Source organism: Xiphophorus hellerii, chromosome 2 (assembly GCF_003331165.1).
Source record: "Xiphophorus hellerii strain 12219 chromosome 2, Xiphophorus_hellerii-4.1, whole genome shotgun sequence".
Taxonomy (NCBI): domain Eukaryota; kingdom Metazoa; phylum Chordata; class Actinopteri; order Cyprinodontiformes; family Poeciliidae; genus Xiphophorus; species Xiphophorus hellerii.
In genome coordinates, this window is record NC_045673.1 from 13,446,211 (window position 1) to 13,561,096 (window position 114,886).

The following is a 114,886-nucleotide window of genomic DNA, read 5'->3' on the forward strand; positions in this document are numbered from 1 at the left end:
TCAGCAACTGTATAAAAAGGTAAGGAAATAATTAAGATTTTCACTGTTAATTTGATTTTCATGTATTTGCCAAATTAACGCATTCAAAGAATTATGAACTTTAATTTATTTACCTAGATTTTATACAATGACTTATTTAATATAGATGCTCGGTTTTGTAAATATGCGCTTTTGGCCTTTGATGGGAAGCTGTAGTTCTCTTATTGCAGCCACAGCGCATGCGCCACACTCTTTGGTAGGCGGGGCTGCTGGATGGGCCGACCAACAGTAGTCAAGTGTGTGTTTGTGTGTGTTCGTTGGGCGAAACGTGTCTATCAGCAAAGACACACACATTCATAAGCGTGAGACCTTGTAGATAACGGGATTTTTTTCAGGAATTGGAAGTTTTATATTGGTTTCTCTGAAGTAGTTTCGATGCTATACTATGTACAGCACGGAATTTGGCCTTTGAAGCGCAGGATTTATCCGACTCCGTTTCCACTGAAGACTCTCCGCTCCTCCTCCCCCTCGATGAAGCGCTGCGATGCCCTCTGATTTTATATCCCTCCTTAGCTCGGATATTGATCTCAATTCCCCTAAATCTCTATACTCTAAAGGTAAGTTCTTAGTAGAGAAAGGCTTCTGTGGAGTCTCGGCTCCGATTGTGTGTGTGTGATCGGCAGCCAAAATGAATGTCTTAACGGCTCATGTTAAGCTGCTAGCTAGCTGTGGTTAGCTTCTTTTCTGCTCTTAGCAAGACGAGCTAACACAGTTGTCAGTGTGGTGGGCTGGAGAGCAACAACCTGTTTGCCACATGCGTAGAAAAACATCTTAATCTGCTGGGGTCGATTGAAGTCAGTAAGATATTATCGTCATGCTAACATTTAGGTGCCAGCTAGTTGTTCGCATCATGATGGAGCTAACGTAAAGCTACGTGAGGTCGATTTGCTGTAACTACATTGTTCAGCGGTTTAAGGTACTTAAGTCCTGCTCGGATTCTGCACACAGCATATGTGTGTGTGGGCGTGCGCGCGTGTGTGTGGGCGTGCTGGTATGTACATTCAACACTGAATGGTGTGCAAGGCATTAAAGCACTCCTGTGTATTCCTATAATTTCTGTTTAACGTGACAGACAGCCCCTCTTTTGTTTTGGTTTGCTCGGTGGAGCCGACCCAGAGTTATCCTCCTCCACATTCTCCAGTTTCAATGAAAGTATGAAGTTGATGGCCCCTCCAGGGTGCGTATAAAGCTGCCCGCCGGAGTTGAAATGTAATCTGCCTCTTAATACTGGTGCACACGTGTCAGCCAACTGCTCTGTTATTATTAGGAGGGCGTAGCTGGACGATGAAGACCAACACTCTTCATCATGTCTTTGTGCGATTAGCTTGGTATGTAGCTCAGTGTCGATCGGCATTTAGCTCAAGTTTTATTTCCAGGTCTTTGTGTTGTGTCAATTGTCTCAAAACTTGTATCAAGAGAAATTATATGAATTAATTTCTGGAAAATGGCTACTCTTCTGCTGTAGCATATTCAAAATAAAGACCTGGATTATTTTCGTTATCAGGGGGGAATTTTATTGAAATTAGCATATTTTGATCCAGAGATGATTGAAAGTCTTATTGCTCTAATAGGTTAATTCATATTTTAACTTGCTAATCGGACTGATTTTTAAAGCAATAACTAAAGGTAGCTTTCCTTTTCAACAAACACAAAGGGAAAATTTAAAAATGTTTTTTCAGCACAGGACATATTAAAATGTCAGAATTTTTTTTAACAGTGCTGTCTTCCCTACACCTACACCAAGCCTCTCTAGATATTTCGGATAAGCACTTATGCTACCTAGAAGTGCTAGGTAGTGATATTTTAAAAAATATCACAAGGTCATAAGTAAGGATGCTAGATAGTGAGAATAGTACTAAACAACTAGGCTCAAATCAAGAATGTGAATTTAAAAGCTTTACTTAAGGCTTTACTTTGCCAGATTCTGAGTTGTGTTCTGAGCCATTATTTGTCAGATACTTTTTTACAGCTGAGGAATACAACTCGGATGGAGTACAATAAGACAATGGTCAGACATAGAGCCCCTTCTAGCTAAAAGGGTTTCGACCTTATATGTTTGAGCAAGATCTACTTAGACTATAATGGATGCTAACATGGATCCCGAGGCTGAAATAAACCGTACTCCATTCTGTAAAAGCATCTTGTCTGAGTGATGTTCACAGAATGCCGACGTTGGTTTGTCACAAGTGTACATTTTATCCAGTTAAATAACAATCTAAAACAAGAAATAGTTGAGACTCTGACTCTGGCAAGCAAAGTCTGGCAGTCTCTCTCTGTTTGATGGAAAACTGCTGTTGCAACCAAGGTAGTTGCTTGCCACAACAGCCAACTTATATCTAAAAGAAAGTTGGCCTTGGCAGCTCGAGTTTGTGGTGTAGTGAATGACATATATGCTGCACAAGGGATCAAAAACATACCAGAATCACTCTGGTGCAACATCTGAGGAGAAATGCTTCTCTACATTAAAGTTTATTGGGTGGGGTGTGCTCAGAAGGAACAGGTCACTGGACTTGGAGGAGGGTGGTGTGAACTGTTAGAGTAAAAGTAACAGAATGTTTTTGACATGTGTCATGGCCTATTATTAAGAACAGAAGACGTATGACACAAAGATTGAGATGCGGTATCTTCTTTTGAATCACAGTGTAATTTTATGAGTTTCTATTACACTTTAATCCCAGTTAGATATTAGTGAAGAATGTCAGACTGTTATTCTTGAGAGGCTTTGATGTTAATTTATTAGACTACCACACTGCTGCCTTTCCTGTCTGTTGATTATTGAAGTAGGACCACTGCTTTACAGCATCATGACTTGCAAATATAAAAGCAATGAGGAGATTGGCAACTATTTTCTCTGCACCTGCGCCGCAATTAGTTTTTGAATTGAACAAATTGGTTTGACAAATAACCTGAGATATTGGTTGATCATAAAGGGGCAATAAAAGAGCCAGAATGTGTCACACAAAATGACAAAACTGGTTTGCAGGAACAATTTATAAATAAAGGCTATGCTTATAGTGTGACGTATTTGCTAAGAGTTGTCTGTTGAGTCAGTCAAAATTTGCGGTTTTTAGCAACTGGTTTATCCCTGTGGACTCTAGTTCTTAAATATTGTTTTGCAATTCCACACATTGAAGAACTTAAACATTTATATGACAGTTTAACATTTTAAATTAATTTAACAAAAGCTAATTAATGCTAACTCAATCAAAGTAAGATTTGGGTATGTGCAAGCAACAATAATTTAATAAAACTTTAAAATGAGCTAATAAAAATATACTTTAAAGACCAAATGGTGTGTTTTTCAGTAAGACTTTCAAATTTGCTTTTTTGTTTCATATCTAATGTTGAATTGTTAAATCACAAGTGATCACAGTTTTGTTCTTTTACCCATTCAGTAATGTTGGAGTTGCAGGTTTTTTAGACTTTTAGTCTGCCATTCAGTTAAAAAAGCCACAAAAAAGTATTCAGTGTATCTTCTGTAAGATAAGATAATTATTTTTAGTACAACACACATGATGCTGTTTAGTTTTTAACATTTGTGTGTTCTTACAAAGTGCTTTGCTTGTATATGTTCATGTAGTTTTCAGACTGAAAACTGCTGGACTTCAATCTGTTTTCATATTTCCCTGCAAATCTCTTTGCTGATTTGTTGGACTTATTCATTCAACGTTAAACATTCAGCATCACAGTGAATGTTCTCACACTATAAAACCATTACAACTTCCACAAACTATCTCCTCACTGCTCATCTCTGAAATAATGGGATGCCTCTTTGTAAAACTGCTGCTTCCAAAAAAGTAAAATAATTCTATTGTCTTGTTTTTTTTTAGAAAACATTTACCGATATTTCAGAAAGCAGTCAAAATTTTTGTTCCCTATGAAATAAACCTGCTTTCATAAACCCCCACTGTGATGGCTCAGAGCTGCTACCTTAAGCCTGTCCCAGATTTTGTCATCACTTAAAACCTTGGTGTTGTTACCCAACAAAACTTGAACCTGCCTGCTGGTGCCACATCTGTCCTGGCTTCCATGAGCCAACAGAAAGCTCTGTGACCCTGAAATGTTTAGGTGAGACTGCCATATGGTCACACTCGACAACATAACTGTTTATTTATATCTCAGTAACTGGGTGAGTATCGGAGTGGGAGTACGTGTTGGAATCTAGGTAGCAGAAGTGCTTATCCGAAATATCTAGAGAGAGGCTTGGTGTATGTGTAGGGAAGACAGCTGGCTACGCAGTCCATTTAGACCTTGGTTTGTCTGGGTCTGCTTGGTATTAACTTTTGTTTTTCATTATTTGTTATGTATTTCTGACTCAAAGTGAGACGGATGAAAAAAAATCACATTCAAAACCAGTGAAGAAGCAAACGTGCCTGAAATTCTCTCCGATTTGTGGACTGCAGTTTTTCCTGCCTTTAAAGCTGTTTCACGTTTCCATTTATAGAATACCTACCTCACAAATCAATGTGGCCCCATACTGGTTTAGGCACATTAGGTGCCATAGTGGGACGGGACCATTTTGTGGCTAAAAAATGAGGTAGAAGATGGCCAAAATTACAATGGGTACAAAATAGTGAAATAACAAGCACCTATAAATATCATAGCAGCCTACGTATGATATTTATAAATTGATTGTTTTACAATCAATTTAGAAACCAGCCAACACCAGATTGTCAGTAAACATCTGTACAGATTTCCCAGTAGTCGATCCAATGATGATGTATTTTTTTAGTGGTATGTCTAGATTCAAGGATGGATGTTCTGACCCAGCTTTGTGCTCAGCTTTTTAGCACATTGTCAATACTATTCTGTTACAGCAACAAATGATCACTTGGTCTGTTTTTTTTTTTCTTTTCTTTTTTTTTTTTATTGTAGATGAAAAGTCTTTGGTTCAAGCTGGCCGACTACTCAGTGAAGTTTTCTTTACCATTAGATTTGAAAAAGATCTTCATGGAGTTTATCTCCATTTTTCTTTTGAGTTTTGCTTACCAACACAATGATATATATGGTGGACTGTTCACTCAACGTAATGTCCACATTGGCAGTAATAATCAGTTTCTAAATGTAGAGGCCATCAGTCTGAGAACCCACCCACAACTGGATGTTTGCAGCAGTTAGGCACCAGTGTTGTTTTCTTTCAGCTCTAACAAGACACAGAAGTGTTCAGGTAAAATCATTTGCACTTTTTTTTTACGTAGTCCATCTTGGTGGTAGTTAGAAGTGTGGTTTGTTGACTATTCAGAGAAAATAAAGCGTTTCTCAGTTGTGTTTGTAGAAAAGTGAATCCCTTTTGTAGAAATCTAAGAGATTATAATTTCAAACAATAGAGGATTAAACCTAAAACTGCAGAGTGAATAGAAGGAAGTATATGAAGTAATTAGAGATGAAATGGTTTCCTGTTGACACAAGAGTACAACTGGTTTGTTTTCATTGAGTCTTTTGGTTACAGCTCAGCCTATATAGTTGGTTATTTTAATATTACTTGTAGACAAAAATGGGGTTGATAGCTGTACTGTATTGTTTGTTTAAAAGCAAATAAAAAAACCCAAGGTGAATAGTTAAAAAAATGCTTTCTTTGTAGTTTCTTTTTTTTTTGAGTGCATTGTTTTTTTGCACCCTGACTTGCACTTTTGTTTTGCAAGGCAACTATAACTCTGCACTAAAGTAAATTCTTGCTATGCGTGTATTTATTTTTATTTTTTTAATTTGCAACTAAACATGGCCTTTTGGTTCGTCCTTTCATGTAAGTTCTCCCCAACATAGCCGCAATCCTGCTGCAAAGAATAGAAACCGACTGATGCCCTTGTATCTTGGCAGAACCTCTGAGGCATGCGTAATGTGAGCAGCACATAACTATGAGATGACATAATTTAATTGTTCTCGGTGTAGGTTGAAGTCAAACCTCTGCCTGGGTGACTTTTCTGTTGCAGAGTACTGTTTTGACTGATCTCAATTAAAACTTTACTAGACGGCGTTTTTATTTTCTCTGTTGCAAATTCATTTGAGTAACGTCACCTTTATTTTGGTTTTATTAGAAATATTGTAAAGATAACTGATTTTTAGCACTTTGTGCTGTCACCTCAATGTGACATTTAAATCCATTGTTTTAATGTAAATAAAGTCTTAATAATACGAGGTTCAGAGATTAGGTCAAAAGAGGATTAGATAAAAAATTTTAAACCAATTACATCCAGTATCTATGCTCTCCATCACTATAAATCTGTTATGGTTCAACATTTTACAGACTTTTGTTTGGATTAATCAACGTTTGAAGATGCTACCACTGGTCACCTGATTTAAGTATTGTTATTTATGGACATAAGCAACCCAGTCTGTGATGGTAAATCTCTTTTTGCAGTTTGTCGGTGTCTGCAAGTAGAATTTTGCATGTTGCTCTATATCTGTTATGGCCTGTTCTGTATTTAATACAAGCTGTGCATGTACTGTATATCAGTGGCTTTCAAGACTTTCCTGTTCAACTAGCGATGGTCGGATAGAAAAGCGATGAGATTTGAGGGTTTTCAATTGAGCTTTTTCAATCATAAACCTAAATGGCAAAACTTCTCCTAAACCAGCAGGAACTACCACAAGGATGCTATCATTTCCCCTCAGGACATCTAATGCTTGAAAAAAATTTTCCATAATATGCTGCATTATGGTTAAAATATGTCTGAACTAAATGATTAGGATCGACTAGTATATTCACTTTTTGAATAATAATGATGTTAAATTTTATATCTTAACTGATTTTGAGCATTTTTGGCTTGAAGTTTCTTTATTATACCTAACTCTTTACCTACACTAATCCCAATTGGAATAAATTAATAAGCCTGTTTTGTGTCTTGTATTAATTCCTAATCACACATGTCTGACAATAAAATAAAATGGTGATGTACTTGTGAGCAGAGGACCGGCTTTAACCCAGCGTGGAGTCATTTTGATCAGGAGTCATTTTGATCCTACAACTGATCACAGCATAAACGGCCATTCTGGTCCCTCTCATGTGATGTCCCTCTGTTGTTCCACAGAAGTATATCGAGTTCCTGCTACTGCACATGTTCTGTGCTACAATGAAGATTTTTGTTCCTCTGGCTGCTGCTGCAGCAGACAAATAGCTTCTGTGCATGTTTGAACACACATACAATAGACTTCAGCTTCTCTGTGCCAATGATTATAGTTTAGACTGAGGTCATGTCGGATTGGCAGTTAATCTGTGATGAATGCAGAAACAAATAAAGCTTTTAGTCATTTAAAAATAATTTTATATAGTCATAATATGTTTCAACTAGTTTCACTCATTAAATTTCATTTATTTGTAGTGGTAGCAGACTTGTTAAAATCATTAACAAATCAAGATTTGTTAATGATCCCCAATAAACATTAATAACAATCTGATCTTGATTTCTGGCTTTCAAGCCAAGTGGTCGTCTCATCCTGCCCTGTTATAATGGTGTTTACCTAGAGTCCAAACATTAGCAGGCGAGCTTGATAAAACATGGAGTCAGCTTTCATTTTTAAAACATTCATATTTTCCTGCGTCTGAACTGTGTGGATCTTTGTGTGAATATGACTGGTGATGTGTCCGTCATTTACGTCACAGAAGTGTGAGATCAAGTCTCCTGTCAGCGCTCAGATGTTGCTGGTGCCAAGTGTCAGATGACTACTACACATGTTGCCCGCTCCCAACGGGCGGCTGAAATATCCATGTCATAGTGTTGATCGGTGCCTGTTTCTTAGCAACCGAATTGCCGACTGATGTGTTTATCAGCCAGTAAATGTAGTTTAATCCCATGTTATTGCAGAGGTTGGACATTTCAACTAGGAATTATACTCGAATCAAATATCGTTGTGTTTCTTCTGCTGTTGTTGCACTGCAGGAGGCTAGCTTAGTTTATCAGTGTTGCGTTAGTGTTATCTGCAGGGTTTCTATTTCAATAATAGGATCCACAGGGTTCTCTCAGTTTGCGGTACAGAAAAGTGTGGCGTATGATTCAAGTGTTTTCAGGTATGGATAGAGTGTATGGAAAAATGTTTGCATTCCCAAACTTATTCCCCACAGTTCTGTCCATCCAGTCTTTTGTCCATTTTTTTTTCCTTCTGTCTCCGTCCCTCAGTTTGTCCATCCCATCCATCCAGTCATCTGTCTATCCAAATACGGCAAGTTCCATATTTAAAGAAAGTAACGCGTTTGAAATTCATGCCACAAGTAATTCTAATTATTTGTTTTTTGTAAAAAAAAAAAAAAATTTTTTTTAATGTTTTAAAGTGTGAACTCTGAAGGTTTTAGTCTGCAAAAAGTATGACATTTTGACATATACTGAAATATGTAGGAACCCTTTAAGTTTTGAATTCAGGGTTTCCCCCAGTGTATTATAAGCCTGGCGGAACACCAGGCTGTACTTGTGCCCCCACCAGGCGAAGCATTACTTATTTAAGTCTTTTTAAAATGTTTGCATTTTTAGTTGGTGTACAGGTATTATTCTTCCAATCTTTCAATAACACATAATTATCAACTAATTTTCAAATTCCCTGTCAATTTTAAACATTTGAATAGATGAATGACTGCACTAGCACCCAACCATCGGGCTTTGCAAGTTTTCTGGGGGGAACCTTGGTATTGTACTGATGCTCATCTTGGGAATAAACTGAGTTTGGATTAACTACCAGAAAAGCTAGATGCAGTTAAATTTGTGTCTGTTTTTTTTTTTTTTTTTTAATCTGCAGACATATTTTTTGTGAAAATTGTTTTCAATTGTCTTGTTGATCTTAAACAGTCTTAACCCAAGCCTGCAGTGCATCACCTGAGAGTGCAGCCTTATCGTCTCCAGTTACACAGCTCTATAATGGACATTCTGATGCATGTTTTTCTTTCCACTGAACTAATTCATGTTCTCCTGCTCACCCTTTATGGCAGAGTCAGTATATGACCTCCTCCCCAAAGAGCTCCAGCTTCAGCCGTCGTCCACCCAGACAGACATACCCACCATGAGCCAGAAGAGCGGGGGAGAGGCGGGACCTCCTCCCTCTGCAACGTTGGCCTCAGGTGAGATATCCACCCAGCCAATGAAAAACCCTGATCTGGAATCAGTTTTCCTGTTCCAATCTACTCCCTAAGTCAGCAGGGGCGAAGCAGCAATTATGGCCTTGTGATTGTCTGGGGGGCAATCACAAGGCCCCCCAGACAATTTGGCCCCTTTCATCTGAGGCCAAATTAGTTATGAATAAACCTCTATATTTTAGTGAAGTATTCGTATTTTTAATATGTTTGGTGGTGATGAAGCATCACAAGGCTACTAAGGTACTACTTAAGATTTATTCTTATTAATATTATCCAGTTAAATTAGAAAGTATCTTGAACAATTGTCTTTTCAATTCATCACCTGGGCCTGTTGGGGTTTTTGTTGTTGTTGTTGTTGCTGCTCCACCAGCCTATTACTGTAACTAAACTGTGACATTCTAGGTTTTCTAGCAAAAGACAGAATGTCATGAATAGTTTTTGAGCTGCTGTTTAAAGTCAGAATTTTGGTTATTTTGGTTAGATGATGAAGTCATTATGATATTTAAAACCAAGTTGACGCTTATTCCATGATGCCCGCTATTAAAACCGTTGGGAAGTTATTTCTCCTATAAAAGCTGCTTTCCTTGATTGGTTTACATCTCAGATCGATGGCTGCATTCGTCTTGAATAGAGTTGATGCATGGCACTGCCTTAGCAGCAGCATGGGGAATACTTAGCTTTTGAAGCAGCTGGATTTGCTTTGGATTTACCAGATCATAATACAACTAAAATAATCCATCTTGCCAAACTCAGAGGTCTTGTATATTTGTTCCTGAAACTCAAAGGTTTGAGCCCAGAGGAGTCATGAACTGGTACATAGAGGAGGTTTTAACAATCAACTCTCCACTTCCAGTGGATAGGAAAAAAAATCTACATAACTGTTAACATGATTCAGGTTTTGTGATGTAAAAAGTGAGACTAAGAGATCATTTCATATCTTTTTCCACCATTAAGGTAATTTGTAACCTGTACAACTCAATTGAAATCTTTTTTATTTTTTTGGGAAGTAAAATAAGATGTTTGTATAAGTGTGCACATCCTCTAATACTTTTTTCGAAGCCTCTTTTGATTTTATTACACTGTTTTTGGGTGGGAGTGTATCAGCGTGGTACATCCTGACGTCCTCCTTGCAAACACTTTTCAGATATGCCGGATTGTGGGGGCCATCTGCAGATCCAGAGTCGCTTTAGGGGCAGAGCCTTTCCAAAACTTTGCTCTAACTCTTTATAATACTTTCTTTCGATGGTTTGGATGTTTGCTTTCGTCGATGCGTTAAAAGACGACGTTTCTCTTCATGCTAAGCCTTCTAACAGAAACCAGAACTTTTTGTGTCGGCGATCTTGAAGAGAACCAGACACAAACCACGATGCTGCCACTACCATCTTTCACTGTTTGCGTAGTGTTCTTTTGGGAGACTTCATAATTTGTATTTACAAATTTTGGCCAGAAGTTGATGGGTTTTGTCTAGAAAAAACTTCCAGCTTGCCACCCCAAGGCCCAAACACATGAAGAATACAGGAGATGTAGTATTATTACTGCTACAGGCCAGGGCCTTTCAGAAATGGTCAGAAAAAGAGATACATTGGTTAATTGTAAGCAGAGACACATATTTGGTTATAAGAGGATGTGCACAGTCATGCGACCATGTTATTTGGGTTTTGTTTTACATGATTCCTGACTGCTTTTATTTATTACTGGCTATATCCAACGTAATACCTCTAATGGGTTAAACTTCACAATTTGAGATTTTCACTGAAATATCCTATTCAGTCACTTGAATGCTTGGCCCTTTCAAAAAATGAGCGTAATAGTCTATGGTAATGATATATTTGGGCTTCCGTAAGAAGTATGTCGTAAATTCTCCTCTGTTTCAAACAGAAACTGAAGAATAGATAAAGATCATTGATTTTCCGTTTAGACAGACATCAAATCTTTTTTTTTTTTTTACATCAGCTATAAAGTGCAAGTCTCAGTGACTAATTTACTGCGACTGCTGTTAAGAATAAATTATAACCTGTCGTCCTGTGAATCATTCCAATTGATGCTTACTTTAAAAGCATGGTAACATTTGGAATGAGATGTTCTTTACCATCTCCCTGATTATTATTTTTTTCCGTCTACATTTTAATGCTTCTACTTTTTATTTATTTTTTTGCTCAAAGCTCTATAGACAGTTGAAAGACATAAACAACACAAATGGTAATGAAATGTGTGTTTAGTTTATGATTTCTTTGTTGTAAAAATTCTTCTTGGCAATACATAATAACCACTAAAAGCCTGTTTATGAGGGGCAGTATCTCTCACTAATAAAACGAAACTTGTCATTGTCGGGCTAATGCCATACAGAGTTAACCAGATGAGATTTGGTGGTCCCACATGTCCACTAGTAAGTGCCAAGCACTTGTGCCCCACGATGATGACACTTGGGATGGCCTGTCTGCAGGTCGTCTGCAACCATCTATTGAACACCTGTTAGATCTGCTTGGGTGAACTGGTTCTGCCAGAGTGACCAACAGAAACACATTAGCTGTTTTTGTTTTTAAACCATATGCTAGCTAAGGAATGGGAAGTTGTCCAACATCAGTGTGTGACCAGAATGTAAACGCGGTGCCAGGCTGTTGGGCTTCTTCTACATACTATTGCATCAACTCTTTGTTAAAGGAATGACTTGTTAAATTTCCATTGTGTCTTGTTTTTTTCAAACCCAGTATTGACATCAAACAACAGTTAAAGTGGAATAAGCAGTTTGACTTTATCAAAGAGGGATTGAGAAATTTTCAAGATTTTATTGACATACTTAACTGCTCAATCCTTGCAGATATGGAGCCATTTAAAAGGCCATAAACAGGTTTTCCAACAATGTAAAATTTATTTTACCAAGAATCATAACAAAGAGCTTTTTGTGCTAAGCATACATTAGATGGCTTAGCAGTTCATTAAAGAAATCCTCTGCTCCTGTATATTTTTATTTTATTTTATTTGAATTAAAATAAAATTTTATTTGATCCTTTCTTTTAAATTATCCATTTTTCCTTCCCAACTTTTTGAGTAAACATAAGGTTTTTACTTCCGGTGAAACCGTCAAGTTGCCCCTTGGCAGTCACTCGTTTTGTATCTTCTACAAGCTTTTACCAAACCAGAATAAAAACAGTCTGATTTTAGATCACGGTTTAGGGCTGCCAACATCACCTGCAGCTGTGATGGATCTTCTAACAGAGTCTGATGTAAAGAGCAAACTAACTTGGTCAGCAGTCGTGTCGGAGGGAGCGCTTTTTGTTTTAATGCTACCTTATCACTGTCCTGTCTGGCCTAGCTGGCCCTAAGCAGCGCTGATCAAAAGCATGACTACTGTAATGTCTCACAGATCACCATTAACAAAGTGCACATGCTTCAAGGTGTCTATAAATGGTCGACTTCCAAAGCTACTCCTTCCTTCAGTGTATTCACTCATCCAATTTAGTGATTGACAGAAGATGAGTCTTGAATGATCAGCTCTCTTGTTGCTCATTGGCTGTCTCGTTTTTATTGCAGGAAGTTCCCTCTGAGGCAGGGAGTGTCTGCATATAAAATGGTCTGCAGTTCACTGCTCCATAGGTCAGAGGCTTGTTTATTCTGTCTCCATGGCTACGCTCAGTCCCAACCAAATCTTCCAATTGGCATGCACAAACTCTACTGTTTTTTCTACTTGAATGCACATTGCACAAACTGTGATGTAACCCTGGCAATTCTTTTTTTTTTTTTTTTTTTTTTTTTTTTTTTAATTTGGCGCCACATTTATCCAGCTTGCAAAATTTGGCTGTACAAGAAAGTTTGACCAGGTTTTGTTCTGTTTCTTTCTGGCAATGTGTATGTAACAATTTGTAGCTTGCTTTTGTTTTTGTAAACAAAGCATGTCAGTTTTGTCACATTGATTTTTTTAATTGGGAGGGTTTTTTTTTTTTTTTTTTTTTACAGGAATCAAACAAACAGAGAAAATGAAAAACATTGTGGGACCAATAGTACCCTTCTCAACTTTAACTTCAGATTATTTGATCAATGCTTGGCAACTCTCGCATGCACAGTGAGAGTGTAAAACTGACAAACGGTCTGTTGAAATTAGAGTTGGGAAGAGGGGAAATCAGAACAAATCATGCACAAATTCAGCTGCTTGAATGGGACTGCTAGCCTGCTCTGTGCTGAACATCTGTGCTAACTTGTTCTGTGTGTGCTACTGCAGATGCCACCTCTTGCACCTCCAGCCCCTCTGCCTCTTCCTCCCTGGCCATGGGCCTGTCTACCTCTTCCTCAGACCACCTCGCGGTCTCTCAGCACCTCCACTCCACCGGAGCGGACGGGCCCGGAGCGTCAGAGATGCAGGGCATGGAGGCGGCCGGATCGGCACCCAGCAGAGGCGGCGGCGGAGCGAACTCCACAGGCGGAGATGGAGGGACTGGCGTGCTGTCGGGGCTGGGCGTGCAGCAGCTTCAGAACACGCCGTCAAAGCGGAGGCCCGTGTTGAACATATCGCCGCCACCCGAAGATCTGTTCGACGACAGCCAAATGTCGTGCCAAGAGGAACCCGCCGTCGCCGCGGCGACGTGTCCGGACTCAGAGCACAGCAGCAGCATGTGGGCCGACGACTCCGTGTCCAACTTCAGCATTATCAGCTCCGTCTCGTACAACGACAACACGGAAGTGCCACGCAAATCCAGGAAACGGACCCCTCGCCAGCGACCGGGCCCCAAGCCGACCCCTCCGGAGGACAGCATGGACGTGTTTGATGCAGATAGCGCCAAGGGTCCTCACTTTGTCCTCTCCCAGCTGAGCACAGACAAGACCAGCTCAATTGCAAGGGTGTGGACCATCTTCAAACCTTATTTCTTCATTTGTAATGATGACTTTAGCTTTGATTATTTGTAGCAGTACAATAAAAGCTATTTATTTTTTCTTTCTGTTCTGCAGTAATTGAATCTGTCCTTTTGTCGTGCAGCTCTCTCGATTCAGCAACTGCGGTGAAAGGTGGCTCACTGTCTGCCCAGTTTCCTCAGAGGAGTGACGGGAAGGAGCTGAAGATCCTGGTGCAGCCAGAGACCCAGCACCGAGCCCGGTACCTGACGGAGGGCAGCAGAGGTTCAGTTAAAGATCGCACACAGCAAGGATTCCCCACTGTCAAGGTTTGACCCCAAACATCCTCAGCTAACTGTTAAACCAGAAAGGATTTAAAAAGTGCTTGAACTATTATTCTGAATCACTACTAATGACCATCCTGATGGTAATTCTGTATTTCGGCCATTTGTTTCTGTTAATAATGATGGTTATTGTTTACAGTTTATCAAAGTTTTATTTCTCAGGAAAATAAAATATTAGATAAGATTACAAAAGGTAATTGCTAAAAAAGCTGACAGACAATAGATCACAGTTTTTATTGAGTCTATATAGTACAAGTTTCATTTCAATATTAAAATGCTGAAATGCTTTTCAGTGATATTGTAATTGGTAATGCACTTGTAATGTTGATAAAAAATATTCTTAAAGTTAGGTCAGTATGCATAAAGAATAGATTGATATGAAAACCAATCAAAAACTTTCAAAGTCTTGCAGCTCCAACTTTCTTTTTCAATAGAAAACATGATGTCAGTTAGATGTCAATGCTTTGATATCTAAGAAGATCCCAGGTTAGGAACCACAGGAAAAAATTAAAATGTTGCCTTCAAATTTAAAAAACTGTGAAATATTCTCTTTAGTGTGTTTTTAAAGATTTACATTTATCTTTGGGTTCTCTAAGTGACTCCAATGCCAAAATAATCGAGTTGGTAAAATGTGGATGGCATCATTTAAAAAATGGCTTAAAGAATAAAGTCTTCAGACTTTTCTTATTCAGTTTACTTTTTCTTTTACGTATTTAAATCTAAATCAAACGTCATGGAATATGTAGGAACCTTCTGAAGCTTAGTGTTTCCATTCACTTATTTTCTCTTCTTTTTTTTAATGCTCTGTCCACAGTTGGAAGGCATTAGCGAACCAGTGGTTCTTCAGGTGTTTGTTGCCAACGATGCGGGCAGAGTGAAGCCTCACGGTTTTTATCAGGCGTGTCGGGTAACGGGACGCAACACCACTGCCTGTAAGGAGGTGGACATAGACGGCACAACGGTTATAGAGATCCCTCTGGAACCCAGCAATGACATGACGCTAGCGTAAGAAAAGATGGTTTTATTTCACATGGAGGCTCATAATGTTTATGCGAAGTACGCAGGGCTTATTTCTCCACCTCGTGTTGTGTCTGCAGTGTGGACTGTGTGGGGATTTTGAAGCTGCGTAACGCAGACGTGGAGGCACGAATCGGTGTGGCGGGATCCAAGAAGAAAAGTACACGAGCCAGGCTGGCCTTCAGGGTCAACATCCCCCAACCCGATGGCTCAGTGCTCACCTTGCAGGTCCCCTCATCACCCATCCTCTGCAGTGAGTTGCCAGGCTTTTTTATTTTGGCCAAAAAAATGTTTTTTTTAATTAATTTATGAATATCATCCTAAAATCTTATTTTTTTGACTCCGTCTCCATTCAGCCCAGCCAGCTGGACTCCCAGAGATCCTGAAGAAGAGTCTCCACAGCGGCTCGGTGAAAGGAGGCGAAGAGGTTTTTATAATTGGAAAGAACTTCCTCAAAGGAACTAAAGTCATATTTCAGGAGAACATTGCAGGTACTAAGGACAGTTTATTGGTGTCTCCAGGTCTCGTTTTTCCATTTCTGAGCTTTTCTGTTTGCATTTTAAATGAATGACGAAAAATGAAAAACAGTATTTCCTCTCAACTCCGTAGACGATAATTCCTGGCAAGCTGAGGCGAAGATTGATACGGACCTTTTTCATCAGGTACATGCAAGCTAATAATGCTGGATACAGTGCCTTTGCAAAAGTGTTCATATCCTTGCATTGCAGCCACAAACTTCAATGTGTTTGATGGAAATTTATGTGATAAACCAGCAAAAGGTATCATAAACTTGTGTATTCACCCCCTCTATGTCGGTAATCCTAAATGATCCTGGAAGAAATCTCCCACAAAAAATGCATCAACAATTGTCCTAACTCTTTACAATTATGTGCTTCTTTGTGTTGGACTGTCACATGAAATCCCAACATTGAAGTTTGTGGTTGAACGTACCACAATCAGAAATATGCATGGAGCATGAAAACCCTGCAGGACACATTATGTCTAAATGTTTGCGTCACTCGTGTCCGCCTGACTCTAATGTAGCTGACCTTGTATTCCAGAACCATTTGGTGGTGACCGTTCCTCCGTTCCACAGCCAGTCCATCACCTCTCCTGTGTCTGTGGGGATTTTTGTGATGACCAATGCTGGTCGATCACATGAGGCCCAGGCTTTCACCTACACTCCAGAATCAGGTAGCGCAGCTACAAAGCCATGCAGTTGCCTTTGACATGCTTATATAGTTCATCTTCTCATCTGTCTCTATTCTATCGAATTATTTTTGTAAGATGTGTGGCATGAATTCAACCTAAATATGATCAAAACAATGTAAATGCCACTAAGCGAAAAAAGGAAAATAACGACCTGGGGCCATGTTGCTGTGTTTTCACTCCATTTCTGTTCATTGCTTGTATCTAATAATAGCCATGGGAGTAATTTAATTACGCCTTCAAATATGAATTGGCACCTAAACCCTCTGGATGTGCCAGAATTATGTCCATAAAACCTTACAAAATCCATTTTGAACAGTTTTTAGGCAGATTTCTTTTACTATCAGGCTTTAACAAAGACATACTTTTTCTTCCACTAATTTTAAACGCAGCCATGAAAAATACCAGGACTGATCATTTGACAAGAATGAAGTAAATATTTTAGTATCAACAACAACATTCGACTCAGGCTGCAAGCCAAAAGCCAAATGAACATTGGCGCTGTGTGTGTCAAGTATTTAAAAATGGAAAGGAAAGACATGAATTAGTGATGCACAAATTACAAAGCACGAGTTTAATTAAGTCGGGAGATGAGGAGTGTCTTACATAAGAGCATAAAATAGTTGTGTTGGTTGAAAGACGTGGTTCTGTGGTTGTCTGAATTAATATTATTGATCGTTTTATCTCCAGTGGAGCTGGAGAAATGGGGGAAAAAAATTTCTTACAGAAGCAAAGTGCATAAAGATGCCATTTAGAGTCTATGCATTGATAACTTATATCTACTGTCTGCACACAGTAGTAATTCAGTGAGTTTAAGAGTCTGTGTCATTCTTTAGCTTTTCATAGGTCAATGTTCTCCTGTGTATCAAGCGAAGGAAAACAGTCGGGTACAATAATTGGCAACGGGCAGAAGACTTGCCTTCAAGAAGTTTGCTTTAAAAAACAACAAAAAGCAGGCTGATATACTGAGTAACGCAAAAGAAATGAGAGCTGCTCCAACTCTTCCTCAGAGCGCTTAGTGGAAAAACAGCTGTAGCAAGACCTGAGACGTTTACCCGAGATTAAATTAGATCATGTATATTTTATAAGTTAGATCGCTGAGGCTTATTCTCTTACCCTAGATTTAAACCTTCCTTCTGGGATAAATGATAATACAGCTTTTGGCTTGAGGTTATGTAACAGCTGTAGGGGAATGGAGAGAGAGACAGAGAGAGCAGAGACTAAAAGGCAATGTTAAAGAGAAGCATATGTGAAGGTGAGAGGGGGAGGGTGAAGGTACAGTGAGCTGTTCTCACCTCCACTGGCGCTTTTCATATTGCTGCAGAGCAGAATCTGTTCAGATGCTTTACAACAAAAATAAAAGGACAAACTCTTAATTTGGTTCCACAAATCATTTTAAATTAGTTTACAATGAGCTAATAATGATACAAGTGATTAAACAGCATCTTATATGAACTGGTCATAAGATAGCCAGATGCTTTCTATGGTTGTCTATTGTCATGCATGTAGGCCTGTCGCGATAAACGATAAATCGATTAATCGTACGATAAATTAAAACTATCGACGTCATTTTAATTATCGGCATTATCGTCTCTTCCGGCCTTTTTCACTTTCTGTTAATGACACTGAATGAAAAAAGGCTCAACTCGGTGCTCTCCACTGACCCTCCCTTCCTCATATCCTCAGTGTAAAGCCCAGCGCAGACTACACGATCTTAGAGCTGTCGGCTGATTGTCGGCCCATTTTTAAAACCTGACAGTCCACACATTAGCCGACAGAAATCCTTGGTATAACGGTTCGATCGGGTTCGTTCCTGCCGTGTGGTGTCCAACAATGGGCACAAAATAATGGCTACAAGTTCAGTTAACTAATTTTAAAACCAGGTATTAATCAATGCTTTACTACAATCTACCTGCAATGCATGTGGCTAGTGTCAGCGTAAAGTCCTGACTGAATGAAAATCATTAGAACCTATTTACGTCACGTTAACGAAGAACAGCTGAAAAGTTACCGGGTTTATCAACTGCGGTAGCAATTTCGCTCCAACTCCTCCTCTTGTCATTTCTATATTCTTTGCATGTTGAATAAACATTAATGTTGTTTCCACATATCATCTCCAATGTCTGCTGGACTTCGGGTTGCACCGTGTCAGCTGTTTGGGATTCCCCTCTGTAATTTCCCCTCAGAAAACACGGAGGAGAATCCGCGCTTTCTGATTGGCTGCCTGTCACATTCAACAGGCTGCGTTAAGCTCCCAGTCGGGGAAAAACCCCTGATTTAGATCGGAGCGGCAACGATGATCTACCGTAACACACCACACAATCTTAGAAAGATCAACGTTTTAAGATTGTTGTAAGGGGAAAAATAGGAGCAAAAAATCATGTAGTGTGAACTATTGCATCAGGTAGTCGATGTGCCCATCTTCTCTATTTAAATCTAATTATTACTGAAGGGCAACATAATATACAGACTTCATCATCTGCACTCTTTTGATTGAATGCAGTATTTATTTCCACTTTTACTTTATGTTGTTTAGTGTTTTTTTTCAAGTGCGTTTTTTGTTAATGGAGACTGAGAATCCATTTTATTTTCGTTTTTGGTTGTTTTGTTTATTTTGTTTATCAGCTTATGTGTTGCTGTCTGATGGAGAAGTATGAAGGGGAAGCTAAACTATGCGCAGTATTTTACAATTAAAAATCTAAAAAGTGTGGTGTGCTTTTTTTTTTTAATCCCTTCACAGAACAGCTGTATTTATGTTGAGATTAACTTACACACACAATTCACTACAATTTTATTTAGAAGTATCTGACTGAAAAAATCAAGCCACACTTTTCAAATTTTTATTTTTTAAATTACAGATAAACTTGATATATATATATATATATATATATATATATATATATTTATTTATTTTTTCCCACTTTTCAGCTATGCCTTTGTGTTGATCTGTCACATAAAATCAACAATAAAATGAACTGAAATATGTGATGGTGTCCGGAGATTGAAAACTTCCTCTAAGCTCTGTTTTCGCTCCTCGGCAGATAATTCAAGCGGCCAGGCGGTCAAAACAGAAGGAACATCGCTGGTCAACACCTGCATCTTTGACGGTCAGATCAAATCCGTGTCCTCGGAGCAGAGCGACTGCTCTGGTCAGCCTTCCAAACGGCAGGAGGACACACCCATGGAGGTCTCCAGCAACCCTCAACCCACAGATGTTTTCAAAGTAAAACATTTTTCTGTTTAAACATTTATCTTATCTCAATCAGGGTCACAGTTGGTGATAACTTTCCCTGCGCTCTCTCCACTTAGCCGTCCCCAGACCCTCTGATCTCAGTGCAGCAGACTCTGGAGCTCAACTCGAGCCCGCATCCAGGAGGGGAGGCTTTCGAGAGCCCGATGCCCCTGCAGCCTGAAGACGTTGAGCTACCCCAGGCGCCCCCCGTCTTTCCCAGCCTGGAGTCTCTCAGCACCATCCAAAAGCAAGAGATCTCTTCCACCACATCCTTTCCCGTGTCGGGAGACACCACCATCCCCCCGGTGACGCCAGAAGTCCCCCAGCAGTTCCTCAGAGACCCTCAAGAAAGCCTTTCTCCGGAGAGCTCCGATAACGGCGGGACCATCGTGGTCGTAGCCATGCCTCAGATGGCGGCTCCCGCTCAGCCGCCGCCGCAGCAGACGCAGGTTGCCCTGTTTCCCCAGGAAGGCGTGGCCCAAGTTGGAGCGGGCAGGTGAGGGAGCTGCAGGCTGGAGGCACCACCACCCTGGAGCAGGTGCTGGAGGTGGCGGTGGCGCAGCAGCAGCTCAACTCCGTGCTCTACAACCCGACGGCGTCGGCAGAGTCCTTACAGCAGCACGTCCAGGAGAACATGAACAGCCTGCGGTTGGGCAACTCCGATAGCCTCCCTGTCGGCACGGCAACAGATACAAATGCAGCAACAGCAGCAGCAGCAACAGATACAAATGCAGCAGCAGCAACAGATACAAATGCAGCAGCAGCAGCAACAGATACAAATGCAGCAGCAGCAGCAACAACAGATACAAATGCAGCAGCATCAGCAACAAATACAGCAGCAGTTCCAGCAACAGCAACAAATCCTTGAAAACCTGCAGCAACAGCAGCAGCAACAACAGCAGCAGCTGCAGCAGCAGGTCCTCAGCAACATGCAGATCCAGCAGCAGCTCATGCTGCAGCCTCAAGACCAACAGCAGCTGCAGCAGCAGCAGCAGATGATGGAGAATATCCAGCAGCAGCAGCTGCAGCAGAATCAGCAACAGCAGGTCCTGAACAACATCCAGCTCCAGGATCAGCAGCAGCAGAACCAGATCCTGAGCAATCTGCAGCAGCAGCAGGAGCAGCAGGTCCTGGAAAAGCTGCAGCAGCAGCTGCAAGCCGAGCTGCTGCAGCCCCAGATTCACTCCTCCCCCCAGGCGCAGCAGCCCGTCTCCCTGCTGCAGCAGGCGGGAGAGCTGCTCACCATCCAGACCAGCTTCCCGACGCCACCGCCATCCCACACGTCTCCGCCACAGCAACTCTTCCAGTCGCCGCAGCCGCTGGCCGAGACCCAGAGCTCCCAGCAGCAGGTGCAGGCCGCCCTGCTCCAGAACACGCTGACCGTTCTCTCCGGCGGCGGCCTCGGGTCCGAGCAGCAGCCCACGGGGTCGACCATATTCCTGTCCACCAACCCTCAGCCGCAGCAAGCCCCAGCAGCAGCCCCAGCTGGCCTTCATCTCTTCCATGGAGACGTCATCCAGCCAGCCCCAGCCCGTTTCCATGTTCCAGAACCAGCCTCCGACCCAGCTGTCCCAGCCAATGGAGCAGCAGCAATCCCCGCAGCAGAACCAGCAGCCGCCGCAGCAGCTCCCGCTGGGCCAGCAGGGCACCTTGTTCCAGAGCATCCCAAACCACTCGCAGGCCAACGCCGTCTCCCAGAACCAGATCTCTCAGCCCCAGCAGACTGGCCTGCTCCTCTGCACTTCGGATCTACTGTTCACCACCCCGGCTCAAGCCGCGCCCCCCATCCCAGGCATTAGCGTTGGAATTCCCCAACCGGACGCAGCCGAGCCCATGTCGTTCCAAGTTCAGAGCTCCTCTGGCAGCAACGCCGCCCCTGCCGCAAACCAACAGCAGAGCCTGTTCCAGGAGCAGCAGCCCATGCAGGTGACCCCGAGCCCCAGCCAGGTTCCCAACAGTCAGCCGGTGAAGTTGTTCATCCCGCAGACGTCCCTGTCAGGGCTGCAGGGGACCATTGGTTCCCAGGACCTCAACACCGAGGCGGCAGCTCCGACTGCAACCATCTTTGTGGTGCAGGGTGGCGTTGGCGTGGTCGCCAGCCCGGGCCAGCAGCCGCCAGAGCAGCTGTTCCAGACCGCAGTGGGTGGCACCTGTAGCACCACAGGGGCAGCCCAACCTATTTGTGTTTGGCATCCAGAACTGGTGAGACAGTTTTAATCTTTTTTTTTTTTTTTTATCATCTTACCAGCAGACTTTGGTTATTTTAAAACGAAGTAGTCGGCGTCTTACTGTGTGGTCCACATTTGTTGGCATCCGTGGTGAAGATGTGTAAAACACTTTTAAATAGCTTCACCTTTAAATTTCAATAATATCTTACACTAAATATTTTACAATAATTAGTGCATTATTCAGTCATACGTTAAAAGCATTTAAATTTCTCTTTTTCATAAAATCAATTGGGCTGCAATTACTGAAGAGAGCAAAAACACCTGGATTTTTTTTTTTTTGTGACCATCCAGTAAAAAAATATTGAGAAATGCAACATAGCTTAAAACAATTGTTATATTATTAATTAAAATATGACTACATGCCAAAACTATTATTAGAAATCATAACTAACAATATTGCAATGCCTAGCGCTGTATTAAAGTATTGCATATTTCCTGTCATAATTTAGTCATTTTGGCTCTTCAAATGAACCCTAGCGTCTGATTGGTTAAGGACAGACCAGTCTGCAGGAGTGTTGCCCTGCCCACTCACTCTGTGTGCAACACAGGAAATGTTTTTCTGCCATGAAAAATATGTCCAAAATATAATTGTAATCTTCATTAAACAAAATATAAAAGAACTTTTCGACAAGCAAACCATCAACTAATTTCCCCTCATAAATGAACAGAATCATTATTGCCTTGCATCTTAGCAGCAAAATGGATCTTCTTCACCCGAGTAAGTGAAATGCTGAACATCCTTTGAGACAGAAACGTTCGACACACCCAGGAAGGTAGTGATGGGTAAATGAGGCGTCATGAAGCGTTTTGACCCAAAGCAAAACTGTGTCGATACTGTGTCACTGAATACTGACACCTGCTGGACATTAAAAATCCCTACAGGCAACATAGTTGACAGACTGATTTGCTGACCTAGTTTATACAATAAGACTTAAGTCATTGTATTTTATTGTATATTATATATTGTATTATGTCATATCTTCAGTTAAATTCAAAATATATTTGATATTCTTCGGTACAGTCAATAAATAATGTGAACATTTACCAAGAGATGAAAATTTAAGTGAACGTGTTTAGAATGAGGATGCTTGTGGACTGGGTTTTTTTTTTTTTCACAAATTTTTATTCAAAACAATTATTTTTTCCAACATTTTGAAATTTTGTCTGTTACGCTTTTTTGACACAACTTCTCCTGCTGTAGAAAAAAATTAAGTAAACAATATATTTATATGAAATCCATCCATCCATCCATCCATTTTCTGTTCACCCTTTGTCCCTAATGGGGTTGGGAGGGTTGCCGGTGCCTATCTCCAGCTACGTTCCGGGCGAGAGGCGGGGTTCACCCTGGACAGGTCGCCAGTCTGTCTTAGGGCAACACAGAGACATACAGAACAAACATATTTATAAAAAGCAACTGAGTAATTTGTAGAATGGCTGTATACCTGAGTTTGTCCTAGGTGTATCTGGGACTTCATTCTGATGCCTGGCCCTATAATGCCTCAGCATTGAGGAGGTGAATTTATTTAAATAAGACAGTTCTGTCAAACATATGCAACACTGACCCTGCAGAGCATAATATGAAAGTAAACTAAGAGTCCATTTCAGCTGAATTTAAATTCAGATAGATCAATTAGAAACTGAAAAGAACCGAATGAAACAACAACGAAGTGACAACCAATACCTTATTTTCTGATGTAAGATCAAAATGGTCCCAAACTGTGAAACCTTTCGTTTGCCTTGAGGCTCCATGGTTGACGCTGTACCGTAAAAGATCAAGAATTCTTTTGGCAAATGCATCCTGTTGACAGATTCGCTTCCTTATAAATACAGTTTGGCGCACCAGTGTCATTTCAAAACGGTTTCTGTATCAGTCATGTGACTTGCTGAAAGCAATACGCGCACCGACACGGGGTTTTGTCTAAGGGCTTGACACATGCGCCGACGCGTCGGTGTTGCCGGACCCTTCACCACCAGATGGTCAGAAGGACACATTACATCAAACACCTTGCATTACAAAATCACCGCTCTGTAAAGCCAGAATTACCTGAACTTCATGAAGCTTTTAAGATTGTTGGAGTCTTAATGCCACAGTTATAACTTTGAAACCACAGTTTCTTTCTTAGTAAATGACCCTGTTCTCTCTTTCTCTCAGACTCATCCCAGCTGCTCAGTTCTTCTGGACCGAACCTGCCTGCTCAGACCCAAGCCCAGAACTCCAGTCACATGCAGCCTCTGCTGGATCAGCCCATGCCCCAGGCTAGCGCCCAGGCATGCACAGCAATCTGCAAAACACTCTTCAGGCACAAATGCAGACCAGCCTAGAAAATGCACTGCAGTCAAACACCCAAACTCCAATGCAGACCAGCCTGCAGACACAGATACAGAGCAGCTTACAGAATCAGATGCAGGCGACAATTTCTGCAACGTCTGGCATGGATAAAATCGAGGACATCTTGGAAAGTCTGCAGAAGCAATGAGACGGGTCGGGACACGTGTGGCTTAGAGTTACATTTCATCAAATTGGCAAGGCGGTGTGTTGGTTTTTGTGCCAATGCCATAAAACAAAACAAAAAAATCTTAATGCTTAATAACAATATGCCCTTTTACTAAAAACCCAAATTATGAGGTTTGACAGGATTTTTAAAAGGTCATTATTAATTCATTATTCATTTTAGCTATTTTTCATTACTCTTGAATTGTTGAATCCTCCTTTGTAATTACCCATCCTGCAAGTTAATGAGGCCCAGAGTAACTGCTTGATTCATTAATGTTAAAAAAAAACTGCAGTGTTTTTGTTCTGTGTTTAGATGATGTGAGCCTCAGAAATGATGCAACAAACCCGCCAGGTGTGGGAGGAGAAAAAACTGGGATGGGATAAAGAATGTCGGCCATTTGGAAACATTTTGTGGAATAGGGATGGAATGTCAGATAAAGGCTGAATCTCATTTTGTGAATGTGTGAACTCTGAGGTTTCATTTCACTTCAGGGTTTCAGACTATTAATCGGGAAACTTTAGGATTAAATGTAATGTTGCTAAAATGGCTCATGATTGAAGACATTTTTGGTTTTAGCTTTTTGGCTTTGAAGAATTCTCACAATTTTCCTCAAACCTTGGATTTGCACGTCTACAAATCCATGTAAGTTGAAATGCTCATTTCTTTGAGAATAAGGATGTGTTTTTTTTTTTAAATATTTGCTGGTATGCATTTGTTTTGCATTTGAAGTGTCTCTGATGAAGAGGACAGAAGCACAAAGCTATCGGTTGTTTTACTTGAACTCGGCATGGGAAGGGACGAGATTCTCACGGTACAACCTTGAATATCACATTTTTACAATATTTTTACAAAAATGAATCTTTAAAAAAATATTCAGACTGCTTCTAAATTAATACATCTTTTTACTATTAATTTATCTAGTATTAAGCAACAACATAGACTAGCCATCTTCTAAATTTAGTAGCAGCAGAATATTATACGTACTGTCGTCATTCTGAGCGCCGACAGTATAACAAGTTATTAGTTACTCGGACCATTCAGGCTCCTAATTTAAAAAGAGCCTTAGCTTAATGAAAGAGACGGGTGGTGCTTCTCTAGTTTCTACACTATGACTGGAAATCTCTCCAAGCAGCCTGAAATAGTTTATTTGTAAGAGAGAGGAATGAAATATTGGGGGCTTCTCTCAGTCAGTCCAGCTACTTAAAGCTCAATTAGCTAGCCTGCTGCTAGCTGCTTACCAGACATGCTAGTCATACGTTGTCAACTGAAGTTTTAAAACAGAATTGCCATAATAAAGGTGATGGGTGGCTGAAAATATATATTTTTTTTGTTTGTTTTTTCCTTTTTGAATTTGTAGTTTTTAAAAATTTTGGTTTACCCTGATGCCTCTAACTGACCCATGCTTATGAAAAGAAAAAAAAAAAGAAAGAAATAAAACTTCTCATTAAAATGTAGTGTGAAATTAATCGGGTGAGAGGGGAACATTACACAATCACAAATCAGGTTCAGCCTGTTGAATAATGTGACTTTTTGTGGGCGCCATGCAGTGTTTTCATGTTTCGGCCTCATCAGTAGGTTTGTGAAAGCTTTCTGGATGAATTTTTAAACATCATTCATGTATGTGTTGTGTTCAGTTTTATTTTTTGTTTTTTTTTTCCATTTCAATGTGTTGGTAGTTTTTACCAATTAATCATGGACAGAAAGCAGCTTTCCACTAGTGAAAACAAGAGTGTTGTGTGGTTTTATAAACATTTTATCTCAAGCACTTTATAACCTTTTTGTGTAACCCGCTCCTCCTGATTATCCGTCCGTCCACAGCTCTGTAAGGAACAAGCTGAATTTGTACACGAGAAAAAATAGAAAGCAGTTGTCTTTGTAACAATGAATAAGTTTTAATCAAATATTTTCACATTTTATCTTCTTTTTTTTTTCTTTTTTTTTTTAGCTATAGCATTTATAAAGAATGTCAACTTACTGTTCAAGTCTCGGTGGTCCAGTCAAAGCCTGTCCAGAAGCAGCCATTCCCACTAGAACGTTGTGATTTTCCACTGTTTGAGTGGTTCAGTGGGCCTTTTGTGTTTTACACACCGACTAGCCATCTAAGATATTATTTCATCTTTTACTCTCAAATGAAGGATTTGCGTTCAGTTCTCCTTTTTGTACCGATTCACTGCAGATTGTTTTGCCGTTTGTCTCGTTTGCGTTGTGTTTTGTTTTGTTTTTTTGTCAGTGTTTGTAGAGCGTACAGAGTGGCACCGGATGAAGTTTTACGGCTCGTCTCTTTCATATTGAGCGAGGGCTCGCTGTTACTTAGAGGCCGAAGTTTCTGACATTATCTATGGTGCTATGTACAGGAGCACCTCTGCTGTGATGTTAACTATTTCTAATAGCACTGGCTTTGTTTTTAACTGTGTCTGCAAAGTTGAGTCCACAGCGCTGGCTGTTTGTTGTGGGTTCGGACTGGAGCGCAGCCAGGCGTACCAAAGCTCCCGTTGTCATTCGTCGCCATCCCATCTCCGGCTTGTCCTTGCGGACGCCCTCATGATGTTTACTCATTTCTACAGATGAATGCAGCTCTCCCGTGGAAAGCAATTCAGCAGATTTACAAAACACAAAAAAAAGGTACTTTCCACCTATCTGATACAGTACATGACTCGGGGTTCCTACGCAGTCTGGAAAAGATTTAAATCTGATTTCTGTATTTTCCAGATCTGCATGAAAAATTTTGATATTTTTGGACTTCATTCCTTGTCCCATTTCACATGTGTTCTGATTCCTTGTGTCCTTCTTTCATGTTTTTTTATCTGACATTCTTCCCATCTCAAATCCTTGCTTCTTAGTTAAAATTCTTCTTTCCTTCTCTCTTTGTTGTTACTTCCTTCCTTCTCTCCTTGCTCTTCTTTCGCCTTCCTTCTTTTTCTTTAATTCTGTCTTTCTAGCTAGAATCCTTGGTGGCTTCCTTCCTTGTGTCCTCTGTCACCTTGTTCCTCTGCCCTTCCTTCATTACTTACTTCCTTGCTCAAAACGTTCCTTCTGTTCTTCCTCCATCGTTCCACCGTTTTTTGTTTTATTTACCGGTTTTAAATCCAAACGCATAGCAAACATTTGTGTTTAAAAATGAGCCTGGAAAAGTCTGACATTTTTTTACACAAACATTTTGTGGGAACCCTGATAATTCTTTTTTTTCCATGCAGATGACACTGCTTTGCTTTCCATCTTCAAAAGTAGCCAATTTGGCATCATCAAAAAGCCAATTTTTGATAAATATTCAGATGTTCTTATAGCATTGGTCATAAATGCATTTTGTTTACATTGTCATAGTCATATTCTTGTCCTGCAGCTGTTAGTGATCCATTTTAAAGTAACTTATCTTTTTTAAAATTTTGTATCCATGTATCAGAGTGTAGAGTATTTTTGTAAAAACAAAGCTTTTTTTTGGTTTATGCTCATGGCACAGGAGATATCATTGATATTGTGCTTTTGTTGAGATGAAGCGCAGGTTTACTGTGAACTGTTTGAAGTTAAGAAATATAATCAAGTGGACATCGTTGTTGATTTTACCCGGACTGTGCAAACCTAATGACGTGTGGGCAAGTTGTCCTTTTCATTTCTTTTCTTTCTTTTTTTACCTCCCCTTTTTTTTTCAAACTTAGTTTTCACGTCATGCATCTCAAATGGCACTTTGACTCATCCATTTTACTGTAGATCAGGTTAGAGCGCAGCCACGTCGTCTCCAAGCATTCCGTTCCTCTCGGTTAGGGGACATTTTAAAAAGAGCACACCATGTTGTGGAAGAACCGTGGAAAGGTTAATGCCTCTTAAAGCCATACCAACACAGAAAGCCAACCTGTGACTTCGCTTTCATGAATGTAAATTTTACCTCATGGTGTGGACACCTGGCTTGGTCTACATCTGACATCGGACCAATTACCATTTTAGAGATTTTTTTTATTTTTCTTTTGCTTTGTTTTGTTTTCTTCCGAGGCAAAGGGAATATAAGTGGGTGTGGCACCAGCTGTCATTCATGTTTCCATTCATTTGTTTTCTGTCGGATGGTGATTTGGTTTCATGTCCAGCCCTTCACATTGTCTAGTGAGCCGGTATATTTAGGCCTGAAAAAAAAAAAGAGAGAGAGAACCTTGTTAAATATTGATTCAACTGTGGCGAAGAGAGCACACACACATCTTTGTGTTATGTCAGGGGGTGGAGGGAGGTTTGTCCCTTCAGTCATGTCGGTGAATATCCATGTATATTTAAATGTGAAATATACTGCAGGGGTATCTTGAATTTCAATTGTGATGCTTTCAACAGAACTTTGTGTGCCTTGACAACTTAACCATTGCTCTGCTGTGTTTACTGGCGTCCCTTTTGTGTCCCTGCTCCTTGTCCTTTTTATCCTCTCTGACCCGTAATCATTTCAGCAGTCATACACATAGTTCAAACTGATATATTTTCTTGTAATTTAGTCGAGATGTGTGATTTTTATCAAAATATTGCGCAGTTCCATATTTCTGTAGTTTTCTGGGTTTTTTTTTTTCACGCCTCATGAGATTTGTAAGTGTGAGGTAAAAGGGACAAGACGGTGGCGATTGTTTTTGTAGAAAACTTCCTGGTGTTGGTGTACTTGTCAACATTTGTTGATGTGAAACGCTCGATCAAAAGGGGCAGCCATGATAAGTTAACTGTTTGCCAATAGTGTGAGCTGTACCTTGTGCATAATCAGTTTGCTCACTTTTCCTAGTTTGCTTTCGACTTCACATCCTTCGACGGTTCTGTTGTATCGGTTTTGTGTAGCTTGAGCTTTAGTATCTTAGCCTTAAGACCCTGCAGTAAGGATAAAGGTCAACCCCAGCGTGTTATACATTTGAACTATTATTAACATGTACTTTGCCTTTGTCTGGACATTTGTATACTCTTCTGTTTATATCTGTAATCCTGCTGCTACATTAAATGAATTAATAAAAATTTAAACGTCTAAGTTTGAATTTGTAGCTACTAGCCACACTTTTCTGTCAAGTCAAACTCATGTATGATATAGTTCACCACCTAGAAGGTGAGGTACGATAGTCAGTTTTGGTGTGAATTATTTCATCTGAAACAAAGTCCCCCCCCAAAACAAGCTCTTCTGATGAGATTACTTTTAAGACATGATGGCTCATAATAATATGGGGTATGTTTCTCATATCATGGTCCATTATGCAATTTGAATACATCAAGATACTTAAAGAGGTCATGTTGCCTTATCCCGAAGAAGAAATCCCAAACACACAACCTAAAACACACCAGTAAGAGAACAGCAACAAGATATTAAAATTACAGCACAACCCAATCCTCTGATTTATTCCAACTAGAAAACTTGTGTTTGGGTGATGACATCACATTTTCTGATGCAAAACCAAGAAATGCAGAGGAACTGTAGCCTAGTTATCCTGGGCTAAAATACCAGTTCACAACACGGATACAAAATTGATCACCAAATGTTGGTTCAGTATTTTGGTGTTGATGCGATACATGTTGATCACCTGGATTCTTGTGCCTCTCATGATGTCATCAACCCACTTACACGCAAAGCAGAGTTGGTGGTTTGTTTCTTCAAAAAGCTTTTAAAAACGTACAAATTCTCAGTTTAAATGCATATGTAAGCAGGGTTTGTTAATGAAACAAAATACAGCACTGGAAACCATTTTTTTTTATTAGGAAGCATTGAGATGTTTACTAGTGGAAACAAAAGTGCATAATTTTTTTAAAACATCTGGTGTTTAAAAATTGAGAATCATATTGTACTACTGGCTACTAGGAGTTTAGAAGAGTATCAAATGCAATCATAGCTTACTCAGTCTTTTATGCAGAATCTTTTTGAAAAAGGCTAAAGGATCCACAAGATCAAAACCAACATCAAATTGAGGTTTTTTCTTTAGTGCGAGAACAGCAACCAATGTTGCCAACATAGCCGTTAGTCCAAATATGTGATACTTGGCTTCCTGAAGAAGGGTCTCTAAAGTAAAATGAGTGCAGCGGTCCAGTCATCCCAGCAACACCATGGGTAATGCAGTGGTCCTTCTCTCTGGTGAAGAAGTCCAGCGGGACAGCGAACACGGCACTAACCTCTGATGGGTTTGGGGTTGGAGTAAATGTTTCCTTTATAAAACCAACAACGGGGCTCACCAACAAGCCTCTCTGTTGAAGAAGATGAAGAAATCAGAGAAAATGATGGATCTAGTGCTCTGACACAAAGTGTATTAGGTACAAGTACTCCTCTACCTTGCTGAAGACTGGAAACAATGTGCAGACCACCTCGACCTGATCAGGCGGTAAACCTATCTCCTCCTGTGCCTCTCTTAGGGCTGTGCCAACGTCATCCCGGTCACTGGGGTCTCGCTTTCCACCAGGAAAACACACCTCGCCAGCACCGGTCCTCAGCTACACAGATGAAAGAAGGTCTCACATAAAGCTGAAACTGAAAGGCAGCATTTCTCCTCCACAGAGACGTCGTCACAGGTTACCTCCTTCGAGCGTAGAGTCAGCAAGGTGTGCAGCTGTCCACCTCTCACAAACAGGGGGATCAACACTGACGCTTTAGGCAGGACCGGAAGATAGGAGAACTTATCTCCAATGTCAAACCGCTTTAAAGTGGCTACTGTCTCCTCTTTTAGATTCATAGTGGTACCATACATTAAAGCTTTTCGACCGGCGACGAAATATCTTAATTTCTGTAAAACAACAAACATAGCTTTTTTATGGCTTTAAATAGTTTCCATTTAAATCAAAGGAGTGAAGCTAGCAAAGATTTACCTCACAAGCTACTAGGGTCTACAGTAGTTGACAGCTGCTACGACCGAATTGAATTGTATTACATTTGAATATATGCTGTTAAAGTAAATACCTTATTTCCAATTAGGAAAATATTAAAAACTAACACTTTGAATAAACATACTACGCGAATTGACGATTCACACTAGTTCCGGAAGTCTGTTCACCATCTTGGTACGCGTAGCTAACGCCGATTGGTGCTTTCTCCGAAAGACCCGCCTCATTTTTTTCCAAACAACAAACCACCTAACCTGACAGAGGAATGACAACCAATGATATTAGAGCACGATCTTGATTTGTCGACGCTGCCCGGTAGAAACGATACGTCAACGCGGTCGCCATACTGTGAGTGGCAAGAGTTCCTAAAAATGTATACCAGACTGGTGGAAGACTGATTTTTAGATATACAATTAAATGTTTACACATAATTAATTTTAATTATTTATTTTTGGCATCCAGTTGTATATGCTCAGCTGTAATATAATAGTCATGTTATAGTAGTACCTATTGTGACCACTTAGACAAATTAACCATATCTACAATGCACTCAAGCTGACATTAATTTACCTGTACATAAAAGATAACTTAAATTCATGCATTTTTGTTATCCTAGTTAAACTGTAATTAACTAAGCTGTACTGTTTGTCAGAAAAATATTGAATGGATGTCTTTCTGGTGTGGCAGCATTATGTTATTTATTCTTCATATGAAGTAGTGGTATGTATTATAGGACATTATTAAGAGTAGTAATAGATGTAGTAGTACTTCAATTTATAACAAAATATGTTGAAGACAGAGCTGAGGAATCAGTAAACTAGGAATAAATATATTTAGGAAGCTGGTTTAAGGAATATTTTTGGGATTGCAAGATGTTGCATTATCCAGTTTAGTGTGACTATCAGAAGTACTTTTTTGTATCGGGTCATAATAAAACAACAAAATGCCACATAAGCAATTAAATGTAATAAAATATACGCTTTCCCAAAGCCAGTGTAAACAGATGAGTCTTCAGGTATTTCAAGTAGTCCATTAAGTCCACCAAAAACTGTCGCATTCACTTTTAGGTTTGACTTTAGAAACAAAATGGGCACTTGGTCATAAAAGATTGGATATGAGCAGCAGAAACTGGCTATTCTTAGATTAGCTTTTGCATTTAAATTATGTTAAACTGGTAATAGAGAACTCACCACCAACTATTCAAGACAAGGTGCATTCATGCTGTCATGGCATTTACTCCCAACTTCTGACCATACCATCTGGATGTCACCTCTGAAATCATGACTTATCAAACTGAGTGATGAGTCATGAGAGAGTGAAGTAAATGCTCTTATGCAAAATGAAAAGTATTAGACATAAGTCAAACAACGTTAATGTTTTGGAGTGACAATTGCAAATGTCCAATCTCAGTTTATGAAAATGTGTTGACAGAACTTTACAGATGTGTGAGAAAGGCAGGCTGTGAACACAACTCAGTTATACCACATTTGATAGTAAAAATGTGAAAAAAGAAATAAACATGAATAAATAAAGATATACTTAAGGTGAAATGATGAAACAAAGGAATTTCAACCCATAGATAGTTTCAGATTTACACACATTAGCTCTTAAAATGAGAACCTGGGAACTATAAGCAACTAAGAAACTATACCAGACGAAGGATTCATGGTTTTAATGGGACTTGTATTGCTGTAAACTGTTTCTTAATGAAAACATGAAATATAAGCATATATCGTATTACAAACAAATTTATAGAACAATGAGAAGTTTTCTCAGCATTTCGAATCGAAAGCACAACTCTGAGGTCAAAAGCTATGAACAGCTCAAGTATATAGACAAGACCTGATTAATAAATTAAAGACATTCTTTCTTCTCAGTGTCTAAAACAATTTCACAGCTTTACAGCTAAAGTCTATAAACATAAATATGGGAAATAATTAAAATTCAACAACAAAAATATATCTAACATACATAATTAATCCCACTTTTTAATAAGGATGAAGAAAAGAAATGTTCTTAAGGTCCATAACATACCACAGGTCATATGTTTTGTGGATTGTCATATATAAAAATAAATAAGATTCAAAAACACAATAAAGCTAAGCAGGGTCCATCACAGTGGTCCAAGTCTTCAGGGAGTCACATCTGCAACACTTTGAACTCATACTTTGTACTTCTCCTTGGCTTGATCATTCAGTATACAGATGTGCTGCAAAAAAGTGAAATCCATGAGAACAAAGTGAATCACTGGAGACTGTTTCCTGTTCAAATTTTAAAGAATTGAACAGTTCCAAGTCTGTACCCCAGTTAGTGGAGTAACAAGTTTTAAAAATTCAGTTATGCACAAAAACAAAGCTTTTGATAAACACCATTTCTATCAAACATTTCCTGCTGCATCTATTTATAAAATTTGCATAAACAAAAAAAATAGAAAAAAGGCATCCTACATGCACGATGACTAGACAGTATGTTTCCATATCAAAACCTGAAAACTAAAACGATGAAGTCGCTCGACACATGGAAGCTTTTTACTCAAACAGCTCAGTTGACACTAATTAGCCAGCTGTGCCTTGCACTTCCCCTCCGACAGTCAAGTCAGGCCTCAATGTCATTCAGCTGTCTGACGTGTGAATTTCTTCTCCTGCTAATATTACACAACTTCACTGTTTTAGACTGCAGCCTCACGGAAATAGGAGACAGCAGCAGCTCTCTGACGAGAAGTTGATTTCCTAAACAGCACAAGGACTTTAGCCTCTTCAGTCCTACAAGGAGGAGTCTGACTTCATGAGACGTTCACCTTAAAAACAACTCCTATCCTGGCCAAAAACTCTTGTATGAGAGGGTGTTTAAGTCATTTTCTTTGCAGATTAATGTATGTGGTCACATCAAGATACAAATCCTCACTTATCTGCTAGATTCACGTGTGAACAAAATAATGTGGGAATCATTTAAAAGGCCAAAAGGACAGACTTATACCAGGACTAGATGGCTGTTGGAAAGTCACTCTTAATTTGTTGCCAGCCTTCTCTCAAATCATTTGAAGATCTCAGGTGCAAAAAGTGCAAAAGAACTGAGGATTTTCAAGTGGCTGATAGTTTGCAAACAAGTGGACCATGTTACAGTAACATAATATACTTTGTGCAATTAGCATACAGTTTTGTTTTTTAATTTAAGGCAACACACACACACACACACAAAACATTTAACAATTGGACTGAAAAATTACAGTTTCCCATCCATGTCCAGCCTCAAGTCTCTAATGACTGAAGGAAATGTTTTCATCACTTGAGGATAAATATTAAATTGAAATCATATACAGTAAATGTATTTGAAAATTTCAAAAGACCTTTTTATTGCTTTTGTCTTCTGCTGCTTTTTGGCGATTTAATTACATGGCGGTGATGAAGGTCTGCATTACCGCCATGTGGTTCATGATGGTTTAATTTTTAAAATAAAAGACCTTTTTGTAAGGATGTGCATTATAGACATTAGACTACAATTTTGAAAAGTACTTGTGAGCAAACACTTCAAGTGATCAACAGGGGGCAGCATACCGAGTCAGTTCACGGTTTGCTGCCATAAAGATAGTGGGGAAGGAAATTACAGACAAATTAATGACAATAACACCAGTATCATTGTCAAGATAAATGAAGGGTGTAGCTGTACATGCATGAGCAGCAACAATTTTGAGACTGAGCTGACAGAGCAGCCAGTGACTGGTCTGTTTAGTCTTTGTTGTACTTTTGCTGATTCAAGTTGGAAGTCAAGTCTGAAGTCTGTTTTATTTGACTACATTCAAAGCCAGAGGCATTAGTTTCCCATATTTGTAGTGATTGGAGTAAAAAAAAAAAAAAAAAGGTGTACATTTATACAGCTAAAATACACCAAAGTGGAACACAGTTGAATGTGTTTTTTTTTTTGGGGGGGGGGGGGGGGGGTTGCATCACTTACACTGAGATCTCTGAAGTATTCATTGTAGTCCAGAGCGTACCCCACCAGGAAGGCATCCGGTACTTCAAAACCAATGTCTGCAACAAATATAGAAACTCACTGCAAGTTATTTAAGGAACCCTGGCTATTCTTAGGTGCAGAAGGGGTAAAATGATCAGATATTCACTCTAATTGACTCTGTAGTGAAGAAACCATCATTGGTCGCCTGCCGTTTCTGCAAGGCTATGATTAAGGTGTCAGTCGGGCATTAGCGGAAAGTCAAAAAAACGCTTACAGTAACAGCTGTCCTTGAGGGGAAATCTTGAAGAGATTATCCCACTCAAACCTAAAAGCCTTACGTAACCACAGACTCTGTGAACTGGGTGCAAGCAGGCATGAATTAGTACATGCCAAAAAAATAAATAAAAAATGTTGTTGTAGATTTTCATTAAACCAACACTAATCCTGCTTTTACCAAAGAACAAGAGGCACAGCTGAGTGGCAGGCATGAAATGAACACCATCATTATGAACTGCAACACACTAGTGAGTAAAGAGATGCTCACAGTCTGGTCTATAGCCCGAACTCCTTGGAGTCCTCTTCACCAGAAGGCTGGAAAGATAATTTAGAAAATATTGGAGAAATTAATCAAAAACCTTAAAAAAGAAAAAAAAAATCCAGGCAGCCTTTTCAACACAATAACAAGTAGAAATATCCTGCAACAGCTTAATATTTTTTATGAAGCGTTTTGCCTTGCACTATTTTGGTTAGTATATAGTCTGTGTGGGAATTTTTTTTTTTTTTAAATCTGTATTTCTTTTTTTTAAAGACCTCAGGAAAACATAAGAGGAAAAAATATCCTCTGCCTCCACAGAGCAGTTTATAGAGCAGCAGATTAACTCTTAAGTTCCTCCCTCCCTCTGTCACATTACATCTCTAATTCAGGTATCCATTAGCCTAAGAGCACTGTTGACACACTCTGTACGATGTACTAGTCAGTTAAAGTTGTGGTGTGTAATTCAGCTGTCTGTGCCCTGTGCTGCGTCAGGGTGGCGCCTACCTCACAACTTTAACCATTTTGGGATTGCATTCACTCAGCCGGGAAAGTAATGTCTGCATCGTCCTTCCAGTCTCTACGATGTCCTTACATAGCAGCAGGAAGTGGTCACAAAAAAAAAAAAACAGAGAGAATGCACTTCTTAAATGTAACATTTGTGAAAATAGGAACTACAGATGACTGTGTGTGAGAATGCTTAATAGAAGCAAGCAAACTGAGTGGACAGTGACAACCACAAGCTCTAGTCTGGTAAACTCTAGAAATTTGCTTTGCAAAACGCATGTAAATCAATTATCGAGGTATTTTTACTCTAGTCAGGTGATAAATGCCAAGTTAAACAAACATTAGACCTGCACATCCACCAGACTCTTACCTCAACGATTAATACATTCTGCAGGGAGGAGAAAAAGCAAAGAAGTAGTAAATATCCAGATTTACTGCAGAGAATGTATGAGCTCATGCACTTGGAGAAGACTCACCTTCCCTGCTAGGTTGGAAAGCTCGTCTCCTCCTATCACTCTAACACTGTTTGTTGACTTATCATTCTAGGTGACACATACAAAAAAACATAATGACTCACTTCAGCAACTCCAGATTGGGATTCAAATGTCCAAACTCACTCTGCACAGCCTACTAAATCTCCACATTATGCGCAATGCAGAAGGAGACTTATCATTTATAGATCACTCTCACTGGTATCTTGCCAAATGCGGTGCACAAGTGGCTCCAGGAAATGTAATGAGTAAGGTAGCTTACGCAGTAGCTCTTCACTCTAATGAAATCCACCGTCAGTGGGACTGATTTATCGCTGTTGTGGTTGAGCACTTTAATGTAGTCCAGGAGGTCTGCAAAGAACTTGTAGCCCCCCTTCAGCACACACAGAGCCACGATGTGGTGTCCCCCCATGTCCTGGATTATGTCACGGGCCAGACGCTCCGTCCTGCAGGAAAGAGGTTGACACGCTGCAGTAGAATGGAGCATAATTTACTCAGGAAATCAAGAAAAGCTTTTTAGCAGCCCCACCTTTCAATTAATGCATCATATTGTTACTTTTGCTTTTTTCATATTAGTTTGTGACATAACTTTCATAATTTTCTGTAAATAATATACATCAGTTCAAATGCAAAATGTTTGTTTTTTTTTCAGTTTTGGGTTTTATATACATGCTGACTGATAAATATCAAGTATGCAACTAATGAAAACCCAAAATTCAGGAACAGAAAATTACTTACACGAGACCAATAATAGTTTAAAAAAAATTTCTTTACAAATTGTACTTTTATTCAACTTAAACATAGATGGAAAAAGCATAAGTCACTAAATTCTTGCTAAAGGAGCTGGGAGTTCACAGATCCAAATATGGTATTGGAAAGTTCAGGAAGGAAAAAACAAACAAAAAAAAAGTGGTATAAAAAGTTGCACTGCCAACAGAGTTAGCCTTTGCAGGAGTGTGAGGCGAAGAACATTTAAGAGTTTGGAACAAGGCAATGAACTCCAGCTGGAGTCTGTGCTGCAAGAGCCGTCACACAATACAGACAGCATCAGACGCATCTTCAATGGACTAAGGAGGGAAAGAAGGACTGAATTGTTGACCAACGCCAGTCTTTAGAAAAAAAAATGTGCATGTAATTTGGGAATCAAAATCTCACAGACTAGAGGAACAGTGAAAAGGCTCAAAATCCAAGCTGCTTGAGATCCAGTAAGAAGTTTCCACAACCGGGGTTGATTTGGGAAGTTATGTCATCTGCAGGTGATAGTGCCTCAGTGTTTTATCAAGTTGATAATTAACACGCATGCACCACTGATGCAGTAATTCGTTTGAAAAGGAGCCCCAACCCAGTATTGAATGCAAATTCTGTACAGTACTTGGACATAACTTTCAGTCGGATATTTCTACTAATGCAACAATGAAAGAAACTGAAATGCAGGTTTTCATTTGTTCTGTCCTAGTAATCAGAATGGACAGAAATAAAAGCTTTAAATATATCACTGTTATGGAAATAAACTTTTTGATCAAGTGTTCACCATATTATCAACAGCAGGACATCCTGAAGGAGTGATCATAGCTGACGTTATAATTCAGGACATATGCAGTGAAGGAGAGTGAGATGTCCAGAAGCTGACTCGACAAATATACAACAGGTGTTTCCCACTGAGGGTGCCTCACCTGTCCATGATGAGTCCATGGGGGATGATCACCTTGTCCAGATCGCTCTCATAATGTCTGGGCACACAGAATAGGTCTAGATCATGTCCTTTCTCATCATCTGCGATCTGAGACAGCAACAAGCAAACATTTGTCTGGTCAGTCCATTAGGGGAATGCAAAAGCCCACCCAACCACCTGTTTATCCCCCTGAAGAGAAATTGGATTAAGGCGTGCGTGACAGCTGCAGAGCAAAATTAAGACGAGAAGGATCTGAGCAGGAGTCTTCTCTGGTAACGGCCTACAGCCGGTAGCCGATGCAGCTCATAAACCACACCCTGACAAGTGAACAAGTTATCTCAGCTCCGCCGGCTGGGAGCCGACAGCCTCACCTGCAGATACGAAGCCATGTTCCTCCGTTCCGTTCAGCCGCAGAGATTTATCCCGGAGTCATGCCCAGCTCTTAAAAAGAGGAGAAAAGGAGGAGCCTGGCTGAGCTGCGCCCCTCCTAAACCGATGCTTCCGGCCGCGACGCTCCTCCGCTTCCCGGTCGGGGTTTAAGCCCTCTACGTCAGAATCCAGTTTACCTGCCCAATAATCTGATTTCTGCGACACAACCACGGATAACGCAACCACTAGCGCTATAGTGGCGCTGCCGGCGTTTTAGGAAACTGCCGCTGATGAAAGGCGAGTTTTGAGCCGAAGAGGCGAGATGACGCAGTAAAAAAAAGACATAAAACACAAAATTGAAGACGTTTCTGTTCCGAAGTAAGCGCGCCGCGTTCACTGCGCACTGATCTGGCTTTATAGTAGATCTCGGATTATTGTAGTATCTTATTACAGCAGAAAGGAAAAAAAGATATATGTCTATGAAATAATTTGCGAATAGGGTTTTTTTTTGTTGTTGCAAATTTCTACTATTTAAAAAGCGCTCAAATATAAAACGCCTAAAAAAAAAAAAAAAAGACCATTTGAGTTTTTAAACCAATATTTAATTGTATCTAACATTTTCATCAATATGCTTGATGAAAATTATTGATGAAATGTAAAAAATAATAATAATTTAGTTTAAAAAGTGCAGAGCCTTTTGACTAGAGCCATGTGGGCACTCGCCCAGAGCAATATCAGTCGGGGGCACACGTGCCAGATTGAAGTATATTTAATCTGTCAACAAGTCTCAATAGCCCACCAGTGTTGATTATAAAGAAAGTATTGTGTGATTTGTGCTTTAGATTTTATTCCACCTCAGGAATTTACGATGATTTCTTACATTTTAATTAGCTGGGGTAGTGGCAGGAGGGGATTCTCCCACTGCTAGTGGATAAACCGTTTATCTGTGTTAAGCGCTGTCACTTGGTTCTCTTATAACTAGAAATTCAATAATGTTGAGATGGAATGCATCTGTGATCATTTTTGACATAGTATCTGTTGCAATTATGTGGTATATTTGCCCAAAGCAAACATCCTATATTATCACACAAATTACATAATAATTAGGTTGTTTTCCATCCTGTGCTGCAAATTTTAAAAAATCTGAAAATCTTAAGCCTTTAAAATAGCTTAAGTTTTCCCTCTTTCCCTGCAGTAGTTATATAAGTAATGTCAGCATTTCTGCTGTTGATTAGGTAAAAAAGTGTGACTAATAAACATTTGCCATCAATCACATTACATAAAATCAACTGATATATGAATCTAACCTGTAAAATAAACATAATCTTATTGCTTATTGTGGTTTGTGATCCAGATTGTAAACAATTTACCTCAGAATCTGGACAGATTATAGGATCTATTATAATACTGATAATGGACATTTTAAAAAAGTTATTTAAAGTGTACTCTTGTAGAATCAGAGCCAGTTATCAATGCAGCTTCTAGGCAATCTTAATCTACAAACAAACCACATATTGGTTTATTTAATCACGTGTAACGCTAAATACAAATAAATAAGACAACATGCATCATTGACCTTTTCCTTTTCACTTCAGTCCAACTGGCCATCTAAACATAATGCAATTAAACAACTCCTTTGCAAAAATTTACATAGTTTGAAAGTTCTATCTGTCAACAAATATATCCAAAAAAAACAAGCAAGTTTTTATTGACTTTTTTTATGACAAAAGGCGAACAAATCTACAAAAACAAACTTTTACTTTGCTCCGAATTTAATGAGTGATACAGAAACAATATCCTTTTTACTCCATTTTACAAAACACCAAGAGGATGGCAACTATGAAAACACATAAACATGTTCTCACAGCTCAGAACACTGGAGAGCAAATGTCATCATCTCGTTACGATAATAGCAGTCTTTGAGTGGCAAGTTGTTACCAGGAGGCCAAATCTCAAATGACACAATTCCCCATTTAGAGTCCTACTTTTAGTCTCAGACCCACATACAGAGGGGCAGAAAGTAGAACGCCATCCTGCTGAAGATGGTGTGATTTGAGAGACCACAGAGGAAGAGCACTCATTTCTTCTTCTTCTCATCTTTTTTGGCACTATCAGCCTTTTCTTTCTCCTTGTCTTTGTCTTTTTCAGTCTTTTTTCTCTTTGTCATCCTTCTTCTCTTTCTTCCCTTCCTCCTTTTCCTGCCCTTCCTTCTTTTCCGCATCTCTGTTGGAAATCTTGTTGTTGATCAGGTTGTGCAGGGCCACCACAGAGCGAATGAGCGAGGCCAGGTAGACCACCAGCATCTGGTCGTTGGTCTTCAGGTAAAAGGCTTTAGTGAACTCCTGCAGCAAAATGCATTCAATAACAAAAACATTTTTTTAAAAATCAGCTCATCAATACCAATATATCCTGAATTTCAAAAATATTTATTTCACATAACGCATACATTTTAAATAGATTTTTTTCCCTAGTTGGGTCTTATTATCTGTATGGACAATAAATTATACAAAACCACAATGCAGACGTTGACTTTGAGCCAGCAGAGTAAAAAAAACGCTACTTTATTGGATTTTTTTGATCCAGTTATAACAGGTCAAATAAGAAAAAAACAAAGACTTTGTTTGGTTTTGTGTCAAAACCAAACAAAGTCTTAGTCATTTTTTACTTTTTTATATGAATATTCTGAGTTCTCTCACTCAATAGCTGAAAACTGTGGCCACAGAAAACACATTTGTTTACATTCTGTATTTTTCTTTAACATAAATCATTTCTTTTCCAGTTTTAATGAATTTAAATGACTTTGGTTGGACTCTAAGGCCTAGAATTAAAGAATTAAATAATTAAAAACACAAAATATAGGGGAAATGGTTTTTAACTGAAACCTAGAGTGCTTGTAAGGTTTTGAAAATTCAGATTCTATCTTTTAACTAGCAGTGGGTATTTTTGCAATATTGCAAGACATAAGTATTAACAATCTCAACCAAATTGAAAGTATGTTGAAGCCACTATCGAGAACCTGTGAAAGCCAATCTTAAACTCCACATAGAGGAGCAAAATGCTTTCTAAAACAGGGTTTCATGTTGAGTTGAGACCAACAACGAGCTGTTTAGCCACATGTTCAAGGAGCGGACACAACGTACAATACAGTTACAGTAAGTAATTGTCAGTCAGCTGCAACATCTTACCAGTAGGTTTACATCTGGCAGCAGGTTGAAGACATCCTGCAGCTGGTAGATGATCTGATGGTTAATAGGGAAGTTTTCCTGCAGCCACTCTCTCTAGGTAGGAGCGGATGTCCAACAGCTTTGAGTTGAGTCCCTTCAGGCCGTGAACTTGGTTTGTGATGCGCTGTGACAGAGTTCCCACTGTGGTGTCCTTGATGTCTCTGGAGTCAGGGTACGGCAGAGGAGAAATCAGGAAGGAGATGAGTATTTTGTCTTAATCAAGCGGACTCAAACATGTCTCAAGGGTTTGTCCTAAAGCAGCACAAGCATTAACTATGAAGAGTAATCACTCAGGGTGATGAGGCAGGTGGTGAGTTTGTGTTGTACCTCAGCAGATGCTCCACTCCCACTTCTTCTGCTTCTTCAGCTCCAATTTCACTGGTGACGTGTTCAAATGTCTTAGACGTTGGAGTGCCATCCTAGAAAAAAAATACACGGTCAATAATTTTTTTTATATGCAAACTAAACAAAAATATATGTTTAAACTAGTCTTAACGCACTACTTACATCATGTATTTCCTCCACTGAGATGTATGCTTCTGTGGGAAGTCCAAGATCTTTGGGCTTCACATCGATGATGACTAAAACCTGGTGGAAAAGTAGGGGATATGAAAGGCGTTCATCACCAGAATGAACAAAGACATGTCCAGATGAGGTGACAGCGATGCTTACCGAGTTGGTACAATACCGCTTGATGAGCTCATTGATGGCAATGTCATTTTTATGGAGCTTGGGTCCTGTGTGGTACCACCCAACTATCCTTTCTCGGGCTAAAAAAGCAAAACACGGTTAAAAACAGGTGAACACAAAGTAAAAAATGGCCCAAAATGATCCAACACCAACGCATGTTCACTCTCTTACCATTAACTTTCTTAAACATGCCATACATGTTCTCAAGGTAGTCATGATCCAGGAACCATACAGAGTCGTCTTTATCGTCTTCATCAAATGGCACTAAAAAGACACAACACAATGTTTTGTCACACAAGCATGTTTAAATTTAAGCAATGAATTATGTTGCTTTCTGGCATCTTAAGACTTTTTTAAAAATTCATGACAAAACTTGCATGACATTTAGAACCATTTTCTTTTGAAATATTACAAAAAGGATTTTTGGTTTGTTTTACTTTGGCCCACCTCCTAATGTTTAGGGTTATCGCTTGTCATTTTTACAGATAACCAAAGTACAAATGAGTTACGTTCACTAATTGGCAACAATTTTATGCATGCAGTAATCAGGAGAAAGACTTGGAAGCCCAAAATTGTTCCGTGATAAGGATCAAGTAAGGGAGCTGTGAGATATTTTTTCTTTATCGAGCGGTCCAACAAGATCCAAACAATAGAAATTACTTATTTCATGCTGATACTTACCTGCAAAACTATTGGAGACATCAAGAACCTTTTTGTGCCATGATCCCAGGAGAACACCCACAACTCGCTTCTGATTTCCAATTTTTCCTATCCTGCAGTTAAAATAAACCAAAGAGTTAAGTGTGGGTAAATTAAACTTGATTAACTTTTGTAATATACCAACATGCTACTTTAGATGTCATCTGATCCAATACAAAGCTGCACAAATAGTTTGCAAATCCAGACAACATGCTGCCCCTAAACATGTAAAATTTATTCTTGGACAGAAAAGGTGAATAAAGGAGAATTACGTTTTTCAAATCTTCAGCGCGAGGACAAAATAAAAAAAATAAAAATAAATAAAAATTCCAAAAGAATATTAAAAAATGGTATTATTTCATAGACAAAATTTACCAGTAGCTAAAATAAGCTAGCTCAAACAGAGTGTAGTTTGCATGTAGAAAAGTTTTCTTCTATGTATTGGTATGAATGTAAGTCTGCATACAGACCCATTCAATAGTTTTGTTTACTGAAAATTTATTTCAGTAACTCAACTTACAAAGTAAAACACAGATTAACTACACAGATCGATGATTGCAAGCTTTTATTTCTGTTCATTGTGATGCTGCTCCATCTGCAGCAAATGAAAATGCAATATCTAAGGTTACAATATTACATAATAAAAAACATTGACATTCACAAAAGAAGGCTTGTTTAATACCCACTTAAATGTTATTTTTAAAAGATTTAATCTTTAATCTGACAAACACCATCCAAACAATTTATTGAATATCACAGACGTGACCATGGGTATGCGTCTGTATGGATATGTACTCTTTACATGTGTTGTAGGATGCATGGACAATTATAGCATGTATAATTAAATATGTAGAGTGTGCGCTTATGTTTATAAAGACAGAATTTAGCTTATAGGATAGGACATGCGAAGTATTTTGCTTCCTACTTCATTTCAAAGATAGAAAATAACTAGCATCTTGGAATATGGGCATGTGAATATAACAGTAAAGTGCAAAATCTGGTGCATTCTGCATTAGATTACGTATGTGTACATACAGTATGTACGAAGTCAAAATGTAACCAAATGTATATAAACGCGGCCGTGAGCTAAACTAAGTTTTCACTTTGAGAGGCTTTAACAATACATGAATTATCACTACTGTATCAATAATTGAAATCATGAATCATAACTAAAAAGAGTTAAGTTGTTGACCAATTTAATGTGTATATATATCAAACACTTCCAACTAGCTAACTAAGCTATTTAGCCTTGTCATTTCTCTCCATTCATTTTCAATGGGGCTCTGACTCAGCAAGGCTAACCTTAGCTTAGCTATGCTACAGTGAGCGGTTAATGGACAATTTCGCAACAAATATTAGTGTTAAGACGAACATAAATACAAATCTCACTCACCTGTTAAAGTGATCGACCACGCTGAGCAACACAAGCGGATGAACCACCACATTTTCTACCGCTAATTCTGGCATTTTTGCGACGAAGCCGAACCACACACCAGCTAAACAGAATGCCCACTACACTTCACTTCCGACTGCGTGTGACGTTTCTTCCGTTTCCCTAGGCAACAGAGAAACTCAAGCCGTTGGTACAGCTCTCAGAGAAAATGGTAAGAAAGAAACACGGTAAACTGTATTAATGTCGTTACTTTCTGATAAAAAATAATGTGTCTTCTATTTTGAAATAGCAGAAAGGTCTCAATATGTTGTAAAAAAATATCTCCTTTGTATTTAGCTGATATAAATGTTTAAATTCAAGTGATTAAACGTTATTTCTCTGTTTTTGACGTTTCTTTGTTTTTTTCACAGGCTGATGTTGAAGAGACTCTGAAGAGGATTGAAGGGCATAAAGGTGTAATTGGAACAATTATTGTAAACTCAGAAGGTAGATAAAGTCAAGAATGAAATGATCAAATAAGTCTTACTCTCTTACAATCTGAACGGATCTGAATGTTACTCTGTCATCTTTTTTGAAGGTCTTCCCATCAGAACAACTTTGGATAACTCCACAACGTCTCTTTATGCAAGACTTCTTCGCAGCTTCACTACGTTGGCGAGGAGCGCAGTCAGAGATGTTGACCCTCAAAATGACCTCACCTTTGTGCGCATTCGCTCCAAGAAACAAGAGATCTTGGTTGCTCCTGGTGAGATCAGCGTTCATTTTATTGCTCACAAGCTCTTCATAGCTAAATTAATAGTCCTACTGTTCTTACCACAGTTCTTTCTGTCTTTACAGAGAACAACTATCTATTGGTTGTTATCCAAAACCCATCTGAATAGCTGCCAGATATCGAGCCTTCGTCACATGATGGGTTATTTTCAGGAAAATGTTTTGCGTCACATAATCCCTCTTTTTTGTTCAGCGTGTGTTGCTTTTTAAACATGGCATGTCATGTGTTTTGCCTCCTGTAATTATTCTCTTTCATTTTATTCTTGACAGAAAATGCTATGTGGAATAAAAGTAATTTCCTCTAAGACTGTGGTTTTCTTAAAGTTGTGTTTTAGAGCAAACTGCAAAATTTTTTACACATCTTCAACTTTTTTGTATTTTATAAGTTCCAAATAGAAATCGCTGTATTTTACTGAGACTAAATGTGATAAATCAGCATGTAATTATGAGGTGGAAGGAAAATTACATGGCTTTTAAATTTTGGTACAAATAAAAGAAGATTATAATTTTGCACAGCTGTTTTCAAGTACCACAACAGACAAGTCTGCAATAAAGTTGTGAAGAAATTTAAAGTAGATTCGGGTTATTGAGAAAAGCCCTGAATGTCTCACAGATCACCATTTAATCTGTCATTCAAAATTAAAAAGGGTAATGCACAAATGCAAGTATTGTTCACAGAATAGGTCAATGGTATCTCTGGAGGAGCTGCAGAGTCTCAGATTTTAGTTTGAAAAATCTGAACCTTTATGGAAGAGTGGCAGGAAGACAGCTTTCTAAAAGAAAGTCAAAATAAGTCCTGTTTCAAGTTTCCCATCCAAAACTGTGTTTTATCTTATATAATGATTTTATATACGCAGCTGCCCACACACGCTGCCCAATTTATTGTTTTCCTTCCACTCAACTTTCTATGACTTGGATACAGGAGTCCATGAGCAACCGGCATCTTCAGCAATTGCTTTTTGTGGCTTATCCTAATTTTTGAGGGGATTTGGAGCATCAATGGCTGTCTTCTGCACATCTGTCAAGTCAGCAGTCTTCTCCATGATTGTGTCGCTACCGACTCAGACTGGGAGACCTTTGAGAAGCTCAGGAAATCTTTGTAGTAATAGTTTTGAGCTAACTATCACTGTAGCGTGTAACACCATGAGTCTTTAATATGCTTTTTTTTCTTTTTTCAAATCAAATTTTCTGAGACACTGAATTTTGTGTTTTTATTATCTACAAGCCATAATCATAATAATCAAGAAAAAAGCTTGGAGCAGTTCACTCATGTATAATGAATCCATATAAGAGTTTCATTTTTTAAATGAGTGACAAAAAACAGTAAAGTTTTTCACAATACAGGTACTATGGAAATATGTTTTCTACATTTGTATGTATCTATTCTAACTTAGCTTGAATTTGTGTTATTTCTCTGACTCTCCAAACTGGCCCTGCTGCTGTCTACTGCAGGAACAACAATAAGCAATAATAGGAACTGAAACCTCACAGAGAAACACAATAATCAGTCAAAACATTCTTCAAATATTTTAATGTAAATTTCCATCGGAATGTACACCAATATGTGGTAATAAATAGTTCATTGCAATTATACAGCCCAAATAATACATCACATAAAAACTGATTGAAGCAACTATTCAAGATTTCTCAGCAGGTTTGAAGAGGTGACTGAGCCAAGCTGTCAGGTGAACTGGGAGGAAATGCTACTGTGGCTTGTGCTCAAAGAGATTCTAGTACATGAAAAAAAATAATAATTTCTCTTTGTGACGTTAATTTATGTGGCTTGAGCAAAAATAAATCTTATAAAAAGAGAACAGAGGCATTACTTTGTCATAAAAAAAAAAGGATGACTTTGATGTTCATGTCACACATAGGCCATCAAGTCTCAAGAGACATTGTGTTGAAAATACTCTCTCAACGTAAGTAAACCGGGATCTGTCCAAAAGAACTTCAATGCCACATAAAAACTCAAAAGGCCCATCAGAAAACTACTTTTATGGACATGCGATAGTTACTGTGGACATTGATCCTCAGATAAAATCCCAAGGACAATATCAGAGACCAACATTTATCACGTTCTGACAGCAGTGCTTCTCTTGAATCCCAAACGTTTTGACATCACATAGCATTTCTTTTCGTCAAAACACAACTGTTCTACTGTCCATAATTTACTAAACACTTTTATTCTGACCAGCAGCAGTTGCCCCAAAGCATATGGCTTTCTCACAAGTTAAAGCAGTAAAACTTACAAAACTCTTTGTCTATCACAAGAACCATTACAAATAAAAAATAAAAAAAACACCCTCAACTGAAACCCTTTTGCTATTAAATATACTTTAGAAGCTTCATTTGTCCTGTAGGTCATTTTGTGAGCATGCAAACTGCTCTGAATTCAGAATACATTACATTTAACAACACAGAAGACTGTCAAGTATTTACTCTAATTCCATTTCAAGTGCATCCTGTCAATTTTAAGGCCTGAGGTGAGCTTTGAGTCCTTGACCTAAACCTCACTGAAGAACTCGACTCTTCTTGATGCTACCCAGAGAGACTCCTAGTGTGTGTTAACCAATATAATGAAGATACGAGCTCAATTATGGGTGGCACTGTGGGCCAAGAGTTTTCACTATCCATGATCAGACTCTCTGGGTTCCACTGGCTTTGCAACATGGCAAAAAAAAGGAAACCCAGGGAGGGGTCAGGTAACAACTGACAGGTCAGAGAGGAAACAAGAAGATGTCTAGTGAGGCAAGCAGCCTGGCAGTCCTTCAGTGTGATGCGGCCTCTTTCGAAGGTCACCTCTGTGCTTGCCCGTTGCTTTGGCTCCTGCCCCAGTGGACATTCGGCAGTGTCAAACATCTCCTGAAGTGCTCGAGCTGCGCCTGTAGCCTGTCCCGCTCCTCCCTCACTTTCTGCCTCTGACTCACCAGCTCCTAGTAAACGAAGGACAAACACGAATATCATTACAGAGAAGCAACTCTCTGAACAGACTCATGATACCTTACACTCATAACACACAAATGTGCATGAATGCATGGTGAGCTGCACGTTCTTACCCCCATAGTGAGAGAAAGCTGCTCAGCAGTTCTGGTCAGATTGTAATTCTGGGCTTCAAGTCTTTTACACTGACTGTGGAGAACCTGCCGCTCTATGCTCCACTCTGCACAGAGAAAAAAAAAGCGTTGGCTGTAGAACCTCTGTTTTAAAGGCTCTATTTTTTGTGAAGTAGTGTTAGAAGGCGATCAGCAGTAACATTTTAATCGGTGGCAGATAACTCTCTTAGAATCTTCATTTAGCATGAATCCAGATTAGTTGAAGCGAACAGATACTTTGGCCTTTTTTTGGCCAAAAGGCCAAACAGACTTATACCGTATCAGAGATGCTTTAGCGATTTATCAGCACTATTTTATTAACCATTTGCTTGTCGTCACATTTGAAATGAGTAGGTATTTTATAGAAAAAATAATTATCATTTACACAGGAAATGGATGTAGGAGGAGGTGCACCAACGTCATCCTCCTGTGTGAAACGTGTGGAGAAGTAAATCTTGCTTATGTCTTCCTCCATTACCTCCATTCCCTTAATGTATTTGCCGTATTTGCTAAAGGATATTGTTTGCTAAATACATTAAGGGAAGAGGTGACATGATGCAGAATGTGAGGTGAGAGCAGTCGCTGTAAATACAGAAATTCACTATTTCGTAGTCAAACTGATTTCTGAGTTCTCTCTGTTCTTTTATGACAGGAAAAGTCCAGTCTAGTTTTTGCTCTTCTTATACTAGCCAGTAACCAAAGCCACTGAGAATCAGCAAATCTGGAGTTATCCAAAAGTAATACATCCATGGAGTTGTCTGCTGAAATTAAGATATTAACAGCTCACAATCTTCTTACATAACTTCAAAAGTCCTGAAGAGCCATGGAATGAAACAACAAAGAAATATCAAACATTTTTGACAATAGAGAGGACGCTGGGCACCATTTTCTACCTGTGCAGTTTTGCTGACTATTTAGGACACCAAATGGTTTAAAATTTGATGTAATTTTTCTATAATCAAAAGACAATTTGGTGAAGTTACTCAAATATTTTGTTGTGATAAAGGATATAGTTTGTTATATTTCATAAGAGGCAAGCTGGACCTAGTTGGGATCAGAACATAATGAAAAGCTAATTTTACTTTGCAAACATCTTAATAAGACAATAATTGTAAATTTGATTTTACAATATCCATCTGGTGATCAGAGTTAAAAGTACCCAAATGTAAAAATAAACAATAATTTGGTACTTAATAGTTTTTCCCTTAAGAGCTTTCTTTTAAAATATTACTTTTAAACGTGTTCTTGTATAATCTCAAAAAATATTCCTTCAAATCTAAAACACATCCATATGATGAAAACAGTTTATGGCTAGACTAATAACTACATATTATTTGTACCCACCGTCCACATACTCCTGGTAGGCCTCAAAAACAGCTTCAATGCCCTGCCACTTCCTTGGCGCTTCCTCCTCCTCCTCCTCATCATCTGACTCTTCCTCTTCCTCATTGGACAGGTGCTCCCGCAGAGTCGGAGCATCTTGGCTTGCTGCTGGCAAGTGGAAATGGTGGCCGTTGACGTGTGCATGCTGAGCGCTGTGGTTGATGTGTAACGTTTTCAGATGAGGGTTATTTGGAGGCAGCGAGCGTTCGGGTTTTCCACCGACTTCTGCGGCACAGCTTGAGACGCCTGAGGAGTGAACAGCGAGCGTCAATCATCGGCTTCAGAATGACTTTATTTATTTATTTGAAACGTTTCATTGCAGACCGTCTGAAATATTAACTGCACACATCTCAGGCACGATAACATACATTTTCCAGACCAAAATCATAAAAACACATTAGGGAGGAGATAGACTGGGTAAAGATTATAGTGTGAAAGTGGCCGAACGTGGAAGTCGTTTTTAAGAATTATTGAAGAAAACCATAATTTTACATTTGACCATTAATAAACAACTACAAAAATCGGCAGTTTGTCTCAATGATCTAAAAATTTCAAAATAATGTGATATTTTAACTCTTGCTCTCTTTCGGAGTCCTTCACTACATATTTTTAGAAGTCCATAATTTTTGAAAGCACTAGAATCTATGAATCTCTTTTGATCACTATTTTTCAGACTTCTTAGACACACCTTCATTCAAACTGGTGCTGGTACTGTATTACTATTGATCCTGGTCATCAGTCAATGTCAAGTTTATTTATAAGGCACTTTTGAAAACAGGTTAGAACTCCACCAAAGTGCTGTTCAAGAACATATGAAAAATGTAAAATCAGAATAGAATAAAATGACGAAAAGAACCATCACAAGATGCTACAATGTCAGGACTCAATTAAATTCCAAAGAACATAAATAAGTTTTAAGAAGCAAATTCAAATGATACAGATTGTGTGCAGATTCAATCTGGAAGGTTAATTAGTGCTGAGTCCTGATTTTTATTTTCCAAAATATCTTTTATGAAAGGAAATGAAATAAACTAAGTTTGTACGCACACACAAATAATTATACCAGTGTTAAATTGTCAAAGTCCCAGTGGAAACATGGAAAAAGCTGAATAGCACAATGTTTACAAGGTTTTATCTTCTTTTGAGTTGATAGCAGAGTTGCTTAAACACCTGGGGGCGCTAACTTAAAGTCAATGGCCAACGTAAATTAAGAGCCATTGACAACTCTGAGTTTATGAGAGCCTTGAAATTGGTGTTTCAAAGCAACACAAATTTTCTAAGTAAGAAAAAAATACTTTCAGAAATACTTTCTTTTTCTTTTTTTTCTCTACTTTTCTTGATATTGAGGTGTGGTGAGTCTAAAAACGTTACAGTGCAATTCTGTTGACGTGTGTTTTCAGCAGCTGGTGAGCCTGCTTGTCTGTTGGCTTGGGGGGAGAAATATCTGGGCAGACATCAAGGGCTTGAATCATGTTTACAACAGATGAGCCACAATTTAATTTTGAATATTAGGTTATTCACATAGCAACCAGTAGATGGCAGAACACTGCAAGTTTAAAATTAAGCATGAATGAGAGCATAAGGCTCACCTTTGCCCTGCAGTGTGCTGTGTGTGGACTGCAGCACCGCCTGGTGGAAGCGCTGAGCGAAAGCCTCAGGTGTGAACCTCTCCCAGGGCCGGCTCCGGCCGTTCGCTAGAGGACCGGACTCCTTTCTCTGAAGGGCGGCGCCGTTCTGAAGGACCTGGAGCTTCCTGTTTGACTGAGCCTCTGCTGTTTCAGATTTATCATGATGGGGGGCTAATGGTGGAGGGATGCGGGGAACCTGGGAGTCCATGGAGGCTTTGGGCGTGTCATTCTGCCTGTGTTTGTGTGAGTAGGGAGGAGAGGGACTGGGAGACTCTGGGTACTGGTGTCCATTTGACTGAGGAGCTGCGGAGGAGTCCCCTAGAAACAACAAGAAGGGTTTGTTGAATGTTTTCCAAGCTTAAAATTCTGTTTCGACCAGACTTTTGGTGTGTCTGTCTGTGACTCACCAGTGAAAAGAGAAGCAGGACTTCTACACAGCAGCACAGGATTATATCTGAGTGTGTCTAATGTCACAGTCTTCCTCTGAATAGCCCTCAGCAGCTCCTCTGTCTTCTCCTTATCTACAGAGAAAAAGACAGAATGAGAACACCCATCATTCATTCGTTCAAAAAATACGAGGGACTTAAAGGACAGACTGGCCCAAAGTGATGGAAAAATGTCACTGAATGGATTATCTGAGTCAGTGCAGCAGAGAGCCCATTAAAAGTTCAATTTAACTCAGGCTTATCATTTAAAAAAAAAAGTTGCCAGCTGTGACCAAATTATAGTTTCCAGGATAACTGTTCAGTTTATATATGTTTCCACTATCAAAACATCTTTTAAATGCAATTACCTTATCATCTTTGAGCTATGCTTTGATATTCAGAATTTGATTGGCTAAATAAGCCACCTACATCTGGCTCTGTGACTGTCTGCTTTTATGTTTCTCTACATAAGATTCCTACATGGGCTTACAGCTAACATTTCATGTAAAGCAGCTGTATTCCTCGGTAAGCTGATTTAAAATCAAAACAGGCAGTAAATAAAGTAGCTTTAAGGACAGTTATCTTTAAATAGGAAAGTCAAACCATCAGCATCAATCACCACACTCCCAGAGAAAAATCAATAAACACAACGTCTTGTTATTCTTGATACAAGCTAGTAGTAAATATAGGAAAGGTTCCTTTGTATATCATTTTGCAGAACAATTTGTTTCAAGTAGGTCTTACTCAAGTAAGAAAAATAATGACAAAGGGAGAGAAGTGGAGGGCATCGTGCTCATGTTTTTCCCCAGGCCCCAGTATGACCTGTTTATTGGACACCATATGTTATCAAGATGTGGATTAAAGCTGACTTTTGTTGGCAGAAGTGGAAAATCTCGCTACAAGCTCATGTTCTGATTCCTCCCAACTTTATTTTCTTCTCACCCCGCCTACATCTTGAGAGCAAACACAAAAACCGAGAAAAAGTAAATGTGTCTTCTTTTGTTTTTCAGAGAGGACTCATCAGAACAACGGCAGAGTATCACGTAGGACGTGTGCAGCTACTAAACAGGTTATTACCTCTCCTCTGCTGAGGGCTGACATGGCTGAGGTTGAACATAAGGAGGAAGTCTTTTTTCTCCTCCAGCTCAGGAGTGCTGTCCATCTGCTCAGCAGAGTACTGGGTGGTTAGGGAAGCTGTGGGAGTTGAAAGTGAACAAATCTTTCTTTTGCTCTGCACTGCTGGTGGGGAGAGACTACGCTCTCTCATCCTCCTCCTCCTCTTCCTCCTCTTCTCAGACAGCAGTTCATCCCGATGGGTCAGCGTGGTGAGGCCGCACAAACGCAAAAAGTCCACTTTCTTTGAAGAGAGAAATATGAACAGGTGAATATTTGCGCTGCTCCTTAGAAAAGCATTCGCATGTCTTGAACTGTTTCCCATTTTGTGACATAACAACCTCTAAGCTTAGTGTACAACATGGATTTAAGACCATCACAAGCTACATCATTTCAAAGTAGCTAACAAATAAAAATCAGAAACATAGGGTTTAAAAAAATGTATAAATTCTGCGTGACAAATTGAATAGTAAATGAAATCCGTCTGTAATTTAATCTGAAGGCCACAGAGGTTTATAAGAAAACATTAGATAACAAACAGCATTAAGTTGTACAGGACCTTTTCTGAGATAAGACCAAGATTTTACTTCTTGACCTACATGCAGAATGCTGTGTGTGGAGAAAAAAAAAATTGCACATCTTCATAAAAAGATCATAAATCATGGTGGTGGAAGCATCATGCTGTGGGCTGCTTTTCTTCAGCAGGGATACAGAAGATGAACAGAGTTGATGGAAAGATAAATGTGGCTAAAACTCCAAGTCCCACTTTTATATGTTTATTTGTGAAATGGTATGAATTATCCAATCATTGTTTTTGCACTTATGTTGTATTCCATCACATCATTTATTGTAAAAGAATAAAAGTAAAATACACTAAAGCTTGTTGTTGTGACGTGACAAATGTGAAAAAGATGAAGGGTTGTAGATTTTAAAAGAACTGTAAAAATGGGAACATAAAATCTAGATGTACAATGTTTACGCACTTCGGAGGATGTGTCCAGTTTGAGAGGCGGCTGTTCTGTCACCCTCCTCAGATGAGCCTTTACCTCCTCTTCATCACTCTCATCATATGACTCATCCAGGTCATAGTAATAACCTGGTGAAAGCAGAACAGGGAAGAAGTTGTTATTCATTAGCAGGCATAAGAGCCATTGTATAGACACAACCCAGAGTCCCTGCCTCTCTCACCTCCTTCTCTGGCCTCCTTCCTCCTCTTCTCCTCCAGGTCCAGCTTACTGAGCAGCCGCCGGTGCTGCTGCAGAACCTCGTCGTAAATCAGCATGCTGTCCACCGCTTGCGTCTGCCGCTCCCGGATCAGGGACGGAGGGCCTGCCTGGTACTGAAGCCCCTGTTCGGTCGGGGCAGACGGAGGTGCGGTCGGTCTGTGGTGGTTGTTGATGTGATGCCGCGGGTACGAGCTATGCAGGGCTCGGTCCGGCTCAGTCCTGCTCCATGACTCTTGTAAACCCACTCCCCTCAGAGGGGGACACCTCTCTGGGCTTTTAGAAGTCCTCTTGCTTGCATCTTCTCCCCAGCTCATTGGAGGCCTGTCGGTCCGGGTCAGACCCGGCGGTGGTCGGGTTGGTGGTGTAGGGGGGTTGAATTTTCTGCGGGAGTCTGCGGGCGTGTCGACGAGGGAGGCTGGGTTCCACAGGTTTGTTGGAGGAGCAGTGGGATGGTGGGGACCTTTAGGGGAGATGAGTGGCGGTGGAGCGCCAAGGGGTATGTCTTTGCTTTGGTTGTGATAGACTGAACTGGTTCTGTTTGTTATCAAGAAGAAAAAAGATATGTAGTGTCATCCCATTTGGTCAAATACTGCAAATTAGCTTATAGTGGAAATAAGTTACATCAGTAGTCGAGTTCCTAGTTAGCAAATTGTGTGACTAAATTGAATCATGGTTAATGAGTAAATGGGTTTGAAGTATGACATCTGTGTTACAAACAATCTTTGTCATATTGTGTTTGCAGAAAGATGACCGAGTGAGTGCTCTTAGCAGCGAATTATCTTTGACGTATTTTTCTCTGGTAACCTTGTCAACAAGAATTTAGACAGGAGAAAGTAAACGGCTCACGAACACTGAATGTACTTCATACGCTTTATGCCTTGGAAAACTTTTGTCTTTGTAAGTATTCATGAGTAGAGCAGTGTACATAATATTTTAGTGTAGCATTAAGATATGTGTATTCGCTAGTAATGTATTTTTCTTTCTGTTGTACTCCAGTTACAAAGACGTTTTGAGTGTATGATTAAAATGAATGTATTAGCTAGTAATGTATTTTTCCCTTCTGCTGTATTTTGGTTACAAAACTCCATTAATAAAAGATCTTCAGTTAAGAGAAGCAAGCTTTGTATGGAGACCTTTTTATTAGTCGTTCGCCGACTGTCTGTCTACACTCAGTGTTGTGACAACAGCACATTCAGAGTGCTGCAAAAATCCATTTTCTGCCAATTCCTGTGAGATTTTCACCTGTGGCTGTCTCTTCTCGTCTCCACGCCTTTCCCAGGTGACCTGAGGCCCACCTCCAGTGGGCCCTCCCTCTCCTGTCCCTGTGCTCGTTGCCGTGCCAACCACACTTCTTCACTCGCCCTCTGAGTCATCATGGCGGCTGCCAGAGCTTCATGGATCCCCCCAGAGGCAACAGCACGATGCTTCCCCAGGTGAGCTGGCAGCAGGCTGGGCACCGGGAGTGGGACAGACGCCCTGGAGGACGACAGTCCAGGCTGCAGGGGGACCGCTTTTGTTCCTGGGAAATTCAGCTGGTCTGGGTCTTTGGTTTTATCTGGACAATTAAAGGAGAGATGAATCTTTAGATTGTATGCACCGTTTTACCAAAAGCATTAATTCACTCACCCACATCTCAGAATGTAAGTGTTTTAACTACTTCCCTGCTCTCAGATGTAAATAAATAAATAAATAAATAAATAAATACACAGTAAACACCTTCAGACCTCCAAACATTATGTGGATTTTCTCAAGAACTTCATGGAATAGGTTTGGCTGGATAGATTTATCCAAGCCTCTCTTCAAAGGTTTGGATAAAGACCTTCCTTCCGCAACAAGTGTATCTCGTTGCACTTTCACTGCAACGAGATGCAGTGAAAGTGCAACGCATTGGATATAGTGAAGTAAATCACCCCACTGCTGCGATGAACCACGCCTCTCCAACATGTGAGTTTGGGTTTGGCAGCTTCCAGGAGAAACGGTTAGTCATGGTAAATGGACTGAACTTATATAGCACTTTTCCAGTCAATTTCACTACCCAAAGCGCTTTTTCAATCACACTCTGAAACACACACATTTACTGTATACACTGATATGCAGATTGATGGGTAACTTGGGGTTAAAGACGCTGGAATCGAATTGTCAACCTTCCAATTGTAAGATGACAACTTTACTCACTGAGCCACAGTCACCACAACTGACCCTTATTGGAAGAACAGACCACAACAAAGTCAGTTAAGGGCTTCAGTGCTTTAGATGTTGTTCAGGGTTCTTTTGTGACCTCCTGGATGAGTCGCTGCTGTGGTTATGGAGTAATTTTGGCATGTGGGACACTCCTGAGAAGATTCCCCATTGTTCCATATTTTCACCATCGTGGACAAAGGCTCTTGCTAAAGTTCCCTGGAGTCCCAAAGCCTTAGAAATGGCTCTGCAACCATTTCTAGACAGAGAGGATGACGTTGTTTCTTATCTATTCTTGAATTTCTTTAGATTGGAGGATGATGGATCATTATTGCCAATCTTTTAACCTACTTCCTGTTGTATAATTAGTCCAGTTCAAGCATTTCTTGATTCTCCAGGTTTGTTAGTAAAGTGCGGTCAGTGAAATTGAATAGTCAATATATTATTTAACAACTGTAGCAATTACTTTTTTGCATATGGCCAATTCAGTTTATATATTTTTTCCCGAAAAGATTATTTAATAATTGGAGGTTTTATATTTAGTCAAGGTTTCTATGATACTAAAATTTGTTTCATGATCTGAAACCTGCTTTTCTGGGAGCAACCCCAAATATTTGGCAAGAAAAACCACTAGTACTTAACATCTTTTTGAGTCACTGATTTGTATATTTAAAGAATGAACTGCTTTATTATCAGTTCAGTGACAATTAGCAGTCCAACAAGGGATGTGAACACGCTCAAAAGTTTGTTTTTCTTCTGTATTGGCTTTCATAATCCCCTCTGGTAATGGCTGCACACGTTTTGATTTTCTCTAATGAAGTTTGTTGTTGAAGTGGAGAAAAAAATGAGCAAAATCTTATGCACAACGGACATGTTTGAGCAATTAATCATGTATAGTCACATTACGGGGTGTGTGTTGGTGTGTATGTACCCAGCCTGGTAGGAGTGAGTCTCTCTCCGGGTCGGGCCCTGTCCTCCGGCAGTGCTGCCCTTCGAGCCTGCAGCTCAGCCAGGTACTGACTCTCGGCCGTCCGGACCATCTGGTGCTGTCTGTCCCTCTGTCTCTCCTTCTGTCTGTCCAGCTCTCTCTCCCGCTCCTCTTCCCGCTCCCGCTCCAGTCCGGCCTCGCGCTCCCTCTCTTTCTCTCGTTCTCGCTCCTGCTCTCTTTCACGCTGGCGGAGCTCGTTCTCCATCTGTAGCCTGAGAGGGAGGTTGACAATGACACACAGACAAAACACGCGCACACACGCACGCACGCACACACACACACACGAGTAGAAGGTGAGAGATGCAACACCCAACATGAGGCAGATATTAACCACACCAACATTTGTGACAAAGCATCCACAGAAACCCACACGGATGTGAACACGCGCTTTCCATTTACCACAAGGAAAATAATCCAGGCACAGCATGACTGAGCAGGAGCAGATGAACGCTTAATAGGTATCCACAGGAATATGACAAAAAACACACACAAACACACAAGAGAACGCATTCAGCAACAATCAATAGCAGGCAAAGAAACCTGCGAGAAATGCAGGAGCTATTACACAGCCAGACGATAAATACCATCCATTTCAAACACAAACATCCCCCCGCCCCCATGGATGATGCTGCAGGGAAACAATGTCATCCTGGAAAAGGAGCTCAAAGCTCACAAGTAAAAATGGTACAGAGGGAGTAAAATATACTTCTGCGTGTGTAAGCATGGGATTTTATGCATGCACGCGAGTACATATGCATTTATATAGGAGAACAGAGTGTGTGTTTGAAGGGCAGTGTGTGTGTGATGAGTGTATAGGAGGCACCGTGGGGTGTGTGCTAAAAATATCACACACTCAGCAACCTGTGCTTACCCTGCAGAGAGAGATTACAAAGCCCTGCAGACAGGGAGAGAAGGAGAAGTAGAGAGAAAAAGAGAGAGAGAGAAAGAGAAACAAAGAAGGAGAGAGAGAAAAAAGAAAGAGAAAAAGAAAGAAAGAAGTTACCTCTCAGAGAAAGCTGTGTGGTTAATTTCTCCTGGGTAGCGGCCTCCAGGTAGGTGCAGCTGCAGGGCAGAGGGGTGAAGGGGAGGGAAGGCGCCACCTGCAGGCATAGAGTAGAACTGCGATCGCAGTGCAGAAAGACAAAGGGACTCCTCCATCCTGCTAAGATACACACACACATGCCCACACACAAACATTAATGCTCTGTTTAGCATCTCAGACATTGACTTTCAACATGGCTGACATCCCTCCTTATGCAAAACGCAGATTAACATTTAGATTTTCTTCTGAAGCGTAGAACAGTTATTAAATTAGGATGTGTTCACAATTTCGGCTGATTTTCTGAATGTCTTTTGTTCCATTGCATTGAGAGTTTTAAACATTATGTGCACACTGATAAAACTATGTTTCTAAGCGAATCCTTTTATAAGCATTAGCAAGCTTGTGTGGTTATTTCCACCACAGAACCAGATCTGTGTGTAATGCATCGCTGCAGGAGGCTCTGGAAACCTCTGTGTTTTAATACTGGTTTTCAGCAAGCAGAGATTACCAGTTAAAATCTTATTTTGACCAAACCATCCGAGTTGTAAATGTGAATTGTATTAGTGTTTGTTATTAAGAACAAACCAGTTACTGAGAGCAATAACCCCATCAGCTAGAGTTTGAGTTTTAGGAAAAATCTACAAAATTTAGTCAAACTTAATATTTTTTCATTACAACTTCCTCAAAAAATTAAAACAATAGTCTTAAATCACTGCTTTGTTGCCTGTTTTTCTAATAGATTTTAATAGATTTTTAACCATTCAGGACATCTTGAAAGACTGATTAGAAGGGTACATGGATGTTTGTTTACAGTTTGACTGATTAGACTATATTCATGCCTCGATGATGTAAAAACCTGTATGATAATTAAAGATTTCTTGATTTGGATGTGTGGATCTCACAGACTCACTCGCTATTATTCAATCTATTATTTGTTTCTGACAGCTTCCTTTTCCCTGTTGTAGAAAATAATCTACAAAATGATGCTGCCACCACCATGTGATAGCGGTGTGTTTGGAGTGATGCGTGGCATTAGTTTTATCACCACTCATAGTATTTTGCCAGAAAGTTGCATTTTCTTTCTCCTTTCACCAGAGCACCCTCCTCCACATGTTTGCCGTCTCCCTACATGGCTTGTGCTGAACTGCAAATGTGATGCAAAATGGACAAGCTCTCTTACTGCTGTGATTGCTAACTTTACGCTCCATGTGCCGTCATTGCACGTCTTCCACAAATGTCAAAGTGTATAGTTACCTTTGCAAAGACAGAGGGTGGTGCAGGTAGGCAGGGTGATAGTAGGCAGCTGCTGCCGCTGCGTGGGCCGCTGCAGCAGGGTCAAGACTGAGGGGCAGAGAGGTCAGTCTGAGGTCATCCGAGGTGGCGAAGGGCCGGAGAGCTCGCAGGTATTCCTCTGGAACAGCCCCCGAGGGAACCACGGCGTGCATCTGCCCCGGTAAACTGCAGAATAAGCTTTTAAAGCGTGCTGTAGGAAAATTAACATACCTTCAGTCCACTCGCATGCATGAGCCACGCTTACCTTATGCTCTGCAAGCGGGGGTCTTGCATGATACTGCTGTGTGTGCGGCCAAAGGACTGAGCCAGCGAATGAGGTGGGGGGACGGGCGGCGTCCTCTTGTCCTGCTGCAGCGGGGCGCTCTCGGCTCCCACCCGCTCCCTGCTTAGTCCCTGAACGCTCGACTCAACCTGACAAGGAGACAGAGGAGTGTGCGAGCGGGGATTACTGTGGGTGTCCAAGAGATGAGTGGGGGCGTGTTTGTGTGTGTGTTTGTGTCTAAAGTGAGCAGAAAAGGGGGACAAGAACTGAGTTGGAGATGCTGAGGAAAAACCTCAGAGCTGCAGCCAGAGGGCTCAGCGGAGCCGAGAGCTGGGTCTGATAAGTCAGGATGAATCAAAATCAAAGCAGAAAAATGATCCTAATATTTGCCCATCCGCTTTATCGCTTCTGCCTCACCCTTCATCAGCTGTGTTGGGATTTTGTAATTTATGCTCTTTGTTTGTTAATGATTGATTGAGTTCCTGGACTTAGACTAGGCCATTCCATACTTTAATATAAACTATGCCCTTGTAGTTCTCGCTGTATGTTTAGGCAGGCTGTTCTGCCTAAATGTGACCCTTTGCTCTAGTCTTTGGTTCTCTACAGCCCCAAACATTTTTTTCCGGGTCAGGCCGGCATCATCTCTGACCAACGACCCTGTCTATACTGTAAAGTTTCCCCACAGCATGATTCTGCTTTATTTCCCTCTCAAAGTGGTTTGTCCAGGAAGATTGGCCAAGTGAAGGGAAAATATGTTGTTCTATCACATAAAGAACATTACAGTTTGTGGATGGAATGTGAGAAAATGTGTGAAAAGGCTCAGGGGGTATTAATACTTTTGTTAGATACTATAGTTTGAAAGTAATCAAATAGGTAACTGACAAAACAAAATGACTGTGTGTTCCAGATTTAGGTACTTTCCAGTTTGAAAGTCTCAATTAAGGTTTCATCATCTTAATTTATTTGATCAAAACAACAAAAGTTTTCTCGGACAATTAGGTTTTGGGAGCGTTAAAAAATAAACTAGCCTGGGAACTTTAAGCACGTTAATGAGTGTAAGACAAACACGTCCTCTAACGTGTCATATCTTGTTTCCACGGCAGCACCCTGCCACACAGGTTTGGGGCTGACCATGGCCAAACCACAAGCAAATGACCTCTGTGCACAGCGCCTGGTCTGCTACCTGCGTTTTCTACAACACATGATTTGGAGTGAAATACCTCTGCTTTGAATATTTTTGAATAGTTTTGGATATGTCATTCATGGAAAGCAGATTCAAACTATCTCTTGCAAAACATCTTTCTGAAATCTCCACTGGATCAAGTTAAAGAGGAGGCACTGGAAAAAAATCTAATTATAAAATTATACTATTGTACAATTAAATCAGTCAGGCTCAAATGATAATCAATCAACTGAGTGATATTTTTTTTACATTCCCATTGAATAATTCCTACCACATACTTTATATTTTTATATTTCTTCATGCAACAACTTATTTTCAAATCAGATATAACATGGACATCAGCTAAACATCATAAGAAAATTACCATGAGAGGCTAATAGAATCAAATCTACTGGAAATGCAAAAGATAAATGATCTGAAGTAATTACTCAACGACTTAAGCTCTACTGGTTATTCAGACTATCGGATTTTGAAAATCCTTGTGTGAAAAGATCTTTGCAGTAATCTGGCTCTAAGGAAGGGAGGAAACTGTCTTTACTGTCTCTGTTCCAACACTTGTTAATGTCTGATGGCACAGCAGGCAACACTGTGGGCATTACCCTCCTAGCGTCCGATCAGACGCGTCTCTTATGCTTCGCTTGCTTTCATAGCAGGCGTCCAGCAACCAAAGGGTGCTCAGATCACTCTTTGTCGACTGTGAGAGTACTCAGCCATAAGAAAAATCTCACAATAACAGTGAGCAAGAAAAATAAATAAATATGCAGGCAGACAAACAGCTGATGTTGACAGAAACAAAGCAAACGGTCATTTCTGCCCAGGTGACCAATCTGAGCTTCAAAGGTGGAATAATTAGCTTGGTGGGGTCCCTGTTGATGAGTCATTAATTTCCCAGCCAGAAAAAGTGTCTCGCTCTCAGGAGCTTCTGGTCATGACGATGTCACTGGTCATGTAGATTCAAGCAACAGATTCACATGACTAATTATAACTAGAACTAATCATAAGATGATTTAAGCTGTCTAGCTATATCAGGAAAAACAAGGTCTGTGTGCATGAGGCTTATCCAGACTTCCGAGGTCTGCAGGTTTACATGGACTGAGTGAAATTATTCCCTACAAACTGGAATACTGGAGGTGACATTCTGCGCATGACCCTGGAAAACAAAATGGGTAAATGTCACATCTTGAGAGGGTCGAGTTCGCTACAGCACAAACGGAGACGAGCTGGCTTGGGACAGCAGTCTGAGCGTTCCTTGACCTCTGATCTCAGAGACGGTCGGCGGGCTTCATAAATGCAGCAACACAACAGACACAATCTGTTTCGTTAGATTGTTTTGCATGCGCGCAGCAAAGTAACTCGTTCTTCCTCCCCTCCACGTCTTTCTCAGCTCTCTGTTTTGCTGCCTCCCTCCTTCCTTTACTCTCCGAAATTCTGAAAGGGAGCCCCAGGCAGGCAGAGCCACAGAGTGCTCTTTGTGGAGGGGGGAAAAAAGAACGCTCTGATCTAGGGGGAAGTGGCTACTGTGGGGGCTAACCTCGGCATTGTGTGAGGGGGCCTGGTTCCCTGCCCCAGCTTAAATACACTCACACACACAGACCTCTCTTCATGCTCTGAGTCTTTGTGGGGAAGGGTCAAGTACACACACACACACATGCACGCCCCCACAGGCCTACACACATACACACACCCTGCAGGAAGCAGAGCACAATAGGTGCTGGGCTCTGTAGCATTTCTCTGTTTCTTTACAAAGCTCTTGTGTTCCTGAAGAAGACAAGGGCTGATTAGTGAGAGGAGAAGGTGGTTTGAAGTGACAGTGAGGTAGGAAAGCATCAAAATGAAGCAGTGAGACAAAAACAAAGTGAAACACAACGAGAAAAATGAAGAAGGGAACGGTGGGACGGCTGTTTTCGACAGCTGGATGTTGACAAGCGCTCGGACTGTTTTTTTTTTAATGGAGGATAAAGTGAGAAGAAATGAAACGTACAGCAGATAAAAACAGATGTCTCATCTCAGACTCGGCTACAACACCAGCAGGCGTTCAGCAAAAAGCTCACCTGTCGGCCGTCAGTCCTCCACTGGCCGTTGCTGGTCTTGGTGGGAGCGATGGTGACCACGGGTGGGTTGCTCGGCACACTGTGGCCCCTGCTCTGGCCCAGGAGGGGCCCTAAAGAGCCCCGCTTCGGGGTGGCGACCGGCGAGGGGTGGCTGGTGCCTGGTGACGACACTGGAGACGATTCACTGCTGAGGGCAGAGACTGGGAGACAGAGAGGAAGGGATCAAAATCAGATCATTGCACAATGAAACTAAATAAATTTGTGTTTGTAGACGACACACGTGTGTCTAACATGAAGGAAGAAAAGGCTTGTTGAAAAAGCCTGGGGTGTGACGCTGCGAAGGGAGGTGTTAAATGTGATAAAGAGAGAGTGTAACAGTCACTGGCATTACTCTGTTCATGTAGCACCACACACACACACACACATACACACACGTTCTGAGGCGGAGGGAGTCAGAGGATGGAGAGGAAGTTGAGCACTGACTTCCCATAATTGGCTGTAATTAGATTGTCATAATTAGGAGATGAATGGAAACAAATGAAGGAGGAGACAGAGAGGAAGAGGTCAGAGTAGGTCAGCTCTAATTCAACACCTTCATTAGGACGTTCTGAAAACTCTGGGATACACTGTGCAGCTCTAGAAAATCATTCCGGCTGAGAGAGTTGGAGAAAGATCAAGACTTTTGGCAGAAAACAAGAAGGCTGAATATATTTTATCAAAGTGTCTCTTCATGCAACTTACTAGATTTTGAAATGCTGACATAAAACGGAAGCACATAGAAACAACTGTTTATAGGATGATAATTATTTTGTCTCTGCAACTCCTAATACTGTACATACTGACTCAGGCTAGAAAGAAGTATTTTGATTGCTGTTCCTTCTTATATTACAGCTCTTTAAAGGAAACTTTAATCAGCCAAAAATGGGCAAGTCCTGTATAAAATTCTGCTTAGGGCCCCATCCAGTTTAGGGCCGGTTCTGGCTTATTGGGGGACCGGACCACCTCTCACCTCGGGGATCTTCGGCCTGCTTGGCCAGTTTACGCAGGGCGGCAGCAAATCCGGAGTTTGCAGACTGGGCAGCTGCGTTCCCATTGGTTAGTGGGCTGAGGGGACTGACTGTGGCCGTGGTGCGAGTTGCTGTGGAGATCATTCCTAATGATGCCGATTTATTGGACTCATGGTTCATACCTGAGGGAAAGAAAGAGACAAGAAGCTTTAAAATGTTGAAAATCACTGAAAAATGTGATGAAACAAGATTTCTCTTTGTTGGAAAAATGATTGTTTTTCTGATCCAAGCTGGTGTCTTAGTCAAACTGAATGACTTTAGCTGCGGCTGACAAGTGTGTAGGAGTGTGTGTGTGTGTGTTTTACTGTCTGTGATCATGATAGAGAGTGCAGCTTCAGCATAGATAGAGTGGAGGGAGTAGAGCTGTGTCAAATAGAGCGCTGACCCTAATAGCAAATCACACACATGAGCGCACACATGTCCGTTTCCTCAAGGGAGCCAGCCGACACATCTTAAGACCCGGGAGCATCCAAACACACACACACCCACACACAAGTCTTATTAAGTACAACTGCATTTTTACACCCTGACACAACACACAAACCTTCACGGACACACACACACACACACACACAACCCCACATCGATCCACCGGACAGTGGGCGAAGCGAGAGACCAGCATGGTTGGAGCTTCCCTTGTTTTCTTCATCTATCCCCACACTGACCCACTAATGTTAATTACAGCTGGAATTACTCCCTCACAACCCCTCCCTCGCCCCCCAGCTCCCCTCCGGACCCCCCCATCCCGTCCCTCTGCCGGCTTCAACCATGACCTCATTACAAACACACAAACACCTTTAAAGCACACACACACACACACATGCAGAAAACCACAAGAAGAACAAACGAAGACCAAAAGCAGCAAACACGCTCATGAAATATTCATATGTGCACACTGAACATGATTATTGAGTGCTCTGCTCAATCCCACTGACAATGCTGGTGAGCAGTGGAGGACAGGCAGGTGTCAGGGCCTCAAAGTAGCAGAGACTTTCATATTTACAGACGCCTGGACGGATCCTGGACTCCACCGTGTGACACGCATGAGCAAATCACTCACAGAAAACTAATAGATGGAGGAAGAGGATGGAGTCTTGAATAAAGTGGACATGAAGTGGAGAAGAAACCTGAGATTTCAGCAAAATAATCAGGATATATTTTGGTATTGATGCATTCTTTCATGCTGCCCAACAGAAAGATCGCACTCTGTAATCTATGCGTTTCTTCTCTGGTAATGACATGTTAAAAAGAAAGGAGGAAGAGGCAAAGAGCGTAAAAAAGCTCAGATCCTGATAAGCTGAGTGTGTGTGCGTGGGGGTGCGTGTGTGTGTGCATCTCTGTCTCTGCTGAGCCCAGCAGTCAAGGGAGAGATGATAAGACACTTTCTATCGACTCCTTCTCTTCCTCCCTCCCTCCTCTCCTCTCCACACTCTCACTCTTTTCCTCCTTTGTCTCCTCTCCTCCTCTTTCGTGTTTATCTCAGCATACTTGAGCTTGTTCAACAAAAGCCAGTGCACATGATCTCCTCTCTGTCCTGTTTCCCTTTTAAAACAATCTTTTTCCTCAGAGGCTGCTCCCTCTGACGTTCCAGCCGTTTTTCACGAGCGCTCACGCTAAAAGTGTCCACATGCACGTAATTCAGACATGCAAACACTCACCCCTGCCTGCCGCTCACTGATCTCCTCCTGCTCGTCGGCTTTCTGCTCCTGTGTGAGACTCTTTCACTCTCCCCCCCTCTCAGCCTTGCAGCTGCTACGTGGTCACGTGACCCCTTTTCTATCTAACCTCTCCTCCTCCTCCTCTCCTTCTACCCTCCCTCCCTCTCAATCTCTCACCCCATCCACTCCATCCAGCCTCTAACTCCTCGCTTTTCTGACAGTTCACCTATCTTTCCGTTTTCTCCACTCAAGCTGATGTTTTCGCTTTCTCTTCTTCCGTCTTTTGCCTTCCTCCCTTTTGGCTCCCACTCCAAGGGGGGTAGAGTGGCAGCGGCGTTGGTGGTGGCTTGGGGGACGGAGAGAGGATGAGTAGAAGGAGGAGGTGAAGGGTGGAGGGTGATGAAGGAGAGGGAGGGTGTGTGATTTGAGCTCTGTGTGTGTGTGTGGTAGTGTTAACCCTCCATCCATCACTCTGTTTTAGTCAGCTATCTGCTTTGGGACTCCGGAGGGGGGTGGAGTTATGTGGGGATCTAGGGTGAGTATATAGAAGGGGTTTACAGAAACCTTTCACCCCTCACCTCTGACCACTGATCCCTCAGCAGGAGAGAGAGAGGAAGAGGAGGAGGTGCAAAAACCCGAGTGGAAATTAAGATGTTTACTGGAATCTCCTTAGAAATTTTTGACCTGGGTTTTCTAACTAAATTTGTTTACTTTTATTATTACTATTATTATTATTATTATTATTGTTATAAACAGATGTGGTTGTATCATTAAATGAATTGCTAGGTATCTTAGTAAAAATATTAAGCGTTTCCCAGTATTAAAGTGTTTTTCCATAGTTGTTCAAACTGTCACCATGTTGTGACAGTATGAGGCAGAAAACATTAAGCTCCTCCACCTCCTTCCTGAGCTGCTGCTGGCACCTGAAGATGTTCACAGCTCCCGACCAAAAACAACCCATCAGAACCAGGAGGAGCGTCTGCTGCCAATCAACGCTGCTCAATGTGCTGATGGCGGAGAAACATCTTACTATTCCAGGAAAAGCATTTATCCGCTGTCATCGGTGGCTACGCTAACTAGCCTTAGCATTAAAGGCAGATTACCAGCTGTAGCCTAGCAGATAACAAGTGAGGGTGAGCATGAAAGTGATTGACAGCGCTAAAACCCTCCTACTGTCTCTGATTGTTGTTTCTGATTGATTGACATATTTCTGCAGTTTGTACTGGAAACACAGATTATCTGTCTTATATTATATTGTCACGGCATAATGATATTTCTAACAAATATGTGAAAAACATTTTCTTTATAGAAGTTAGAGATTTCAACCATTATCTTTTTACTTCACATAGAAAAGCAACAACTGTTCCTACTTAAATATTGATTCTTATTGCGTATCTATAACTTTACAAATGCTAAATTTGTTTTTTTTTTTTTTCTCTGTTTCCAGGAATATTTCTGCCAAATTCATCTTTCTGGAGAGTGAAAAGTGAAACAAAATTCGATTTGACTGGAAAGTTGAAGAACTGGGCTGGAAATGATGGTGCCAAGTTGCAAACACTCTGGTAGCAGGATCAGAAATCCAGAATAGGTTAATTGTCTTGGTGTCAATTACTAATATTGATATAAGACAACAACAATATGCGTGTTTCTTTTTTATGTATTTAAACACAGAAGGAACACGCTCACATACAGAGGATGTAAGCTGCTGTGTGTGATGCTAGTTTAATGAGATCATGAAAGTCATCAGAAGTGCTAATAAATCATTTATACCTATGAATCTAACATTTTACAACTATATTGGACACTGAACCCAGGGTTGCTTATTGGCCTCCGATAAGTTCCAGCTTCATTAAGCGTTGTTTTTCTTATAAGGCTTGGAACCTTGGAAAAAATTACTTCCCGACTAAAAAGAAAATGCACTTTAAAGCAGTAATGCAAAGACTTGAATGGTTTCTCAAAAACAAATTTAGCTCATGTTTTATTTTGACACTATTTATGTTTTCCTCAATTAATGTAACTTCATACACGTATAGTCGAAGTTTGGTAGACTCAGTACCAAGCAAGACAGGTGGTGGAGGAAGTGGAAATGCCAAAAACAAGTTTTATTATTGTATTTTGCTTCATAGGAAGCAACATGTACATGAATGAAGTGGGCCTTTCTGTAATAATTTTAATTAATCTCTGAATAACCTGCCCATGTGAACATATAATAAAAGTTTCAGCTGAAAATCTCTAAATCAGCAGGAAGAGAATGTGTTCAGCAAAATATGTAAGGGCTGCTCTAGACAGGGTCCTGATTGGGTTGCATTTTATGACTTCAAAGACTTTTCAAGGTTAGAAAAGTAAAAATATTAACTGGAAAATGTCACCCAACTGGTAGTTGCAGTGACAAACTGTTTAGTTGACCTACTGAATAATTGGATCTTGCTAAATCGCTTGTTTAGAAAGAACCTAACAACTTCTGTTTATGTGTATAAAATGCAAAGGCATACCTAATGATACTTGCTTATGTTGCTATCAGATGTTAGCCTGGCCACCATGAGCACAACAGCGATGAAATCCCACAGGTTTTCCAACTGGGCAACAGTTACTTTGGTATGAAGTAAATCTGAAACACGAGTTTCAACTTCTGAGTCAAAAATCATTAATCAAAACAGGAAAGAAGATATGAGCCATGCCTTTCTGTGTCCTGTTATCTAGAGAGACACCACAGCTCAGGCGTCCATGCACTTCGATAAGCCACAACATTAAATCACTGGCAAGTAAAGGAAGTAAAATTGCTTTGACATTTGCAAAGAAAAAAACAAAGTTTTTCAGCAAGGTTAGACTGAATTATTTCCACAGTGTATTTGTCTGCTGCAGTTTTTTTTTTGACTCCAGGTGTTTAGCTGAATCTGAACATGACTTTTGCACAGTTACAGTATCTGTGTCACTGGTTTCATGATACACAGCTGGCATGCAGAAGTGAAGCATTGGTGTTTGGTTTTGGTTGTTATTTTTAATTCCCCTTCAGTGCCATGCAAAAGCATTCAAATTCTTTAAATCAATTCGCTTTATATCACAAACTGCTATGCATTTCACTGAGCTTCTATGTGACAGATAATTGTGTGTGGGATAAAATGATAGATGGTTTTCCAGTTTGTCTACAAATGAAAATTGGAAAAGCGTGGAATGCATTTGTATTCCCCCTCTTTACTCAGACTCCCATAAATAAAATGCAGTATATCTAATTACCTTCAGAAGTCACCTAATTAGTGAATGTAGAAAAGCTCTGTGGGTGTGAACACTAGCAAATATACCAGCTGTTGGTGGTACGATGTCACAACCGTCTTCTCAATATTTACCTCTGGGATGTTTATCTGTCATCCAAGAGACGATAAAGCCACTGGTGTTGCTAAAATTATCCCGCCACTACAAACTAGTAAAACTTCCCTGACCTTTGCCAAAATGGAAATTATATCAGGGTGGGCCGCAACGCATCCAAACACAGACACACACACACCTACGCAATCAAATTCAGCTCAGCTTGACGTAAGCGATGCAGGACATGTCAGGGCCTGTGTGTTTAGCGCCTCTCTTTCTGCATCGCTCACTTTCTCTTCTTTTGCGCAAGCACAAAAAACAGGCTGGACTCCAGGGGACGGCATGGACAGCAGGGGGAAGACCTGCTCTGCCTCGTCAGCTCATTAAAGAAAAAGAGAGAGTGTGTGTTGGTGTACGTCGGGGTGTGTGTGGGGGTAGGGGGTGGGGGTGCGTGTGTGTGTGGAGGCAAGTAGGGGGCATTAGTGTGGAAGAAGAGGTTGTAACACCAAATTGACCTAACTGCCATGCCTGAATGTGTGTGTGTTTCTGTCTATGTCAACACTTAGACATTAAATTGATTATCCTTGGTTGTGTTTATGAACAGTTACCTGGTGTAAAGACCAGTAATGAGCCTGCAAAAACACACACACACACACAGTGAAAATATGCTCCATTTAAACTTTAAAACATGTGTTTCTGGAGTTAATGCTAATCACAATAATGGCTACTGTGGCTGCTACAATAGCTGGCAGACTTTTTCAAATTCCCCAACACACACACACACACACACGGGGGAGAGAAAGAGAGTAAGGAAAAATAGCCAAATGTTTTACGGCCTCTTAAACTTGTCTGTAATAGCAGTCAGAGTGGCGTCAACACAGCGGTCTCTGGGGTTCCTCCAGGGGCTGCTAAATGGCTTTAGTAGCTGCAGTCACTCTGCAGCTCGCACAGAAACACTTAACACATCCTTACAACCCATAAACAACCAACACACACACTGAGATTCTCACACACCCGAAGCATCGAGTCTACTTAGAAATTCAGGGGGAAAAAAAACAACGCAGCTGAAGACGCACACACACACATATATTAATGCATGGCTGTCTGCACACACACATATATTAATGCATGTGCTGTCTGCACACAAACAATTAGCTGACTCAGGATTCAGGCTTTTCTTTTCTTTCTTTTTGTGCGTCAGAAAACGTATGCATGTGACCCCTCGGGACCAAACAGCCAGCGTGCATTTATAGTTCTGGGATAAATGGAGCAGAAAAACCACATACTGTAATAATCAACACTCCCAGTAAGAAAGAGGCAGCAGCAGCAGAAGAATCAAACTGTAACCAAAGGATCTCTCAGTAGGGAACAAATGCAGGCTATCAGTAAACAAAAAAGCCTCCTTATTTTTTCTCTTCTCTTCTTTTTTTCCCTCCCATTCACCTCCTCCTGTCTGCAGGGCATTGTTCCTCTTTCGGTGACCCCCCACCCCCTCCATCTTTGTTTCTCTAATCAGTGTACATGTCTTCAAGCATCTTGTCACTGGCCATCAGATGTAGAACCAGGACATAAATAGCAGCAGCTCTGGGATGGCACACATTTTTCTGTATCTGTCAGTGTCATCGTTTCTTGTGCCTCGTCATTTCCTCCCCTCCCGTCTGTGAAACCACTCAGTCTCTAGCAGCATTTGCCCCCTTCTTTTTTTTTTCTGTCATCAATCTCCTGTGCAATCTGTGACTCAGTCTCAACTCTCTGATATGAAGGTGATGCAAAAAGATAACACAGTCTGAGGCAAGCCAGCCCCACTCTGTCACTCTGACTTCAGCCTATGGAGGTTTTTCTTTTTATTCTTTTGAATTTGAAACTGGAGGAGTGTTTACAGTAAGGGGTGGGGTAGGTGGGGGGTGATGTCAGACAGTTAAACAGCCTCGGCTCACCAGGTGTTGACATCGCTGCGGCTAGACCCCGACCATCTGAACAAACACGAACGATGTGTGCTGACACACAGATAGCAGATGCACGCAACCTTTACCATCGTAGCAGGTGCTGGGTAAGTGTGAAGTACAGTGTGTAACCGAGATGTGTGCTATAAAAAAAAAAACTCCTGAAAGAATAATAACTGGAGGGATCGTTCAGAGATTAAAGGATTGCCTAATCTGTATCGGACTACAGATTAGGCCAAAGAAGTGCAGTTTTAGCAGCTGTTCCATTCACCACCTCTCTTTTATACTTGATTCTGACTGCTTGTTGTATAAGCTGCAGAACAATCCCAGATGGTCTTTAAATCAGATTAAGTACTCAGATAGCTTCCAGGATTAAGAATCTATCTTCTTGATTAATCATTGGAAAATAATGAAAGACTAATAAGAAAGTTTTAGAAATTTTGTCTCAAATGCCTTGGAACCTTTCCACATTTTGTTCTGCTATCTTCAAAAACTTTTATGTTTGTTATTCTGTTTTTTTTTGTGATAGACCGACACAAGGTAGTCCATAACTGGGACATGGGAGGAAAGTTATATGAGTTTAATTTGTAGTCCTGAAACAGAAAAGGTGTGGAAAAACTGAAAATTTACCAAGACATAGCTGAACAACAAAACTGAAAGTCCGAACAAGATCAATAAACCAGAAAAGAAGCCAAAAAGGTTTACGGAGAAGTTGCAGAAATCTGTGCTCAGGCAGGAGAGGACAATGATTATTAATACACTCCACAAATTTGGCCTTTGTGGAAAAGCGACAAAAAGAAAATTACTGTAAGAAAAATCTTTCAAAGAAGTTCGTTGCCACAAGCAACAAAGGAGCAATGAATAAAAACGGAAGATAGATGAAACTTTAAATAAGCTTTTTTTTTTAGCAGAAAACTAACTCTGCAGCACGATGTTGGCAGCATCATGCTGTGAGAATGTGGGGACAGTAAAGGACAGTAATGCTAGTGAAGTCTGATGAGAAAATGGTTGAAGATAAAAACGTCAATCCTGGAAGAAAACGTGAGAGGCTTATAGCAGGACAACGACCCCAAACAAACAACCAGAGATATAAAGGAATTATTCAGACCATAGAATAATTATGTGTGTAAATGGAATAGTTAAAGTCCAAACCTAAAATTAACAACTAATAATTTACAGCAAGACTTAGAAAAAATTATTAATTTTTCCCACTTCATAATTATGCACATTTTTTGTTGATTTATTATATTTTTTAAAATCCAGAAAAATACATTGAAATTTGTGACAACACATGAAAAAATTTATTTGGTAGAGAATATTTTTGTAAAACACTCAAATGACTCTGTTGGTCACTTCAAAATGGATTTTTATTTTCTATTGTGGGGTGAAGTTTGAGAAATTCAGTGGAAAAGGTAAAGGGAATAAAAAATATATAATTTACTATTTTTTTACTCCTCTACAGAAAGGAGTAAAAAAAAAAACTTAAAACTCTTGGTCACATAAAAACATGATAGATTTTCATGAAGATAGGTCGAATATTTAAAAGTTAGGTCATGTTTTTAATGTGTCAGTTTTTACCCTACATATATCACCTTTGCATCATTTTAAATGTGCTTAAATATTCTTTAAAATTAAATTGTTGCATGTCAACTGATCACAATAAAAAGCAGCGATCAAGCATGTCTAACTATGTTCATAACTTCTACTGTGAAAAGGACTGACATGAATAAAAAAAAAAACATATTTCAACATTTAGCTCACATTTTGTAAGTGAGGAGATAAAGACGGTGAGGTGAATCTGAAGCCATCAGTTTACAGCCACTATATGAGAAGGAGGTAATTAAAGAGATTGGAGGTTTACACAGTAACCCCTGCTGAGCAGCTGGTCTATGGTAGGTCAGGAGCAGCACATGGTGCATGGTGTGTGTCGGCGTGCGAGGGTGTGTGTGTGTGTGTGTGTTGAGCTCCACCTGCGGGCTGTGTACACACACAAAAGCAACGGGATCCGCTTGACTGCTGCTGATGCGCCCGCCGGCATCTATCTCAGCCAAACAATACAGTTGCTGTTAAAGGTCCCGGATTAAAGAGCAACTCCTCTGTCTCCCAGGGGTGCTGGGAGACAAACCATCAGGAGGAAACTGCAGGCTGACACACACACACACACACACACACACACACATAGCATGCATTTGTATACTCCTGAGCAAACAGGTGCGGTGTTTAATCACTGGCAAGTTTGACTAGAACAAGAAGCCACACAACAAGGAAGCACCTCAAACACCTTTATGATCCCAAATCTCGCTGCTGTGCCAAGTCACACAATTAACTGTCCCTTACAGGAAGTGGATCATTCAGACTTAAAAATAAGAGCATGAATGCTCTTTGTGCACTTTCACATAGATTTATAAGATTACAGCTGGCTTGCTTGTTTAGTGGAAAACAATACCTCAGAATGGTCGCCATATTGTGAGTGGCAAGATAGTCTTAAAATGAGATTGATGATGCAGTTGGAAACTGGGATTTCCGGATAAAGAGACATTATACAGTTTAAGCTCAGTTAATATTAGATGAGTTAGGTTTGTGTATAAAACTATGTGTTCATTTCACCACAATAAACGTTATTGTGAGATATAATATCAAACAACTGAAAGTTTTTCAAAACTGAAATTAGCTTAAAATGCACTTTAATCCACCTTAGTCTCAAACTGGTTTAAAATCTAAGAGAAAACTGGCGGAATTACAATTACAACTATATTCGTTAACATTTAAAAATATATGTTACTTATTAATTATCTATTGTGAAATTGAGTAGCCCACATTGCTATTCTTTCAACAAAACGCCACGCACAACATGGCGCCGCCGTTAACGTATGATCGGAGCGCTCGTGCAACGTCTACCCTCCCCTCCCGTCTAATGCTTCAGCAGCCCAACGTAGTTTTATTTGAAAAAGCAGACGCCAGAAGCTGCTTTACTCCGGCTGCCTTCACTCTGTCCATCAAGCCGAACCAGTCTGATGACATACTGCTGACTGATTCAATCACACTCACTTTCAGACTTCATGGACTAAAAACAGAGCAAGCTTCACTTCAAACAGTCCGTCTGACGCTAACGAAAAGAGATTATAAACTGAAGATAACACCGCCGAATCATCCAAAGTATAAACAAAAGAAACAGCAAAAGGAGTGAGAAAGTTTGACCAGCTTAATTAATCAGTAGGATTTCAGGAAAAAAGCCGCAAATCGATGAAGCACCTTCTCAGGCACTGATAATTAACAAACGTTTGTGTTGAAACAACAGAAAACACAAAACTCACCACCTCACCGGAAGGAAAACACGCATTTTTTTTTGCGCATATCGCTTAAACAAATGACGGTTCTGTGCGCTGCGATGTACGATTTGATCCCCCGGACGACAGTGTGTGCAGCACACACGGTGAGGAGATGTGGGAAGGAGAGGGGAACTCATTAACTGTCCTCTGAGAGAGAGAGAGAGAGAGAGAGAGAGAGAGAGAGAGAGAAGGGGGGAGGATGGGAGGAAGGAGGAGGAGGAGAGTGAGCACCTGCTCCACTGATGCTCCCTGGAGAGATGGAGGGATGTGGGGAAGGAAGATGTGGGCCCAGACTGCAGATCCCTCACAGCCTGGACATGTTTACTGTCCACTGGAGACAATCAGGTCTGTTCCAGGCAGCTCCTCCTGCTGTTACCGCTGCTTCGGAGAGCTACTAACAGCCATATTTAACTAATTAGCAATAATACCAGTAACAGGCTGCTGCAGCTGCTAATAACCATCCTTACCAACAGTAGAACTATTAATTATTGGATTCTGCTGAAATGTTAAAATCTATGGCAATAGATTCTTCTTTCTCCACTAGGTGGCAAGATCCTCGCCCAGTGGGCATCTTGGCATATTGATCTAACTATATGTGAAAGTAGCATCTTCTTATAAACCCTGAATTTACAGTAAACAAATTAGCAAGTGTTTAATATCTAATCTGTCCAAGTTTTTAAGATTTGGAACAGATTTTACTTTTTATAGGTATGTGTTTGTGTAAAATGAGTGTTGATCTTTTATTCTATGAACTGCTGACATGTCTCTGAAATTCCAAGCAAAAATTTTGTATTTGTTTGCAGAAAATGAGAAATGATCAAAGATGCAGTGCTTTTAGATCCTCAAATGATGCAAAAAAAGAGAGTTTATATTCATTCAGAAACAACAATGCTAATGTTTTAACTCAGAAAGAGTTCAGAAATCATTACATGTTTTGTAAAGTATATACACACAAAACAACTGATGAATTTTGGTGATGATTATACAAATAAGAAAACCTAAAAAGCCTCCGGCTGATCAAGACTCATCTGCAGGGGGGATTTTACCCTTTTCTAAAAGCAGAATACTAAATCAAGGAGGATTGCACCATTAAAGGAACAGTGCAAAAAAAAAAAAGAGTAATGTGAGTATGGTTCAGGCAATGGAGCAAGTTGTCCATTAATTGCAAGGTTGGCAGTTTCTGTGCACACCGTTTACCGAAGAGCCGCTGGGAAAGACGTTTGGGTGAAAGCACCTAGTAAAGCAGTTTGTGCATTTTTTTAAAAAAAGTAATAAAAGAGGTGCTTCATAAGTACTGACCATCCATCATTACAGCTGAAACCGAAACAGCTTTTTGAAAATTAAAACTGTCAGCTTGTCCACATTTTATGTCCATGGCAAGAGGAGGTTGTCAGGGGCAACATGTGGCATAGCAGAAGGCTGTTTGTCTCAATAAAATCACCAGGTTTCCCAACCACAAACCACACAACTTTAGTACATGCATTATTCCTTTTTCTGCTCTTTTACTGTCTAAATGCTGCAAATAAAAGGCAGCAGATGTTATAACATCTAAAAAAAACAACAACAGAATCTTAGAGTTTCATATCACGTTGGACTACTTGGTGCTTTTGGTACAACACAATAAATATATGCACCTAAAAAACGGAGAAAAGGAGAATATTTAGACAGAATAGAATAGAATAGAAATATCCTTCATTGGGGAAAGTCAAGTGTAACAGCAGAATCAAGTATGTAGGTTCACAGTAAAAAGTTCAAAAAGTATTGTAAGAAATGTGAAATCTATAGAAACAGAAACTAGATTAATAATAGTATACTGTACAGTAAGAATAGTATACTGTTCTTACAATAAGTTATAGCTGAGTGAGTTTCTTTTCAAAGAATGTCATTGTTTTGATGTCTTTTCCCATAATCCACAGCTCCGTCTCTGTCCTCAATGTCCCGATCGTCGTCATTTTGGCTGCACAGTATAAAAATACTGTGCAGTCATCAGAAACAGCATACTCTGATCCAAGGGATGAGAAAAAACAAATGTACATAATGTGCAGTGTTATTATTTTATATTATCTAATGCAAACTTTATCTTGACCATGATGTAAAGAACACATCAAAAACTAAACAAAAAGACAAAGAAGTGGTTAAAAAGCAGCAGATAGGGGGGAAGCTGCAGGTTACTACAGAGAGATGGATGGAGCACTGAAGGGAGATGAGAATTGAGCAGAATTGTGAAGGCCGGGAAGAAACATGAACTGCCAGTAAAAATGTAGCCTAATCATAAAGAAAAAGCAGAAAAATAATCCAACAGTGGATGATATTTTGTTGTATGTTGCGAGTGTTTGGAAAATAAACTTGAAAAACTAAATCCTGCTACTGAAGCATGCATTGGAATCATTAAAGTTTGCAGCTTTAACTATTGTGAGCCTCTGACTGGTGAGAAATATGCAAAGCAGCTCAACCTATCACAGTCAAAAAATGTGGTGGATTTTTCATCAGCAGGCACAATATCACAACGTCACCTCTAAGGGACACAGCTTTGAGCTATATAGTTACTAAATAAAAGATTTGATCATTTATTCCTACTAAATGATTTGTCTTAAATAGACTTATTTGTTTCAAAAACAGTAAAATTGCTTTCTGTGTGGTGCAGCTGGCACGCAGCTACCACATCTGAGCTTCAGGTCTCAAGCCAGCTGCTTGCTGGGTTTCCTGGGTACATTGTTGGTTAAATGCTGAATAACTGCAACATTTGCACTCTTTGTTGTGTTCATTATCTGTATCTCAACACCAACTGCCAATTAAAGCAAGAAAAACAAAAAAAAAAACAGGGAAAAACTATGCCTGGTTCTTGCATCTGGAGCAGAGAAAGCAAAGCAATGACTTGAAAGAGAATTTCAAGTCAGAAAAGATCAACAAAGATAATTAATTAATAATTCTTTACATGTTTTGTAGGATTTTGTTTCACTAGACAACCCCAAGATAATTTATTTAGTGCAAACCAAACCAGTAGATGCAAAAGCAAAATCTTGTAATCTGATTCATGGGATTGAAAGTCATATTAAGTTGAGGTTTCTAAAATGTATCGAAGTTATCTTTCTTAGGGCAAACAACTTCAGTGAATTTTATGAACAAGAATTGAGTGTACTTGTTTAAATTATGGTAAATTTACTCACAAAGGCACAGGCTCAAGTGTACACATACAGGACAACTAATAATAGGTAAATAACTGGACATTTGATCACTTAGATATACCAATTTTATTTAAATTGGATGGTTTCTGGCTTTAAAGCAGCACCGATTTTAATTTGGTTGTCAGTGCCATTTCTGTTGTTCAAAGTAATTCTGCGTTATAGGAGCTAAAATCTGTTCTAGTTTTTATTTTGGGTCATTGTCCTGTTGGGACACCTAAACGGTTGTTTGTCTCGACAAACCAGTTGTTGAAATAAGGTGAAGAATCTGAAGATATAGTCCTTCACAATTCTGATCAATTCTCATCTCCCTTCAGTGCTCCATCGGGGCTTTCTCACATTGAACTCGATTTCTCTGGTACAACTTCAACCAGGCACGTCTCTCTTCGCAGTGGAGGAAGGTTGAGTAAATTTGAAAACCGCAGCAGAATTAGTAAGTCTATTTTGGAAAAGCTAAATATCCACTTCAAGCAAGCATAAAAATGTTCTTGCAGAATTGAAGAAGTTCTTTTGAATATTGATTTTTCCATCAACCTTTTCTACTGCGATACGCCAAAATGTGCATAAGTGGAAAAATGTCGAAAGCCTCAAACTAATACGATACTCATCCCACACGATAAAATTAAACTGCTGACGCTGAATATAATCACTGTGAAGTCAAATCAAAAATCAGAAAAAAAAAAAAAAAAAAAAAGACATGCGCTCACTATGTTCCACACGGACCTAAAAGAGGGACGGACAATGAAAGAAAAAAAGCGGAAAAGAAATTTACTAAAATGTTCTCACTCTGTTAAGGGAAAATGATCACATTTAAATAAGTTTGGCTTCTTTAGTACAAGACTGTCCCTGGATAACTGGTGAAAATACAAACAAACTATCAGAAGGATAAAGAAATGAACGTTCAGGAGCGTCTCTGTCATTGTGTGCAGTAAGTTCTCTCAGCCCGCTTCATTTACTCTAATATTTCAACACCTCCCCTGGGTCTTCTCTGCCTGTTTCTTTCCTGATTGTTCATCCCTTCATCTCCTCATCCCTCTCTTCACGTCTCCCAAGCAGCTGCTGCTTCACTTTGCAGCTACTTAACAGCTGTTTGGCAGCAATTTGCGCTTCCGAGTGTATATTTCTACCTTGTCCATCCTTCTAGTTCTCGATTTCCCTCACTCTCTCGTTCCCTCCTGTTTCCCCACTTGCTTTCCTGAAACAAACAGCCTTGATGTTCTTCTTCCAGTCCTTCCACACAGATTTGCGAAACACTAATGAAGAAATCCCACGCTAGTATGCATACAAGCCTCAAATTAGTAATAATCACACAGATTAACAGCCCTCGCTTTGGAAGCAGCAGGTTCAGGAGGAAGCGCTGGCAAAGAAAAGGAATAAGCAAGGCCCCTCTATAATCCTCAGATCTCTCTCTCTCTGTGTGTGTCTTGTGTCCAGACCCACACAGGAGAAAAGAGGGGGCGTGAGCGCGTGTGTTTGTGTCTGCAGAGACTTGTGCAGTCTGACATGATTTATGGTTCGGCTGTGCACTGCAGGCAGACACTCTCGGTTTTCTCTGAGGTGGGTGTCTCACCTCCATCCTTTGTGACCCCATACAGGTTGTACATCTTTCTGAGTAAGTGTGTTTGCCAGAGGGGGGAAAAGAGGAAGATAAAGTGTAATATGTGCACGTGCAGGTGCAGGAACCTCTCGACTGAAAATGTGCTTCTCTGTTTGTGTGCAGAGCTGGAGGTGAGAGGCTGCGGAGAGGGTGGTGGGGGGGGGGGTCAAAGCTAGCAGAGGTGTGGGTTATGCTCGGCGAGGTGACTGTAGGATCCCCCATTAAGCAGCGTGTAAAAGAGGCCAAGCACAGAGGCCGTTATGAACTCCAACAGTAATAGCTTCAGGAATCTCACCGCCTCTGGAGACCCGGTCATTAGCCTGCTCCTCTCTCATAAAGCCCTCTATCTATCACACATACACACACACGCCCGCACACACACATTTGTATGCAGACGCAGCCAGACACACCAAACACGCAAGCACATCCACCTCTTGTTCATCTCTGCCGAAGGAGGGAATAATGCAGCAGATATAAGAACAATCCACCAAGACATCCACAGATGTCTTTGGAAAAAGGGGATGCACGTAAACATACACACACACACCCACACACCCGCAGACACACACACACACACACGCAGATGCTCATTTACAAAAGCAGTGAAGCAAAATATCAGCCATGAACCCAAACCCCTGATTATTTAAATATATTCCTCCTCCCCCCATCCCTGGTGTCAAGCCGGGGAGACGCTGAATCCGCCTGTTAGCTGTGGTCAGGTAGGAGATTACAAACAGAAACACTGTCACATACAATCCTGCTGCTGCTGCTGCGTGGCTGGACAAGTAACGTAATAGAAACCAAATACGTCCTTTGCGCTTCCAGTCCCTGTCTGCACACACACCTCGTCTGTGCTGAGATTTAAACGGATGGATCAGGAGCTTTACAGACAGGTTCTGGTAAATGTTTACGAACAGTCAGTATCTTACCTGCAAAAGACACAACTGTGTGAAAAAGTATTTTGAAATCTTTTCGATTTTTTGTTACAGTGGCATGTTTTTTATCACTGGACAAATTTTAATATCCTGAACACACACAAGTTATGATTCATGGGGAAAAAAAGCTATCTTGGTGTGTCACCCCTGCTGGCGTGAGCTGACATAAAGCTTGATTAAAATGGCAATTAGCTTTTTACATCAATGTGGAGGGATTTTGATCCATTCTTCACTGTAGAACTTTTTAATTCGGCCTCATTAGATGGTTTTGAATAATGAATGGCCTGTTTGGTTACTTGTTTAAGTTCAGACCAGATCACTTCAGGATTTTCTTATTTATTTGTTCTTTTATTTTTTGGAAAAAGTCAGAGGTGGACTTTCATTGACCTGCTGAATAACAAAAGGGAAGTTGACATTAAGGTAAACACCTGTCGATTGGACTTTCTCCCTTCAACCAGAGAGGCCCATTGCATCACACTGTCACCACCGTGCTTTATTGTTGGATTGACATGCTGTGCTATTTCATCACTAGATGTAGCAGGGGTCTCTTCAGTCCACAGAAAATCCTCCCAAAAGGTTTACAGCTCATTCAGATGGTTTATTTTTTGGTTAATGTTGTTCTTTTTCAGTAAGTCGTGTTTTTTTCCTTAGATCTGTCCCATGGAGGCCATTTTTGCCTCTTTGTCTGGTTCTTATTGTTGAATCATAAACACCGACTTTGGACCAGTCCGCATTGCTTGGTCTGGATTCTGAATCTCAGAGTAATCTTGGTAGGACAGTCGCTCCTGGAATGGTTCTCTACTCTTAGGTAATGGTTCCAAGCTGAGGGTCACAGGAGTCCAAAATCCACATAAATAACTTTGTAACTCATTCCAGATTGAGAGAAGTCAGTGGCTTTGTCTCTCAACTATTCTTATCCAAATAGATGCAAAGTTGGTTTGGGTAGCTTTTTATTTAATAAATGCAATCGTCATATGCTACCTTTTGTATTTACCCAGGTAATATGTTCTAGTAACAGCACGCGTCATTATCTGAAACATTTAAGTGTGACAAAATGGTAAAACAGCAAAAATCTGTAAGAGAGCAAATATTTTTGACAATACCTGAAAAAGTTGTGTAAAATCCAGATTATACTAGTTCAAGCAAAACCTACTTTATTGATTTTAACACTTTCTTTTCTTTAAGCCTTGATGGCTCTCTGTTAGCTTCAGGTTGTGTAATGATCTGGACTTTTAATAAATGGCAAGAACAGTAAGGTTGTCTAATGTACTGTAGGTAAGATATTAGCTACTTTTACCTTCTAATCAAAAACCCTGAATTGTCCTTTTAATTCTGACACTGAAGAGCAACTGCAAAGGCAGAAAGGGGATGTGTTCGCTCCCTGTCCTGAGGCACTGACACCAAAACACATGCAAAGTGCACAATGGCATCTTCCATCACTATGACCCTTCACACACACACACCCCCACACACACGTGCCCGCACACCCCCACACTCACACACACACGCCCACACACAGGAGGGACTCTCCTGCATGTGAGAATCGGTTTATCCAAACACAGGTATTCACATCCTAAAAGTAAATAACTGGCTTTAACACAGGTCCCTCTAACCCACATAAACATGAATACAGGTAAATCCACACACACGCACGCACGCGCACCCCCGCACACACTCCCCCTGTACGTATAACGCAGAGGGAGTCCTGACAGGAGAGATACCTGGGGGTCAGAGACACTCTGGCAAAGGTAATACTGGAGTCAGTCACTCTGTCCTCAGGCACAACACACACTGAAAACATTACATTTACACACACACACGCCTACATATGATGACGTCCACGTACACACACACATCCCCGCGCACGCACACCCACAGCACTGTAAAGATAAGCCCTAATCCTGTTTATTACCTCCACCCTCTCTTCACTCTCCCTCTCTTTTTCATTTTATCTCCCTCTCTTTATTTTCTCTGTCTCTCCTCTTCAAGCTTGTTTCAGCAGCAGCACCAGCACACCCCCACTCACCCCTGCACACACACCATTATTTGTGCGTTGCCAGTTTACCCCTGTGATGTTTGCTGGCCTGAGGCTGAGACGAGGAAACAGGGGAGGGGAGAGCTGATGTGTGCTGCTCTTTTCCAGCTCCGGCTCTGCTCACGTCCTGCAGAGAGAATTACCTTCCCTTTGTCTGCGTGGAGGGGCGGCTGCCTCCGCCATCTGTGCAGCGGATACAGTGGCAGGCATGTGTGCAGGGGTGAGTGTGTGTGTGTGTGTGTGTGTGTGTGCACTCGAGTGGGTATATGGTGTGCATTTCTGTAGTTTTTGACAATGAAGACATCTTGAAAGATTTGATGCATTGAAGATTATAGGGTCAGAGAATTACTGGCCTCACACTGAAAGTAATTGAGATGCTAACTCTGACAAAACACTCTCCTCTCAACATTCATTTGGCTGCTAATCCAATTCTCTCCTCTTCAGCTCCTTATCAACTTTTATCCATCTACTTCTTCCTTCTCTCCTCTTTCCCTTCTCTCCATTCCTGCCTTGTAAACGTTCCCTCCCTCCTCCAGCTCTCAAACCCATTTCCTTCTCTCTCCAGATGGGTGCCAGGGAGTAGCAGCAGCTTGCTGTGGTCAGGGCCAATTATTTACATAATTATGATCTCCCACTTAACCACATGATCCCTTACCTGGGCGTGGGCAATTAAAGCCTTCGTCATTATGCAGATTATGCAAATATAGTCAGGGGCTGAACAAGGTTGCATGTGAGCAAACGCGGATCTGTGAAGGTGTTTGTGTGTTGAAGGTTACTGACTCTATGTGTGCAACAGCATAAGGGTGGCTGGATTTTGTGTTTTTGTCCAACATACAGTTCTTTGTGTTCTTTGCTGCCAAAGGAGCCAGATTTTAATGATCTTCATCAAGTTTTTCCTTTCAAGCTTCTGCTGATCGTGTACGATATGGAAAGTTTTCAGCAGGGCAAGAATACTGTTTTCCTTGTCAGCTTTGTTTTTTGGGGTTTTTTTAGATTCAAGCAAAGCTGTCTGGTTATGATTTCATTGCATGTTGAAAAGTCTTTAAGACAGGGTGTCAAACTCTAGTCCTCAAGGGCCACTGTCCTGCAGTTTTTAGATGTGCCACAGCTACAAAATGCTGGAATGAAATGGCTTAATTACCTCCTCCTTGTGTAGATCAGTTTTCCAGAGCCTTGCTAATGACCTAATTATTCTATTCAGGTGTGGTGCAGCAGAGGCACATCTAAAAGTTGCAGGACACCGACCCTTGAGGACACCTGTACTTTAAGATAAACCTTAACTTATGCCATTAGGTTTCTCTGTGAGTATGGTGTGTTCGAGGGTGAAGTTTTCCTTCATACATCGGGTTTTATAAGTGAGTGTTGTCATGATTTGTGTATTAAGTGGGCCCAAATGGAGACCAGATGACTTAATGGAGAAAGTTTATTATAAAAGAACATACTGCAACCCAGAAATCAGCATGAGGGGAACTGGAAGGCTTCAGACAGGAAGCAATGAAGCAACTGGAGCACAGGGAAACCAGCATGAAGAAAGCAGACAATGGAGAACAAGAGAATCTGGCGAAGAGCTGAGAAAGCTAAAGGACTTTGAAGTACTGAGAGGGTTGATGGCACGAGAAGCAGGTGTGACAAAACAAGACAAAGTGGACGCCCTTAGCAACAATGATAATCCAATGACAAAAACAAGAGAAAAACAAAAATATGAAGAGCTGAAAATAGGCTGAATTGGATTCAGGTGTGTTGGTTGCAGATCCCTGTGCTATGTGATTATTGTTCTTGAAAATGGCATGTGGCACTGCTTGATCCATCATAGGTTCAAAGTTCACAGGGAGTAGATTATTCTTCCCATTCCAGGACAACTATTTTCACTTCCTGTTTTACTTTCTCTTCTAGCTGATGTTTAATTAAGCGCAGACATTAGCAACTAAAGCTTCGAAAACGTCTCAATCATCTATGTGAAAAAAGAAAGTACACCATTTCATAAAGGTGGTTTATACATACCTGCTGTGTTTCTAGACTTTCTTATGGGCATTGCAGGAGGAGGGTATTTTTTAAATCAAACACAGCATGGTGGAATATGTGGCTTGTATGTTTTTAATGTCACTTTAACACACAAATATGTGCTACCAAAAAAGTACGGCATTTGCAAAAGCTGCTTAAAGAAAAAATAAAATGCTGTTCGAAATACAAAGAAATTTCAAAATTCTAGAAACTGAAGACGGTTTCTTTTTAGTGAGAAACCTACTGAGTGAATGATAAAAGCAAAGGATAAAAAAAAAGATATTTAGCGTTACTGATTTGTGGGATTTAAGTACTAAAACTAGAACTCATCTTTGTTTATTTCAGATTTAGGTTTGGTATCCACACTAAAGTCTGGATTAGTTGTTGCTCCGTGTTTTCAGAAGTAGCAGAAACAGAATAAATCCAAAAAGACCATTTTCAAAAACAAAGTACTGTAAATCTCCCTGCATAGGCAGCAGCTGGTGGGGGTGCGTGTGCGTAGCGACTCGTGCAGGTTCACTGGTACCTGCTAACCTGCTGCAGCCAGGTGGCAGACAGGGCCATGCCCGTGGGTAATCAACAGGGTCTTTAGTGAAGCGGCATCATTGATCGTGCATGTGTGTCTGACGGGGTGTGTGTTTGTGTGTGTGTGTGGGCCAGGACACACTCATGCTTGCTGCTCTGAGGGCTGTGAACCTTACAAAAGGAGGCACGTGTCAGCAAACATCCGTATTGTGAATTGTGCGTATCCTTTCAGAGGCCGTTTTAAACAGACTATTGTTTAAAATACTCCAGTCCACTTTAGATGAGGCTTGTTATGTCATGGCCATGACAGTTTTTGTATTTATTTAGCTTTTTTGTTGTAAATTGTGATTTGATAGACACAAGGCATAAGGCAACTGATTAGAGTTGTTTTGCTTATGTCAGTTTTTGTGTTTGTTTTTCCCTATTTTTTATGTTTCAATCCAATTTCTTCAATTGTGTGTGTCTGCAGCTAAGAATTTAAGTAAAAATACTGCATGGATATTAGGAAAATATAACAGTATGAACATCAGGAAGGTTTGTGGACAAAAGACAAGGTAGACTGAAATGGCCAAAATTCAGTATCAAAAATCTTCAGCAATCATTTTAGGCAAAGATTTCTGAGCATCCAGACGATTTTCAGGGCACAGATGGTTGTGCCGGAGAGCTGATTTGACTAATTCAGAAACTATAAGTCTGCTGGGATTTTCTTGCATCGTCTAAGGCTTGCTGAAAATGGTCAGAAAAAGAGAAAATATCAAGTGTTCATCACTTGATATTGTAGACAATATGTAGACAAAAGTCTCAGATGGTCAAAATAGAAAAAATAACAGAAAGCCAGCAGTGGCTTGCAACTTTACAGAACATCATCTCTGAATGTTCAGTACATTAAGGCAGACTACAACAGACATCATGTAAATACGGACCATAGTTGACACCATATTGAATGGATACTGTAAAATACAAGACAAATTTGTGATTCCCCGGTTATTCCTCATTTATGGTACAGAAACTTGTTCATACTCTATAGGTTCTGTTAACAGTGTGTGCAATTTATCTAAGAAGTCGGAGCTAGGACAGTTTGAAGTCTCACCTGAGCTGACCTCTTTCTATTTCCAAGTCAGAAAACCAGAGGAACATGCTTGTTGTTGCGTTAATTACAAGACATTCAAACACTAAAGGAACATGTTCACTATAAAATTTTATACAGAACTGTGTATTCCTCTTTTCTAAAAGAATACAAACCATCAGAAGTGCTAATAAATAGTTAATAGCAACTTTCACAAACTACATGTTCGATACTGAGCTCAACTTTTCCAGGCGAAAGTCCAACTTTAAGGAGGTCTTGTTTGTTTCATTTCTGATTAAAAACCATCATAAAAATCACCACCAAGCTGATATTGTTCAATTTTAGTACCTCTTGTTATGTCATTAGCGCAAATATGCAAAACACAAAATTAGCAGTTTTTGAAAACTTTGTAGTTTAAGTCTAGCAGTGAAAATCCCTGCTTTATTACCGAGTTGTGTTCTCATAATCATTGTACATTGGCTAGTGAATAACAAAATATATGCTCAGCAAATCCCTGCTTTATTACCCAGTTGCGTTCTCATAATCATTGTACATTGGCTAGTGAATAACAAAATATATGCTCAGCATAAATCTCTGCCAAGAAAAAGATTAACATATTTGCTTAGCAGAGGAAAAATAAAACCTCTACATGTTTTACTTGTATGGAAGTTCAGATATTTGACTTTTTATTTTTGCTCATTTTTGTGTGTTTTCTAGAGGCAGCCATCCTGTTTGGGACATTAAAGTCTGCAAATTTTATCTGCTGTTTTCTGCGTTTAACTTCTCGTTCCACCATCTGCTCATTATTGCACATCAAACTGCTTATTACAGTTTTAGTATTAGTGCTGGTGCATGCCATGTCTGTGTGTCTCTGTCTGTGAGTGTGTGGAAGAGAGGATGAGAGTTGACAGCAGTTGCAGTGATCACCTCAGGTCAAAACCTGCTGGCATTTATTCACATCTCCAACGCCCAGAGGACACACAGCTCCTGCATGGGTGTGTATGTGTGTGTGTGTGTGTGAGAGATCTGAAGCTTTTTTACTTGCTCTAAATGAGTTTAAAGATTGTATAATGACGGTGTGTGTGTCGGCTTGTGTTGTCAGTGAGTTCTCTGTTAATTAAGAGCTCATTAGTGACACCAGCTCTTTTACCAATTAGCATTAACTTGCCTTCTTGCTTAGTTGTTTGTTTTCCTTGTTGAAAATGTACTAAAGATTCTGTTTTATTAATTTGGCTTTACTAGTACATTTTTGTTGGTTTGATTTTCTCCGTCCCCGTAGGTTAGAAAAGATGCATACCATTTTATTTATGAGTTCCTTTGTACTTTTGTCTCGGTGAGAGATAGTCATCCAGCTGCTGCATGATGTGTGTGGTTTTTATCTCCTCCGTGTTGTCATGGTCTTTTATTCATATCATTAATAACAGCGCCCTTGAGGTGGAGCGCCGTGACCCTGTTTCCATCGCTGGCGAGCACAAGCACGCTCACAGTGCCACACAGAAATGCACACAAACACACAATCAGCAGCACAGGAGATCCCAGCGGCAGCCCCCCCTGGAGGCAGCACCCATGTCAGCTTCCCGCACTACTGCACAAAGACAAAACGAATGCAGAGAAGAGCGAAGTCAGCGCATGCAGATGTGAAACGCTTTGATTTGACCCCCAAGGACCAATAATATCATCCCTAAAAGAAACTGATGAAGAAAGTTATACATTTGAATGTTTGTCCTGCTTTAAATATGTCAAACTACTGATTCAGCCTGAACTATTTATGTCAATTATTAATTATATTTTTAGGAAAGGACAGCATGTCACGTACTTAACTAGGTGATTAAAAGAATACTGACATAGTACCCTGAAATACTTTTAAAGGAGCATTTATGTTTATTATTAGAAGGGTTTGTGATTGGGAACATCTGTTTTCTAGTCGTTTGATTGTTAGGTTTAAAGAAGAAATCATTCCCACTCAAACTGCTTCTGAAAATCTATTGTAAAAGTGTTATGTAATAATGTTTTTACACTATAAACAGGTCAGTCTTTTCAAACTAATTTATACATCAAATCTTCAGCAAACTTCGCTGTAACACAGACCAACCCACATGAAATGTTCCCTGCCAACAACCATATAAATAACTCTTTGAATAATTTGAATTGATATGAGTTGCAACAACATTTAATTTTCTGTAGGTATAAATAAAGCATTTTTGAAACAATAAAACAATAAAAGAATATATTTGTGTTTCTTTGTGGTTACTTAATGAGCAACAATCAAACAAAATGTTGCCATTTGTAGGCCAAAAATAACAATAGTAAAAATAACTCAGCAAAAAGTAATCTGCTCTATCTTTCTTTGTTTACGTATAAGGCAGTGGTAGTACCACAGTACAGCTAGCTGCTGCAGGAAGCTGGAAAGTTCTGGTCAAAACTTACAACTTACATCTAATAGTTGCTTTAAAGGTTTGGGATTGCCAGTGAAAAATCTTTTAAATGACTTTGTGACAATTATTGTAGATTATGTTGATCATGGCTAGTGGTTTTTAAATTTGGTGTTGCTGTCAATGCGTTTATACATTACACCCCGTTTTATTTTTGATCATTGATTCAAAGTTTCCACACAGCTGCAGATAAGATCCTGAGGCCAAAAACAGAGTGAATGTGCTGCATCCATCTGACATCCGTCATAAATCACACACTACTGCGTCCTTGTGGTTTGAACACATATCATGGAAATCAATGCTGGGGTCAAGTGGAACACTTTCATGGTGCCCTCGAAAAACACCACAGCAGCCAATAAATACGACAGGCTTATACACACGTCAACAATCTGAATTTCTCTCCCTATTGACTCACAACAATAAGGTAACCATGCATGAGTGAGAGCATGAATTGATGCCGAAGAGGGGATTCTCCATGTGGACAATGGAGCGAGGCTCTGTCCATCGCTATCAAAATGTTGTATTTAAAGTATTATTAATGTTGTTAGGATCTTTACCCAGCCTCCAGTAGAGAAAGACATATAATAATAGGGATTTAATCAAAAATTATTAAACTTCAATTTAAAGAATCAATTATGATCGTATCATAAACTAGAAACAAATAAAAAGGTGTTAATCTGCAAATGTTGTAAAAAATTATTTTATTTATTTTTTTGCAAAGACTGGGTAGAAACTGAGAGTAAGTGTCTGGATGCAAATGTGTGACACAGTTTCAGTTTTGAGGCTGTCTGAAAAGTTTAAAATCATAAAGCTTTATCTTCTACTCAACCAAAGCACCGAAATGTTGTGCTGTGTCAGTCCACCACATAAAAACGCTAATAAAAGCAGTGAGGCTGTGGTTTTATTTTGACAACATTTGAAAAGCTTTGAGGGCAATAAATATTCTTTTAAAAGGCTTGAAGTCATTCCATTCAATTACCACCCCCTGCTGTAAATACATGCTAAATGGTCACATACCGACTCAAAACACTGTCCAACAAATGAATTACTTAATTGCAGCCAGATTTGTGCTTTTTTAAGCTAAAAAAGGCACATGTTGATCATTACATTTTAATATTTCTTTACTGAAAACACGCTGCTTTTGTTCATGAAGCCACCAAAGCACATAACATTTGTGCTATAATGTCGTGTCCTAGTTTTATTTATTAGTATCAGAGATCCGAACGCTGTTTTTCCTGAAATGGCATAAAGTTTGGTTTTAAAGTATTGTGGGAATCCTCTGTCAAGCCTCTGAAAATAAAAAAGGAAATTGCTGTAATGTGTGTGTGTGTGTGTGTGGTTCATCTCTGCAGGGGGTCCTGAGAGCAGAGGATAGCAAAATGCCACCCTCTTCTTTTCTGTGTGATCACGTCATGTTAAGGTCACAATGTGCTCAGGGTAACAATGGCTAAATGTGGCTCAAACAACTAGCTTCCTTTATTGTTCCCTTCAATATTTATTCCTCATCCAGTCTCACTCAGCTGTGCTTCTTACACCTTGACTAATCACACCGTAATCACTAAACACACACACGCACACACGCGGTCCCCCTCACCCTCCACATTGTCAAATGATCACTGAGGAGCGAGCGTGTGGCTGACACAGTCTCCACAGCAACGGCAGTTAGGACCAGGAGGGGGGCTGGGACATCTTCAAATGTGTGAGTGATGAGAGCTCACACACACACAACACACACCCAGAGACTGGCATAAACAGGTGCACACGGCCACACACAAAGGTGCCAGCTTTGACAAGAAACCCATTTACACACTCGCACACAAGTTCATGCACAAGCGCACAACATGAGACCTGGGGAGCTGAAAAAAGGGGGATGAAAGCCGAAGAGGAGGGAGGAAAAGAGGGGAGTGTTGCTCCCTGGTGAGATTTTCTTCTTCTTCTACTTCTTCTTCTTCTTCTCCTTTCGTCCTGTCTTGTTCACATGAGCACAGGCGGCACGCAGAAATATGGAAACAGTGACAAAGCAACACATAATCACCCAGATTCAATCATTTATGAAAGCAGATGTATAATTCAAAAAGCAGCATGAAAAATTCACAAGGCAGAGAGCATTGTTTAATCTGGCCCACGCCCTTTAATTGCCCCCCAACCCTATTAGCCCCCACTTTCCCTTGTCTTCTGGGCTCCTTCCACCACAGACTGGATTTTAATCATTGACCAAAGACAACAAGGAGGTCAGAGATCTGAGTTAGAGTTCAGAAGGAAAACACGTCTGACCTCATGCAGACAGTAATCTGTATAAACCCAGTTTCCTTTCCTTTCCTTTCCTTTCCTTTCCTTTCCTTTCCTCTCCTCTCCTCTCCTCTCCTCTCCTCTCTCTGGCTGCTGTATTTTCGCTGACCTCCTCCTCCTCTTCCTGCTCCTGCTGGTCCTCCCTGCAGCTTAATTCCCACATTCAACTCTCAGACATGTTTAAGCACCTTTTTTCAGGTAACCTCACACCTGCTTCCACTCTGTCACCTGCGCATCACACAGTTGTTAACAATTCACTCCTGACAAAAAAAACCCCGCCGCTGCTGTTTGGCAAAAAGCTTTAAAGCAAAAAAAAAAAGACTGTCTAAGTTTAAATGAACATCACTTTCTTATAAATAAATAAATACTGACATCAGTCAACCTACAAGTCAAATGCATGTGAATCATGTGAGAAAGAACAGGATTACTTTCTGTACGTTGGATCATTTCCAAAGTTGCAGCACGAAATCATGAGTTTCTCTATGTTGAAAGTAGCTGAATATTAATTATGAGTCAGACTGAGAAAATGAACATGAATAAAAGTGAAAGTAACATCCGCTGTTAAGTGTTTGCACTTGTTCTTCCTTTGGTGACGATCAAAATGATGGAACAAAAACGTTTGTTTTAAAGGTTAAAAGTGCCCGAGACATGAATCGCATCCAGAAAAGAGGATTTAATTACAAGTAAAATGAACTGCCAGCAGCAATTCTGGTTAAAATGGTCTTACCTGGAAGGTAGAAGTGCGGCGTCTTTAATCCAAACATGATTCCCTGGTTTCTCCTGCGCCGACTCAGAGAGTTCGGGTCACAGGATCGAGCTTTGGTCGACCGGGTTAAAGAGTGTGGAGCGGGTGAAAGTCATCAGACGGTTTCCTGCTCCCCTGTCTGCTCCCTTCAGGCCCTTCAGGAGGTGTGTGTGTGTGTGTGTGTGTTGTTGAGGTGCAGCAGGAGGGAGGTCAGCCCCTCTCTCCCCTCCTCCTCACCTCCTGGAATGAACTCGAGCAGAGAGCAGAGAAGAAAGAGAAGGCGTTCAGATGGAGGGAAGAGGGGAAGGGAAATGAGCTGAGGATGGGTCAGAGTGTGCCATCTTTCTCTGAGGAGACAGCCTGGGAGGGGAGAGGCTCTGAGAGGAGCTGGGAGGGTGACAGGAAGGGTAAAAAAAATAAAATAAAGAGGGAGAGAAAGCAGATAGAAAGAGTCTTCAGACGGCGTCCCTCTCCTCTTTTTTTAAGTCCTGCGCTTTGTAATCCCTTCCTTGTTATTCACTCAGTGGCCTCTTGCTCATTTGCCGTATAATGATCTGTTTTTGTGCTCCTCTGTTCTCTACTCCTGCTTCATCCTCTCTCCTTCGCCTCAGTCCCACCACTGACTGCTCAGATCTGCTAGGAGGAGGAGGAGAAGGAGGGAGGAAGAGGGGGAAGAGGAGGAGAATCATAAGACACATGAGTGAGGGAGAGATGAATGACTTTGTGTTAGTGCACATACAACTCCCTGTGTGTTGGGGTGTGTGTGAGTGTGTGTGTGTGTGATCTGAAAAAAGGAGGAAGGATGATGGAGCTGGTGTGAGTAAAAAGAGAGAGAGAGAGAGAGAAGGAAGGAGGAAGAGAGGCGAGAGGGTGTTGATGCACTTCTCATTATCAGTAGATTGGACTTGTGCCTGAGTGACAGCTGATTCATCATGGGAGAGAGAAAGAGAGAGAGAGCGAATAGAGAGGAGGGAGGGGGGTAAACCTGCCCTTAAGCATCTGCTTCTTTCTGATCTCCTCTTTTTCTCATCTTCTAGTCCTGAAAATCTACTCAGATTTGTTCCAAAAGTTCACAGTTCTTAAGTTCCGACCCCCAAAACTGGTCAGAAACACACACTCCCTCTCTCTCTCTCTCTCTCTCTCTCGGGGCATTTGATCCTCCACGGTGTTTCTGTGGAGCCCTGCTCACTGGTGGCACCGCGTCAGTGCCGCAGAGGCGTTTTGCCTCTTGTGGTTTCCGTCTGTGAGTCCGCGGCAGCCTGGAGGAACCTGGCCCGCTCTATCGCCGTCTCCATCTCCACAGAGGAGCCTTCATTTCTCTCTGTCACTTCCCCTCTCGCACATATGGTGCACACAGCTCTCTCTCGCTCGCTCTCTCTCTGCTCCAGCGCACACATTCACAACAGAGGCATGAATGTGCAAATTATTTTTCCTCCACTTTGTCTTATCTTTTCCTTGTGAGGTGAGCAGGAACGTGTGCTGGAGATGAGATTGATTGAAGATCGTGAAAGGAGCTATCAATAACGCTGTTTATCTCTGGAGGATCAATGAGGAGAGCCAGCTGCAGGACGCCATGTACAGAAGCTGCACACTTGTAACCTTTAACATACACAAAGTATTGAGTCATCCCTCACTTCTATTTTGCTTTGAAAGTACCTGATTTCTTTTACTGAGCTTCAAAAATGGTTTTGATCTTAAACTTCCAAAGGGTTTTGAAAGTGTTTTAATCTTTAGCTGCTTTTTCATGGCTTTTCAGCTGAGTTCTTGATCACTTATTGTTTGTTAAGCCAATTAACTTTGACCCATGAATATTTGAAGCATTTAGGAACAACTTGGATACCACATAGACGTTTGTGTTTTTCTAGATTATTTGAATAAATTATATCGTTGGTTTTTTTTTTTAAATCTGCTAAATTAAAAGTAAAATACATAATCTGCAATAGAAAATACAAATGCTGATGGTGAACATATTAGAACAGCCTTGTATTTATTCCTACTAATTGCTTATCCTTTTAGTATTTTTGAGTTGAATTGAACTGAATCACACTCATGAACATTACACCTGGTGCATGTGCATCATTACTGAGTGTTGTAAAGGATGTTATGTTCTGTCTAAACCTCAAACATTTACTTTGATGAGCTCCTAACTTTTAACGCAAGAGGGAAGGCCATACTGAGATCCAAAGTCTGAGGCCTGGAGAAAGACGACAGTAGCAGCTCGTGAAACTAGAAATGGATCTGACATGATCTCAAATGAACTTAAAATCAGTTGGCGGCCAGAAATTAGATTGCAAAATGCTAAAATGTGGTCATAAAAAGCTGAAAATGCCACCATAACACCTACAGCATCTTGCTAATGTTGATGTGCAAGTTGTGACCTTTACGAACAGAAAGATTCTGCACAAGTTTAATTTCCATCCCTCAAGGAGGAACATTTTGGTCTCTAAGAATAAAAAAACATCACAGCACGACCGAAGTTTTATGTGAGAACAAAGAAAAGTGAAACCAGGAATTCTGGAATAATATTCTTTAGACAGATTTAATTATTTGATAATTCAGTGATTCTTGAGAAGAGGGACAAAGCAGGTCCCAGGATAAAGCACAAAATTTGAATAAAATATACACAAAATAATTTTTTTTCAAATATCTGACTAAACTAACCTGGGCCATGTGAGCACAACAATGTATGTTTTCCTGGTGTTTGCTGAATATTTTATATTTTAAACATTGTAGCAGGTGGATGGTGTTTGTAAAGTCCCTTGTCCTGGAGCAGAACTCAATACATTACAATAGTTTAAAACAAATAAAGGAATACTATTATGACAATTAAGTATAAGTAGTCAAATAAATAATAATAAAAGTATCAATAAATTTAATTAAAAATCATTTTTATATATTTTCCAACTCAATTGAAATTTGTCCCAAGTTTTTGTCAACGCCGTCAGACATAAAATAATGTTTAAAAAAATCAGGCATTATTGGGGGGCATCAGAACTTCTGAGGACCCCATGACGTCTTCCTTTCTCTTCCTTTGCTAAGAGGGCTAAGCAGCTCTGGTTAGCTTATGTTATTCTTTAGTTTTTTTCTTCCGTTTTACTCCTAAGCTGTTTGTCACAACCACGATGTATCAACACCATAACTGACAATTTACAAACCTTTGATGACATTTTGTGAAATAAAAGCTTCAATTTAGTATATTGTAAAGATGTCATGGACCTGATGAGCTACAATATGGCCTCCTTCAGAATAACATTATATAAACTGAGGTAGTTCGGCATTTCATCAACTCCATCAGTTTTTAACTGACAGCCTGACTCTTTCAGCGATAGTGTTGACAAATATCACATAAATGTGCAGTTAATTCATTTGAAAGTATTTTACATAAATGTCATTACTTCACATGTATCAAGTGTTTCTTTTTACTCACTAGTTTGTCACCACCTTCAGTTCTGTGTCAACTCTGTCAGATGGACTTTATGTTGATTTTTTGTCTGTTTGTTTCTTGAGAAGCATTTGTCTGTAAAACTGAGTAAAAATATCACTAATAGGATAATTAAAAAATTATTTTACATTTATTTTTGTCAGATGGTGATGACAAAGTTCTGGGTCAGGTCTATTAAAAATTAAATTTTCAAAAAAATGTTGCAACTGGGAGCCTGCACCTTAGCATCTTTGCATTTCCAAAACATTATTTGTCATATTTGTATACATAAGCTTGAAGAATAATTTAAAACATTTTTGGGAAAATTTAAACCCATTTTGTCCCACTTCTCAAGAATCACTGAATTACCAGATAAGCCAAGTACAGCCATCCTGGAAAAAGCTCACACCAGCTAAACTGTGTCATTGTTTGGGGCTGGTTTGCTGCAGCAGGTTCAGAGAAATCGCCATGTTGTCTACTCTGGATCAAACCGTGCTTGAGGAAAATTAAACATAACATCGACCCAAAAATCCACCAAGAACTGGCGGAGAATTAAGTCCTGGACTGAGTCAAATCCCCGATCTTTATGCTTTGAGATGCTTTAGAGATATTATAAGGGAGCAGATGCAAGAAATCCTTCGAACATCTGAAATGAGGAGTGGGGAAACTTTCCTCAGACTGATGGTAAATGTCCTGGACTGCAGCTCTTTGTCAAGTCCAGAGCACCCCAGAGCGTTTCACACATTCAGACATTCACCCCTTCACACACATTCACACACTGATGTCTAAGACCGGTAGAGGGCTACAAGAAGCAGTCTCGCTGAAGTTATTACAACCAGAGAGGTGACACAAGTTATTAGAAGGTAAGTTTTCATCAAATATAAAATTAATTTTTGTTGGTGTATTTTCCTTAACAAGTACATTTTATTCTCTGAGTGAAATTAAAATAAGTATATTTCATTTCCAATAAGTATATTTCGTTTCCAAAATATATTTCGTTTCCAAGGACAATAGCTCCTAAACCCAAGACATAGCAGTGACAAGATGTCCACTTTTCTAATTGTTTTAATGTAATAATCTATCACTCATCAGGGTACAGTGACTGGACAAAAATCATAAAAATGTCAAAATAAAATGTTCAGCTCTTCGCCAAGACCCCATTAAATGATTTCCTTGAAATCTGTCTGCTTGGAAAAAACGCAAAACGGGATTAGAGGTAGACGGAAACTTTTGCACGGTACGGTTTACACGCAAACGTGCCAAAGGAAGTTCAATGGACAGCCAAAGCAGGGCTCTGAGTCAGACTGATGAACAGTTGTGAAACATCTGCCGACCACAAACTGACAGCAAGACCAGACTGGAACGGAGAGATAAAGAATACTTAAGAAACAGCGGAGCGGGCCGGAAATGATGGGAGAAAGAGAGTTTGGGTCTTCTTAGTGTTTAATACTATTTTTAGTCTCTTCTGATCAGATATGGCCAGAGGCAGAGAATCCAAAAATTATACTCAAGTAAAAATATCACTTTTTACTCAGGTGAAAGAAAAAAGTAAGAAATTACTCGAGAGTAAAAAAGTATTTTTGCAAAAAAGCTACTCAGGTACTGAGTAACTGAGTAACATTAATCATTTAATATTAAAAAATTACAACATCAGACGGACCAGAATGTAAAGTTATGTGGAAATGATATTTTAAAGATCGAAATGAAAATAATTCATATAAATAACATAATTTATGCCTCACTAATCTTACCAAACATGGAGCACCAACATCTAGTTTTATCAGAACAAGAGTTCAGAGAAACCCCAACTAGTTTATAAATTCAGTTTATTCTTACTGAGCATGGGAACAAATATGTAGATAGTTTTTTTTCTTTCCTTTGGTTTGTTGTTTTGTTTCCTGTAATCCATGTAAAGCACTTTGAACTGACTTGTTGCTGAAAATATGCAATATAAATAAAATGACCTTACCTCACCTTACCTTAATTGCAAATGAACAAAAACAGACATAATAAACTATTTTCCAAACCAATTTCTTTCAACTTAAAACTTAAAAAACTTTAACAAAAACAGCAGGTGTGCGTCAGTGTCTGGTGATTTTTTTATTATTATTTTTTGGTTAAGCTTGTTCTCTTCACATTGGGGAGAGTTTTAGTAATTTTCATCAAGTTAGAGTAGCAATACTTTAGGAAAAGCAAGAAGTAAAATGTAGTAAAAATACTCCTAAATGTAAATATTTTCCAAAAAGTTACTCAAGTAAATGTAACAGTTACTGAAGCAATATCTTCCCAATATGGGAAGATATTGGTATTGGTATTTTTCTTCCCATTACGGTACCCATCCTAACATACACAAAACTACAGTCACTCGTGTAAACACTCGTGACCTCTGGGTCGAGACAGTCGTGACCTTTTGCTCCCCGAGTGTCACGCTCTGCCGTTCGGAGCACGGCTGGAGAGGTCAAGAGAAAAAGGAGGAGGGGAACGAGGGCCAATAATAACAGCGCGACCTGTGATGATTACAGACAAAAGCCAATAACGAGTGCCAACCTTTGACCTCACTGCCGTGGAAACGTGAGGGAATGCCTGTCACTGAGGGAGCAGTATAACTCAATCAATCACCAAACCAAGCAGGAGGAAACAGGAGGGGAGGAGGGATAAAAAAAAAGGATGTGAAGAGGAAGAAGGAGACAGCTGAGAGATGTGGAGTAGCCTCACCAGTCCTTCTCATTGGGACTCTTGTTCTCCCTTCACACACACACAGAAAGAGAAGAAGCAACACCCCCCATCTTCGTCTTTTTCTCTATCATTTGCCTGTCAGACGCCGGCTGCAGCAGAATAGGAGCTGACACCTCGGTCCCAGCAGCAACCAGGGGCTGCCATCAGTACTTAAACATTTTCTCTCTCTGCTCCCTCCCTCTGTTCTCCCCTGTGTCCATGCAGCACACTAACCGCTGACAAGGAGCACAGAGAAGATGACAAATAAATGCAAGAAATGATGAAAAAACCCAGAAAAACCCCTCTCCTCTCATCCTGGCATCATTGCCATCCTCCTGCTTTCTCCCCCTCCCCATCGGAGCCCCAGTGAGGTCGCTGACCCTGAGTGAGTGAGCCTCATTACCCAGTCGCTCTGACTCTGCTCGCACAGCGCGTGAAGGAGGAGCCGACTGGAGGGACTCTTATATATTTGTCATTCCTGAAGTCACTCGAGCTGTTTGAGAGGAGCCATTTAAAGACGCGAGCGAAAAGATTAAAAGAGCGACTCGAGGAGTGGAGGAGTGGAGGGTAAAGTGGTGGATGGGGGAGCGAAGAAGCTGTTTTTCACATCGGATCAAAGATAATTGTCAGTGGAAGTCATTATGCACATATTGCACATCTTCTTTTAAACAATCCTCCTCATCACTTCTGTCCTCCTAATCAGCTGTTGTGTGTCTTCCATGCCATCAGGAATATAATTGGACACTGATGGGGTCATTGTGGCCTCCAAACTGTGAAAAACAAGTTCAAATGCAGCAGGAAGAGCTGCAGGGACATGAAGCTGAATTTATGACACCGTTAGTTTATAAAGAATCATCACCATCACAGAGCTTCCTCCTCGGCTCAGCCACAAATCTTCCCTATTAAGCCCAAAGAAAAACATCAAAAATACGAACATCCTTCCCAATCTAGATGCTGTGTTCAGTTTGAATCCAAAAAGTGGAAGTCCAAAAATTCAAGTCTGAAAATTCAGCTACAGCCAGGGCCAGATTTACGAGGATGTGGGCCCAAGGGGCGGGAAAACGTTTTGGTGCCTTATTCACTACAGAAAATATGCTAAATATGTAAATTACAGTACATTCATATGTAATTCTGGCCAAAAGCTTCATGCAGTTCCCAAGAAAATCTAATAAAACTTCATTATATTTAAATACTTGAATACTGTTTAAATATATAAATATCCAAAAAATTTAATTCATCTAACCTTATAACAGGAAGTGAGTTTTATATATATAAAAAAACAATGCATGCAAAACCCACAATAGTTAAAAAACATAAGAAATAAAAATAAAATTGAGGCCTTGAGCTCTTTTGAAAGCAGTGATATTTAATCTCATCACAGTTTGTCATGTTACCATAAACTCATAAACCCATCTGGGACAGTTGTGTCTCCACTGGACTCTCAGGTTCCTGTCCTGATGAGGGACCCTGGAGGCTCCTGTATATGAACTATCTGAAGGCTGAGGTTGGATCTCCTCTTCAAGCTCCTGCCCTCCCAGAGTTGGTCAAGGTTGACCCATCCTGCCTCTTCCAGCTAAAGGAAAACCTCCCCACAGCATGATGCAGCCACCCCCATGTTTTATGACATAATATTTTTCATATTGGCCAAAAGTTGCATTTTCTTCGTATCTGAGTAGAACAACCTCATCTGGAAGCAAACTGCAAAATTGCATTGTATGGCTTGAAAATAAGAAAATATTTTCCTTCTCACAAATACACTATATTCCGCTATCAAGTAGAAGTTTAAAGGTCAACTGTTATGTTTTATTGAACGGGTTAGGATAGGTCTATGGGATATACAGAACAGGTTCATTCAACTTTTTTTTTTCATTTTAATTCTTAAACAATGAGATTTCAGTCTGCTCAGTTCTGCCTATCCTGAGTTCCTGTTAGAAAGAGCTGTTTTAAGGCCTTTTGTCACTTTAAATCCAAATAAGCTGCTGCTGACCATGACCTCAACATTTACGCTCAACATTTACACTCACAAATGTACTGCATATGGCTGCAAACAGAAGTGTAATTATACAGCTGTACATCTTTGAAAAGCAGAAGTAGAGCTTCCTGCACAACCAACAAAAATGCAGTAAAGGGTTTCTGGATGGTAAGTCCCAGCAGTCATTTTGCAGTGCATCTAACAATAAAGCCAGCTTACCAAATGTGCTGGAGCTTCTTTTGGGTTGCTAGGTGATGGACTGAGCTCGACTGGTGTTGCTAGGTAACATCAAAGTAGCTGCTGATAGTGACTTTACAATTGGGAGGTTTTTAAAACTTTTCATTTTCCAGACACCAAAAACAAACATGAAGTTATTGCCAGAAAATGTCAGGGTGTGTTTTTGTTTTTTTTTAAGTGCTTGGGCCGAAATTAGAAGCAGCAGAAAACCAAATGAAAGTATAAAAACATGCAAAATGTGAATTTTGTGTATCAGGTCCCTTTAAAAGGTTTCCAAATGCTTTGACTATGACCGTATCTCTCTGCACATATGACTTCATATATGCAGGATGAACTCAGAGGGAAACATTTTTGTGTTTCTTAGGGCCCCCAGATTTTTACCACTCCAGATGAACTTTGGGACTCAGGCTCTGCGGTGCCACTCTGGCTGTAAACCTATCCTAAACATGGCATTGATGTGTGTTTACACAGACATCAGAGCATGGCCTGCTGCAGCCCTAAATCAGCGCTCCCGCTGGCTGGGCTGACGGTGTCCCAACACAGCATGGAGAGCAGCGTAAATCAGGACTGTTAATGGGTCCGAGCCACAGGACTTCACTGTACTTGTCCCCCCTCGTCCATCTGTCCGTTTGCAAGTACGAGCCGAGCACGCTGACGCACCGAGAATTAGCATGCTGTTGTGACATTCAGACTCTGTATGTGGGAATGGGTTTTATTTCTGATCATGAGCATTGAAATAAAGCAGCAAGTGTTTATAGAGAATATTCGTGTCTCTATAGCTGTTATTTCCCCGCTCTGGGTCTACATGGTCCCGCTTTCACAGCAATGCACTCCCTCAGCTACCAGGAAGAGACCAAACGTCTCCCTGCATATTTCCCGGCCCTGACCTTCTCACTCAGAGGTGACCTCTCACCTCTCTGAACTCAAAATTTGTGTCTGTTCTTTCTGATGCTCTCTGACCTCTGGGGAGCATAAATCACTTCCACAGACACCTACTGACTCGAAAACATTTACCTCTGATCTCTCGCAGAAAGAGACGTCTTACATCCACTCATAATCCGTCACAAGGGGTTAAAAATTTACAATAAGAGCCAACAAGCAAAATATACATTGTTTATCTATAATATATTCAATGAATGATGCCTTACTGCCAGTATAACATGGGATTTAAGTGATAGTGGCACACAGTAGGATATAAATGTGAAGAGATAATACTCTGTTTTAAAATTTTCACATACAAAAAAGGTTAAAAAATTATGGTATATTCCAACCCTTTTACTCTGAAAAGCCTTAATAAATTCAAGCACAATCAACTTCCCCCAGACGTCCTCTACGTGAAAAATATAATCCCCACGTTTGTTATTTAATCTCAGTGTAAATACAGCTGATCTGTGTGGCAGAAAACTGCACATCATCAAGATCAAAGCAGCGGTGGCGTCATCATGCTGAGGGAAAATACTAGAACTGGAAAGAAATCCTGTAGCTGGAGATCCATCCATCCATCCTGTTTCCACGACTGTGAAAATCTTTTTGCATTTACTTTATTTTACATTGTTGCATCTATAATTCAAAAATTGCCTAAAAATGTCTATTTATTAGTTAAATTTCAATCTGGAATATTGAAATTACAGTTTTGTAGGAATCCTGCTCTGCTTTCCGGTAAGTAGACCCAAATCATGCTAGAAAAAATAGCTCTTAAAGATTTTCATAATTTCCCCCTTTTTAGATGCGAAAATTACTTTAACTTTCTTTCAGTTTATTTCTTTTTTTATTATTTAAACACGTTTTTTTCTGCAGGCAGCAGAAATCCGGTGTTGTCTCTTGTCAGTCATCTGTCACTTCTTGCGTCGCTGAATTGAACCTCACAGAAAAGTCTGAGTGAGTTTAGACTGCGATGGAGTTTCACCTGTGTAGAGATAAACCCCATACTTTCATCTCCCACTGCAGTTAAGGCAGCATTGACTCTGGCAGCTGAATACAAATGCACGCCACACTTTTCAGATTTCAGTCAGCTTATAAAAAATGAAAACCCTTTTCTTTTCATGTTACAATTACGCACTTCTTTGTGTTGATCTATCACATAAAATCAAACTAGAATACATTGATGTTTTGGGGTTGCAGTTTACCAAAAAGCAGCTGAAATTCAAGATATACAAACACTGTTGCAAGGCACTGTAACCATATCGTGAGAAATTGTAGTTTTACTGTCAACACACACAAAGACATAGCTTTATGTCCACACACACACACACATTACCTGGGGGGTCTGAGCTCCCCCTCTTCAGGCCCTCAACCCACATGCTCATCTCAATTAATCACCCAACAAAACAGATGTCAGGAACAAAGGAGCGATCTGCATCTCCAGCCCTGTGGGGTAAAAAATGGGGGAGGAGAGGAGGAGAGAGGGAAGAATGGAAAAGGGAGGAGGGAAGAAACAGGAAGCAGGAAAAGCAAGTGGCTTCGGATCAGGTAGAAAGGGAAATGTTAGAGGGTTGTGAGCTACTAGACAAGCCAGGCAGCTACTGTACACAATGAGAGGAAACAGCAAAAAAAAAAAAAGGATGAGGGAAAAAAAGAGAAAAAGTCCCATCATAGCAGGGAGAGATGGGGAGCGAGAAAACAACAAAGCCCTGGAGATGAAAGACAGTCTCAAAAACAATGGGTACAAAATAATGCTCGGCAGTGTGCAGAAATAGAGCAAAGATTGAAAACCTGCCAAGATAAAGACAAACCCCCGCTTTTGAACTGTCACTTCGCTGCGATACTGTCAGAAAACAAGCGGCGGTGCTGACAGGTTTCAGCTGCTTTGAAGGAGACAGAATCATATTTTATTCACAAACACATCTTTTTACGGCTTTCATCACAAAGATCGTAACCTGTTGTTAAAGTGCTGAATTCTTAAATCTTCTGCTAAATTATTGACATCTACATAATGTTCAGACATGGGGGGGAAGCTGGGAAGGGAAAACAAGGAAGGAGAGAGAGAGAGAGAGAGAGGGGTTGGAAAAAAAAAACTTCAACCATTTGATTAAATAAATCAATGTTACAGAGAAAAGAGGAATCAGTCTGTTGAGATATCTGCTTCTTCTTCTTCTTCTTCTTCTTTTTCTTTCATCTATCCATTCTGGTGTGTCTGAGTGTGGCGGCTGAAATGCCTTGCTTGCATCAATAACGCACAGATAACAGCCCAGTCGTCAGTCTTTAAGCGCAGCCTTAAATCACATCAGCCCAGAGGGAGGGCAGCAAATAAAGAGAGAGGAGGAGGGATGAGGAGGAAATGCTTAGCACTTACAAGACACATAACAACAGCAACAACACTACGAACGCTCACAATTTACAAGAACACTGCAATTTGTGCAGCACAAACACGAGACTCTGTGATTTAGGTGAGAGTTTCCACACTAAGCAACATGCTGGGAGAAAGGCAAAAAGGAAGAATAAGAGTGGGTGATTGTCTGTTTTACACAGAAGTCATCTGTTCCTTAGGTCCTTTTTGCGTGTGTGTGGGTGTGTGCGTGTGTGTGGGTGTGTTGGCGTGTGTGATAGCAGTGCACTACTGAGTATTAAAAAAATCCTCCAGCCTAAGTGCCAGCCCTTTTAATGGTGCACTTCATCACACAAGCATGAAACAAGCAACAAACAGTTGAGCAATCTTCAGTGTTAGCCATGTAATGGCACCCTTGATTAAAAAAAAAAAAAAAAAAAAAAAGGTTCAAATTCCTTCAAATATTTTCATGTTTTATTGCAGCAGCAAAATCTCACAAGGTGAAAAAATAATTTTAAAAAAAGCATCCCAAATTGATTTCCTTTGCATTCACATCATGTGGAAAATATCTTATTTTAATACATATTTGTTCTCTAGCAGAAACGCTGTTAACGGTTCCTGTGGAATAAATACAACTTAAGCAATTTTTGTCAGTGATACTTTTCTTGCTTTTCCTTTCTTTCCTTTTCCTATATTTTAGATGTCAGGGATATATCTAAAAGTTGCCTGAAAATACTGAACTCTGGTCTGGTTGTATAAAGTACTAATAAAGTTTGTATCAAAAGGTATTAGAAACCCGTATATCTCTAATTGTGGGAATTTTCCCTCATTGCACATTTGCTCAAATTAAAGGTTTAATTTTTCAATAGTTTTTCTGTGTGAGATCAAGTCGTAATAAAACAGCATTTAATTTTAACATTTTGTTACATGTTTTAATAGAAATAGGGGTCATTGCAGAGCCAAATGTATTCTAGGTATAATATTAGTAAAAAACTGTGGAAATCCATTGAGAGATTAAGAGTGGTTATTATTTTACTTTTGAATTTTCACGATGCTTTCATAGAGATGAGTTTTTCTCAAACACTCAAACAAATCAATAATCTGAGGAGCCTGAACCAGAGTGGATTTACAGACATTTACACCAAAATCATATCAGCACTGGTTGGTTGTTTATTGAAAAACATTTAACTGTTTGCAATAAATACTATACTGTGCATTTAATTTTTACACATTTTTACTTTTTAACAAGAGAGCTCCTATTTGCTTATGCTTGTCGGTATGTCTCTTAATGTTTAATGTATATTAAATTCATTTTGACGTTAGCCCAACTTTAGTTTTTGATTAAAAGGAAAAACCACTCTCTAAAGTCTTTCTTGTCATCATCATTACTCATTACAAGGAGTGACAGCTCTAATCTTTAATGTTTGTAATTGTTTTTTCATGTATAGGCCTTTCTGTTCAGATCATTCTTCTGGTGTCCGTCTCTTTCAGGTACAGAAGGTAAGAATACCGCAGCTTCCATTGCATCTCTGCTGACATTCATCTATATTTATCCATGAATCTGATTACTTACTCAGACTACAATCTCAAAGATTGAATCTAGGTTAGCTTTTTTTTAAAAATTATTATTTCATTTTTGCTTTTAAAATCACATAAGACATGAGTTGTTGTCTTTGAAACTGAACACCTTTGGAACAAACCGTTTTAGTCAGACGTTCATCCTGAATGGTTAGACATAAACATTAACACCTCTTTTAACTCCCTTATAAACCATACTTCTTCCAGATGTTCACATTTAAAACGAGGAAAACTCTCAGTGACTCAACTCCATCTTATGTAGAGATCTGATTATTTTTGTCTGTTCCCACAGGAGCACTTTGCAAGTTTACAGCTTGTTCTTGGAGTTTGTTTTGTTTTGTTTTGTTTGTTTTAGAGGAAAATCTCTCAGTTGTTCAGCTCCAGCACCCAGTTTTCAACCATGAAAATAATTTAGGCTTTGACAGAAAACTGAGAATTAGATTTGGTAAAACATTTTGCCACGTGAGTCACAATGTGAGATGTCAAGGGTAAAGTGAACATTGCGGTATTTGTTTTTCAGTTTCACTTGTTTAACAAAAGAAAAATATGATATTTGGAGATACATAATATAAACAAAAAAGTGCCCTAGAATTTTGACGTATTAAAAGGAGACAAAAAATATCCAGACATTTTGGATACCTTTAAATTGTAATTTTGTTGGATTCTTGTTTCTTGTTCTGTTTAGGTCATTGCTTCCTTTTGTTTCTTTATTATTATTATTATTATTATTATTATTATTATTATTGATTTATAGTCTTTTGTACATATCAGATCATTTGAGTTTAGTTTTGAGCCACTGATTTCTGTATTTTTCTTGTGTGCTTGTTAATTTAAGTCGTGATAGAATTAATTAAATAGGAATTAATTCATTAAGCCATTCAATAAATGTTTGTAAAAGAAAATATCTGATTGCTTTTTTGCTTCTCTTTTAGATGTTCTGCTCTTCTTGTTTCTGGTTATTTTATACCGAGTCTCTCACGAGACCTGAACCAAACAAATCTGTTGATTATTGCGCTTGAAGTTTTCCTCTGCAATAGCCACAAGAGCATAATCGAAACAAAAATGCACAATTTAAGTTTGAACTGAATAGTTGCAAGCAATTTCACATGAAAAAGCAAAGCACACGCAGACACCTATAACAACCCTGAGCCCACAGAGCCACCTTCCCCCGCATGAAAAATCCCAATTTAATCTGTGGGTATTTATATAACTGGCAGCAGCGTTAAGCAGCAGCGCTGAGAGCAGTCGCTGCACCTGAGCTGCGCCGCGGTGACAGACATGATATAAGCCTCTGACGGGGCAGAAGAAGAGGACAGAGTGACAGCAAGGATGAAGAAAAAACTGGGATATTTTTCTGACCATTTTCTCACTGAGTTGTTATCCCAGCATGATTCTTTTCTGTTTGGTTCCTTTCAGTTGTAAACGGGGTTTTTGTCTCTCTCTCTCTCTCTCTCTTTCTATTTCCCGCTCTTCTCACCTCCTATTTTCCATCGTTGTGCAGCCTGTAATGATTTCCCTCCACCACTGTAGAAAACACACAGCATTATCAGTTATTACTTTGACTGAAACTGGTTCTTCTGTTTTCCATCACATCAACTGGGAAAGAAAAGGCTCTCAGTGTTCAAATCTATTATATATTCTATTGATTCTCCTTTGTGTTGCCTTTTTTCCCTTAGCAGCTTTAATTTATTTACCACAGAAGTACTTGTGAATCTGCAACAACTGGTGTTTTTATGCTGGAAGGAGGGAAATACATTTTGTAGCAGAACTTTTCTTAATAAACACAAACTCAACCTGTTGAGTTTTTTTAGGGTTTTTTTTACATTCTCAGCATAACCTTGTGCCTGATGTAACATTATTAGAGTTATTCTGGATTGCATGAGATTTCATGGGTATCCTTAAAAAGGAGCCAGTGGTAAAAAAAAAAAAAAAGAAGTAGAAATCTTTAAAGTCCAAAACAATATATATATATATAACTTTGAAGTGAAACTGTTCAGTGTGACATTTCAGACACTGAAATGTGTAAAAATGTTTAATTTAAAGAAATTAGGACTTTTTTAAGTCTTATTTTATGCATTGCAGAATAATTATGGCCAAAGCTGAAAAATATTTGAATAAAAGTAAACCTTTCTTTGAAGTGTATTAGGTTTTAAATACTTTTCTTTATGTTTTTGCTGTTTTGTCATACTTCAGTTTCCAGTCATAATATGATTTTAATATTAGACAGAAATAACCTGTGGAAAAAAAAAAACTGTTATATTTTGTAACAAGGATCATGGATTTTTTAGCACTGAGTCTTTAAAAAAAGATTAAAAAAAAAAACATCTAAACTAACCTATCTTTTTGTAAAAAAAAAAATAAAAAATTTGATGAGGTTGTTGTGAGCAAAAATCCAAAGAATTCAACAGGTTCAACTCTGAATGTTAACAAAATAAAATATAATCTAGCTTTTAAAGTGGCCTTGTCAAAGACTAGACTTTGTGGCATTTTTCATTATGTCCAGCCGTGTGCAGCTGACTATAACAACATACTGCATAGAGTGTGTTTAAAAGAAAGAAGGATGATGAAAGATAAAGTGACGTGAAGAAAACTGAAGGAATATCCAGATGGATGGTGCTGATAAAGGAACTAAGAATGCATCCATTGATTATTAGGAACCTTTTGAATTCTGAAGGGTTCAAAGGTCAAAGTTAAGTCACTTCCAAACAAAAAAAACTGTCTTCTTAATTGGTGCTAAACTCTGATCTCTGTAGCAAAGCATTAAAACTGGACTGGAACTTCGTTTCTCTTGCTGTTCTTGACTCACCCTTCCTAGAACCATATTGTGCCATCATATTATTTTCCCTTTTTTGTGCATCATGACTCACAGACACAAACATTAACACTTCAACACCACAACCCACATCTCGCTCATTTCTCCCTCATGTATTGTCGCTTTTTCTTCAGCCATCTCCTCCTTTGCTTTTCCTCCTTTTCTCAACACAAAGATGTGCAGAGATTCTTGTTTCTTGTTCCAGCGATGAAGAAGCCCATCGCTTGGACTTCAGAGACAGTTCCTTAAAGAAGGAACTATCTTGAACACTTTTTATACATGTTCTTAGCTAAAACACTTCACAGTAGTTGATAATTGTGAAGTGAAAGGAATATGTGGTTTTCAACATATTGACAACATACATTTTGTAGTCTTGCCACTTATTCTTAACTGGATTTTGGTGTGGACTTTTACTGGACCATTCCAACAAATAAATCAGCTTCGAGCTGACCTATGGCTCCATGTTTACAGTCGTCCTTGTGAACCTCTCCCCGAGTCTCAGATATTTTCTACCCCCTCTCAGATTTTCTTCCTCCCTCCCATCAACTCAGGTCTATTTTTCTCTCCCTGCTGTGGAAAAGCATAACTAAAGCATGAATCTGCCACCACCATGTTTATTTTATTTTTGCAGGGGAGGAATGGTGTGTTTGCTCCACCTTTGGTGTTACAAATGTAAATTTTGGTCTTTTCTGACTCAACCACCTTCTTCCACATATTTGCTATGTCTCCTGGCTTGTCAGAGACTGTAAATGGACTTCTTATAACTTTCCTTCAGCAATTACTTTCTTCTTACCACCATTTTGTGAAGGGCAGATTTATGGAGGGCACAAATATCTATGCTTTGGATCTCTTGAGCTCCAAGCCCAGTCTACCAACCTCAACCTGCTTTAAACTTTAACACAGCTTCATTGCTGCCCTGTCTGCTGCATCATCGTCTCCCTGTTGCCTTTTCATTTACACTAATGTCTGTTAACAAATCTCTGAGGGCTTTGCAGAACAACTTTATTTATACTGAGATTAACTTACACACATATGGGCTCTATTTACTAATCAGTTGACTTCTGAAGGCAACTGGTTGCACTGGAATGAATTTACTGGTGTCAGAGAACAGGGAATGGAAACGCAGGCCACAATCCTAGCACCGTTTTTTCTCCCCCTTCAGTCATGCGATACTCTTGAAAGGTGTTTCTGGAGGTTCGTCTTTAATTCATGATTTACAAAGGCTTGTGCATGTGACATCATCCTAGCTGAGGTCGGAGGTCAGGTGGCGATATGAGGCCTCTGTGCTCCAGAGGTCAAACATGTCTCCCAAACAGCTGCTGTCCATCCTGCCTGCTGGCTCTGACGCTCGGATCTGAGCAGCTGATGGGGTTAAAAGGGATTACCGTCCTCCTGCTCCTCAAACAAACACTTTTATTCACAAACACGCCGAACCAACATGCACGCTCCACAGCTCCGGAGCGTGCGGAGCTGCGGAGACGGAGCTCCGCCCAAAGACGGAGAAGCTTACGGACCTCATGTCGCTGTTTCACAAGAGAGTTCATCCTCCTTCTTTGCTGCGTCACTGTTGTCAGCCACGGACAAATTGACCTCTTCACCTCTTGACCTTTGCCCTGCACATAGCACCTGCTGACCCTGTTTACAGGACAGGGTCAGGGGTCACACTCCCAGATGGAGTCCTTTCAGAAGCCTGGACAACACCTGTTAGACACATGCAGCATCTCTGTCCTGCTTTTTCCTCTCAGTGGAGCTGACTAGTCAACAAGCAGATCTTGCAAGACGCTCTGCTTGAGACGTCACGCGACTTCAGTCACTCAGAGGTGGCGCGGCACGCCGACTGAAGGAAGGCCGCTCCCAGCTCGCTGAGGGAGAACACAGTGACAGGAGGTAACAGCAGTAACCGTCTCTGCTCGCTGTGTGTGTGTGAGAGAGAGAGAGAGAGAGAGAGTGTGAGGGAAACATACGTTAACCACGATATGTGACGCATCAGTTTCTCCTTTTTGGTTTAATGTTTGAATTCATATCTACACATAAAGCATGAACTCTGGCAACTTCTTTACCGTTTTAGTCGCTCAATGAAGTGTGTGGCAAAACAGATCATTGATACGTTTGGAGAACAGAAAAGGGGAAGCATGTAAACAATGTCCCAACTCTAACGTACAGAGGTGGCAGAATCATGACGTGGTGGTATTTTGCTCAGTTAACAGAAGGCATTTTTTGTATTTCTTTATTTTAAACTGGTTTTAAAAAACAAGAGAACAAGCAAACAGCAGGACAGAAAAAAATGTGTGCATAGACATTATCCTAGGACTGAGTAGTTTTGTTCCTGGCAGTAATGAGCAAAATAATTAGTTCACTACTTTTCTGTTTGAAAATGAGTAGGAAGAAGTGAACACTTATTTAGTCCTATCCCTTCTGTCAATTTGATGAAATGACTCAATAATGACCATAATTACCAATAAATTTTAATTAATTGAGAGTATTGAGGCAATATTGCCAGAAATCAACCAGGAAATTGAAACTTTGGGCAGAAATGGGTCTTTGAGTGTGTTAGCAAAGTGGCTATAAACCTGACACAGTAACAGGGGATTAATCCAAAGATTGTGAGAAACTTGCGAAAATTGATTTAATAATAAAAATAATATATATGGTTAATAGCATATTCTTCTCTCTTTTATTGATGTCACTGTCTAATGATTCTGAACAATACCATAGTGAATAAATCTTTGAGATTGGATCTAAGTGATTATTTTCATTTGTAATAAACAATATTTAAAGATAGACTGTATCTTTCATGTTGATTTCTGATTTTGAGACTGATTTGTTATTACAGTGTACCATAGTTTATAAATATTCTCTTAGCCACTCTTCATAATGAGAAACACAAGAGAACATATCATTCAAGTAAGTCACATGTCTATTGACTGGATTGGTCACATGTCTATTGGCATGTGACCAATAGACATGTCTATGTGACCAATCCATGTCACATAGGTGATAAACTATTTTCAACTAATTCAGGTGAAAATAGTTTATCACCTAAACCTGCCTGCAGTCAGGGAAATAATTAGGAAGTGTTTAACAGCAGTGACCCAGGTTTATCTTGCCATCATAGTATAATGAGGAATATGCCTATTTATTTATTGTTTAATCTCTATTACTGAATTGATTGTGTTTCTGATATTATTTTACTGTTTAGTTTTATGAAATTCTATTGATTTTTCACTTTGTGGTTTTATTGTTCTATCAAGCATTGTTTTATTGCTTGTAATTGTGTCTAATCATTGCTGTGAAGCAACGTCTGTTTGTTTAAAGTCTTTTATAGATACATTTGGCACTGATAATAAATAAGCTTGGTAAGAGAGATTTTTTTTTTTAAATCCCAAAGCTTAGAAGGAAGTCACCACATCTATGTAACAATTCACTTTGAAGATTGTGTGCACCTTTTTTTTTAGTCAGTAGTTGTAAAGCAACTACTTGCTTTACTACTAACTGTAGTTGCTTTACAAATAAGTAACTATTGACTGAGTAAGAATAAAGATAGAATAAAGATAACGCCTGAAGGCTTTCCAAAGCTTTACTTAATTTATTAACATTGCGAAGAAAAAAGATGCTAATATTTAGAGATGAAGAATAGCTTCATCTAAAGTTTGGATTTGGTTGAATATGAATGAAATGTTTTCAGGAGGGATGGGAAAACGTCTGTCTGTCTGTCTGTCTGTCTGTGTGAGTGTGTATGATGAGCTGTCAGAGAAGATCTGGTGAGAGTGGGCTAATTGGAGTTAATTCACCATCTGTCTGTGGGAGCCAGCAGACAGGGTCATTAGCAGAGACAAAGTCCAGCCACAGGGGAGGCCGAAAGGGGAATCACCATCACTCATATTTCCTTCTGTTTTTGGTTTGTGTTTTCTTACGATCTCATCTCATTCCGCTTCCATCTCACCTTACTCTGGGTTGATGTTGTTTCATTAAACCATGTTTGTCTAAACTTCTGCAAAGCACAAAACAAAGAAAGTATTTTACATAATTTATTACTTATGCTTGTTCTGCTATAAGCCAACAAACAATGTTTTGAAAATGTTCGTCAATAGAGGCATTCATTTAATTTATGTGTGTTTAAATTTACTTTTGTTTTTTTTGCCAGAGCAGTGCTGCCCTCTGCTGGCTGGGTAGCACAAGTGAGGCTTCAATTAAAATAATGTCTTTCAGAAGGTAAAATAAATAAATCTATAAATCTCCAAATCAACCCAAACCAGTAACATAAATGTCTCCAGATCATTAAAGATTGATGACATTATTCAATTTTAAAATTTGTCTTATATAGTGTTTTGTTGGCTTTCATTACCAACACACTAAACTTCGATGTTTATTTGAAAAGCATTTATCAAACTAGGAACCTTTTCTTTCAAATTCACAAGTATGCATTCCCTATGCTGGTGTATCATAGCGTACCACTTTAAAATACATTTTACATGCGCTTGTGACAAAAAAGGAAAAAAATGAAATGGTAATTATACATACACATGGTGAAATATAGAGTTCGCAGACATTTTCTTTATGATTCACAGATATTTCGAGGACGTGACCTTGTTGTTCCACCCCTTTTCTACAGAACTGTTGAAAAAATGCATCCCCACAGCATGATGCTGCCACTAGCTTGTTTCCAGCTGGGAGTTCAGGATGCAGTCATTATCCATGTCGGTTTAATTTTGTTGTCTGACCAGTGACTTCTTCTGCATACTTGCTGCGCCCCTTACATTTTTCTACTCTTGCATAGCTGAGCTGTTGACAGATTCTAAGATTTTTACTTAATAAACTCTTTTAATTTGTGTTCCGCTTTCCTTCAGCTGCAAACTATGCATAATTCATGCTGGTGTACCGCATACAACCCCAGTGAAATGTGTAAAATACTTTTGCAAGGCCATTTTTATGGCCTCCTAATCTTGTTAAAGGTCACACATAGGCAGGAGTCTGTGCTAAATGTCATCAGCAGGAGGTGGAGTACGACCTGGATGGGCTGCCAGTCCATCATGGGGCCAACAAGCAGCCATGCACAAATGCACTCACACCAAAAGGAAACTCGGAGCTTCCAGTGACCCCAACATAAATATTTGGTATGATGGGAAGAAACCTGAGTACACTGAGAAAATCTACGACACGGGGGAAACACAAGACTCCTCACATAACGGCTCTGATGAAGATTTAAGTCCAGAACCTTGTTTCTACGAGGCATCAGTGTGACCATGAACTGACTCCAGTTTTGCCTCTTTGTCATTGTTTAAATGAGGTCTCGGATTACTAAAGATACAAAGATTTGAGTGAGCAGCTGAAAGTGATAGATAGTAAAAAGGTGCTTCAAAGGTTCTTGTGAACTTAGGCCATTTTAGCGCTGCAGTGTCCACTGAGTGTTGAGGACCACCCATATTTGGTAAGACTTATTTTTTCATGCAGAAATACACTTTCTGCAAGAGTTATTTAAAAGGAGATGGTATAGAAAACTTCAAAATTTTAGGAAGCTTGAAGAAATTATTTTGCTTAGTTGAAATTTGGCAGCTTTGATGAGTGTTAAACAATTTTTCCCTTCACATCACGCAGTAGTGACAAAAGTCATGATTCTCTTTCATTCACACCATGTTTATCTCTTACAGCACTTAAATAGGATGTAAACAAAGCTGTGCTAGCGAATACTTTCTCTTTTTGATGGCTCAAATCTTCAAGTTAAGTGAGATATTTTAGACTAAACCAAACAACTTTCAGGTTAGCTGCCCTCCACCTCTGGTAGTTTGAACATTTTTATATAAAAGCATGGATCGACTATGCCGTTAAAATCCATTATCATTAGTTTGAACTTTATTCTAAAGGACTCACATAAGCAACATTCAGTAGTTGATCTCGGTGGTTTATTTTCAACTTTGACAGATAGATTGCCAGATATATGTATTAGTTTGGATTAAGTGTCAGAACTGGCATTGATGCTGTGCATTAGCTTTTTAAACTGAAATGTGGAGTCTTAAAATAAGATATTGCAAAGAAGGCAGTTTCTTTGGAAGATCATTTGTGGTGGCTTCAAGAGAACTTCTCTAAAAGAGTTTGGAGACGTCTGTGATCTTACTGTAGAGAGCAGGAGGTAGTCAAAGGAAGGGAGCCGGACAGGAGCCCTGAAGTATGCCAGGAATTGTAGATATTTATTGTTTCAAGACTGTGAGTAACTGCTGTGAGGAGCCGCTACGTTTCTGCGTGCCAAGAGTTACAAAAAGAGACTAACTAACTGCAGCTGGACAAACGCATGCCTCTAAAACCTTTTACGCTGAAAAACTGAGAAAAAACACTCACAATTGTGTTAGTTTTCTAAATTAAGTAAATGTAAAGTATGTCATAATTTGCAATCCTAATGATAAATGAACAATACATTTTAAAAATACCTCACTGAGAAATGGAAGAAGTAAAATGAACGGTTTTCCACTTTTAGTACAAATAGAAATCTGAAAAGTATGTCAAGTTTATTTATTTACCATATTAAAAAGAAACATCAGTTCACCAAACTGCTTTACAATTACACCCGCAATCATAAATCAGTTATTACAATATAACAGTAATACAGGTAAATAAAGCACAGAGTTAAAATTTCAAATGATTATTTAGTTTTTAATAACAAACAGTTGAGGCAAGAGCTTGTGCTGGTGAAAGAGAATGAAAACTGTCAGGTTGACAGCAGCTCATTGATTTTGGATTTATAACCTGAAATCATGTACTAGTGACACAGATTCATGGTGTTGTGTTGTATAGCTGTCAGGTTTTGAGTGAACACTTTGAACTCGGTGCCAATCTGACATTTACAGGCTTGCTCATCCATTTCAAAGTGATGGCTCGGCTGCTTGCCTTTGTCACTGCCAGAGGTCAGCAGGTCACTAAACGCCTCCCTGCAGTAACTTTGGCCTCCTGCCAGGTCAAACGCATTTACACTAAGTAGCACTCAGTGGGAAGGCAATGTGGAAAATAAAACTTGTTTGAAAGAATGCATGATTATAGATTATGTTGTCAGATTTTACCGTTCCTCAGAGGAGGATTCATTGTGTCTAGGATGCTTGAAAAATATGCAGATCAAACTCATTGGGGAATGTGCAATCTATTCAGCCTTTTCCAGGTTTGCACTGGAATCAAAAAGCTGATTCCACTAAATACATAGACATGCATGATGAGGGCAGATTGCCTCAGGTCGTAGTTTTTCAGTCACAAACAAATCAGCTGTAGCAAAAACATAAAAGGTGAAAATAATTTGAGATTTCTTTTTATTTTAATTGATGAGCTCTTTTGAGTCCTGATGAGGTATTCCACAAAATTTTACCATTTTACTGAAGGAATA

The 114,886-nt window shown here is 39.9% G+C and overlaps 6 protein-coding genes across 12 annotated transcripts; 2 read left to right on the plus strand and 4 right to left on the minus strand.

Moving 5' to 3' along the window:
• Positions 1-246: 246 nt before the first annotated feature.
• Positions 247-29,421, plus strand: LOC116729465 (nuclear factor of activated T-cells 5). The gene is given in 17 exon segments (XM_075074338.1): positions 247-596; positions 8,954-9,082; positions 13,314-13,929; positions 14,067-14,250; positions 15,080-15,270; positions 15,363-15,535; positions 15,639-15,773; positions 15,892-15,944; positions 16,344-16,476; positions 19,533-19,714; positions 19,801-20,208; positions 20,211-20,396; positions 20,485-21,189; positions 21,191-21,874; positions 21,876-21,933; positions 24,104-24,213; positions 24,216-29,421. Coding segments are annotated over 17 exon segments (4,233 nt in total). The 5' UTR covers positions 247-523; the 3' UTR covers positions 24,429-29,421.
• Positions 29,422-30,115: 694 nt separating this feature from the next.
• Positions 30,116-31,444, minus strand: nudt7 (nudix (nucleoside diphosphate linked moiety X)-type motif 7). The gene is given in 5 exon segments (XM_032577930.1): positions 30,116-30,418; positions 30,420-30,623; positions 30,708-30,866; positions 30,950-31,156; positions 31,239-31,444. Coding segments are annotated over 4 exon segments (684 nt in total). The 5' UTR covers positions 31,121-31,156; positions 31,239-31,444; the 3' UTR covers positions 30,116-30,268.
• A 1,465-nt stretch (positions 31,445-32,909) lies between these two features.
• Positions 32,910-39,180, minus strand: hprt1l (hypoxanthine phosphoribosyltransferase 1, like). Of its 2 annotated transcripts, none has more exons than XM_032577952.1 (9): positions 38,778-39,180; positions 38,408-38,464; positions 36,997-37,180; positions 36,720-36,785; positions 36,614-36,631; positions 36,244-36,326; positions 35,749-35,795; positions 35,205-35,281; positions 32,910-33,462 (listed from the first exon to the last, which is right to left on the minus strand). In XM_032577952.1, the coding sequence occupies exons 2-9, from the start codon at positions 38,413-38,415 to the stop codon at positions 33,415-33,417; spliced, it is 531 nt and encodes a 176-aa protein (XP_032433843.1). In that variant the 5' UTR covers positions 38,416-38,464; positions 38,778-39,180; the 3' UTR covers positions 32,910-33,414. The 2 variants fall into 2 exon arrangements, with proteins under 2 accessions (XP_032433843.1, XP_032433834.1); XM_032577943.1 differs by having other exon boundaries at positions 38,408-38,514.
• A 1,278-nt stretch (positions 39,181-40,458) lies between these two features.
• On the minus strand, positions 40,459-44,944 carry psmd7 (proteasome 26S subunit, non-ATPase 7). The gene is given in 10 exon segments (XM_032577886.1): positions 40,459-40,912; positions 40,914-41,117; positions 41,961-42,029; positions 42,031-42,160; positions 42,327-42,418; positions 42,507-42,587; positions 42,672-42,769; positions 42,861-42,953; positions 43,371-43,462; positions 44,782-44,944. Coding segments are annotated over 10 exon segments (993 nt in total). The 5' UTR covers positions 44,856-44,944; the 3' UTR covers positions 40,459-40,852.
• On the plus strand, positions 44,891-45,857 carry LOC116729459 (dynein light chain roadblock-type 2). Its single transcript, XM_032578035.1, has 4 exons — positions 44,891-44,992; positions 45,192-45,267; positions 45,359-45,526; positions 45,619-45,857. The coding sequence occupies exons 1-4, from the start codon at positions 44,990-44,992 to the stop codon at positions 45,660-45,662; spliced, it is 291 nt and encodes a 96-aa protein (XP_032433926.1). The 5' UTR covers positions 44,891-44,989; the 3' UTR covers positions 45,663-45,857.
• A 1,209-nt stretch (positions 45,858-47,066) lies between these two features.
• LOC116729203 (genetic suppressor element 1-like) lies at positions 47,067-92,145 on the minus strand. 6 transcript variants are annotated; one of them, XM_032577592.1, is made up of 16 exons: positions 91,506-92,145; positions 64,426-64,605; positions 63,417-63,616; positions 60,165-60,331; positions 59,882-60,085; positions 58,589-58,744; positions 57,529-57,797; positions 55,662-55,974; positions 54,382-54,953; positions 54,177-54,289; positions 53,158-53,437; positions 52,063-52,176; positions 51,617-51,973; positions 49,989-50,273; positions 48,609-48,712; positions 47,067-48,485 (listed from the first exon to the last, which is right to left on the minus strand). In XM_032577592.1, the coding sequence occupies exons 1-16, from the start codon at positions 91,540-91,542 to the stop codon at positions 48,348-48,350; spliced, it is 3,489 nt and encodes a 1,162-aa protein (XP_032433483.1). In that variant the 5' UTR covers positions 91,543-92,145; the 3' UTR covers positions 47,067-48,347. The 6 variants fall into 6 exon arrangements, with proteins under 6 accessions (XP_032433483.1, XP_032433474.1, XP_032433509.1 ...); XM_032577583.1 differs by having other exon boundaries at positions 58,589-58,747; XM_032577618.1 differs by lacking the exon at positions 91,506-92,145 and adding an exon at positions 74,710-74,863 and having other exon boundaries at positions 58,589-58,747.
• Between the last annotated feature and the right edge of the window lie 22,741 nt (positions 92,146-114,886).

Coding starts and splice junctions, on each gene's coding strand:
- hprt1l (XM_032577943.1), bottom strand. Junction 36,786..36,996: donor TTAGAGTGAAGAGCTACTGC/GTAAGCTACCTT, acceptor TGTGTCACCTAG/AATGATAAGTCAACAAACAG. Junction 33,463..35,204: donor AATACTTCAGAGATCTCAGT/GTAAGTGATGCA, acceptor ACTTTTTTGCAG/CACATCTGTATACTGAATGA.
- LOC116729203 (XM_032577583.1), bottom strand. CDS start 91,542: ATGTTTGGATTAAAGACGCCGCACTTCTACCTTCCAG. Junction 60,086..60,164: donor CCCCGCTTGCAGAGCATAAG/GTAAGCGTGGCT, acceptor CTTATTCTGCAG/TTTACCGGGGCAGATGCACG. Junction 54,954..55,661: donor ACGAGAAGAGACAGCCACAG/GTGAAAATCTCA, acceptor GATAACAAACAG/AACCAGTTCAGTCTATCACA.
- LOC116729459 (XM_032578035.1), top strand. Junction 45,268..45,358: donor AATTATTGTAAACTCAGAAG/GTAGATAAAGTC, acceptor TCTTTTTTGAAG/GTCTTCCCATCAGAACAACT. Junction 45,527..45,618: donor AGAGATCTTGGTTGCTCCTG/GTGAGATCAGCG, acceptor CTGTCTTTACAG/AGAACAACTATCTATTGGTT.